The sequence below is a fragment of the Astyanax mexicanus genome, chromosome 12 (assembly GCF_023375975.1).
Source record: "Astyanax mexicanus isolate ESR-SI-001 chromosome 12, AstMex3_surface, whole genome shotgun sequence".
In the NCBI taxonomy this organism is placed as follows: Eukaryota; Metazoa; Chordata; class Actinopteri; order Characiformes; family Acestrorhamphidae; genus Astyanax; species Astyanax mexicanus.
In genome coordinates this window covers 20,867,433-20,970,365 of record NC_064419.1, presented here as the reverse complement: position 1 = coordinate 20,970,365, position 102,933 = coordinate 20,867,433, and the positions used below count along the sequence as shown (strand labels likewise).

Sequence of the window (102,933 nt, the reverse complement as noted above, 5' to 3'; positions counted from 1 at the left end):
TCAGGAACAGCTGGAATTCATTCACTTTCACGGAATTCACTTAGCACGGAATTCACTTATTCACTTTCCCCCCCTATTTGTTAGTTGAACTTTGTCTCTTTTTTTTTAAGATAGTGATGTCTGGAGAACTACCTCAAGGCATAGGCGTAGGTGGATTTGTCCCCCCCAAAAATGATATCAGTTCGCTCAGGTCAGCTGTACTATTAATGAGGAGACAGACCGGACCAATCACGGAGCCGGTTCAGGTATTAAGTCACGCCTCTCAGTAGAAACAGCCAATCAGCTTGCTGGTTTTGCGGCGCGCGGAGCAGAGGCAGTTTGCTGTTGGGGAAGCCCCGCCCCCTCGCTGTGAGATTTAGCAGCGGGATCGGGACGCAGCAGCTTCAGCTGATTTTAAAACAGATATGGATATACGGAGATTTTTCTAAAAGAAAGGTAACGATAGGCTAACCACTTCAACTGTGATGATATGTTTCTGATAGCTGGTTAAAAATACACGTCTCTGAATCAGCACACAGTTTAAACCCACTGTGATTAATAAACTGCAGCTGTGTTAGTGAGTTAGCTTAACTTTGGAATTAGCTAGATTGGGAGTCAGGGTTAAAGGAAAAAAATAAAATATATATGTAATGTTTCCCTGTACCTGATCAGCTAATCACTTTAATTTTCAAACTGTTTATTCATTTAGGATTACAGGACTTACTGTGAGCTATAATGAACGAAAATTGATTTAACTAACTAGTTATCTAGAAGCTGGATGTAGATGATCGCCAGAATTTCGTACAGTACTTTAAGTTGGTAGTTTAAAGCAGTTACTTAACCCCGATCACTGCCCTAAACTAGTGTTTTCCACCTGATCAGCTAATAAACAGTCATTTACTGAGTTTACCTGTTAAAAACCTTTAGCCCCCTATGGAGCCTAAATTAATCATATATATCCACCAGAGGAAGCTCTAGAATATGCAGAACAGTGTTAATATGCAGTAGAATATATAAGAACTGGGTTGAGAAACACTGCTGTAACGTGACTTCTGTTCATTTGTATTTCACAGTAAGACCACATATCCTGACGTTTATAAAAGTCCCTATGAAACGTAAAGTTACATTCTTTTACATAAAAGGACACCATCTTAAGAAGAGCTCTCAGTAGAATAAAATAAAAGTGCAGGAGAAAATGTAAATATACAACAGAATTGACATGCCAATACATAATAATAATAATAATAATAATAATAATAATAATAATAATAATAATAACAATAATAATCTGTTATATTATTTTAAATATTAGGTGATAACTCAGACATTGCTTGCATAATTTTTCTAACAACAGTAGCTGTAATGTGGAGTAACATGTTTAGGTTGTAAAATCACCTTATAATAATAATTTACTTTTAATTAAAAGTAATTTCCACAAATGTTGTTCTAGGAAACTATTGGGTGGACTTGGGTTCATATTGGCAAATGTGTCCCCCCCCAATATCAAGCCCGCTCCTACGCCCTTGCCTCAAGGTATTATATGTATAGCAGCCTTTTTTTTTGCACTTAGGTTCTTAGTGCCTCATTTAAAATTTTAGGGCCCTCTGAATTCTACCGATGAAGTATGGAGCTACTTTGAGCTTGTTAACGGTGCAAAAATCACTAGCCCCCATCACTAGTATTGTAAGTATGTTGGGAGCATCAGCTACAACCGTTATATTTTGGAATGCTGGGGACAAATAGAGGTGGACTATTCGACAAAAGTTTGTTCTAGTTATTATGTTTGATTACACCCCATGTCCATTACACACTAGATTTCTCCTTTAAGATGGGACTGGAAGCTGTGTTAGCTAGCTAGCTACTGCAAGGCACTGCTAGTGATTTTTGATGCTTGTTATGAAGAAAAAAGCCATAATACATTGAAACTGAATTAAAACTAAGAAAATGCAATGATTATCGTGAATGATCCTTATTGAAGACATTGGCAGGTTTCTCGAGCCATCTTGCTGGTGATTACTAAGAAACTAAGGGTTAGTGCTAAATGTTAGAGGCAAAGAAATGAAACCTGATTGCGCCTAGGATGTACCTTCATGGTATTTACTGGTCCTGGTCTTAGAGGGTCTCCTTTTCTATAAGGACTGCAGATGTCTGCTACCAGAAATGAATACCTTAATATACATGTTTAGTAACTCAACCTTTTTCACACAAAACAAATTTACACAAAAATAAGCACAGAACCACTGCCTGCTGAAGATAAATCGGTTTCATTTATACCCATGTAACCTTTGCCCTTTCAGACGGCATCTCATAATCCCTTGGCGAAGACTGATGAGTGCAGGTTTGAGATGTGGGCAAATTGCTTTTTGAGGTGGGTCGCTTCAAACTGCTTTCTGTCCTAGTGGAGCTGCGGATGTGTGGACTCGTGGTAATGTTGCACTGCTTCCAAACAGAAGATGAAGGAGAATGTCTCTGCTGGGAATAAGATTTCTTTTTCACAGAAGACTCAGTGTTAGTGTTTGAATGGAAGCTGCTGGTCTTGGGTCTGTGTTGCTGGCTGCTCTGCTGAAGCTTGGTGTCCTTTTCTTGACCTTGAACCATTTCTGCCCTGGATCTGCAGAGAATGTAATTCAGGACAGCACCCATTTCATATTCACAGATAAGTTATGAGATTCAATATTTTTTTAAATATATTAGATGAGATGCAAGTTAAAATGAATAAGTTAAGTGTTCCTGAGTGCTGCTTAGTGCTGCAAGTTATGATTATTTTGGTGGTCAACTAATCTGTTGATTATGTTATTTTTCAATTAATCAATAATTATTCTTTTATGCTCATCTGACAAATGTTTATAATCAACTTTAGAAATTATGGTGACTAATCACTGCAGAATCAGAGTGATATAGGACACAACCTACTTAACAGACTGCCCTCATCTCCATGCTGCCCTTATTTGAAGCTTATAAATAATCTAAGCTTCGACACCACTGTGATTTACCTTATTTCTTCTAGGTCTTGTTGGATCTGTCGGTGGGGTGTTTTTTCCTTGATGAGGTAAAAGTAGAAGAAGACCAGACCCAGCAGCAGCAGGACAATTGGTATCGGGGCCAAAAGCAAGCGCAGTGCTGTGACAACTCCTTCACTGGGGTTACACACTCCTGTTTTATACCCTGTCAAGCTTGGAGGATCAAAACATGACATTCAGTATAGCCATACATACTGACACAGACATCTATGGTAATGAAGACACAACCCCTCACTAGCCTAGGGTACATGGACATAGGGAAAAGGACCCCATGAAGAAGACAGTTTGAGTGAAGCACTCAAACACAGTTAAAAACAGTTATTGTCACTATCATTGTGGAGGTCATTAATCCACATGCTTGTTCCTAATTTACCCCTTATTTCAGATAATCCTGTGTTCTTTCTATTGTTCCAGTTGTGTTATGCAATGTTCCCACAGTGTAAAAGGCTGCTGGTAGTGATAAAGCTGTCTTATGAAAGTGATAATAAGGGCACACTTGTCACAGTCCCTCAGCAGGTGGGTGAAATCTGACATTTGAGAAAAATGGTGTACTGTCCCTTTAAGACAGTATGAGGGCTGGGTACAGTGCTGTATAGTGTGGGAGAGGAAGAGTGAGAGGGAAAGAAAGAGAGAGAGGGAGAGAGAGAGGTGACTCACTGTAGCGTCATGGTGGAGATGGCGGCTGATAGACCACCTCCGAGCTTGTTACAGAAGTAAGAGCAGGAGAAAAACAGGGGCTCCAGGCCCACACAGCAGGGGTTCTGCACTGTAAACTCATCCACTACATCTGGCAGCATGGACCTGACAAACATATGCAGTACATAATGCACACTATTCAGATTATTAATATTTATGACATGAATCTGAGTTCCCTTCATGCTCTGGATGACTGGATATAATAACAGGGTTGAAAATGTCACACCTCACTGTGGTTCGTTGCGTTTTAACCCAAAAAAAGCCATGGTGACGTATGAGTCACAAACACTTTAAATGAAGTGGAAAGTTCCGTAAAGCACTTTGTCTGTCAGACATGACATATATTGAACATCCTGAGAGCATTATACAGGGCAGTGTTTAAAGGTGTGTTCATTCATTTGACCTTATTCACAGAATGAATAAGGTTTTAAAAGTGTATATTTGGCTCCTACAGCTCAACTCCGACCATTTTAACAATTCACATGCTTTAATTAAATCTTTTACACTCTTTATAACTAGTTATGGAACATTTTTTCTAGGACAAAATATTAAAATACAAGCTATAATATTGCTGTTGTATCATTTATATTACATCAGGATTTTAACCTTAAAATATTTACAGTCATAGGGTCACATGACAAAACATGAATGAGCTGCTCACTGAATTAGTTTGATTTAATGTTGAATTTGGTATCAATGTTCAGAAATAGACTTTTATGGACTCTTAAAACATAAAAAATAGATAAAATAAATCAATAAATTATGTAAATATTTATATTGCATGTTCTATCTGAGCCCAACCAACTCTGCCCCATAAACTGTCATTATAAGCCCAAGCCTGATTAAAACCAAACATGTTTTTAGTAAGTAGCATTAAAACTGAGATTTTTCTAAAAACATTTTTAGGCTGTTTGAAAGGGCAAATATGTTTAGAATGATGTTATTTAACACTGCAACACTAAAGAAGCATAGACTTATTTAAGAACAATGTTTATTAAGAACAACTACACACGGTGATGCAAATCAAGTGCGTAATGCAGACAAGTGGTGGACCTTACGTGTGCGCTTTGCCAGAGCTGCATGATTATAACTTTCTAACTTGTGCAACTTTCTTAAATAAACACATTTGTTACTTTTACTATATTCAGATTATTACGACATAGCTTTATATAAAATTAAAATAGCATTAAAAAACAAATTCCTACGTCACAGACCATTTACGTAAACCTGACCAGACCCAGCAGAAGAAAAGTGGTGGGAAATCTGGGCTCGGGCAGAGAATCTAAACCCACACCGTGCATGAGTAAACCTTGGTCTGAATCAGTGAGGACAACACTCACTCACTCACTCTGGACGACACAACTGGATAATTGTCCAGATCTGAAAACCCCCCTTAATAAGCATTTGCAACCCCCAGGCTAGAAACCTGTTGTCTTAAAATAATTTATCAAAATGGAAATAAATAAACAAGTAAGCAACATAAACTCTCAAATTAATAAATCCATATATATGGGGCAATGAAGCATATACGATTAATATTGTTGTATTTATTGCATTTATTCATCCATCTTCTCATATGTTTCTTCTGGTGAGGATACTGGTGGGTCCGGAGCCCACCCAAAACCACTGTGTGCAAAACAGAAATCCTGCTATTCTAAATTGCTTTTTACTTTGCAGGGTGATTGTGGGTCCCAAGTCTACCAGGAACCACTGGGCAGGATTACAGCAAGTCCATTGCAAGGTAAAACACACAAACAAACATACACACATACAAACCTAGGGCCATGGAGGAAACTATGGAATTTCAACATTTGTACAGATTTTACTGTAGTCCATCCTCCAGTAAGCTAATTATAGACTATAGTCTGACACACTATTAGATATTCATAGTGAAAGCAGTGTTTTAATTACTCTTGCCTCTTCCCTTGATTGCCAAAACACAAACAGATTCACACTGCATATATATATATATACACACTGTATAATGTCACTGACATAAGGAGCCATCTTACTGATGTTAGCCACTTGGCTATTATGGCTGTGCAACATACAATATAACAGCCATCTAAAATTGAATGATTCTGTATGATCACATAATGTAACTAGACTGGAGGCAGAGTGAGGCAGAGGTCCACAGTGAACACACGCACACCAAACTACACCTAAACCTGGGAAAAACAAGTGCAGACGAGCCCAAAAAGTTAAAAGTACAGACTGGAAATGAGTAGCACATTTTGTAATGTAGGTAGCACAGCTGTTAGCATCTAACTGGTTGGTGTGGCGCAGTGGATAACACTACTACCTTCTAGTGAGCTACCACACCTGACTGAGGTTCAATTCCTGGTCTGAGTGACTACGCTGTCCTTGGGCAAAACTTCTAACCCTATATTGGTCCACCTTTCTAACGGGAATAACATTGTAAGTCACTTTGGATAAATGTGCCAGCTAAATGCCATAAATGTAAATGTAAATATAAATAGCTTAGTGAGAAGCCAACTTCATAGGGTAGTAATTTTAAAGTCTGAACATATATGGACACAAAAAGTATATGCTGCATGTCTATAAAGAATAACAACTTCTTGTAATTAGTTCTCATACCCAGCTTTCATTGACAGTTGATGGGACCAGTTTAGATAGAGACGCTGACCAGTATAGAGTTGGATCAGTTAAATCAAACATGTTTGATATACTTAGACTGGTATGGGGTGACACTACTAGCTCTGTTGGGCAAACAATGGGGTAGCATAACAAGACTTAAACTAACATACTATTAATTAATCATAGTAAAAGCAGCCTCGATTATTCAAACATCACTGACATAGGGAGCAATCATACTGGTGTAAACTGGTTAGCCTGACTTTCGTTTCTGTTCCACCTTAAAAGAAACAGCAGTTACAGTCTGGCACCTGTGCTGCATTTATGTAACATCAGTTTTAAAATTCATCCAGCAAGACGCTGAAAGTCTGCAGAAGTTGTAAATTATAGACACGGCAGAGCCTCTACAGCGGTGCTTGCTGCCCTGCTTACGAGAGATGAATAGGACTAAAGTAGACAGATCTAGGTCTTGACTTTACTCACCATGGTAACAAGAACAGTGTTGCTACACTAGCCCCGGCCAGAATACACATCACCATGTAGACTGGAAAGTTCTCAGTCACCGACGCGAAGACTATCAGTGCTGGGATGAGAAGCTGAAGCAGGACAGGAACAAACAGCATAGAGTTACAAAAAATCTTAAACCCTGCAAACAGTCTATTTTCACACCTTCTACTTGTGTCATTTAAATAAGAATGGAGCTTGTGAGTGTATCTTCGCCAGTGGCCATGGTGATTTCAAAATTAGGGGTGTTCATGTAAATTTCTGGCCGATTGCTATTTTGCCAATGGAAAACACAGGTGAGCCATTGACTGAAATGAACCTAGACAGATGCCAACAGTCAGACATTCATTACTACTTTAGCAGTGAACCGTCAACACAGGCAACTGTCCAATGCGTTTCCTGTTATTACAAGAGCAAAGACACACTGACACACCCTAAATCAAGCTGTGTGGTGCATGGTTGGTGGCTCATCTAAAGACTGCTAAAATAGAACCCCCATCAAACAGAACTATAGTATAAAACAAAGAGGGGTACCACTGTACCAATAAGCAGTTTTTTTAACTCTTATTTACAGGAATTTATTATAGAGAGTATACATTTCCGTAATGTTCCCATCTGAGTGGCAAAGGATTCTACAATATGGCTGTGCTTCTTAATGGAAAAGCCCAAAATCTTCAGTTCTTTATAGACAGTTCTTTATACCTCAAAATAAGGAAGTTACAGGTACAAAAAGAACAAGTTCATTCGGTCCATAGCCTTGCTGCCCCTGCATCGACCTATGGACAGCTCTCTTTCCCAAAAGTTGATTTTGCAGTGTAAGCATGGATTTACAGATATTTATGTCTCCATAGCTAATGTCTGTTTAATATTAATAAATTAAATAAAGTTTAATATTAATCATTCATAGTATATTTAATCATTCATAGAACAAGAGCTTAATCACATATTTGAGTATAACTAGTTTTTTTTATTTTTTCTCTAACATATATCTAAGTAACTAATGCGCATTATCTCTGCTTTTATCAAGAAGATGGCTTCTGAGAGAGGGTGCTTCTCATGGCGGGGGTGCTGAATTCGGCACAACACCGACAAGCCCACTGAGCAGTGAGCAATGACGTAAGCGGGCTCAGGCACTGGTTGTTTAAACGCAGTACGAGTGCAGGCCAGTGGGGAAGTGGGGAGGAAGCAGAAGCGGGCTTCAGCATGATTTAACCGTAGCGTGCCTAGTGTGAGTGCACCCTAAATCAGTGGTTCTCAATTCTGATTCAGGAGTAGCACAGGCCTGTTTGTTTTAGTGTTTTCCTACTGTAATAGTTGGATCAGGTGAGCTGTAATTAGTATACATTCTAAAATTTCTTTAGAATTTAGGACCAGGACTGAGAACCACTGCACCAAGCAAAGCTTAAGTTCATTGCCTGGATTCTGGTTGGTTTTGTGAATTGCAGCAATCTTTCAGCTCTTTATCTTCTGTCAGTCTAAAAAAGAACAGCTCTAAATTCTTTCCAAATCTGTTTGTAGTCAGTCACACAACAGCTTTGTCCCATTTAGTTTTCACAGCAATCACACTGAATGCTAACTCTGCCAGTGACTCCCCCAACTGTGATGTCATGTGCACAGCCGTATAATTTAAACTACTGAAGTAAAGTTAACAACACTGATTATCTGGCTACAATGTCCTGTGTCAAAGGGTGGACTACATTATGCATGAATGAACAGTCAGTCCTTAAAGTTGGTTTGGTAAAAACAAGATAATAAGCAAGCTTAAAAAGATATAAGACACTTTGATTAGGGCCAAATTGTGATACTGGGCATCAGGCAGATCTATTGTGTTTTTTTATGGTGTGCAGTAATCAATAAATACTAAAAGTTCTCCAAGAAAGAACAACTGGTGACTGACTAACGACAGGATCATGGGTGCCCAAGGCTCATTAATTAAGTAAAATTGCATTTTTTAGGCCATTTGGCAATTTACTGTACATAACAGTTTATGTTCATGTCATCATACCTCCTACATCATGTTCACAGTTCTATTCTGTCTTATCTTGACCTTCATCATAACCAAAGGAAGCAAATGTGCATACTTACAGGCAGTCCGATAAACAGCGTGTTCTTCTTACCCAACCTCACCAGAGTCATTTGCCACACAGGTACAGATACACAAGCTGCAATCTGGATTAGAGAAAACAGGAGGGTATCTACTTAATCATGCATAGGATCTGATTCTAAGCATGAAATCAGATTGAACTTGATGCAAGATGTACATTCGAGCTTAGTTCGCCTGGAACAAGACATATCTACTCTTAACTCTATGGTCATGACTGGATGATCACAGGCCATCAAACCAATTTGAACTGCTTGAATTTTTGCACCAGGAGTGGAATAACATTATCTAAAAGCAGTGTGTTAGACTAGTGGAGGAGAACATGCCAAGATGCATGAAAACTGTGATTAAAACCAGGGCTATTCCACCAAATATTAAAACGTTATAAATATGAAATTGTTTTATTTGCATTATTTGAGGTCTGAAATCTCTGCATCTTTTTTGTTATTTTAGATATTTCTCTTTTTCTGCAAATAAATGCTATAAATGACAATATTTTAATTAGAATTTGAGAAAAAATTTGTCCCTAGTTTATTGAATAAAACAACAATGTTCATTTTACTCAAACATATACCTATAAATAGCATAATCAGAGAAACTGATTCCGAAACTGAAGTGGTCTCTACATATATATATATTTGTTTAAAATGGTTTTTCAGAAATACTATTATACATAAAAATATAATTTGGTCACTTGTGAATTTTCCATTATGCATTATTATACATGCATTTTGCACTGTGCTTTTAATACATAGTGTTTTTCCAGATGCTAACTAAACGTAACAGAAAATGGTAGCTAGCTAAATCCTCCACGTACATTCAGCAAACCAATGATGTCGAAATACAAGTGATATATGTAGTGTGTTTAATCTGGAAAATGATTGCCTAATTTTTTAAAGCAAATAAATTTCTAGTTGAATCCTCAAATATTAACTTTAAAAAGATTAGTGAACATCAATTTCTAATGATTATTTTTTCAAATTTTAATGTTGTTACCTACCTGCTCTTTTTTTTTAGTAAATCTTTATATTGGTATATTAGTTTGTTCCAAATAAAAAATAAAGCCTATTCCATTTTAATAATATTTTTTTTTCCCACCACAAAATTGTAAGTATTAACAGGTCCAGGGCACTCACCAATATAGTCAGCATGAGGTACTGGAACTGAGCCCCCAGTCCTGCTACATGGATGCAGAATAAACCAAAGTTTCCTAAAGACATCTGATAAAGGACCAAAACAAATAAAACCTAATTAATTAAAGATTTAAAATCCTGCTGTCTAGCAAAAATGGGTTTTTGGGGTTATTTGTATACTTGAATACTTACATTACTAAAACCGAAGTAAGGCCTGATTTTTATTACCTTTAACCACCTTCTTCTATAATTCTATAACTCTCTTATATAACAATAATTATATGTTTTCTTTTAGATGTCTTATATATTGTACAACTTGAAAAGAACACACTGTGAGTGGAGCATGGATACATACACTTACAGATACAGACAAGCTACTAGCTGCACGTGAATGTTTGGAGTGATAAAAAGTAATTGTCCAAACCTGGAAGGCGAGTGAGGAGAAGAGGAAACCCAGGACCAGGCGCTGATAGGAGACATGGCCAAACAGCTTCTTAAGATCCTGTAAGTAGGACCTACGGTTTCCTTCCTGTCTATCTGAACACCCTGGAAACAAACATCCAGGTTTAATGCATAATTTAAAAAGAATGTATGAGCTAAACTCCTAGGGGCTAAATAATCCAATATATTCAGTACACATTCAGTTTTTCATAATATGGACATTTTAACAGTAGTGCAACTCACCACTTTGCTCTTTTACTCCCAGAAATAGCACCATGCTGCAGAGAAAGAAGAGAGCCCCCAGCACCAGAGCAGACTTCATGAAGGCTTCTCTCTAATGAACAAAAACACACAAACTCATTTCAAATTATTATGACACCTAAATTTTTATTACACATACTGGTAATTTTCTGACATTCCATTCTAAATTCATAAGCATAAGTATGGGGGTGACCTCCCTCTTTGCATTTCTATAAATCTTGTAGTCTAGCACAACCTCTGCAAAGAACCTCCAAGTCATTATCCCTCCTCCATCAAACTTTAGCTTTTACAAACTTTTACAAACAGTTTTACTACTGTTAAATTTGTCAATTTATTAAATGTTTAATAAGAGTAAATGAAATATCTGAATTTAGTAATGAAGAGAAATGTCCCAATACATTTGTCTCTATACATGTGTCATATTTCTGACTTCAGCTGCATTTAAGATTTAAGCTCCCTTTCAAAGAAAACTAAACGTGTAGTGTTTGAGTTACATTAATACATTAAACACTATGTAACTGATGGTAAATAAGTTAATAAGTGAGCCATTCTGAAAACATAATGATTGTAATAAGAACACGCTGTAATAGGTGTTAAATCTGGAAGTGCTTTTTTCAAAATGGAGATTCTTATTATTAAAGATGGAGTAGATGAAGTTGTATGATGCATTGGCACCATTTCTGATAAAATCGTAAAGATTAGATCTTTATCACCGATAGCGCTTTTCCACCAGAAGAACTCTGGTTCTTAAATCAGTTCTGTTTGGGCTTATAAGAACTGTGGTGTCTTTCTGTGAACCAGACCATATTTCCACCAGTTTTAGTGCAACCGTCAAAACGTCACATCATGCGATGTCAACAGAGGGTGTTAAACAGCAGTAGTGAACATAATTCATGCTGAAGGACCTTGTATTTTTCGCTTTCTGCTGCGAATCAGAACAGTGCCAGTTTAACATCAGTGGAAATCGCTATTAAAAAGCTGGAGATAAGAGCTACAGATAAATGTTTGTAATACTGGTCAGCTGTAGTTAATGATGCAATGTAGCTAACACAGGGAGTGACCAACGATTGTAGAAAACATGGATTCTTTGCTTTTGTTTACTTTTGTTGTTTGGAATGAAGCAAACATTTTTCATCTTGCTAAATTTGTACATTTGTAAGAGTGCAGTAGAGACTAGAATAACCTGTTCATTATGCAAACCTTCCCCTAGAAATAGTGTCAAACTTGAGATGGAAAGACAGTTACAGGGTAAAAATGACACACAGATGCACGTGAAGAATGAATCATATATAGGTGATAATTACAAAGAGCAAAAAGTGAAAAATAGAAAGTAAATATACTCACTTACTATATATAGTCACAATCAAAATCTTAGTATTCATAGGTTTATAATTACATTGTCAAAAAAAGTAAATAAGAAATGACTTTTTAGCATTGTTGCTAAAAGTCTGTTTCTTGGATAGTGCCTAATGTTCCTTAGTAATAGACATAACACAATATCATAGCAATTTTAAGGCTACATGACATCTACATATTTCCTTCATTTTAAATGACATTCACTTACAGTATATAATCCTTTATAAATGCTGATTTCCAAAAAGCATAAAAAATGGGTTTGTCCAATTTTCCATCATAACTGAGATGAAGTGACAACTAACCCATGCTAGAAAAAGCCTATAAGTGTGTGTATATAGGCTTATTTCATGTGGAATAAGAGGTTGTTCATGTAAGTGTTGTGTAGCATTTTAAACAAAATAACAAGTGTATGTCTTTTTGACACTTCAGTTGTTTCTGATCCATTGACCATGTAATGTCCATGTAATGCTCCTGTACTCTGTGTGCTTTTACAGTCGAGGAGCTTATCCTGAGCCTATATTTGACTGGGTTTTTGCTGTGCTGTTTATTGTGGGCTGTGTTTTTTGAGAGTGTGTGGGCTGTAGTTATACAGTGTGATGCAGAGGTGCAATGTGGGAAGCTGGGGTGGTGCGAGGGAGCTCATGGTTTTCATCCAGATCCAGACAGGAATCCTCTCTCTCTGCATTATAAACTCTCAACACCTGCCCCTGAATCACAGCGGCCAGCAGCATCGCCAGCACCTCCGCACTCATCCCTGAGAGAGAGAGAGAGAGAGAGAGAGAGAGAGAGAGAGAGAGAAAGAAAGAGAGAGAGAGAGAGAAATGTAGAACCAGTTTATATGCATCATGCGCTGTCAGTTTTGCAGCACATGTCAGTGTATACTAATGCATCTCAAAAAATTTGAATATCATTGAAAACTTACACAGTGGAGCAACACCAGCAGATGACATGTCTCTCCAAATCATCACTGACCATCAGTAAATTGTACATTTCATTTGGAAATCAAGGGATCAGTGTCTGGAGGAAGAATGGAGAGACACACAGTCTAAGCTGCTTGTGGTCTATTGTGTAGTTTCCACAATCAGTGATAGTTTGGAGAAACGTGTCATCTGCTGGTGTTTGTCCACTGTGTTTTTATCTAGCAAGCTCAAAGTCAGTGCAGTGTTTTTCCGGAAAATCTTACAGAACTTCATGCTTCCCTCTGCTGACAACTTTTATGGAGGTGCAGATTTCATGTTCCAGCAGGACTTGGCAAACTGCCCGCACTGTCAAGAATACCAATTGGTCTTATATAATATTCTACTATCTTGAGACACTGATTTTTGTGTTTTCATTGGCTGTAAGTCATAATCTTTAACATTAAAAGAAATAAACAATTAAAATACATCACTCTGTGTGTGATACATCTATATGATATATAAGTTTTCCATTTTGCAGTGAATAACTAAAATGTTGAGATGCACTAGTACACCTCTGAATTCATCCTGTTACATCAGCAATCACATCGATAAAAATAATAATCAGTGATCCAGTTGTATTGGCAGTCATATATGCCCATGCCATAACACTACCTCCACCATGTTTGACAGATTATATGATATCCTTCAGATGATCATGAGTGCTTCCTTTTCTTCTCTTTATTTTTCTCTTCTTATTATTACAGTACAAGTTTATCTTGGTGTCATCCTTGTTCCCAAAACTGGGTAGGCTTTTTATGCACGCATGCTATCTGAGTAAACTGGTCTTTCTGTTCTTGAGTATTACCAGTTGTTTGTTTGCACTTTGTGGTAAACCCTCTGTATTTACATTCACAAAGGCAACTCTCACGAAGGCTCGGATAATGGTACGTCTCTACTTCCTCCAGAACGTTCTTAACTTGACTGTTTGTTGTGAGGAAGTGGCTTTAATGGTTTCAAGGCCTTTGGGGACCCCAAGCAAAATGGACCCCACCACACATCACTCCCCCCACTACACAGTGCGCGGAACTGAGTTCAGAGAAAGCATGGCTACAAATACAACCATATAAAACCCAGTTAATCCAAATAAACTTAAGATGAGTAAGGTTGTGAATGTAAAGTTAATCAAATATTGTCAAAAATAAAGGCTCAGTTAACTCATTGTACTGTTAAAGACAGTGAACAACTGGTCAGCATGGATACTGCTGAACATGTTCCAGTCTGGTTATATTCTACTGTCAGCAACTATTGGAAGGCGCCCCCTTGAGGGGGATTCTGATAACAGTTTTGTTGTACTTTCCTGCTAATTTGTTATAAATATCAGTAAATTTTCCAAATAATGTGTGAGTCTGTGAAAATGGAAGGACTATGTAAAAAGGGTTAATGCACCGCAATGTTATACACTACATTTAGTTGTTGTGAAAAAAAAAAATCAAGAAATTTCAGTGTAGCATAATAAATTTGCCGCTGCTTGTCGCTAGGTAAGCATGGTGGCATCTATTTTCAGCCATTTCAGTCACAATTGTGGAAATCTAAGCTGGCTGTAAATAAACAGAGGCACCTTACTCACCCAATTAAATGTTTTTTAGGAGATAAATCTGTGTAAATTAAAGTCTAGTACCCTTTTGACTTTTAAAGAAAATGTTTTTTTTTTGAAGAATTAAAGTTTTGTTTACTTCGGCGCTCTCCAGCGGCAAAACCTGCGGAATTACAAGAGTCCACCTTCCCTATATTACCTATATTAACTGGAAAATTTATACACTTCAGCTTTTATTATAAAAATAACAACTCTTACCCTGATACTGGTGGCTGAAAATGTGTGTAATAAAGCGTATTTTCAAATCGCTGAGCTTATTTTTTTGTGTGGACCGCACCATTGTCTGCGCCACCTATTGGAGATATGGCATTTCTTCACTGTGCCTATAGGATCTAGCGCCTCCCAGTGGTGCTTAATGACATGACATTTGGTTTGATTTTGGTTTGTAAGCAGTGCATCGTTGCTAGGTTACCTGTATGTGGAGGAGTAATACATGGAGAGCTCCGGTTACCGTGCATTACTAGCTGATAATGTCACGCACCCAATCACATTGCAGGGTCGGAACTAACTGTGGTATAATCAGATTTAGAATCTATAATTTTGTGACTTTCATAGTACACTATATAGTGAGTGGTGTGTAATTTGGGATTAAACCTATGTGTTCTTTGTGTCTTTCTTTGTGGTGTTTTGACGTCTCTCTTTATGAGGTTCTATTCACCATACAGGGCAAGCCAGCTCATGCAAGCATTTTCCTTTTGTGTGTGGAAGGGTAATCTTGGTTTTTAAAAATAATATCCGGGTAAATGTTTTTTTCTTTATAATGTGTTTACATCAAATAGATTTTAATTTATTAATATGACAGTTTAAAATGCTTACAAACAGAGTGTATAAAAACAGTAGATCATAGAGGATATAATCCTTAAATTAGTATCACTTATGTCTAAGACCCATTAGCTGTGGCCATTAACAGATTTATCTTTCGTGTTATTTTGTGAAGCCTCTCAATCAAGTTTCAGCTGTTACTGTTCTCTCTGACTGTTTTCCCAGAACAGCAGTGCAGTGTGGGAAGTGTGCTTACTGAAGGCTGTGGCTGAATCTCTGTCTCTCTCGCTTCCTCCCAGGAACATATTAAGGGAAGTATATGGGACGTGATAGCACTGTAGAGACAATAGGTTTGCTTGATAAGAACAATCAGCACTAAGCAGAATAGAAGTAGATCATACAGACATAACAGTTCAAGGATTCACATCACTGAGAAAGACATTTCCCTTTGTGAAGGAACACATTTATATCCACATATTCAAAGTAAAGTAGTTTATCTCTACACCTTCACAAAAAAGTGTTTTGGCCTGGTATGTTTTCTAATTGAGGCACAAAGCAGCCAATCAGAAAACAGAATATTCCCACAAACAGTGCTACCAGCATGTCACCATGCAGTGAGTCAGGAGAATGTGAAGTGTTCGTTCTTTTATGCAAACTAACAGACGAGGTGTGACAAGAAGCTAGTTTGATTCTAATGAATGAAAAAAAAACTTTCTATTATAAAATACTTTATATATTATACAAAAACAGTATACTATTTTAAAAAAGTAAAAAAAAATGCTTGTTATTTATATTTTTCCTTATTCATTCAAGTACACTCATCTACAAAAAAAAAACCCTTTTGATTACTTTTAGGTAGTGTATCTCTTGGTGAGAGATCGATGATTGCTACAACATGCTCAACATTTGCTCAGTTGATAGATTTTGTTCATCAGGTTCATCATCATTGGACTAAGAGAAGAAGCACAGTCGATTCGACAAATATCAGCCATGTCAGCCAGTCTTTCATCTTGTGTTAAGGCTAGAGGCAGCCCAACATTTCACTAGAGCCTCCTTTTTTGTTGTACAGTTTAGTTTTACCCATTTTTTTTTACCCTTTTGCTCTAATATTGTAATCAGTTACATATCTTAACATTACAATCACACATACAGCTCTGGAAAAAAATAAGAAATCACTTCAGTTTCTGAATCAGTTTCTCTGATTTTACTATTTATAGGTATATGTTTAAGTAAAATGAACATTTTGGTTTATTCTATAAACTACAGACAACATTTCTCCCAAATTCAAAATAAAAATATTGTCATTTACAGCATTCATTTGCAGAAAATGAGAAATGGCTGAAATAATAAAAAAGATGCAGAGCTTTCAGACCTCAAATAATGCAAAGAGAACAAGTTCATATTCATAAAGTTTTAAGAGTTCAGAAATCAATATTTGGTGGAATAAACCTGGATTTTAATCAGTTTTCATGCATCTTGGCATGTTCTCCTCCACCAGTCTTATACACTGCTTTTGGATAACTTTATGCCACTCCTGGTGCAAAAATTCAAGCAGTTCAACTTGGTTTGATGGCTTATTATCATCCATCTTCTTCTTGATTATATTCCAAAGGTTTTCAACTGGTAAAATCAAAGAAAGTCATCATTTTTAAGTAGTATCTTATTTTTTTCCCAGAGCTGTACAATGTTTCACCACCTTCTTTGCTGTATAAGTTTTGTCAGTAAGTGTATTTCTATTTGCTCACTCCTAAAAGAGTAAATAATTCCCTGAACATAACTACAACTGCAATTTTCTATCATACAAAAAAATTGTAGCTTACAATTAGGCTTAGTCGGAGTCAGTTGATGATAGAAGCAAGAAATGTCATACACTCATGAATGTCTCGAACAGACAGCTGGCAGTTAGGTACCAGCCCACACTGGCTGAGGAGTTGGCCGCAGTGTGAGGGATGAACCAGAGGAGGGCATAAGACAGAACGCCCACAGGCATGGACAGAAGTGACCTGAGAAACACAAAATACACACTTAAAAAACTTACAACCAGAATCAGTCAATTTGTTTAAACGGTATTTGATGCTTTTAAAAGTGAAAATAGATAGAAGATGCACATACACGCACTGCACAGACACACATATAATAATAATATTCATAATAATATTCGTGTGTAATACACGTCTAAAAATTCAAATGTACGCAATTTACACATCCCTTCCATACAACGCTCACTTAATTGAGTTTAACCACACCTCAAAACACACCCACCAGTGAAGCAGTTTGCCCACAGGGCATCGCCTACTCCTGCTCACCACATACCCCACCAGAGGGTCAGTGAGAGCGTCCCACGCCCGGCTCACAAACAGGATCAGAGAGACAAAAAACGCCTCCATCTAAACAGGAAACAGACAAACTGAATGAAGGATGAACCCAGAACAGTGCAGAGCGCATCCATTATATCTATTCCAGTTTTTTTTTTTTTTAAAAGTCAATAAAGAGCAGAAACGCTTCCAGCTGCTTTTCATAAATAATAAACACAGTCCTCTCAGCAGGAGATGATATGAAGGAAACGCTGCTTATCAAAAGACAAGCCTCAACAAATACACACCCACATCCAGCCAAAAAAATTCCCTTCATCATTTACGTTTGTTTGTTTTTTTTTTGTTTTTTTTTTTGTCATTGAGTGAACAGTTTCAGGCTATTACTAACTGGTTTAGGGAGTATTCTCACCTGCACCACATCCAGCAGAAAGATCTGGAAGGAGAAAGCCATGGCCATGTTAGTAGCCTGATATGGAATACCCCCAACCGCATAACACAACTTCATACAGAGAGGAATTCCTCCTCCAGCAGACTGAAAGAGAGAGAGAGTCATTAGTAAGATGAAAAAGGCAGAAAGAGCAAGAACACAATAAAGAAAGTGGATACACTAAGAGAGTAAGTATAGAGAAAAAGCAATAGAGAAAAAAAGTGTGTGTGTAATATTATATATGCAAAGAAAAGAAGTTCATATTCATAAAGTTTTAAGAGTTCAAAAATTCATATTTGGTGGAATAACCCTGGTTTTTAATCACAGTTTAATGCATCTTCGCATGTATCTCCTCCACCAATCTTACACATTGCTTTTGGACAACTTAATGCCACTCCTGGTGCCAAAACATCCATCTTCCTTTTGATTATATTCCTAAGGTTTTTAATTTGGTAATCAAAGAATCTCATAATTTTTAAGTGGTCTCTTACTTTTTTCCCCAAAGCTATATTATATACATATATAGGAGTGAGGTGAAGAAAATGTATAATGAGAGAAAGTGGGTGTGGAAAGAGTAATAGAGAAGGTGAGTAGAGAAAGGAAGAATGCAATAGATAAATTGAGTAGAGACAAAATTGCAAAATTTGACTAGTTTTCGAGTACGTAGTATGCAGTATAGATAGTTTCTAAGTTTGAGTATATTCAAATATCCACAATACATACTCAGAACTGATCATTTTTCGAGTGATGCACATTTCTTCCTATAAGTACAAAATGATTGGTATAAGTAATGAAATAGGAAAACAGAGAAGTAAAAAGGTGTGATTACCAGTAAAGAGCAGTAGTAGTAAGCATGAGAGAAAGATTTCATGAACAGAATGTCCCACCTATTACAGGCCAGTGTGCACCCAACCTTACTAACTAGAGAACACCTCATAACTTATGTAGGTGCGAGTGTTCCAAAGCTGTCCCCACTGGTAACACTTCATGATCAATATACCTACATGTGAGTGTAAAAAGTGAATACAATGCTGACTATTACAAGGCAGACTGATAGCAATTTAAAAGAGACTAGAATTAAACTTTAAATTAAAACTGTTTCTAAATCACATGTACTCAATTTCAGAAATGTAATTCTAATTAGAATTTCAGTAGAACATCAAATACTTACTCTGTACTTGTCTTTTCCGGCTGCTTCATCCTGTTCAGCAGCGGGACAGCATGGAAACGTCTCCTTCCAGGACTTAAATTTCTCCTGCAGTGCCTTAACTGAAGTCATATCGGTGCCACTCTTTTTGAGTTAAAATCTACTTCACCTTTTATAAACTACTTTTAAGCAGTTTTAGGATTTATCCATAGACATGTTCGTCTGTAGTCCTAATGCCTGGGAAGAGTGAAACTTAAGAAGCTCACCTGTGTGTACCTGATAATCCCCATTCTTTAACCCCACCTACCAACCACCGCTCCGGTCAATCGCTCAATTAGGTTTTACAAAAGACAAAACAAGAAAAAAAACAACCTGTCTCTTTCTCATGACCATTAGGAAATGACGTAATGAACACTGTTAAAAATAATACTGATCAAATGGTTAACAATCCACTCCTGTGTTCTTTTTTACTTGGTAGTCTGGCATTAAATTCGTTTTTTAAAATGTTGTTTATCATGCAGTTTCTGTTGGGTATCCCTTTACAAAGTCTTCCGACTGTAGGCATGGCCACTAATGTACACCAATCAGACAGAACATTAAAAATACAGAGATGAGTAGTGAATAACATTAATTATCTGGTTCTAATGGCACAATGGTGTGGAATCTACATATTAGGAAGCATATGAACATGTGTCAGTTCTTCAAGTCGAAGGGTTAGACAGAGGAAAATTGGACAAGCATAAGAATCTATGTCACTTTGAAAAGTCATATTGTTATTGGTTAAATGACAGTACCTATGGGTCAGTACCTATCAAAAGTACTCCAAGGAAGGACAACACAAGAAACAATGACTGTGTCATCATGAGTGCTCAAAGCTTGTTGATGTTCTGGGGGATGGGGTAAAGACAAACTGGTCTGGTGTGATTTCTGTAACTGTTATGCTAATGCTAACTTTGTGATGTGGAGTCAATTTCTTGACAGGTCAGATCAATTTTGGTGGAGACTTTGGTGACACTATATATAAGGCAGATGTTTTTGATGTTATGGCTGATTGGTGTTGCTCCTATCTTCAAGATACATTACTGTGGTTCTATTTTGACGACACCACACAAAGTTAGAATGTTTTCAACTTGGCAGACACTTCCCCTGCTATTCTGTTTACAGTGGACTGACATTTTATCATACCTGCACTTTGAAACAAAACAGTGCAAATAATATTTCTCTGTTTTTTCTATTGTTCTTATTATGTACATATGTTTTAATTGTAAAGCTTTTCACTTGTGTACATTTTTTTATAATATAATAATATTTATAATAATTGTATTTGCTACTGTTTGTTTTTCTCTACCTTGCTATTGCACAATGTGAATTTCAATGTAAAATCAATCAAACAATTTCAATAGTTTCATTTGACTGGAAATGTTTCAAAACCCTGGATTATAGTTCTGTTCACATTACAAGCCACATTGCTCATTTTTTTGGCTCAGATGGGATTTGGCTATCTTGATTGTTCACAAATTTACAATCGCAAATGTAAATGATCTGTATCTGTATGTAATGTGAATAAATCTGTCCCTGAAATGCCTCACATGCGCACATTGATATGTGTATAATCTTCACCTTCACCAACAGCTTTATAAAAGGAGAATTGGATGCATTAGCAGCTCATATGTGGAGCATCTATAGCTTGAGACATAAAGAACAGGCGGTTTGCTTTTGCCGCTTTTACAGCTATAGCTGCACAGCTGCACCAAGAGATGTGTGGGTATGAGAGAGAAGCACGTAGCGCTTGCGTAAAAGCAAAAAGCATAAATTTGCAGATTTGATCGTTCACATTCATGTTGCATGTTCATGGGTCGAATACGTATACGATTTAGGACCACATATAAAAATGACTCAAATCTGATTTATAAAAAAAAAAAAACTGATTTGGCACGTTCACACAGCCATGAAAAAAAAATCTGATCTAAACCACATTGAGCAAAAAATCTGATTCGAGTCACTTCAGCCTGGTAATATGAACGTAGTCTATGATGGTGCTACAACCCACATTTTGCAAAGTGTGCCAACCTACCATTTACCCTGCTATTCCTGTCTATAATCACACAAAACCCAAAACTCATGCAGTGAATGACCTATTATGCAGTGAATGAACTATTACATTCTTCTATAATCCATTTCTATACCAGTTACTGTTATGGTCAACACGCTTACAAAAACAAGGCAACATTTAAATCACATTTTTATTTTTAACACTTTAACATTCCATTCTTTTAGACTTAATGTACAGTGAATGTAAAAGCTTATCACTAAAACTGACACCAGACTTGGTTCCAGCTTATTCACATTTTTATCACATCAAGTGACCAGCATTTAGATCCAACACTGCATTGTTGTAGAAACAATTCACCTAAAAATCCCTTGCAAAGCACATTTGTTCAAAATAATGAAAAACACTAATGTGTGAAGCCATGCACAAACCTGGAACCCCCCAAAAACATGAACAGTTTGGTGCAAAAAATATATACATGAATATTACAAATATTAACACACTGGATGGAGTGGTCAGTTCTCAACCCTTTGTGAGATAGATCTACCGGTATTTATAGTTTCCTCTCCCTGGTCTGCAGTTAAAAACTATAGAATTAGAATTTTACTCCTGGGGAGCAACCTTCCAACAGATTTTAGCTCCAACCACTAATCCATCTCACCTGATCCATCCATCAGTTATTGCCTGCAGGAGTGCTTATTTGAATATGGTCTTTTAGGTTTGGATGAAGGTATAACCTGCAGGACATGGTATCTTTACAGAAGCAGGGTTGGTTTGAAACTTTCTGTGGCCCAACACACTTCTAAAAGTACAGCACCCTTTGGAAAATAGGGTTCTTAGCAGGAAGTGTTCTCCAGGAGAGCAATATACCAGTGCTGTTGTCCCCTCTGGATGTGGTGGAATAGCAACCAAAAAGTCAGAAATCAAAAAGTTCCAATCCTTGAGACTTGCCTGTTTTCTTGCAAACGCGAACTCCCTACATGTGAGCCACCTTTGTGCTGTCCTTGGCTTGGCGCATTCCAAACAGCCACTTAATGACCCTTGCATTTCTCTCAATTACTGAAACGCCATAAGCGGGTCTTTCATCCTTGGGCGCTTCCTCCTCCTCTTCATCATCTCCTCCTTCAGCTGTGTGCTCTGAGGCAGGAGCACTAGCACTTCTGAGACGTGAAACAGATGCAATGTCAGAGCCAGGTTCCAGATCATCAAAGTCAGAGGGGTCGAGTCCGCAGTAGTTAAAGAAGCGTTCGACCTCTGCACCAGCACGTGAAAACCGGTCGCTGCAGTCCGACTTGGAGCGGGTGAGGGAAGTACGCTTCCTAGAGCTTACTGAGGATTTGCGGGTAATGGCTGGAGAATCTACTGGTGGGACATCGCTAATGGACACCGGTGATGCGATGGCGGGAGAATGCAAAGGTGGGACATCAAGGTTAGCATCTTTTGGGGATCTAACTGAAGAAGGCAAAGTCGAATTTGGGCTCTTCAGGGATTCTGCAGAGAAGGGTGAAGTAAGGACTGGGCTTTTGGGGGATGTAACTGGACTTGTTACATCCACTCTGCTTTTGATTCCAACAGGCTTTAGAGGCAGCGGCTGATGCTGCGGCTGGGTGTATGGTCTAAGTAGCTGCAGCAGCTGCGAGTGCATGCGCTGCTCTGGCAGTTGCACAGGAGGACGGTTCTGAAGCTGTGCTCTGCCTGGCTTCCTCATCTGCGGAACCTGTGGTCTAACATCAACCCTTCGGACTGTGCCAGCACTAGAGGTTTTAGCCTTTTGGCACTCTACTAATGGCTTTTTTTGGGATGTAGGAGATAACAGAGACATGACAGAAGATTCTTTAACTGAAGGTGAAGTAGGAGAGAGGGGCTGGGATGACTTGGTGCATTCAGGATTTTCTTTTTTCCGAGGACTGCCCAGTTGCAAAGAAGTGGAAAGTAATGTAGTATCACTAACACCATTGATCAAGTTACTCAAGTGCTTCAAGTCCAGGGGTGGAGGCTCACACCTTGCAGGGGACTGGGTGGGCATCTTGCGAGTGGGTTGCATAGCCCCTGGTCGAAGCGGCCTGCTGTCGTTGGGGGTCATCAAAGGTTTGCGAATTACTGGCAACTGCTTGTTCAGTGCCACCTGATGGCTCTTGACATACTTGGCCTTGTCAGCCTCCAGGCGCTCCACAGCGCTCGGCTTGCGAGGGCTTGGTGATAACTGCGCAGCATCAGGAGGCCTTGCCAGACGTCGTGGAGATGGATCCAGTGTGTCCACAGACATCGTTAAAAATGGGGGTCTCTCAGTAATTAGTCTCTTTAGTCTCAGTCCTATTATTTCCTGTCAGAAGTTTGTGAAGAAGCAGCCCTAAAGGCTAAGGTTTCCGGTGACACATTAAGGTAGATCTCTGCTGTCTCTGGATCTGCAACAAGAAATGAAGTGGATAGACATCTATTACTGGTATAATCAGACTGTGAAATTAGATTATGAGTCTAAAGGCTAAGCTATAACTCATAGCAACAGATGCACTATCAGAGAACTATTTATTGACACACTATAGGTGTAAACCTGATAATTGAACACTTATTAATTATTTTCTAGAAAGGGTAAGGCTGAACAAGCTTACTCTATTAGAATATCCAAGTTCACTGTGTTATAAATTTTTTAATTCATGTATTTGTGTAGCTCCCCTTATGCTACCAAAACAGCTCCGACCTATCAAGGCCAGCTTTAATGTTTTAAAGAGTTTGTGCTTCAGTAGCTGTACTGTGGGATCAGAACAGACAGTCTAGCCTTGGGTGCCCCTGACCCTGTCACCAGTTCGCTGCTAGTACTCCATTTTAGGTAGTGACTGACCACTGTATACTGGAAACACTCCAAAAGACCTGCCTCATGTTTAATAGATGTTCTGACCAAGACGTCCAACCAATGTGGCTTTTGTCAGAGTATCAAAGATGCATACTCTTACACCAAGCCTTTGTGGATACAGCCTGCTGGAACTTTTCATGACCTGCTGTAATATTCTGGATGCAAGAGTCTATAGACCTAGTCAGTAGTCTTTTACACTGGAAACTTAAATGTCATTAGAGTAAATGCCATTTTGAAAAGTTATTAAATTAAACCCTACAATATCTTCTACCCAAGACTCTGATCAAGCAATAAACAGGTTACTTGGTTCCATCTTGCAGTTTCTATGGCTTGTATATTTAACATTAATTGGCTTAAAGTGTTAGCAAATGTAAATTTGCTATACAGTCATCATTACCGCCTTCATGTTTATATTGCAGATCATACAATCTAATACAGTGTAGGAGAACATCCACACTGGCTTGGACCAAGCCAAACTTGCAAAACACATACAGCAGCATGAAAAAGTATTTGCCCTTTTACAGATTAACTTTTTTTTAAGTTAACCTGAGTAAGAAAACGCTTTTTAAAATTATTTCATTTATTAAGGGAAAAAAACTTAAAACCAAACCAATCTAGCCCTTTGTGAAAAAAGTTATAAATAAAGCAACTAAAAAATTAACTGTGATTAATCACACTTTTTGTAAAGCTGAGTTAAATTTTACTAATCACAACCAGGCCTGATTACTACCAGTCCTGCAGAATCAAGAAATCACTTATCATATTCTTTGGAATGCTATCAATAAACTTCTATTTTCTGGTCTATTTTCATACATAAGGACTATAGGGCATATTAAGGACACTAGTAAGAATGCCTACATCGAAGTGGGTATTGCCATGTTTCCGATCTAATGGGGAAGAGCCAAAGTAAACAAAACTAATTCTTTAAAAAAAAAGTCAAACGAGTGCTAGATGTTAATCTTTCTCTCCTAAAAAACGTCTTTTTTTTTTTGGTTTAGTCAAGCGCTTCCGTTTAGTTACAGTAAGCTTAAAATACCAGTATTTTGTCCAAGGGTGAGCGCTAGCTGCGGTTAGCAGCGCTAGTCAGCCCCAGTTAGCAGCGATACTTAGCCCCGGTTAGCAGTGCTACTCAGCCTTGGTTAGCAGTGCTACTCAGCCCTGGTTAGCAGCATAGCCAGCCCCGGTTAGCAGTGCTACTCAGCCCCGGTTAGCAGTGCTACTCAGCCCCGGTTAGCAGTGCTACTCAGCTCCGGTTAGCAGTGCTACTCAGCCCCGGTTAGCAGTGCTACTCAGCCCCGGTTAGCAGTGCTACTCAGCCCCGGTTAGCAGTGCTACTCAGCCCCGGTTAGCAGTGCTACTCAGCCCCGGTTAGCAGTGCTACTCAGCTCCGGTTAGCAGTGCTACTCAGCTCTGGTTAGCAGTGCTACTCAGCTCCGGTTAGCAGCATAGTCAGCCCCGGTTAGCAGTGCTACTCAGCCCCGGTTAGCAGTGCTACTCAGTTCCAGTTAGCAGTGCTAGCTAGCCCCGGTTAGCAGTGCTAGGCAGCCCTGGTTAGCAGTAATTCCCAGCCCCGGTTAGCAGCGCTCGCTCCCTTATACTCTGTAATTCAGCAGAGTGGCTTTATGCTTCTTACAACCTGACCTGTATAATTCATACATTAGACGTAATTGGGTTCTGCAGCAGGACAATGATCCAAAGCACACAATCTAATCCACCTCTGAATGGCTTAAAAATTTTTTAAGGTTTTGGGGTGTCCTAATCAAAGTCTGATTGAGATGCTGTGGCATTTATGCTGGAAAACCCTCCAATGTGGCTGAATTAAAACTACTCTGTAAAGAAAGAGTGGGCCAAAATTCCTCCAGAGAAGTGAGACTTGTTGGCAGATATTTTTATTTATGAAAGGAAAAAACTATCATTTAAAAAGTGCTTTTTTTTATTTACTCAAGTTATCTTTCTCTGATATTTGTTTAATAATCAGAAACAATATCAGTATGAACAACAACAACAAAAAAATGTGTAGGGTGGCAAATACTTTTTTATGCCACTGTACTGTTTATAGTCATACATTTGACAGTTGTTCTTAATATTGTGGACAAATAACATTTTGAATGGCCTACAGAAATGACTTTCAGCTTTTTATAATCATCTGCAAGGTTTCCTTTTTGGAGATTTTATGTTTCTGCCTGACAATGCAAATAAACCTGTACACACACACCTCTTTTTAAAACCACTTTGTGAAACACTGCAGAATTCTAAAACAGAGCAAGGCCGGTCATGTCCGCAGGCATCTCTAAACAGCTCTTTAGCGTCACAACTTATCAGCGGGTAAATCCAGACAATAGCACATGATGATCCAAGGCTTTAAGAGTCATTGCACCACTGACGTCGCTCCTCTAACCAACCCGCAGGATCGATTTCCACAACTGTGTGAAGTGCCATTCTTACATTACAGCTGAGGAATGCGATGTGGGCTCGAAAAGAGGCCCAAAGTCACAAAATGATAAAAAGCTTCGCAACTGAAGTCAAACCTTGGTGTCCTGAGTCTGTTAATAAATGCTAACATTGTTTCCGTGCCCTCTCAGGAGAACCGTGCTCTTATAAACGCTCTGACACAACGTCTGCATGTTTGCCATTCCTGCAGCACACAAGCCTCAGCTCCACCTGAGGACAAAGGGCAAAACTATCTCTCCCTCTATCTGTACTCCCCTGCTCCTGTCTTCCCTATTATTAGCATCCTTGTCTTTTCAGTTGTTCTTTCCAAAGTTCATTCCTCATTTTTGGTCTTTCTTCATTCTTGAAAATAAAATATATATTCTGTAAAACAAAATGCAAGACAAGTATTGTGCTAAAAGCATTAACAAGGTTTTCCACACATAATTGTTCGTATTGTGAATCATTTTCTCATCATATAGACTTGTATCAAAAAAATACAAGGACATCCAATGTACTTAAAGAACACAGACCAAACTATATAATTATTACATTACAAGCTCAGAAAGTACACGTAGGTTCGCAGGTCATTTTGGATAATAAATAAAATGCTTACATTTGTGCTGTAGCCATAGTGACTTCTGGTTCCCATCAACCCCACATTAATATAGAAATGTATGTTTGTAATATACGTTTCTCCACAATTAACCATTTTAGATCAATATCTAGTCAATTCTGCACACACTTTCTTAAAACAGTAGAATTTATTTTAAATAATACTAGACTACATGGAAAAGGAGGTTCATCCTTTAGTGTGTCACAATTATTGCACAGTATTTTACATTTAAATATATTTTCACAATACACAGTAGAGATCCTTTTTAAATATTTAAATAAGGGTTTCTTATTTAATTTTTGTGCACATCCCCCAATTAAACAACTACATTTTGTACACACACTGTAATAAAATGTACAGTTTTGGTGATTGATGTATTGATGATGATATCCTCAATATGCTTATTGTCAATACAATAAGAAATCACAATTATCACGATACGATAAAATATCAATATATTGTCCAGCTCAGCCTTAGTCATTCCCATGATACTCCCATGAGTTTTAATAAATCTTGTATAATAAAACAAAGTATAAAATCATTAAAGGCTAAATAACATATGAAAGCAGGATAACAGAAGAACCTAATAAAGTTAATCTGACTGGATTTGGCATTGTCTTAAAGCTCAGGTGGTTGTAAACATTGTAAGAGCAGCAATTTAGCTATAGCAAAAGTCTATTTACAGTTATATTTTAGGCGTATTGATGGATGAGTGGAAATTTCATGTAAAGTCTGGGTAGATTTCACTGGTATGATTTCTGTGGAATGATAAGACTTGCCTCGACATGTACTGAAAGTGAAATAAAGTGAAGGAACATGAAAACACACCAGCATTTACACAATATATCAAAATATGTAATAACTAAAGAACCATGTGACTGATGTGACCTTTATTTACAGAACACTGTGGTAAATGTACACAATACAACAAGCACATTTGTTAACTGGACCAAAACACACACAGTCACACACTAACACTCTAACACACACACCTCTACTAACTAACTCACCTGTGTCTCAGGTTGGTCTCTCTCTCTCTCTCTCTGTGTCGGTCTGTGTTTCACTCTTGAAGCTCCTGGATTCTGAATGTCTCCTGAGAGTTATTAAAGCGCTAATGGTTTCAGTAAAGCGTGTGTATAAGTGTGTGTGTATAAGTGTGTGTGTGTGTGTGCAGGAGTTCAGTGAATGCAGGGAAAGTATAAAACTTGCCGAACCTGTTTGACGTCTACCCCCTCGTCCCGCCCCTCTCCTCTATCCCGCCAATCAGAGGCCTCCCACATAGCGAGGTCGAGCGCGCGCTAGCAGGTCATGTGACCAGCCTACACATTTCACCTACAGCCGATGAGTTCCGTCGCCTCTTGACCCTTTCCGGATGGCTGGATGGTTTACTTACTTAATTGTTTATTTAATTATTTATAATGAATTTAAACAAACATTATAAAGAGCTTATTATGTCTTACTAATTAATAAAAAGTTTGATAAAGTCTTATTTATCAAGTTATTATTTTTTTAATTAAATATACAGACTCTACTTCTACTAATATTTTTTTATTAAAAAAAAAAGAAAAAACTTGTACACTACCCTCATAGCAAAAAACATAAAAAAACGTTAACTCTTTGGTTGTATTACATCTTCTAAGGTTGATGATGAAAAAAAGTACATTAAAACATTAAATATTTTATTTAAGATTGCCTTATAGGTCTAAATGGTTAATGTTGATTTTTTTTAATTTACATCGAATAAACTAAATTTAAAAGCGTTATTATTTAAATGTCCCTTTCTACATTACAATACCAAAGTACAGGCTATAAGAATAGAATGCAAATAATTTTGACATTGGAGACTAACATTGTTTTAATGCATTGTGGCTGGGAAAATGAATGTTGATTAAAAGTCATTTTGCTATCTGGATAATATACATGTACATATAATAGGTGAACTAACATTGATTGGAAAATAAGGTCAAAGGTATTTTTTGTACAAAGGGAAACAAACAACACAGGTTTTTGCTCAGGGCAGGCTGTGAAATCACATAATCCAAATGTACAACTTCAGTATTTGAGAAATGGATAATTTGATTTGGATACTGTTTCACCAAGAAAGCTTAAAAACTGTTCTGTTAACTGTTAATTTTCATTTGCCCTATACAGCCACCTCAAACCTCTAGGAGCAACTTTGTGTTAGGTAACTTGCTCCAAAGCCATGGATGCTGATCATGGGGTTCAAATCAGCAAACGTCTGATCCCACATCTCTAATCTAGAACAGAGCTGCCTAGGTAGAAGGTAAACATTAAACTGACAGGACCAGATACTATACATTGCCAAAAGCAGAGAAGACCTTACAAAAATACACTGTTGTTGTTATTGTTGCTAGAATAGAAACCAATATATACAAAGTGGAACCTTATTGGAATCTTATTTCAGTGGAAGTCAACAGAATAATATCTTATTGATTTTGAGCGATTTCTATTAGCCAATTTATCTTGAAATCCGACACAGTGTAAAGAAGAACAAAAACGAAAATCAAATTATGTAAAAAAAAAGTGAAAGGATTTGCAGGGCAATAAAAAGCTATTAAGTATAATGATGGTTTTACGTCTTATAAATATGATCAACAGGTAAAGGTATTAATGCACAGTATTCTGATAATAAGTACAGCAATGTATGTTCACAGTTTATGTCACTTTCAACTTAAACACAGCTATTAGACACTTGTAACCCTGTACTTCTTTGTGTCAGTGTTAATCTGGCAGTCATGTGGGTCCAGGGGTTAATCAGCTCTGCAAGTGTATAGATGTCATCATAGTATATAATGCAATGAATGAGCAGAGTAACAGAATTAGGAAAGAATACAGGAGTAGAAGTGATTTTATTGCTTTTTTATTAAACTTCTCTGATACTGTCAGAGACACACACAAAGAAACATACAGTAGGATGGATCTTGTGGTTTTCTAAGATGTGGATCTAAAACTTGGAATCCAGTTCAAGGTGGGTAACTTGACATCTAGAACCACTCTTCAATCAAGGCCACAGTTACCTCGGTACCTTCCACATGGCAGATCTGAAATGCTTTAGAGGAACGTAGGGTTATAACGCTTTACTTTGCTCCAGAGCTCTTCCTATGCCTTCACATGCCTGCCCTGCTGGTACCTTCATCTCCCACACAAACTGGGAGCAGCTCTGCCCTGGACACTTGACTTTTACAGCCTCTGCTATAATGGCTCTGGTGAGAGTGATGATGCTAGGCTTCTGGTGATTGTTTTATCAGACAGAAGCTTTGAAAGGTCCAGGGGCCTCATGTACTAAGACTTGCGTGGACTTCCTACTAAATTGTTCCGTACACCTAGAGCTGAAAAGTTCCATATGCACATAAAAATCTGGATTTATCAAACCCTGCGTAGGCAGAATGCCACATACTTTCTCCTAGTACATCGCAACTTAAAATTAAGCTGCACGAAAACATCACATCTGCCATGTCTCCTCCATCAATTACGCAGAGTATAATGTTATAATAATAATAATAATATTAATAATAATAATAATAATATGCTAGAGTATAATATACCCATCGAGAAAGTGTCGCAAGTCTTCTAAGTAATTTTATAGTTACCAATGTTTTAAATGAATTATTCTAAGCTGGATAATAAATGCTTTCATTAAATGCTTTAAATGAGTTGCTTACCAAGAAGCCACCCCTCACGCACTCAGCTTGTAATCTTATCCCAAACATGCTCTTGGAAATCTGAAACGGTTTATAAGCTAGTCATCATCATCGGGCAAAAAAACATAATGGTCACGGAAAATATGCTCTCGACGAATTCGGCCATTAGCAATATCTTTCAATAATGCCAATGCTGCCATCTCAAACAATTCCAGCGCAACATTTTTTGCATGTTTATATAATCTAGGCTAAGTGGAAACACATTGAATGATTATTTCAGTAAGCCAATAAAATTGTCTGATTAATTTACTGTTTAATTGTCTGATTAATATTTTACTTTATTTTGCCCAGTAATGGCTTACTCCAATCTGTGTGTAAAGGATATCTTAGTTGTAATTTTAATGCATCGCCTCTTAATGTTTCCAAATGACAAAAACACAATACATACGTACAAAAAACATACGTACGCCTGAAATGAAAGTTCCATGGGCAAACGCACTTTCTCACGTTCAAGTCACATTAGTACATCTGAACGTGAGCATGAAATATGGCGTACGCAATGTTTTTGTGCGTACCATGTTTTGGGCCCCAGGGGTTTTTCCCACTGTCCCATAGGGGGCAAGTTTAAAATGTGAAACTCATATTATATAGATGTGTTACACAAAGAGTGATCTATTTGAATCCTTTATTTCTTTTATTGTTAATGATTATGTAAAAACCCAAACGTCAGTGTCTCACAAAATTACAATATTATTTAAGACTGTAAACCATCACTGATTGTGAAAACTTCAAACTAGACCTAGACCGGAAATGGTACCAGTACCAGTGTTGTGACGAATACAGGACCCCCACCAGGAAAAGCACCCCCTCTCTGAGTGTATTTCTAAATAAAGTTAAAGCGCTTTTAACAAGAAGACGGTGCTTTTGTGCTGCCAAGAGGGTCTGTTTTCCATGCCTCTCGGGAGCGGCTGCAGGTGACGTGACAATTTTTCATAATTTCTAAGGAGTCAGCGTAGCTTAAAACAGCATCTTGGGTATTTTTATTGTCTAAAAAAAAGTTAAGGCCAAGAAGTCGTACATGCACACTCCCGAGAGAGGGTGCTTTTCCTGGCGGGGGTGCTGAATTCAGCACAACACCGGAAATGGGCCTTTAAGGAAAATGAGTAAACTAAAATAGTATATTGTAAAAGTGTAATAATGGGTTTCGTTGAAAGTAAATCCTGAACACATAATTTTAAATAACTGTGCTGTGAATCAACAGTTAGAATACAGTTGTGAGCATGTCAGAACAGGCTGCTCCTTTACTTGTTCTAAACTTCCTGAAGCACAGAACGCACAGTGCTGAACAATTATACACAAAAATATAATATAATATGATCTTTCTGTGTTATATCTATGATCATAATGTTCACCAGTGTGTGTGTGTGGTTGGGGTGGATTGTGTTACATTTTTTGGTGATTTTTTGGTGATTGTGGGAATTTTAATCTCCATAAAGAGGGGATTTCCATACCTGCTTACTGCTCCCCCTGCTGGTGAGAGGGAGACACTGCTGCACACACACTGCATATCATCCGTGTCCTTGACCCTTAGTGGTGATAAAATACAGGCCAGACTTCCCCCAGCTTTAATTAGTAACTGAGAGGAGTCAGCTATTCCTGAGCCGTGTGTCACACTGAGCACCGCGGACTCTCACAGCAGAACCGGCTTCTGTACTGATGGATGAGATCCGGACCATTAAAAAACACTGAAATTCACACACAGCACACCCCCTGCTGGCGAGATAGAGAAGTGTCTGCACACTACAGACATTCATTGTACATTACATTACAGTAAATTACAATTAATACATTACAGCCTATCGTTGGACAGTTTTCTGGATAGGGATCAGACTCCATTAAATTATGAATATAATTTTTTAATAAAAAAAAAAGAAAATATAGTTTAGAGGTTAAGCATCCCCTAGGGCTTGGCAATATATTGAGTTTTTAAGAATTGTCGATATATAGCTCGTGTAAAAATGAAGAGAGTAAAATGAACATTGTTGTTTTATTCTATAAACTACAACCAACATTTTTCCCAAATTCATTGTCATTTAGAGCATTTTTAGTTGCAGAAAATGAGAAATGGCTAAAATAAAAAAAAGATGCAGAGCTTTAAGATCTTAAATAATGCAAAAACAAAATTCATATTCATAAAGTTTTAAGAGTTCAGAAATCAATATTTGGTAGAATAACCCTGGTTTTAATCACAGATTCATGCATCTTGGCATGTTCTCCCCCACCAGTCTTACATACTGCTTTTGGATAACTTTATGCCACTCCAGGTGCAACAATTCTGTTCAACAGTTCAGTTTGGTTTGATGGCTTGTGATCATCCATCTTGCTCTTGATTATATTCCAGAGGTTTTCAATTTGGTCCCTTATTTTTTTTTCAGAGTTGTATTTTCATATGAGATAAATTAAGACACAATATTTTTTTATATCGATATAGACTATGTTGCGTTTCAGTTAGCCTTTTGTTCCCTTCACAAGGGTATGAGATTAGACCTGGCACTGTTTCAGCTCAGATTAAAACACACTTTAGATACACTCTCAGCCCCTCCCCCCCCCCAAAGCACACTGTTTTTATGTGTCCCTTGTTTTAAGGCTACTTGAAGTGAAACAAAAAACATTTATTTGAAGAATCTGTTGTTTATAATTAATTTGTGTAAATTAAATTGCCTTTCAGTTGTTGACGATATAAAATGCAGTAAAAACTACTAAGCTACTTTTAGCACTGATCGCTAAAATTATAAAATTGTTTAAAATCTGGAACATGTAGCTTTGTCTGAGAAGTGTATTTTTGTTATTACCATATGGGATGAAAAAAGTGCTATATATAAGAGTGCTATATATATTTTTTTTTGTTTTGTTTTGTTTGTTTAGATTTTTTTTAATGGTGATATACGGCATTTATCTTTTTTGCTGAATGGTGATCTATATATATATATTGTTTTATATATATATATATATATTTTTTAAATTATTATTTATTTATTTTATTTATTTTTTTGCTCCATATCACGCATATAGGAAACTTCCACCATTTGAAAGGTATCCAGATATCATTATAATAAGTGAATATACAGTACCAGTCAAAAATGTGGACACACCCCTTCTCATTCTACGTGTTTTCTTTATATGATTTTGTTAACATTGTGAATGTAATATTGAGGATTATATTAAAGCTATACAGGAACACATGTTAAATTATTTTGTAAACAAAAAGTCTTAAACAAACCCGAATATGTTTTATACTTCAGATTTTTCCACATTTATCTTTGAGGACAGATCTGCACACTCTTGGTATTTTAATCCCAGTATCTTTATGGGGTAGAATCACCTGGAATAGTTTTCTTAGCATCTTGAAAAAGTTCCTGGAGGTGCTGAACAAGAGTTACTGCTTTTCCTTCAGGCTGTGAAGCTCCAGCTCATCCCAAATCACCTCAAATCACCATCTCAGTTGATCAGGTTTAGATCAGGGGATTGTGGAGCACAACCACTTTTTTACCACCATATGTAACCACCTTAATTGGATTAATATCTTTAATATTATTCTACAATGTAGAAAATAAATTAAATACATAAATAAACAAAGGAAAACACTAAATTAAAAGGTGTTGTATGAGACTGGTGCAGTAGCTCATTTATGGCTCTTCCTGCTGACTACAGTATACAAGTATTCGAGTAGAACAGGTCTCCATTTCCCAACCTATTCTGGAGTAATGAAGCTCCATCCTATATCTTTGGGATTGGTTAAGTAGCATTTGCGATACACAGCTCTGGAAAAAAATAAGAGACCACTTTAAAATGTTGCGTTTCTTTGATTTTACCAAATCAAGAGGAAGATGGATGATCACAAGCCATCAAACCAAGCTGAACTGCTTGAATTTTTGCACCAGGAGTAAAGGCATAAAGTTATCCAAAAGCAGGGTGTAAGACTGGTGGAGGAGAACATGCCAAGATGCATGACCACTGTGTTTAAAAACCAGGGTTGATTTCTGAACTTCTTAAAACTGTATGAATAAGAACTTGTTTTCTTTGCATTATTTGAGGTCTGAAAGCTCTGCACCTTTTTTCTTATTTCAGGCATTTCTCATTTTCTGCAAATAAATGCTCTAAATTACAATATTTTTATTTGGAATTTGGGAGAAATGTTGTCTGTAGTTTATAGAATAAAACAACAATGTTCATTTTACATATACCTGTAAATAGCAAAATCAGAGAAACTGATTTAGAAACTGAAGTGGTGTCTTAATTTTTTCCAGAGCTGTATATCTATGGTCTACAAAGGAAAAATCCATACCAGGATTTTGTTCCAACTGACTGGATGGCACCACTACAGCTGAGCTGCATTCTAGGGTAGATTTTTAATTACCAGACCTGGATTTGCCATTTCTGTCTAGAACTAATATTTAAACTTCAGTACCAGACGAAATGAAACAGAGAGATATTGTGAAATAATCTTTTATTCTCTTACAAAGGAGAATGTTTCTAAAAAACATATATTTTAAAGATATATTTACAGCAGAATAAGAGTTGCACCATCACCCATGATTGTGGATTATGCTTCTTATTTACAGAGCTATAATCTTCCATATACCTAACTTTATTTACTTCTACTTCTCTCAGTTACACTGAAGAATGTTCTGAAGTAGGAATGGCTCTATGTTTTATGTCATACTTTACATTTTTGAGCAGGACAGTAACCACCTCAATATGAAGTGTGTGGAGCACTGAAGAGTTTCCTATTATTGAGCTTGTGAAAATCCAAGGCCTAAGGCATTTTAGGGTTCTAAAAAGGGTTGTCTCGTTCTTCAAACTTGACCTTATAAAACAACTTGGAAGATCTACGGGAGCAGTACACTGACATTTATGGCATTTGACGGGACACTCTTATCAAGATAGAGAATTAGATTTGAATCATGTTACACATGAGAGAATGTAGAATGGCTGGTTGGGGGAACTGAACTCCAGTTTGCCACAGGAAGCACAGGGTTGATATGTGTATCTTTGAATGCTATTACGTTGCAATACCGAAAATTAAGTTTAAAAACTGTCTGAAGTGATTTTAAGTGGTCCAGCGAGCTAAGCACTGCCACTATGATCAGAACATCGCTCGTTCGAATCCTGTTCATGTAGCTTGCCATCAGCTGCCGGAGCCCCGAGAGAGCACAACTGGCCTTGCTCTCTCTGTGTGGGAAAATGGTAGACACTCCTTCCACACATCACTTCAAAAGGGTGATGTCGATTAGCATGATGTGTCTGTGAGCTGATGTATCGGAACCGAGTCGATGCACTTTTCACTTTTTTTCCGAATGCGCTCTGATGCTACTTAGCAATGCTGCATCATCATCAGCAGTACAAAAAGAGGAGGTGGCTGACTTCACATGTATCGGAGGAGGCATGTGCTAGTCTTTCCACTTCTGGTGTTGGGGAGAGAAGGGATTTAACTTAAATTTTCAGTTTCTCCTGACAGTGATGATATGTTGGAATTTAACTCTTAAGAATGAAGGTGCTATAAAAGTTTTTTTTTTTTAGCGATGCCATAGAAGAACCTTTAAGCCCTCTGAGCAGTCTCTGTGTGCCTGTGTGGCAAAACCACACCCTCTAAATGTTCAGAACTATTCAGCCCTGCAGCAAAAAAGAGGTCAAACAATGTTCTTTATGGAGATTAAGTTGTTCTTCTTGTATGGCATCATATAAATAACCCTTTGCAGCACCTGTATTCACTTGAACAGAAAGAGCCTTTCTCGTAATTACTAAATTTTTCTATAACATCAATTAACTTGTGGTTATCTATGAATCTGTGACACTGACAATCTTCCACCAAGACAGACTTTGAACATTTTTGGACAGTGAAGAAGTTGGTTCCAGTAAAGAGGAAAAGCACCTAACTGCAAGCACCAATCCTGCTCACACTATAGGCTAAATGTTTCTTGGCTCCAAGACATAAAAAAAGTTAGAGGAAGCTCTCTTCTCTTTATAAAACTGTATATAAAAAATAGCAAAGTGCTTCAGCAATCCATAAAGAGGTCTAGATCATTCCATTTGCCCAACAAAAGCTCTTTGTTTTATAAAAAAAAACATACAAAGTGTCCTAAATGATTTCTGTTCAGTCTTAAATGTGAATTGCAGTAGTTTCTTGGCGTGTAGGCTTTGTTGCAGAGCCAATCTGGGGTCCACACTCCACAAGTGTCCGTTGTGGATGTAAGTATTGATCAAACATCTTTAAAACCATAAAGTTCCTGAATCAACTTGCTTGACAAAGGCAAGAGGCAACAAACTCTAATGTCTCCAGAACTGCGTTCACATTACAAACCTTAATTGTCAGATGAATGTGTGTAACACTTTTTCACTGTGTAAAATAAAAATAAATGTGAAGAAAAAATTTGCAGATCTCAATAGATTCATTTTTTATTCACACAAGAACATTTAACAAATATCAAATATTGAAAGCGCTAAGTTGGGAATTGGAAAATCTCAACATCTGATATGTGTTCTATGTTCTAATGTGAATAAAATGTGTCTATGAGGTTTGCAAATAATGTCATTCTGTTTTTATCTGCATTTATTTACATTTTACCCAGCATCCCAACTTTCTGGAACTGAGTTTAAAAAAATAAAACAAACAAACAAACAAACAAAAATTGCTAAAGGAGTAAATCTTGAACATTAGGAAATTAAAAGTAGGTTTCAGAAACACTACCATTGCTAAAACCTCAAATTGTATTACAATATGTTTTTATTATTTTGGAATAATTCTGGGTTTTCTGCTTAAACTGATTTATAACCGGCCGGAAACGGCCCATGCATTTTATTTTGGCCAAATGTTTGCAAATACAATGGGTGTACCATTTTTTATCATACACAATAAACGTCAAAAAATCTGTAAAAAAAAAGAAAAAATCCAGATTGTGATATCGCAATTAAATAGTCTTTTTTCTTTTTACTTTTAATTGTTTGTTTGCAGTGCACTACATGTGCAACATTTGGTTTTGTTGTAGATTATTGTTGTTACTTTACCTTGTTTTTTATTTTATACAAAATAAGGGTCTTGTGAAGTTACTGTTTACAAAATAGACAAACCTTTACAGAATTTTTTGTTTTAACTTATTTTATGAAACTCTTATATTTATACTAAATAAAACTCGAAATATAATTAATTTTACTGTAGTATTATATTTCTAAAATTAATTAGACAAGTGTCAGAGTTTTGTCACTGAATATAGTTATCGCAAAAATACCCTGAAATATTGTGATATTATTTTAGGGTCATATCACCCACCCCTAGAAAATACTTCATTTAATATAATTATACCAGATTATAATTAAATATAACATTAGAATCTTTGTATCAGTGCATCACAGTGCACTAATTATCAGTACAGCTCTAATTGCTTCATACTGAATCTGTCCAATCACAGCCTATGTTTGAAATGGGGTTAAACGTGATTAGAAACAAATCAGATTTTGTTGTGTTCACACAGATCTGTAAATTCTGATCTGAATTGGGCAAATTTCGTTCTATAATGTGAACACAGCCTGTAGCTGAGTGAGTTTGTTTCTCTCTCTCTCTCTCAAGACAGTATGCAGTTTTTATCTTTGTCTTTGTCTTTGCTGCTCAGACTGTGTGTCCTCCTCCTCCCCCTCAGGCTGCCTCTCTTTTTCATCTCCTCCTCCTCTCCTCTCTCTCCATCCCTGGCCCTATCTTGTCCAGAGAGTTGCGGGGGCAAGGGAATACGCTGTCCCAGGAAGAAGCCTTCCTCCTCTGAGTCTGATGAAGATGAGCAGGTGGAGCAGGAGTCCTCGTGTCTGTAACGGGTGGAGTGAAGGGTCAGCCGGGCACTGCCATCTCCATCAGGGGTGCTGGTGGAGGGTTGTGGGCGCTCCCCTCCTCTCCACTCCAGCGTGTCCAGGCGGGGTCTGTCGCGGCGTGAGCGTCTGAAGCGTCTTTCTGTGCCCAGGTGGAGCGAGGAGTCTGAATCCACATGGCTGCGGGTGGATGGGCCTGCAACCCCCCGCCGGAAACTGCGATGGTATGAACCGTCTGAAAAGAAAAGAAGGCAGTTTTTTAGTTGATTAAACGAAGCTGTAAAAGATAAAGATTCAAACATTACATACTATCATATTTTTCTTATTTTAAGATGCACATAAATTCCTTTAATTTTCCCCCAAATTGTCAGTGCGCCTTATAATCTGGTACATCTTTTGTATGAATTTTACCAGCCAGTCACTCCGCTAAAGTGCAGCTTTATACAGGAGTTTCAGTTCAGTTCTCTAGCACCAAGGCTGGATCCCCAGTTGCGCTGCTGGAGCAGAATTAGCCGCTAACCGCACTAAGCACTAGCTCTTTCGCTGTTCAAAGGTGAGTATATCGAACTGTATCCTGCAATTGTATCGTGTTAAAACAAGCTATATGGGAAGAACCGCTAGCTAACATCACCCAGGGTTACTGGAACACTCAGAGCTTCTCAGTATAGCGCTATCGGGCTGCATTTTCTAGCGCTAGCGGTTAGCCACTAATGCTGCTGCACCCAGCCTTAATGGAAATTAGGAAATCTAAGCTTTTTGTAACAAACAGAAGCACTTTACTCACCCAAATAAACAGTTTTAGTAGAAAAACTGTAGATTAACATTCTTTTTTTTTTAAGAATTACAGTTTTCCCCACTACCACCACCCAGCAGCCAGACCTGCTGAATTAGAAGGAAAAAATGGTAACACCCCTTTTCCTTACTAGTGTCGCAGAATGCGCCTTATAATCCAGTGCACCTTATAGTGCAAAAAATACAGTTCTTCAAATAAACTTAACATAAAATAAAGATAGGTGTAAAAATAGTTGCACCCACAAGGACATATTGGACTGCAATGCTATCCAGAAGGAATATAAAGGTTCCCAGGAACAATAAATGATTAAAAATGTACGCTAAAATGGGTAACTCTTGGTCATATTTGTGTTGTGCACCCCAAACCATGACACAAGGCTTTCTGGATATGTGACGTGACGCGTGACATCAAACCGTTCATCTTGCTGTTGAAGACTATGCCACTCCATGGCCCCTTCAATACAGTCTGGCCTGACTTCTCACAAATTTGATTTTCTCATATAAACTGTTAAGCAGGGTGGTGGTAGTGTGATTGTGTGGGGATACTTTGCTGCAATTCTAAGCCTTAATGCTCTTACCCAACAGATCCATCTGAGGGGGCATTCCAGCTCGAAGGCGTAGTTTGTGTCCAAAACCTCCATCAGCTTCCTCTTCCTCCTCCTCCTCCTCCTGTTGCTCTCCCTCATCCCCCTCTCTTCGATCCTCCTCAAGCTCAGGCTCTTCCTCATCTTCATCTTCATCCACTGAATAGCTGCAGCTGATTGGCTCCCTGAAGCTGACCCTTGTCCGTCCTGGCTGTGGAGCGGGTGGAGGGGGGAGGTCCTCAGGCTGAGGGGCATCAGATGAGGGCAGGATTGGCAAATCATCAGGGCCAATGAAAACAGGAGGTGGAGGAGGAGGGAAAGAGTCTGTGTGGTTTAGGGAGTCAAACACAGGGGAGGAATTGGGTGGAGTGAGGATACCTAAATAAAGATTGAAAAAAAAGAAGGATATGAGTGGGAATGAAAAATAATATTTAATTTTTAGGTAAAGTAAAGAACCTTTACATCAAGGGTTAATCGCAAAAAAACATTACTTTTATATTTATATTTACTTAGCCTTCTACTTAATTACAGACAGTATAATCCAAATATATACCTTGTTTTTCTGGTCAATCTATTTTATTTGTTAACATACATCCATTCTTGTATGTGTGCAGTACCCATACCCATTCCTTGACAACCATGCTTTTGTAATGTTTACACAATGTAAAATGTGATTTTGAATTGCCTTGTTGAAAATTGTACGACCCATCACAGAAGTGTACTGGTACAACCCCACCATGATGAACCCTGGCTTTTGGACATGTTTCTGATAACAGTCTGGATGGTCCTTTTCATTTTTGGTCCATCCCATGTCTGTTTTTTCCACAAAACATCTGGAACACCGATTTGTCAGACTGTGTAATAAATCAATAATCTCTCTCTCTCTCTCTCTCTCTCTCTCTCTCTCTCTCTCTCTCTATATATATATATATATATATATATATATATATATATAGAGAGAGAGAGAGAGAGAGAGAGAGAGAGAGATCTCTTATTTTTTTCCTGAGCTATATATATATAGGAAAAAAATAAGAGATCACTTCCATTTTTGAATCAGTTTCTCTAATTTCACTATTTCACTAGTTTCGTTAGATCGTGGCGTGGCAATCCGACTCATTTACACTTTCTCTGTCTGCAGACAGTCTGGCGGCGCTGATTTCCTAAATAAAAGCAGGGCATACTAACAGGGCAATCAGAAAACTTCAAGCTACACCAGATTATTCTTTTACTTCACTTTTACAGCTTGGTGGAAAGCTGGATTTGATGGTTTTTAATTTGGTAAAATCAAATAAACTCAATTTTTAAGTGGTCTGTTATTTTTCTAGGAGCTGTATATATGTGTGTGTTAGAACTTACTTGAACTGCTTATTTCCACCAGTTTGCAGCTGTCTTTTGATGTTGAGGTCCCTCTGGAGGTACAGCTTGGTGGAAAAGGCCCAAAATCTGCATATCCATTCAGCTCTACCATGTATTCCAGCCTGCAGTGTTTGTCAGCCTTTGACTGGTCTCCTGAAGAAGGTGGAACCCAGCCATTGGCTAAGGAGGTGAGCTGGGAGGGAGAATGTGAGTTCTGAGGCAGTCTCTCTCTGTAAGGTGGAGGTGGGGGGCCGTCATTGTGTAAATGAGTGTGCACACCTTAAAAACAAAAAAAGAGGGAAATATATCAGAAGGAAAATATTTTATTTCAATATAAAATTCAGCAAACAGCAGGACACACTTTGTACAACACTTTTTGTTTACAAATGTATTCCATGTGTTCCTGTATAGCTTTAATGTCTTCAATATAAAATTTGCAATATATACAAGACATCATAATAGAAAGAAAAAACACACAGAATGAGAAGAGGTGTGTCCACACTTTAAACTGGTACTGTACATGTACTTTATACCAGTAATGTCATACCTCTGCTCTCTGACGGTTGAGCTGATGTACTAGCAGTAGATGTTTTCACAGTGGCTGTGGATGCACAGCTGCCCTCCAGTGGCCGAAGTGGTGAATTTCGGTGCTGCTGCTGTGTGTGTTTGTGTGTGGCAGGTTTGCTCTGCAGGGCCGAGTCGCAGGAGTCCGAATTGTCGGGGTCTTCTCCCAGGGAACACGGCCGAGAGCAGAAGATGAGTCCCCCGCGGGGGAGGAACGGTCTGCCCAGAAGGGGGAGTCGGCAGTGCGCGCAGCAAAAGCAGGCCTCGGACGCATGCCAGTGCTGACCTTCATACGTCATCTGACCCTGGTCTATTCCTGCAGAGAGGCAAAGGCAACATGTAGATGAGGCCATACTACAGGACAATTTCACACACAATCTCTTAACCATGTTGTATTCTGGCAGAAAAACTGTTAATTGTTTTTTTTTGGAATTTTCTTAAAAATAGGGGTGAGTTTAACTCCTTAAAATGCCTTGTCCCGTATACGGGCTATAGATGTAGGTGTAGATACAAAATCCTTTTTTTTTCTGCGATAAAATAAGTTATTTACATTCTAAAAAAATTGGAGGGCTTTGAAATCAGGACATTTGGAGAAAGCTGCCTGTTTTTCTTTACTCCACTTAATAATTGCATATCAGTAACAGGAATCAGCCCAAATTTTGCAGGTTTAAGAATAGACGTAAAAACTAGAAAAACATAACTAAACTAAAGGTTTGGAGGACATAACTGTTTGATTTGTATTCAGGAAAATATTAATTTTAAAATAGACTTCAGAAAAGAGCCAATTTTATGATTTTATTAATTATTTTTTGAAGTTAGCAGATTTACTTGAATATATATTTTTTATATTTTCTATTACAATTACATTTATGCTTTTCAGTAATGTTCCTTATCAAACTATAGCTACATGAAAGCTTTTTATGTAATGCTTGAATAGACATCCTCAAGATTTAGGTGTGTAATGTCAAAAATCCTGGCCTGTAATCGACCTTCATTTGAATGATCCGATATCGATTTATATAAACCCAAGATTGATTGTTGCAGATTTAAACCTTTTTTCTTATATTTTTTTACTCACGTTCATTTTATGCCTTGATTCTTAGCCCATTTTCCACGAATATGCGTACAGTTTTAAAAGTCTCAAGTTTAATCTCGCGAGAACATTTTTTCTAGCACTGCCCTCTGGCTGTGGTGATCAGTAAAGCATGGCTGGAGCAGCAGTGATGGTGCCCAGGATTCGGCACTGCGGGGGAGTTTCTGTATACATGTAATTTTCTTCTGTATTTCCACTCACTTCTGCATGTGTTTATCAAACTAGTAGATCTTACACTGTTTTAAGTCGTTTTCCAGTGTAAGTTTTGTCTGTATTTTATTTAAAGTAAGACCCGAATGGCTGAAGCTACGTTAGCTTAGCAGATTAGCCGATTCACTCGGGAAGCTAAATACGTTAGCAGGATTTCTAAAAACCAAGTGCGAGACATGCTAAGCTAATCCCCGTCGGCACGCAAGCAGTGTTAGGCAGTCGTACAGTGTAAAAGGTGTAACTGTTAGCCAGAATAACTGTAGATTAACCTGTAACTCAGTGATTTAATGTATAAATAGTTAGTGAAATTATGATTGTGTTCTCATTGTTAGCGCTGTTGGTAATGCAGTTTGTTTTTTTGGAGAGTTTTTTTCTTGTAAATTTAATAAAGTTTTCTCTCTTACCATTATTCAGTCAGCTTCTTGTCTTTTTATTGTCACTATGCTTATTGTAGTATCACATCTGAACTAGTGGGTATGGGTAAATTTGACACTTTTATTAGCAAATAAATAAGAAATTGAAGCATGTTATGTTTTTGTTTTATGCAACTAATTGTCAGTATATACAATATATACAGCGCTGTTAAAAATGATGGCTTCCAAAGCCTCATTAATGTTCTGGAACCATGTTTTACCCACACGTAAACATTTGAGTGAAGTGATTATTCCAAATCTGTATAGAGATATGGAGCACGGTGTTGCAATTAACTAAAGCTACATTAAATGATATTTTTTAAAATGTTACTGCTGTGTTAAATATAATATAAACAGTAATATTTTAATAATGGTTTTAAATAAAGTTTGCGTGTTACTTGAATAGTTACAACATTTCATATCCAAACTACAATTTTCATTGCAACTAAAATTTCCCTAAATTGAATTGAATCAGGACCTTGTAAATTGGAATTGGACCTAGGAAATCAGGGGTGATACCCACTCCTACTTAAAAAGCAGTGATAATGGATATTTCTTGATAATGGGCATTCCTTGCAGGTGGAAAGTAGAATTTGTAAACTACACATGCATTTTTGAACACAGAATGGTCACTTGAAGTGCAAGAGGTATGTGAGTATGTGAGGCAGATAAATAATATGTAAAAGATTTTGCAAAAATGAGACAAAAGTGCTGCTTCAGTTGTTTATAAAGATATGTCTAGTTGTAAGTGTTCATTTGTACAATCATCGAAAACAAAGCACAATGTTTATCATAATAACAAAATTCATTATGATAATTTTAACAGATAATTATACTAATTCACATCAGATTCTGCAGATATAGAGACCACAGGCACCAAAAATGCCTATTGCTTTACAATATAAAAAAGTGTAATTTTGCTGGGTCTTTTATTGTATGTATGAGTTAAGAAGTCTTACCAATATGCTCTCCACATGTGTCACAGTACTCAGCGTAGAATGATTCGTAGCAGGTGCAGCAGTACGGCCGGCTCTCTCTCATGATGTAGCGCTGACCGCCCAGTGCCGTCTCACACTCAAAACAGCAGAAGTGCCTCATGTGCCAGTGGCGGCCCTCTGCCTCCGTACACTCATCAGCTAGAATAACCTTAACACCATGAGAGGGAGAGAGGAAGAGGGTCAGTGTCTGTGGTTCAGTGACTCTGGTTTTCTGATTTGAGGGTGTTTTAGGTGACTGAGTAGATTTAAGTAACAACAGGACTGAAATGTGGTGGATAACAAGTTTCTCTGACAGCAGAAGTCAAGTGAAGGAATTGCTGCCCTCTTGTGGCCACTGAGGTAACTTAAAGGGGCCACAAATATTTAGACATTATAGGATTTTGTAACGCTATACAATAAGGGCCACAAAAAACAATACTTATGACAGTAAAAAACATTGTTAAATGATTTAGTAATGTTTCAACTAATTATTAATTCACACTAGTTAATATACAGCTCTGGAAAAAAGAGACTACTTCAGTTTATCTGATTTTGTTATTTATAGGTATATGTTTGAGTAAAATAAGCAATGTTGTTTTATTCTTTAAACTACAGACAACATTTCTCGCAAATTCCAAATAAAAATATTCCTTTAGAGCATTTCTTTGCAGAAAATTAGAAATGGCTGAAATAACAAAAAAGATGCAGAGCTTTCAGAACTTTTCAGAAAAGTTTTTTTTTTATCACAGTTTTCATGCATCTTGGCATATTCTCCTCCACCAGTCTTACACACTGCTTTTGGATAACTTTTAGCTTGGTTTGATGGCTTGTAATCACCCATCTTCCTCTTGATTATATTACAATTTGGTAAAATCAAAGAAACTCCTCATTTTAAGTGGTCTCTTATTTTTTCCCAGAGTTATATATTAGTCGCGGTCATACAAAATCCTTGTATCTTCATTTTTCTTGTTTTTCACAGTTTTACATAATTAAAATCTGTCAGTTTCACTGTGAATTAACCAAAAACAATCCTCCAAATGAAAAATGAAAATACAGAAGAATTGTATCTTTCATGTAATGCTGACATTCTAGAGATACTTGTTCAAAAATAAAATACAATAAAATAAATAAATACACACTTTATATGTCTCATGGCCAATTTTGTAGTTTTGTTACTATAACAGTTGATTTATCAGGTTTGTTGTACTGGTTAACACTAAAGTGCTGAGGGCCTCAAGTACATTCCTGTATGCTCTGTAAATCGGGTTCCTTTTGGCAAGTAGCCGTGTTCACTTTGCGCCATGGCAGAAAAATAAATGGAGAAAGTCTGATCTCTTTAAAAGTGAAAATTGTGCTGACCTCATCGCAGGCCTGGCAGCGGGGCTTAATGCGCTCAGCGTGGTGCCGCCCGCAGTAGATGTGACTGTCCTGGTAGAAGTAGATAAGGTCCACAAGCAGCTCGCTGCAGGTTGCACACTGGAAGCACTGCGGATGCCAGCAGGTGCCATGTCCGGCCCGGGATGCAAACACCGCAATATCACCCCCGCAGATCTGCCTACCACACTGCAGGAGAGACAGAGAGACAATATATAGGGGTTCCTATTAAAAATGTAGTTTCATGTTGTGATTTTCACATAGACAGAAATCACACAGACAGAAATCACAAAGACAGAAATTAAATACCCACAATTAACCTGCACTTGCTTTTCAAACATCACTCTAAACAAGCATCTATAGCTCACATCTTTCTGAGCTGAAATACCTTTTTATTTAGGAAACACCACCACTGGTGCAAGCTGCATTCATATATGCCATTCAGTTTATCACTGGAATTATGAGGCTAAAGCTGCAAATAAACATATGGGATCAATTTCTCAGACAGAGATTAAGTCTAGTCATAGACTATATTTTATTTTCAATGGAAAATCTCCATTAAAAATGCTGTATAGTCCAAGACTAGGCTTGGGTTCCCTAGAAGACAATACTCCTCTAAAAAAATTGAGTAAATACATGTCCAAATCATTTTTTAAACCATATCCAGGTATTATGATTCCCCAAGTGCCTTAGGGTACTGTGTACTACAACTTATTACTCTTAAGCTATACACTATTTCCTTGTAGCTCCGTAGCCATTTATAATTGGACCTTGATAATAGCAGCTTTACAGCTAATACTAACTTCACCTTCCTCACAAGTACACAAGTACATACTGTATTTATTGCATTTATTGTCTTGAGCTTTTGTACTTATTGTCCATGCCACCCTGTGTTTTGTCTTGCATTAATGCATATCTAATATCTGTCTTTGCACTAATGTCCTTCTATGACTGCAATGGTGATCTAGCCTAACAGTGTTTTATTGTACTTTAGAACCCAGTCTCAGTATAATGACAATAAAGTTGAATTGAATTGAAGGCATTTTTCTCAAACTGGTGTTGTGGCAAAGTCTGTCTCCACTGCACTTTCATGTTTGTGTCACTTAATTTTTTACTGAACCATTTTAAATAAACTTCTGCTAGGTAGAGCTGTATATAAATATGAACTTAGTAATATGATAAAAATCACAATATTGCGGTTATAATTCAAAATACCACAGTATACTGCAATACTAAAGCAATATGCACATTTTAGCATTTATTTTACTATCAAATTGTCAAATCAGAGTAAAACTATAGTTTACTTTCTATCCAATCAGAACAGTAGAATCTGAAGACAGAGCAAAATCTAGTGCCATCTAGTGGTCAGGATTTGAACACAATACATTAGTAACCACTGTCTGCCACCCATATTTGCACACTAAAGAAAATTGATTTGGTTTTGTTACAATTATTTTTTAAATTGCTACAATAATGCAAAGCACAATATCGTAATACTTTGATTTGTCAACAGTTACACCCTTACAACTAGGAAATTTCTTCCTAATTTTAAACCAGAAAAAAAAGAAAATTGTTTTGCTTTAATTTTGAACTGTAACTTAATTCACAGAACCCCCCAAACGGCTTTAGTGACTCATCTCGTCACTCGCCATTCCTGTAAAATGAGTTTTTAGCATGTAAACACATAGCAACATTCAATGACTTCACTTCGCTAAATCAGGCCTATAAAGTCACTCAACCTACACAACGCTTATCAATCTACATTTTCACAAACAAATCTGAAAGGTCAAATCAGGTCAAAAGGCAACTTTAATGCCCATTCGAATTAGACAGTTGTTCCGGGATTACTCTGTTCAGCTGGGTGAGTAGCAGGCAAAGCCACATCTGTTCGGCAGCTCCATAAATCAAGGCTAGATGAAACAAAGTGTCGCTCCCAGCCTCCGACACACCCTCTCAACAAGCATTCATCAGCCAGGGTGCGTTCAGAGCGCTGGGACGTGGCACAACACTTCAAATGCTGTAGCTGAGGGGTGCCTGGATGCACGCAGCTTTATGTTTTCCATATGAGGCCCTAAATCTGCATTCCTAAATCATTCCCTACTTCAGACCAAGCTGAGACACTAAAAATGTCTTGATCTGCTGCTTTACTTTGCTTTTGTTTTGCTTTACCTGCTGGCAAATGGCTCCGGTCATGGTGACAGGGAAGAGGCGGACGATGCCACGGCCCAGGTTTTCTCTCTTCCTCTGCTGGCTGAACAGCCTCAGCTCCTTTTTCTCTTCGTCGTCCAGGGAGTTACAGTATTGGGGCTGCACAGCACAGACAAAAAAAACACACAGACAGACATACAATGTTAAACAAGGGAAGTTACACACGTTCACAACACAGTCTCACACCAAAAACAAAAGGGTGGTTTGGGCTGTGGAATACAAGCAGACAGACTGGCCTTCTTTGACTTCCTTTTTACCCTAAAAGTAGTCAAAAGCCAAGAGCCTCTGTACTCAAGTTTTTTGCTATTAAAGGTGGATTTAGTGATTTTGTACAAACCATTATATGTACGCTAGTTACAATGAATTCAAATAAATGACATCCACTGCTTAAAAAAAAAACCAAAACCAAAAACATTTTTTATCAACATGCCTCTTAAAGAAATCACCTACCAAATTTTTGCACTATAAGGTGCATCGGATCATAAGGCGTACTATCAATAAATGTCTATTTTCTGGTCTATTTTTATATATATATATATTTAAGAATGAACTGTAATTCTTAAAAAAAAAAAACATTTAAAACGAGCACTCAATGTATATCTACAGATTTTTCTCATGAAAAACGTTTATTTGTATGAGTTAAGCGTTTATTTACAGTAAGCTTAGAGTTCCAGATTTACACTAAAGCTGGAGCATTACCATTAGTAGCTAATCGCTAGCTGCTGCTAGCGGAACTAAACTAAACTCCTGTATACTGCTGCACTTCAGCAGATTGGCTTTTCTGCTACCTACAACTTAAATGGTAAAATTTATTTATAAGGCACACTGGATTATTTGGGCGCACTGACCATTTTTGGAAAAATTTAAGGATTTTAAGTGTGCCTTATAGTATTCAAGTTTCAATATAGTGATGCATCACTGATGTTGTTAAACTTGTAATGAGCACAATCTATCAAAACAATCTAAAATGTATATGTATCTAAAATTTTATATATTAAGAGCTAACTGATCCGACATATGCTTTGAACAAGCTTGTGTGTTTGTTCAGGGGGAAAAAATTCAGAGAAAGAGGTTAATAAAGCTAGTAATAGTAACAGAAGCTGATACAACTAACTACACACTGACACACTATGTCATACTGTTACCTATAAAAGTAGTAAGTATGTCACATACTTACAACAGTAGTATCAGTTGCCTGGAACCTAAGTTATCCCTGTGATATTAATAGACTGTAGATTTATAGATTCACAGAGTGTCAGATAACTTTACGCAGTTTAAAACTAGGTTTAGTTAGTATTAGTTTAACACTTCCCAGTATACAAAGCTAAGAAACAACCAAATATGTCCTGACTAACTGATATCATTTGGGGGTACAAGGCTATAATAGTGAGTGTGAAGGCCTCAGACCTCACTGTCGTGAGCCGGAAGCTGGTGTAGAAGCTGTTTAATGCGATATCGCTCTCCCGGGCTGTTCACGTAAGGCACCTTATCCTCAGGAATACAGCTGAAGTACTGATACACCTGCAGACACAAAGACAAGGGGAGACTTATGGTGTGTATACATAGAAACGAACAAACACACAAAAACTCTTCATTATTAAAAGCAGGGTTATAAGTGGGGTGTGGGTGAAAGAGAGAGCTGTTGTGTAATGAGATTCAGTCCAGTGTTCAGTAAAGTGTAACCTGAGTTCTCTCTGCTTCCTCCTCCGTAAAGAGAAATGCAAGCTCCCAGTGAACTCACAATAGACAATACACACTCGCTGGCTCAGTTACCACAGCTTTTAGCTGCTGCTAGGCACCCGCTGCCCAGTACAAACTGTACAATAGCAGTTTTTTTAAAAATTAACCAGTCTTGGTTCCACAGCCATGTGTGGAAGTGGGTCTGTTTTAATGAAGGAAGGCACATGTAGTACATTAATACAACATAGTATTACTACGTTGGGAGGAAGCAAATTATTCTTACTAATGGTATCAATGTCTTGACGTTTCCAAACCTACAACATCTAATATGGTAGGGTTGCTGGATGAAACATTTAAAAATATATACAGTATACTTTAACACAGAGAATTATTTACATTGCATTTTTTTTACATTAACAATAAAACTCTCTTAAAGCCAATTTATACGTCTGCATCAAACCTACGGCAGGAATGTGTGGGTGGGAACACGAGGGCTGGTGGACCAGTCACAGCTGTGGCTGTCTCCGTCGCATTGTTACATTTCTAGGGAGGTGCACGTCAAGCTACGGCATAGGCTATGGCATAAATTATAAGTATAAATTGGCCTTTATACATTATCTGTGCCATTACACATTCTCACCAGAGAGGTCTCTAAATTAATCCCCAAATCTTACTCACTGTTTCTTGTATTATATCTTTTCACTTAGTTAATTTCACTTAATAACATATCCTTATTTAAACATTATGCTTTTGTACTACTGATGATGTACACCTTCTGCACAAGTTACATTTCCCTGGGTTCTTAATAAAATGTCTAAGGCATGGTTTAAATGATAATGAGCTATTGCTCCCCAAATAGTCTTCTCTACTACATGAGACTTTCATATAACCGACGTATTCTCATTTGTCCCTGTTTGTACTAGCAAAGAAAAGTGTACTCACTTCGTTAACACCAATACATATGATTATGCCAGTGGTTCTCAAACTGAGGTACTTGTACCACTGGTGCTACCCTAAACATCCCTCAGATAATTTGCACAATGCATGCACAAATCTGATGAGGATTAGATCTTAAAACTTTTCAGTGTGTAAGCCCACACTTCAGTTCTTTATTTATATAATTATTACTATTCATTTTTACAGGCCCTACTGTAGAACCATGTAAAACTCCATAATTACTTAACAGTTCCTGCATTAGAATTAATACAGTAGCTGATTAGTTAACACTGGGTTCAAGGAGAAGCTCTTCTGTTATTTCCCTTTTTCTCAAGTTTTCTGAGATGTCTCAGTAGGCACACTGCACTGACCATACAACTACAGTCAATAATCTACCAATTGCAAAAGTGAGCAACACACCCTTTAACTACAGTAGGTGGTACTCGGAAATTATATTTGGTACATGGTCTTGTTTAAGAAACACTGGATTATGCAATTAAGCCTAATTTTATATTCAAGTTTCATCTATCATCACATTCAAAAGTGTGCAGACTTAAGCAGGTTTGGAAAACATGAATAGAAATAGGAGCCATGCTGGTAGAAGCAGCGATTGAGGGGATGGCAGAAATATTGGGGGGGGAAAAATTGTAAACAAAATAGCAAACAACCAAAACAATCATTAGTTGCAGCCCTACAAGATCACATGAATTAAGACCATCCCGGGCACTTACAAACATTTGTCATTTAAAGTGAGTCATATGGAGAAATTGCATTTAACAGCTAGGTGCCTCTAGTTGTGTTTTTAAATAACCACATGGTCTGCTCAACACATCAACAGCAAAAACACAGCAGTGAATTTATCTGTGTGATTAGAGGGATGAATTCTGACTCAGGATGACTGTGTTCAACCTTTCTGTGTTCAAACACAGTTTCTAGCATCATCCAGACGTCTGGTTTCAGTTCTCTTTGTACACCAAGACACGAGGGGCAACCAAAAATATCATGGATAGGGTATGGACTGCTTGTCTGTGGAAGTTTTCCCTAAGATCACCCAATCAGGCTGCATAAGTTCATCTGTCTAATTATACTGAAGTATGGTACAGTGGTTTGGGTGGGCAAGTGCAGTGATACGCCATATTTATGCAGGTTTGTTTACCTGTTCAGGCTTGAGGCCGGGTGGGACCCAGGCGTACTCCTCTGAGGCGCAGCCCGAGTCGTCGTCCGAAATCGAGTGCCTCTGGAAGTCGGACACCAGTTTCATCATCATCCTCTCGAGCTGACCGGGCACAGCGCGCACCGCATGTTCCTCACGCACACACTTGCAGTGCACACATATCTTCCTGCAGAGAAAAAACAGGGATTTGTCAGGACATGGCAACATGGGAACACCTTTAAGCCAACTGCTCTCAGCTCAGTGTGAGACTTTCTGTGTAGCAATGGGAAAAACGGGAAGGAATTTCAGAAACATGATAACTTAATTATTCCATAATTATAAGGATTTACATTAGTTGGGAAGACATTTCCTGCAGGGTATTTTCTGACAAACATCAAATCAGAGGTAATTTTCAGAGTTATTAAATACAAAAAAAAGAAACAATAATCTGGCTTAAAAAAACACACAAAAAACAATCATTGGTTAATTATAAACACATTTATATTAAAATATATTGTACATTTAAAACGAAATACTCCACAATTATACCTCTTTAATCTTTAAATCTAAAGGCCTGTAATTAAATCCGACTCGATACTGAAAAACACGTAGTGGATCATTTATAGTGGTTGCTGAATAAATTATAGTAGGTACTACATAATTCAGTAGATACTGAACAATTAATGGTGGATTCTGAATAACAAAGTACATACTTAACAGTTCATAATGGATACTGAATAACACAGGGGCTATTAAATAACATAGTGAAAACTAAATAATACAATAATACAATAAGTTCATAGTGGTTACTGAATAATAGATACTGGATAATTCACAGAATAGTACATAGTGGATGCAGAACAGAGTACAAGGGATACAGAATTCTTCATAGTGGATACAGAATAGTTTATAGTGGATACAGAATAATCCATAGTGGAAACAGAATAATGCATAGTGTATACAGAATAGCTCATATTGGATACTGTATAGGTTTTAATAGATACTGAACAGTTTATAGTGGAAACATAATTGTTCATACTGGATATGGAATAGTTCATAGTGGATATTATAAAGTTTATATTGGATACTAAACAGTTTATAGTGGATACAGAGTTATTCATATTGGATATGAAATAGTTCATACTGAATACCTAATAGTTAGTAAATATTTAATAAAACAGTAAATTCTGCACAGTTAATTGTCAACACTGAATAACACAGTGGATAGAGAATATTTCATAGTAAATAAAGAATAGTTCTTAATAGAGACAGAAAATTCACAGTGGATACTGAATAGCTCATAGTAGACACTGAATAATATATAATGAATAATTAACAGTAGATAGTGAAATATACACCGTTGATAATGAACGCATTGTAGTGGAGAGAATATGGTTTATGGTAGATACTGAAGAGTTTGTAATGGATACTGAATAGTTCATAGTGGATATTAAATAGTTTAAAGTACATATATTATTGTAATGCAGTTAATACTACACAGTTCATAGTGACCACTATATAACACAGTGGATAGTTTGTAGTGGTTGCTGAACATTTCATAGCAGTTACTGAATTATATCTAGTACTGAGTGAATAATAGGTTATACAGGGTTAAAAAGACAGAGAGGGGATATGTCACAACATGTCGGGCCAGACTCCTAATGCGCTTGTAGACAGGGAAAATCCTTCTTTTTGGCAAAAGCAGGGCTAGCAGTGCGGCGTGACGTGGTTTTAAACACACTACGCAGAGTGTGTCTTTAATACCGGGATAGCTCAGAGGCTCACTAGCAGGAGGTATAATAAACCCAAGGGGGGCTAGCATGACTTAAACTGAAGATTAAAGGGAAAACAAGTCATTAGGGACTAGCCAGACTCCGGCAGGCCTCCCACCAGCCTTTTTGTTTGTGATAAGGAGTCAGTTAGTCACGCATATTTACAATCACTTCCATACACTCAGTTACCTCTGCTTTGGGCACTGGTTTCAGTATCAAAGATTCTGTGAATACAACAGATTGCAGCTTTGAGTAACTAAAAACAATAGCCACTAACATCATGACAAAATGGAAAAAATTGTTTTAGTTGCTGTTAAAGCTTGATCAAAAATCAAAAACTCCAATTGTAAGAGTAAAATTGTAAAGTTGTAAGAAACCAGACATCCAACAATTCATACACTTTTGTGTGTACAAAATATTTTTCCATGTCCTCTTAGTAAAATGTACACTGTAAAAATATCTAATAAAAAAAGTTGTAGCTTAAACTAAAGGTTTATGTTTTACTCAGTCTTACTGTAGCATAAGGTTTGCCTAATATTATTAAAGTTTTTTTTTACTTTAACCATTAGCTGCAATGTTATCCACATTTATCAGTGCCAACATATGCTACAGGTTCCCAGAAATGTTACTTTTTTCACTTTAACCTGGTCTGAAAGTAAGAAGTAGAATTATGTGTAAGACAATTAACAAGCTAGATTAGCTACTATGGGCTAGCAGTCATTTTAGGGGCAAATATAAAATAAGAACAAAGAGAAACATTCAATAATATTAAGAAGCAACAGTAATCGTTTTAATCAGCAACATCTTTCATTTGTAACAGTGCAGATTTGCAGATCAGTGTTTACTGTGTCTTACTGAGGACAAGATTAGCTGGAGTTCTCTGAGGTTTCAGGTTCTTATCATTAATTATTTTTTCTACATTTGCTGAAATTGCTGATGGCCAAAATAACAAAACATTGGCTGGATTGTTGCAATTAAATTAAGCCTGTTTTTGCTCAGAAACATATTATAAAAAAAATAAACTGACAAATTCTATTGAAATCCAAAAATTTCAACACATTTAGTCCAGCAGAGGCACGGGGTGATGTATGGGTTTAGGGGCGTGGCAGAGGGAAGAGCTGATGGGGTAAGCAGCATTGAACGTCCACGTGCCAAGTACATGGACACATCAACCCTATCTATAGCACAGTTGAACCTGAGAGAATTGACTGCAATAAAAGCGTTTTTTTTAAGTTTCTAAAATTATATACTAAACAGGTCTGGTATGTTTCACAACTTCAAAAGAACACGTTTCAGCTATTAATGAAAAAAATATGGTTTAGGGTGTAGTGCCTCTCTAAAATCATCAGAGTATTTCATGGGTGTCTATTCATTACTAAATAAAATTAGTCAGTTATTAATATATCTTGCAAGAATTATAACCAACATTGATAAATATAGCTAAAAGTTTACAGAACTTTTAAAGAAAGAAAATGTAAAAAAAATGTTAAGCCTTTCTATTGGTAAACTCACTCTAAAACATTGTAAAGAACAACTGCCAGAGTAAAACTTACAGTCAGAAGTATTATGAACAAAAAAATGTGATTGCTACCACCACACCAGTGTTTTAAAATCCAAACCTAACCACTAGATATAAAGCTGTCACACACGCACTCAGACAAACATTCTTACGTCAGTACAGGTACATAATCCACGCCCAGTGTTGATGTAGTGGCAGCGCTAGCTCATGGAAATGAGACACTGTGTGTGAGCCACGGCATTCCTCATCTGTCTGACTGAATCATCACTACAGAACCCTGTTATTAGCACCACACACACTTACACACACTGTCATAGTGTTTGTAGTGTTTACCTTGTGGAACTTTCGAAAAAATTCTAAATACAATACTTTTTTAGAATATTTACTGTAAGGTCTGGCAGACTAGATCATTTTTATTGTATTATAATCTCAGATTAGAGAGCAGTAACAGAGATATAGAGAGAGAGACAACATGAATGAGCTGGAGAGAGAGAAGCAGTGCTAATGAGAGCGAGCGAGAGATACATAGCACGTGTGAGAGACAGACAGCGCGAGTGAGCGAGAAAAAGAGACAGAGCAAGCCTGGGAGATTTCAGCACAGCGATGGCCTGTGCACGCTCTCCCCTTCTGTGTGTCAGGGCGCCATCATGGTTGTTTTTACCTCGCTGCACACGCTCTCCACTTTTATATGCGTTTCATGCAAGGCATCAAAAATAGGCACACCATTTTTTTAAGATCTTTCGGTACTTGGTAGTACCTACACATTCCGATCAGGGCCTTTTTGGTATCAAATTTTGATATCTAGCTCTGTAAAGGATGTATAATCATATCAAAGTTAGCAGATAACTGCTTTACAAAATAAGAATAGAATGTTTAATTTTTTTTTTTTTTTGCTTTTGACGTAACTTTGCTTTCTATATTTCCATTGTGTGAGAATTTTATGATGAATATGTCAATAGAAACGTTCTGAAACCGACTAAAATTAATGGTTCTTACAATGACTTTCATGAAGCATTACTTTCAGTAAAACAAGGCCAGGTATGAAACTCCTAGCAGTTCTGACCAGTTGCTTACATGTAACCTGTACATTATCCTGCACCATACACAATCACACTGCAACCAAAATAAATTAATGATGTAAAAAGATGATCTGTAATTTTCACTACTTACTACTAAGCCATTTTGATTATATATGAATGTCATATTGCACCCTGCTTCTACACCCATCATTAAAGGATGCCATAGACCAGTGAAGCTAAGTAAGTACATTCAATCGCTATAACAACAAGCTTTTGACACAGTCAACCATGACTTCCTCCTAACTATACTCTCAAACATGGGGATCGCAGATAATGTGCTGTCATGGTTCAGATCATACCTCACTAGGCGCTCGTTCAAGGTGTCGTGGCAAGGACAGCTGTCCTCAGCCCGCTCCTTATCCACTGGGGTTCCCCAAGGTTCGGTACTGGGACCCCTTCTCTTCTCCATATACACCACCTCTCTTGGTCAGGTTATCCGCTCACACGGATTTTCCTACCATTGCTTTACTGATGACACCCAGCTATACCTGTCGTTCTCACCTGAAGATCACTCAATCTCTGCACGGATTTCGCAGTGTCTCTCTGACATATCCTCATGGATGAGGGAGCATCACCTTCAATTAAATCTCTCAAAGACTGAACTTCTGGTTATACCAGCAAAACCATATTTTCAACACAAATTCTCTATAAGTATTACTGTGTAGTAAAACCACTCCAGATGATCCAGAATGCAGCAGCACGTCTGGTCTTCAACCAGCCAAAACGGGCACATGTCACCCCGCTGCTCATTGAGCTCCATTGGCTACCAGTTGATGCTCGCATCAAATTCAAAACTCTTACAATCGCCTACAAGGTGATGTCAGAACAGGCTCCTTCCTACCTGCACTCGCTCCTGATGGCTTACTCTACCTCCCGGCCGCTGCGCTCCTCCAGTGAACGTCGCCTCGCTTTGCCAAACATTCACACAAAGCAATCCAGACTGTTCTCATACAGAGTTCCACAATGGTGGAACAAACTACCTTCCACTACCAGATCAGGAGAATCTCTCGCTATCTTTAAGAAACTCCTGAAGACAGAGCTCTTCAAAGAGCACTTACTCTCTTAACACCTCTAACACACTAACTACTTCTAACCTCATTTCCTTCTTCCTCTCCTTCACTCCCTTTGACCTCCTTTTATCCCTATCCAAAGATGTTTTTCCTTTAAACTTATTTTACATTGTACTTGACTATTGTAAGTCGCTTAGGACAAAAGCGTCTGCCAAATGTAATGTAATGTAATGTAAAAAACAAAAATCAAATAATGTTTCTTCTTTTTCAGACAAAACCTGCCAACATCAACACAGATTATATGCATTTTCAAACACACACTCGTACACAGCTTCAGAAGCATTTGCAGGTGTATCTCACATCATACACACACATGAAGAATTTAAATATGGTTTATCTCCACTGCAACACAATATGAACTGCAGAGAAACTTACCAGGAATACCATCCACTTCAACTAGTCCTTCAAGCCATTCTTGCAGAACAATGCCAATGTCCAAACTCAGATGACCTAAATTTGTGTCTAACTGACATACTTATATAACAGTGATATAACAGAAGCAGCTACAATAAACGTCAATCAGACAAAAGGAATTTAAAAGCATCCAGTCCTGGGATCAGGCTGCCGGATTGAAAGCAGAAAGACTGTGTCCAGATTTAATTCTGCTCTGGCCTGACTGTGACCTGCTGCTTCAGAGCAGAGCAGCAGCCATGCTCCCTCTCTAAACACTGCAGCACACTGACTGTACAGCGATACAGAGCCTGACTGTACAGCAGAGAGATAGACAGTAGGAGCAGAAGAGAGATGAGGGGGTGTGTCACGATTTAAGGGATTAGTGGAGATGTCCACAAACCTCCAGTGAGAGTTTGACTCCGCCTCATTTTTATTGGATATGAGGTCACTATAATCACTCTTGACCCTTGAACACACACTTTCTGAGCCTTTACGTATGCTCTCTCTCTCTCTCTCTCTCTCTCTTTCTCTCTTTTTCCGTGTATGTGTGATGCTGTATATATTATGTATATACATATATATGTATATATGTAATATTTGATGGTTGTTCTTTTTAAAAAAGTGAATGTGTGTGTGAGAGAGGCAGAGAGAGAGAGAGAGAGAGAGAGAGAGAGAATGTGTCCTCATGGCTACAGATGGAGGACAAAAGCCGTTTTTTGACGTCTTCTCTTTATTCCCTCGCTCTCTACATGGCAATCCTGCCTTAACTTACTGGATAAGCTGCCATTTCCACTGTTTATCTTTCTCTCTCTTTTTACCTCTTTTACTCTCACTAAGACAAGCATGTATAGAGCCACACATTGATTGCTTGTATTGTGTCCCATGCCTTTTGCTACCTACTGAAGATAAAGAACATTGCACTGCCCTATGGAATATAATGCATGTAGGGTTTTATGCACTGAAGGTGAATGTGATTTCTACCTGAGGCATTTGTCTGTTTGCACAGACAATTCTAGCCAGATGGCACCAGTTATGACCATTATCACAATATGGTGAATCAAGGAATGTTGTCTCATTCATGTAGCGCAACATATTCTTTCTTCAAAATTACATCTTTTACAGGGACATCAATGCATTTCTTTAAAAGATAATGAAGGACATGCTGCACACACTGCAATGGCATGACAACAAAACAAAGAAAATTTTGAAATAAAAAAAATGACAATGATGAACATTTTCTTTTGTACACCTTTTTTTTAATTTATCCTATTTTCTTTCCTATTTAGAAGGCCAATTACCCAACCCACTCATTCGGACTCCCCCCATTACTAGCAATGCCCCAACACCAGGAGGGTACAGACTAGCACATGCCTCCTCCTTTTTTCAAGCTTTTTTCATTGCCAAGAAATCGCAGTGACTCGGTTCTGATACATGTGCGATATCCGATACATGTGGGGAGAGAGAGCACCATCTACCCACACAGAGAGAGCAAGGCCAACAATTGTGCTACAATTGTGCTCAGGGTTACGATAGCTAAAGGCAAGCAACATGAACAGGATTCAAACCAGCGATCTTCTGATCATAGTGTTAGCACACCACTCGGAGCCGTTCTGTTGTACAAAAAGACTGGAACAAAATAACACCTGAAACACTTTATGGCTTCGTACCCTCAGGTTGTTAAATTATCGGGTTGGAAAACAATAAGTAGTTAGGGATAGAGATGTTTCTGGCAACTGGATTAGAAAAAAAAAATTGTACGTTTTTATTACACACATTTGCAATGCAGTACACTGTCCTCGCAATGCACTTTATTTATTTTGTTATTATGGGGCTGGATTTAGAGCTGTTACAAAAGCAGTAAAAAGATGCTCTCTATTTCTTTCCTTTTTTGCTCTCTCTCTCTCTCTCACTTTCTCTCTGTCTAAGCAGTGCAACTCTTTCCTCATCCATTTGCTCGCATTTTTAACTCAAATTCCCTTTTAAGGGAGAATAATCACGAGGTCTTTGCACCAGCCTGGGTCGCCAAAAATGTGTCTGAAACTCCAATAGCACTGTATCAGTGACAGGAATAACAAGCACTGAGCAAAATTCCAACCTAAACTCAACATGCAATCGTATGGCTGATATATATGGAGTGAAATCTGCAGCTGTCACTTCAGTATTAAAACCCAGAACTGACCTTTTATATAATTAATGTTCGTTTTAGAAACAAACACACACTCCCCCTCTCTCTCTTTCTCTCTCTCTCTCCATACTTCCCCCTTAAAAGTCAATGTTATAAACTGAAATTATATTCCAGTTTAGTATTTAAGAGCCCTTAGTAAGATGACAGTGTTTTATGAGTTGTACCCTCTTTACTGAATGAAATAAACAATAATATTGAATTTTATTAATGACATATTAACTATAGTAAACTTAGCCCTGAGACCTATTAGTCAAGATCCATTTACACAACCTATACTAATTCTAAACTACAGCCGAAAGGACATACTGAGGATTGAAGTGATGGCTCAAATGTGGGGGTGTGGCCAACAGAGACAAGGAACACTTTTTTGTAGTTGGTGGTCATCACAGCTTTCACATCTTATCGCTACAAAGGGGCAATAGATCGTTTTTAGCGGATATTTTGCAGTCAGGGTGTAAGGAGCAGTAAAGTCACTCTGCTGAAGTACAGCGTTATACAGGAGTTTCAGTTTAGTTCTCCAGCACCGAGACTCGAGACTGGAGCAGTATTAGCATTAGCCAGTACCCACGCTAAGTGCTAGCTCTTTTACGGTTCAAAGGTGAGTATTATTGGCTTGTAGGCTGCCGCTAACCCTGCTTAGCACTGCTGGACTGTGGTAAGCGCTAGCTCTTTCGCTGTTTAGAGGCCAGTATATCAAACTGTAGTCTGCATGTTTACCGTGTTAAAACAAGCTACATGGGATGAACCGCTAGCTAATATCTCCCTAACTTACTGGAACACTCAGGGTTCCTCAGTATAGCGCTGTCGGACAACATTACTCACTAACCGCGACTAATGCTAATGCTACAGCATAAGTACTGGAGAAATGTGTGAATCTAAGCTTACTGTAAATAAATGGAAGCGTTTTACTCACCCAAATAAAACATTTTCAGGAGAGAAATTTGTGTAGATTAACATTAAGCACTTGTTTGACTTTAAAAGAAAGAGTTTTTTTATTTTAAGAATTACAGTTTTGTTTACATAGCTTAGGTTTACTTAGTTACCCCACCACCACCACCATCCAGCAGAGAGACCTGCTGAATTAAAAGGAAAACATGGCAACACCCCTGTTCCCTACTAGTGTCGCCTAATGATCCTCATAATCCAGTGTGCCTTATAGTGCGAAATATACAGTATAAAAGTGAACTTTAAAAAAAAGACAATTGAAAATCTTTGATATGGGCTCTAATTATTACCTCATTGACAGAAGGATCTCTTATAAAAGCTGTTTATAGTTCAGAAAAGCTACTAGACATGTGATTAAAAGTAGAGGACAAAATAATTTAATAGGATTTGAATTGAGATAAAGGTGTTGTGGCAAGGATAATCATTTAAACAAAAAATCATCTAGGGGTTAAACATTATATAAGTGGGTTGTTTATCCCTATTGTTCTCTTAGACAGAACAAACAAACAAAAATTAACACACTTCCTCTGAGTACTAAAGCAGTGTGGGCACACAGCAGCTTAGGATCAGCACAGGTCAGTGAGGCTGACCATGCTGGGTTAAGCTGTTTTGGCAAAAGGCCTCGTGCCCCAGTCTACAAACACAATCTGGCCACAGCTGTGAGTCCTCAAGATGGCGTGTGAAGTTGTGTGTGTGTGTGTGTGTTTGTGTTCATGTGGTATGGCAGCATACAGTGAGTTCACCATTAACAGCTGCTGACTTTAAACACATATATACACACACTTACACACACACTGTTTTACTTGGCAAATGTAGAAGAAACTGCAGACCCCCACTGGCAGGGTTACCGCTAACCCATCCAGCTCACAGTACGATTCTTTTGACAGCTGTCACCATTTTAATTGATGCTCAACTATTTTAGCATTTGTATTGTGGCTGGATGTCAACCAAAAACATGGCAACCTCAGTTTGACCCCACATCACCACAGCTGTTATGTCAATCACTTGACTTTAGCCTTTGATGTTGTATTCCCAGTGGTACCACCAATCTGGCAACCCTGATATGAATTCATCTTTGGTCTATTATATTGATGCTGATTTAACTGAATAGCCTAAAGACCAAAGTTAAAGTGATAGGAAGGTGATTCAATGTCTCTTGTGTCTTTCCGTTCAATGATTTTGTTTATTTAATTTATTTTCTGCATTACAGATTAATATTAAAGACATTAAAAAAAACTAAGGAACACATATGGAATTACATGGTGAACAAAAAAAAACGATTTTGGCCTCCACCATCCCCTGACCTAAACCCGGCTGAGATGGGTGATTTGGGGGAAAAAAAATATTCTTCAGCACCACCAGGAACTCCTCCTTCAAGACGCTGAGAAAACTATTCCATGTGACTCTACTTCATAAAGACACTGAGATTAAAATATCAAGAGTGTGCAGATCTGTCCCCAAAGCTAAATGTGGTACTTAGAAGAATCTAAAGTATAAAACACATTATGAATTATTTTAGAAACCAATGAGATGAGGTGTGTCCAAACTTTGGATCAGCTATACTGATGAAAGCTACACTGAAATCCAGTAAGACCAACATAAAAGGATTTTTGTGCATCGGTTCATAGCCTGAAGTCATTTGCTACATACAGCCCTTGTAATATGGCTTCATGTCACTAGAATCTGGATTGTATCTTGATAAGATTTTAGCCACATCTATTTAAAATTGATAGACAAATTCACATTCAGCTGTTTAGAATGAAAACTATCATACAGAAAGCAGTGGTTTATCTGTTCAAGATTACTTTAGAACTCAAGTACTCTTTAGTATGATAAAAAAAAAAATAGATATAGTGAGTTAGCATAGGGCTGGGTATTGAAATTTGATAATAAAAAGGCACTGACTGAAATGCTTTGGTACTACCAAGTACCAAAATGTCAAAAACAAAATTGGTGTCTTTTTGCAATATTTTGCATGAAATGCGCCAAATGTGAAGAGCACTGCGAGGTAAAAAACAACCACGACAGCGACCTGATGCACACAAGCGCAGAGCACACACAGAAACGCTTGCACTCTCTCTCTCTCTCACGTGTTCTGTCTGTCCCTCTCTGTCTTACTTGCTCTGTCTGCCTCTCTCTGCTGAGATATTATAATACAGTAAAAAAGCTCTGGTCTGCCTGACCTAAAACACACTACATTAATATTACTGCACTCTTTCTCAAAAATACAGGGAACTAGCAGAATAAAAAATAATCATGATCATAATTAATTTTAAGTAATAGACACCACTTACATAATTTCATTTTGTTGATGTAATTGTTAGTTACCATTTTTAAAAAAGGTATTGAAAAAAGTATCGCTCGGGTACCGAACACAAAGTATAGTATTAGTACCCATACACAATAAGAAAAATATGTACAGATTTGTACTTAAAAGAGTTACTGGGGCTGTACCTTATATTGAAGTACAACAGAGAACCTTTCAGTGAAAATATTTTTTGTACCAGTAAAGATAGTCTGGCTTTCAAATGAAAAATGGATAATAAAAATATATATTGTTTATTAGTACAGTGATACAGAATACTGAATGTACCTCTTGGCTGCTAAAAAGGTAGAAATCTCTACTTCCTGCTGTTCGGAAAGACTTTGTGCTTCAGAGGGAACAAATCTGACCCTGTAAAGACCAGTATTATATATACCTTTAAAGGTACAATTATGAAAAGTGTACATTTGAGTACAAGAAAAAGTACTAGTACTTTCATTGTACCTCTGTTTTTAGTATGTAACGAACATTTTAAACAATACCCAGCCCTAGTTAGCTATATAAAAAGTTAGCTATAAAGAGCTTGCTAGCTATGTTAGCCTCCGGTGCAAAACAAAAGAAGCAAGCAGAACATTTTATCAATTTGTCACATTCACGACCAGCCCTCCGTGCTCCTCAGTGCAGATGTGAGTCTGATTCCAGATGTCACTAATCCGAGCTACAGTCTGTCTGCTAGTTTACATCACTGATCTCCATTATTACAAGTTCCGGCCAGCTCAGTTGACGGGTCATCTTGGGCTGTTGGAGGCTGCATTTGTGTAAACACTGAACACAAATGGCTGGCAGCAGTTAATCCTACAGTGTGATGGACGGAACAGAGAGGGAACTGTGGGCAAACATATGAGGACACAAACTAAATACAACAAGCTTTCTGACCTATATGACTCTAGGGCTGACCTCATTAACATTACAGTAAGTCTGGGCCCTGCCCACTGAAGTTCATACAGTAGCGATTATATTTCCAGATTATACACTGTCAGACAAAGGTCAGTAGACACCCTGTCACCTTGTGACATTTTTAGGGCATATTGGATTTTTGCTGTTGCTTTTGAATGAAAATGAAGAAATGATGGCCAAAGTAACATGAAACTGCTGTTATAATTTCCCCATAAGAAGTAGATTTGCTGTGAATAACTAAGAAAATGCAAGTATTTTCAAAAACACGTAAATGTGTGTCTGCCCACAATTCCCAAATCTGTGCACCTATATAAATTATAATCTGACTGTTTTCATTTTCAAGCTATTATTAGTAATATATAGTGCAACTCTTTTGTCCTTATACTTGTTAAAAGTTGCAACATAAATAAAACGTAAATAAAATGTTTGGACTTCAGAATAATACCAAGTAAATATTTTTCTCAACTAGTGGCTGATGGCTAATTATCAGGAGACACAAAATAGCTAGAAAATGCTACAGGAAATTATGTTCAACTAATTTGTTACAACCAGGTTTAGCCACTGTAAATCTAAATGAAAACACTGTAAAACTCTTTTGTCTTTGCCTACAGCTGAAGGCTTTGGATAGCCTGATGTATTAGCTAATTAGCCTCTCTGCTGTAAGAGTCTCTGTGCCTCTAATTGCCATCATTAAAGGCAGTATCAAATCAGTCTGGCTAAAATTAAACCATGGCTCCATTTTTATCCACACTGGAAGCCATTTGTTATATTATTGTAGCTGACCATAATAAAAGTATAATATTCTGATCAGTGAATTAGAATATTTTTAGAAAACTGGTTTAAGATTGAGTTCAATTGAAAAAGCACACAATAATAACTTAAAATACTGACAATACATTTTAGAAAAGCCAAGCAATAATAAAACAATAGCAGTAACCAATAGTAAATAAAAAATAAAAAATCAAAGCCAAATTGTGCACACTTCTCTTCTATGCTCTCAAAATGCAAGGTTACCCTACTATTTAAAAAAATATGTTTCAATAGTATACAATTGCCAAATGTTAATGTATGGTAATTCTGTGCAATCACAGGTTGCAAAATATTATTAGTACACTAGGAAGCTGTAGATCTTTCTTTTTTTAAAGCATATGAAGAACAAAATGGCAAGGCAGGCATCTTAAAGGTTTTGTTTACATATTATTTACTATTATTGTTTACTTTATTATTTAATATCTAATTGTTCACAGAGTAAAAAAAAAAACGAAGTTATAAGCTACAGTACCAGCCAAACGTTTGGACATATTTCTTTTTATTTCTTTCTTTTTGATTTTTAACATTGTAAATTTAATATTGAAGACATTAAGCTGTAAAGTAAAATGAAAAACACTGAATAAGATGTGTCCAAACGTGTGGCTGTTTATTATATTACAAACTACACAAGTTACTCTACGTGCAGTTAACAGTGAAGGTCAGGTTGATGTCATGGAGACCAAAAAACAATTCTATGAACTGGCAAATCTATACCTCATTACCATCCAGTGTTTACATTTTACAGCAGCCGCCCAACACTGCAAACAACTGCCACCACTATTTCTGAATTCTATGAAATTTTTTGACAGCACTACATTACATTAAAACCATAGAGACCACAGAAACCACAGTAGATCATGTGACATAGAAAGGTAAACAAACAAATAAAGAAAAGACTGAAGCTAAGTTAGCCACCTTAGCTAAGTATCCTAAATCTGTACAGCTCACATCTTTCAGCTGGAATACAGCCAGTTTGTAAACAGATTCTAAACTGATAATAAGCATGATGATGCAATGCACAACATTATAAGAATTATAAGGCTCACAGATTTTTCTCCTGAAAACTCCAGCAGTGCTAGCCAGAGTTAGCAGCAGGCTACAGGCCGATAATACTCACCTCTGAATAGCAAAAGAGTTAGCACTTAGCGCACTTAACTTAGCGTTTTACTTCAGTGGAGTGGCTTTAATGCTGCTTACAACCTGACTGGTAAAATTCATACACATATTCATATATATATTTTTTGGTGTCACAGTGACAATATTGTGCATCAAAACAAAAAATATTATACTGCCCATAGGGCTGGACGATATGGACAAAATTTATATCACAATATATTTCTTAATTCCGGTCAATACAATATGATTCCTATATCAGTATGAAAAGTATAGCCACTGTATGGTGTTACATCAATGTCAAGTCAGGGGCTCAAAAATACTAGGTGAAAAAAAATGATCAGCGTGTTTTAACATTTTGTGTGTTAATTAACTTTTTGTGAGCACAAATGTAAAACTAGCAAGCAAAAAAAAGGGAATGGTGTGTGCGCTCCTCTCCTCTAGGGTGCTTTTTTTCCTCGCACTCCAGGCACTAAACCCAGGTAAAAAGAGCCGGAGAGCGGGTTGTTTGGATGTTAGCATAGCCATAGCTAGCATAGCTAACTCTCTATCTGTTCTTCTTTTTTCGCCCTCCTCCGGCTCGTGTAGGTAGGCGATCCATCACAAACCCTGGAGATATCAGCCAATAGCATTCGCTGAGGGAGGCGACCCTGGCCCCGCCCCCAAACTGTCAAAACCACCCCTTTCAAACCTCGAGCCCAAAACACTCAGTCGAGCACAAACTGCTGCCGAACAAACACAGCGCACGAGGAAAAAAAGAGGAGAGGGACAGAGGAAAAAAATTTAGCTTGAGAGCAGCATTTTCTTCAGCACGCACACAATTCCCTTTTTTTTCCCCGAGAAGTTAATTTACACACGCAAAATGTTAAAACAGTTGTTTTTGTACAGTTGGGCCTGTGTTCTTTAAGCACTAATAAAATCTGAGATATGCTTATTAAGCATATAGTCAAAACTATGAGAACACCTTCACCACTGCCATCTGCCTATGAAAACAGTCCATTTCAAAGATTCAAACACCCTACAAATGTTTAGAAGTCCCTGTTTCAAGATAAACAATGTTGTTCTACTTTACCCCAGATCACCATGTAGTCCATGATTCCTCTCATACATCCTTCAGTTCCGGCCTCCAACGGTGAACGCGGACAAGAAAAACGTTCACTCGCTAATGAAGGTTGACTTTAACCAGCTGTTCTGTTCTTCAATAACTCCATAGCGAAGTGTCAGATCCTTCTGTGCTGAGTCAAACCAATGGATCTTCCTCAGTCTCCCTTTATCTCTTCTTCTTTCTCTCCGCTTCTCTTACTTCCTTTTGCCCCCGCAGGCCAGTGCAGCCAACACTGAGAACCCAGACAATAGGTGACTTTGCTCAACTTGCGCAAACATCACCCCTCCCCTTCCCCAGCCCTCTCTTTCTTTCTCTCTTTCTCTCTCTCGTCTCCCTTTCTCTCCTCCCTCGCTCGTTCAGTGTTTCATATTTCAGCAGGACTCTTTCAGCACTCTTCAATATGTATGGCTGGCTAGAGTGGAGGAAGGGAGATGTGTTTTGTTACTATATAAGATGAGATACTTGAGAAGTGACGTGGCCACATCTAATACAAGACATACAGTAACAGGTCTGTTAGATGGGTGTGGGGTCAGGTAACGTATTTTAAGGTAATTAGTTAAAGACACTTGTGTATACAACTAGTGTTTCACTGTGCAATTCAATACCGGAGCTTTCAGTACTTTCAGTACTTTTAGTTCAGTTCTTTAAGTAGGGTTAAGGAGTTGTGTTGACATTGAGACTAATAGTATATACTAATTACATAATTAAAACAGACATTTGAGTTACAGTAGTCATGTGACCCTATGCTAGGAACAAGGTGTCAATTAGTGCTGGGCGGAATACCGGTTCATATGGTATAATGTAGGGGCATTTAGTATGCATTTTGCACATAGTATTCCTATACAGTAGCTGACATCTACAGTATGTTTCTAATAAATGTTTTGAATAAAAAAAAAATCTGAAATATAAAAAAACATTGATTATGATTGTGCAAGCAATGCTGCACAGAAGAATAGAACACCCTCATGATTTCAAAGGCTGGTTGTACCCTAAGCAGCGGAGTGTGTTTGCCGTAGAAGTATAAATTGACCTTAAGTTACTATAAACTGGTGCTTTCAGGACACATAGCCCTCAAAGGAGACATTATTATAACAGTGTTAAACTAGAGAGTTTCTGCAGACACTGTGAGTGTGTTGCAGTTGGTGGGAATGTTCTAAATATTTAAAATATATAATTGTCAGAATAATTACTTTATTTGGTGAGACCACTTTGCTGAAAGATGATTGTTGTAAACATTATGCTTTTGGAATCAAGCATGAAATGTTTAATTTATTGCTGTGAGGCGGATAATGAACTGGACAGATGATGAACTGCATGGTTTCTATGGTATTCCATGTGGATGCTTTGGAGTTGATAAGTGTTTGCTAGGGTGTTGCTCTTGTAGACTATTTGGTTGCTCTGATCTACAGTACTTAACTGTAGTTGCTATGTGGTTGCAATTGTGTTGAGTGGTGGTTCCAAACTGGTTGCCAATGTATCATAGGTGGTTGCTATAGTATTTAATAGTAATTAATATGCTACCCTTGGAATTTTCTATGGTGGCTGCTATGTAAATTGCTTGATTTTGTATATAGTGGTTGCTAAGGTGTTGCTATGTTTGATGATTATAATTTTTTCTAAGTATTGGAGCTCAAAAACATTTGGCTAAAGGGGGAAGACACAAACATTTGTCACATGAACTGATGTGTTTTTATTTTTTTACAGGTTTTCTCTTTTTTTTGTCAAATTGGTAAAAAAAAAAAAAGCAAAGTATAAATCTATGTTGCTAGTTCTATGATTGTGCCACATTTGGTAGTTACAATTTGTGGTTAAACGTTCATGGACACATTTAAGTAGTTTTGGCCACAAAATTTGTGTTTGCACACTTACTGTAGAATCTCAAAGCTGTATACAAGCACAATATTAATATATATAAGTCAGCTTAACTACCACTAAGGCTGGACAATAAGGCCAAAATTTAAATCACATTATATATTTTAATTTCTGTCAATACAATATCATTCTGATTTTAATATGAACCATATAAATGCAACATACTACCAAGAATGCTAATGCCTGTACCTCCAAAATCAAGTAATGTCAATTATTGAAAATGTTGTAAATAAAGTATAATGAAATATCCAAACTGTGTTTAAAAATGTCATTATTACATACACATTTTCTGTTATATTTATATATATTTTTTTAATTCTGCTGGGGTTCAAACAGTGCTGATATCTCAAAAACGTAAGTGTAGTAGCAGCTCCAAAAACACAGGAGGAGTAATAATTGAAAAATAAATAAATTTATTACAAATAAAAATTTTAAAAGAACAACAGTGTTCTGCTTTGCACTACATACTAACTTACGCACTAACTAACTAGCCCTCCACATGCGGGCTGCTCTGTAGCTCAGCTTGATCTCTCTGGGAGTTGTTTTATGTGCTTCAAAACGGTGTTATATTACAGACACAAAACAGGGTCTTCAGGGTGAATCTTGGGAAATATCCGTCTGAATACAGATGATGTTGCATCACCATTCACGATATAATCATTGGTATAATATGTATAGAAAAGAAGAATGTGGTTTTGGATGCAGCCAAAGTAATAGAATAGATCCCCTTAAAGTAACAGTCAAATATCCCCTTTAGGCCCTGACTTTATACAGTCAAATAAAGGCATTGTGGGGATGTAGGCATGTTCAAATTCTTCTTTAAACATTTAAATAATTAAATACTTTAAAGGTCATTTGATGAAAGGGCACCACAGTGTTTAAGATGATACTCTTAACTACAAACCTGTCAATCAACCCATTGCCACTTTCCTATTAGGACATCGCTGACAAAAAGACCATTGTCATCCAGCTTGTTCGTCTCTCCTTGCTTGTCAGTCTTACTGACTTACTTCTCACCCATCTCTTCACCTCACACACAGTTTTATGCTCACAATAACTTGGAGAGTCTTTTGTAACAGGCTTTGAGAACCTATTCCTCAAATAGTACTCCACGTCCATTAAGGTATTATAAGGTATTATAAGAGATAAACGAGCTTACTTTGTATCCATCCTAGATAATTACAAGCTTTAGAGGCAACAGTTTAAGTAATGTGGCAACTGAATCCATGTGCTGAGCTCCCGCTAGAGGAGAGTGTTAGAGGGGTGGGGTTAACCTTACCCCTGGACAGATGGATGATCCAGCAAGGTTTCCACAGGCAACGCTTAGCCTAGCAATTAGCTGCCTGTCAGTCTGGACTAATTGAGGAGGTTGATACCAGTTGCATGTCCTACTAAGGCTCTGTCTTAAAAAGGCCTTCTTGTGGTAACTAACTGAGACGACTGCAATTTTCCAGGCAGTTCCAATGAGGTACTTACTTACCTAAGGGCACTTAAAAGTATTTCCACTTAGAGCTGAATTATATTTCTGCATAGGTGAGTGTGTGCAAATTTGCGTTACTATGCGGAGAAGGTTCATGTGGTTAACAGTAGCAAATAGAGGACAAAATCTGAACTATAAGATAAATATAGGGCCTCCTGCAATAAATGTGAATGTGATTTCTGCTTCTTTGTCCCCATGGACAGTTCTTGCCAGATGCCACAGTTCACAATCGTTACTATCGATCGAAAAATCTTAAATGCCTGCCTTACTTCGGAAATTGAATGCCCTTCAAACTGGCACCCAGTATCATGTCTCTCTTGAACTCTTGAACTATAGTTAATGTCACTTTTCTGTTAGCGCACTGGTCACTAACAAGATAACACCTCACAACTTCTACAGGTGTGGAAGTTCCCAAGGCATCATCTGATGTAACAGTTCATGATCAACTTACATATTGATATCCAATGACATTTAGAATGTCACTTTCCTCAAAGTGTATTACAAATATCGAAGCACATACTGCTCTGGAAAAATATGAGACCACTTTACAATAATATGTTTCTTTGTTTTTACCTAATTAAAAAAACTCTGGAATATAATCAAGAGGAAGATGGATGATCACAAGCCATCAAACCAAGCTGAACTGCTTGAATTTTTGCGCCAGGAGAGGCATAAAGTTTTCCAAAAACAGTGTGTAAGACTGGTGGAGGAGAACATGCCAAGATGCATTAAAACTGTGATTAAAAACCAGGGTTATTCCACCAAATATTGATTTCTGAACTCTTAAAACTTTATGAATATGAACTCATTTTATTTGCATCATGAAAGCTCAGCATCTTTTTTTTATTTCAGCCATTTTTCCTTTTCTGCAAATGTATGCTCTAAATGACAAAATTTGAAAAAAAAAAAAAAAAAAAACTCCTATACCTATAAATAGCAAAATCAGAGAAACTGATTCAGAAACTGAAGTGGTCTCTTAATTTGTTTCAGAGCTATGTGTGCCCTTAACGCTCTTTAAAGTTAAAACTTTAAACGATAAACATGGATACTGAAACAAACTGAGCTTTCTATCTGTTTTCTGTGTTAATTTAATCTGTATTTATTTGTGCACATTCTCTGAACGGATATGTATAAAACAGAACACTACCACTTAAAATTGTGGAAGCAAATATGTAGCCAACAGTTCAAGCGAGACACAACCTCTAGCACATGAAAACAATGAATAAGGAAACTCTGGTAGAAAAGAAGCTTGTGGTGTAAAGTTTTGATATTTTTACTGCCATATACAGTGCTTTTTTGTAGTTAGTGTATTATCACGTTGATGCCTCCTCCATAATCATGCTGTTGTTTTCAGACACTGGAAGGACAGTTGCATGCTCTCGCAAACCACTGCAGAAATGGTGGACCATTAACTCTACAGAGTCCCAATTTGTTGCTACATGTATAAAAAGACAGCTTGGGGCACAGCTCTGCATTTTGTAAAATTTAATCAAATTATCTCACAAGCCAGACAACGTTGTTTCCATATGTCAAGACGGATGTGTCCTCTGACGCCTCGGTTAGAGCACATAATTTGGTGAGTTAGCAAGAAGATCTGATATAGGATGCTGTCTGAGAAATGCCATCTGTCACCGTTCTTTCATCTAAATAAGAACCATGATCCAAGTGGGTGTTCTGATCTAATACCACACATGCTCTGAAAACATGGTCTCCCAAAATACAGCAGGATAGTCTGTATAAAAACATTCAGATTTGTAATGGTCAAAATCTAAAAAAAGATCTTCTTTACGTCTCTGTAGTTTCTTATAGATAAAAAACGCAGGGGTAAGATCACAAAGAGTATAGATGTCATAAGGTTTAAATGAATTAGGAACTCAGCCATCACTGATCTCAATACAGTCTCACATTGTGCTTAGTTTCACCAAAATAATATCACTCTCATTATGAGCCAGACAATTATTCATGCAGGAATAAAGACTGCTTAAGACTTCTGCACAAGTCAACGCAGAGTATATATCCTACGTTGTTGTGCACTGTTATACTTGTGCATTTTGGTGTCAGTGCCCCTCTGCAGGTTAACCACAAATATGGGAATGTGTAGGTGGGAACAGGAAGCTCAGTGAACCAATTATAGCTGCTGCTGTATGCGTTAATACAGAAGCACACATTGGCCTTAAGAGTCTTTTCACACCTACAGTTAATTGGTTCTGGGAGTTTTTATCATTTGAATGATAACAGTTTAATTTGTGTGCATGTAATCCATGCATAGTATAGAGGATAAATAAATAAACTACTGGTATATTCCAGTTGCAACATGCAGAATAAGCTCAAATATAGTATCAGTTTTTTAGTTCCTTTTAGATTATAAGTCTTTTTGCTCAAGACTTGATTTATATCTTGTAGAGTTTTTGGGGGTTTATTTTTTTATTGTCTTTCTATCGGCCTCATTAGTTAGTGATAAATATTTTTCACTTCTACTCTTGTATCCGAACTGTAATTGAAAAAAAAAAAAAAGAAAACAGGAGGACCAGTGAGTTTTTTTACTTTCTCGAACACATGACATCGCGTTCAGTAGCTCCTCCATTTCCCCTCGCTGTTGTGTTTATGTGGATATCTGTGGAAATGCATGCCCAAAGTACAATTACGGTGTGTAGCAGTGGATAAATAGCTATTTTAATAAATGCAACATGATGAAACACAGGGATGTGCATCCGGACGGGACTAAAATTCCCGGAGGAGCACAGAGTTCAGTGAAAAACAGTAGGTAATTCTGCCTGTAATTTTCTCAGAGGATGTCTGAGAAAAAACACACACATGGTCGTTCCGTAATGGAATAAATCACAGAGGATCCCATAAAAGAGAAAATTACCCCAGGAACCGCTGAGAAACTATTGTCTCTTTCTATATAGGGATTGTCCAGTATTCTTCAAATTATAGCCCTTAACATAAGTCAAAAATAGTGCTATAAAAAAGAGAAAAATAACTGAAAAGAGCAATATATTATAATATAATAATAAATAACCATAATTTGAAAACTGAAGAAAATATTAGCAAAAATCCAAATCATTTGGAGACATTCATGAGGTATAAGAAAGACAGCTGAGAGAAGTAAATGAAGAAAGAGACAGTTAAGTAATATAATAAAGAGCTACTACAGAATGAATGAGACGTGTAGAGACAGAGGGGGCTAAGCGTGCTAAGGCTGATGGCTCAATAGCAGCAGGCTTGGCAGCAGAAGCAGCAGGACTTGAAAGGACTAATCTTATTAGTCTGATGGCCTGAACTGGACACAGAATGAGGGGCCAGGCAGATGGACATGGGGGAGTCAGACAGCAAATAAAGGAAAAGAGGGAGATGAGGGTCCTTAGAAAGTAAATTAATTCAAAGGACATGTTTTAAAGTTGATATAATAGTTTTTAAATGTTGGTTTAATTGTAAGGTTGGTTTGCACCTAATGCTTTATTCAAAATGGATTTGCAGCTGTTTTCACCAGGGGTACTTCTCTGCACTGCCATCTGTAGTTTTGGTGAATATTGCAAAACCAGATGCAGCAAATATAAACAGCCATTTTATCCAGAGCAGTTCACATGCCACATGCAAAGTTATATTCAACAAACTCAAGTAAAAGTATAACTGTCTTAGCGCAGCCACTGTAATCAGGAGATCACCGGTTCGAATCCTGTTAATGTAGCTTGCCATCAGCTACCGGAGCCCTGGGAGAGCACAATTGGCCTTGCTCTCTCTGGGTTGGTTGATGGCGCTCTCTCCTCACATCACTCAAAGGGTGATGTTGATCGGCACAAGGCATCTGTGAGTTGATGTATCAGAACCGAGTCAGCGTGCTGTGATGCGCACTCTGCAATGTATCTGAGGAGGCATGTACTAGTCTTCATCGTCCTGGTGTCAGGGTACTAATAGTGATAGGGTGAGTCCTAATGAGTGGGTTGGGTAATTGGCCATGGAAATTTGATGATGCATTGGCAACAGTTTGAAAAGAGGCAGTGGCTTGACCTCAGCCTCCCAGTGTTGGGATGCTTTGCATGAGACAGACAAGTCCTAGTGAGTTGATAAGATATTTGGCTAAGTTATAGTATATAGAGAAACTTGGGGTATAAAAACAAGGTATCATAGAGCATCTTGCATCTTTTGATAATCCAACCACTCACTTTAACAATAAAGAGCAAACCAAAATAATGTCTGAGGGTAAAATATAACAAAATATAATTTTGCTCTGGCAAAATCCTCTTTAAACATGTCCTAAACATCTTCAGTTGATGTTCTGCATCTGATCTAAATTTTTATCATTTTAAGATGATAAAAAATGATAATAAATGTTTTTTGTGCTATTTTGTATTTACAAGAACACTGCATTTCTACAAAGGATTTTAAAAGGCATATCTTTAGTTTTGTGTATTTAGATACATTACCTCCATTTATGAACATAAAATGTTTAAATGTCCATGTGATTTAACTTCAGTTTCTCATTATATAATCTGTCACAGGGCTTGCAATCCCATTTGATTTCCTATTTAATAGAATGCCTATTCTCTGAAATACACTGTTCCACATCCATGGTGCACACTGTACTGGTTTTCACATTATAATATCAATTTCCATTCATTATTACTACTTGCCATTGGAGCTATGAGATTAATGTAGCTAGACAGACCTGCTGCGAATACAACAGTGTAAACCACCACACTCTTCCATCAAACTAAGCTTGTTGTAATGTTGTAATCTCAAGCAGACTTACTTATGTGATTTATGACACAGAACATGGTTATCAATAAAACTGAATGCAAAAAAAATCACTTTAATAGTACATTCCAGATTAAGCAACAGAGAACTGAATTGAACAGACACTGATTTACAGCTTTGGAGGGCAGAGGCGAGGTTGGGGTTCAGGGTGACTTTCTGCTTCGCTAATTCACTAATCTCACACACAGACACACACACACACACACTGCTGTACCCTCTGGAATTCCCCATGTGTCCTGGAGCATTTTTTCTAGTTGAGTGCCTGGCTACTTCACACAAGCCAATGGCTGAGGGACCTTCTGAGATGTGCTTATTTGCCTGTCGACTCCACATGTGTCCAGTCCAGCTCTTAACTGACCTCTGTATGATTCGCTCACTAACATGCTCTTTCCTATCAGCTATTTGCAATGTCAGCCAAAACCCATTCATGTCACTCAGTACTTGCTTAACATTACATATTATCACACTTTCTGCTCTGTTAGCTTGGCTGGTATGACAAAGAAATCTCTGCAAATCTCTCAGGCCAAGTTCTTGGATTAATCTACCAGAATTCTGCACAATTTAGCAGAAAACGTCATGTGATGAACCTTCAGATTGCATGAATGCTGCTGTAATTTATCTCAAGACTAAATTACTAAATCATTTAGTGAATCGTCGTTATGGCCATTTGCAAAATTTTTATTTTTTATAAATGAATCACTGGGCAGGAAGAGCAGTGGCTTGTTTTGTAAATAACATGCATGCGCAACAGAGCAACGCTTCACATTAAGTTTCTCTTTAATCCCAGACACAATGTAAAGAGCTGTGAATGAGTTCAGGCTGCTGCTTGGTTTATTAAAGAAAATTAGCTGGAGCCTCACTAAAAAAAGAACATATTATTTGGCCACAGTCAGCTTTTACGCCGCAGCCGCAATCTGTAGCCACGTTCGGCCAATTCATTAGGTACACCTAAACACCAATGTCTTCTAATATTACTGAAACAGAAATATCAGTTAAAATATTTATGAGCTCTTTTATCTAGTTTATCCACCAATGAAGCCCTCAAATCACCACAGACATTTCCACTGTACTCTCTATAGTCTTTAGTCTTTTTTCCTTCATTTTGCCATAAAAGTCGCATGGTCTGGACTTTAAGACACTGTCACATTGATATGAATTGGACATATAACGGATTTCAATACCATATATTAAAGTGACTCAGATAATTTATTCAGCCACACAATCATTTGTTCTGTGTCACATAAAAAGATTGGAATTGGGCCACAATTACCTGCTGTGTGAGCATAGCTTTAGTGACTTGTTCCCACTTCTGAAAACATGTGGCTCAAATCCATCTCAGACCCCCTCTTGAAGTGGTTTAGGAAACCGGATTTGTTAACGTTTTAAACACTTCTTGGGTGCTTTTACACTAGGGGTGTGCCATATCGTATCGTGCTTGATAATATCGCCAACATTTTTTTTAAATACCGTGAATTATATTATACTATGACATTTTGTTTTCCATTACATATGTACTAAAGACAGATTATATCTGTTAAGTATAATTTGTTTTACATTAATCCTGGATATATGGAGATATATAACAATAAAAAATTGTTGCAGTAGTGTATTCTTGAGACATTTTTGTGATATTATTTTAGGGTCATATTGCCCACCTCTAATTTACACTTCCATTTTTTTGTAGTTTGGTCTTAAGATATATTTCTGACACTCAAAAAGCATAGTCACAAGGTGTAAACGGGGTCTTTCTTTATTGGTCAAATTTGACTTTGTGCCTTTAAGACCTTTTACTGAAAGCACACCTTCTTTACTACTGCTGAAACCTGTTCTATATCTTATCTGCCTCCCAAAGAGCCAGGGCTAATGCTTGTTCACAGGTATCTGAAGGTTTGAAGGTGAACAAACAAAAGAGACTGAGTCTCTGTGTGTGTGTGTGTGTGTGTGTGTGTGCGTGTGTGTGTGTTAGAGAGATTGAGTGAGTGAGTGAGTGAGTGAGTGTGTGAGAGAGAAACAAAGCAAGAGAAAGGTAGACAGCGTGAGAAAAGAAAAGCGAGAGATTAAAATCCCCATTAAAATGCAAGCTTATTATTCAGTTCTTAATCTTAAGGCTTATTGTTTGGTAAATACTAAGAGTTATTTGTTAACGGTTATGAAATTAATATGCAAGGTTTACAGGCCTTTGAAGTTTTGGAGGTTTTGAGAGCCTACTTATGTTTGATAGAGGACTTCTAGTGTAGCAGATCCCCCAGAGGCTTAGCTACACTAGAAGTCACAACACCCTATAAACGAAACAATAATCAATCTAATATTGGTCAAAAAACAAATCAGGCTTTTATAGTAAAAACGTATATTGTATTTCACAACAAAAAGCAGATATAGTTCTTTTTTTATTTATAAAAGAGATTTTAAAAAAAAGTTAAATAGCATCTTTAGACTTTTAAAATGTTCTTTGCACTTACTACACATTTCTACTACAAATGTGGTTCTTTATGGAACCAATAGTGTGCACTTTCAAGCACCTTCATATTAAAAATACAGCATACTGCTTCTATCTATTAGCTTATATAGTTTGCCAGTCACGTGTCACATGTAGCATTTCCATGAATAGAATATCACTGGATCAACAGCTGGCCTCAGATAAATATGCATTATAGTTCCAAAAAATGCCATTCCAGATACACTGATTTCTGGTGGCTAAACATAGCAACGTAATCTTCTCCAGGGATCTAAGGACAAGGGAACAGACAAACATCTTTTGTTCCAGGATTGTTATGGAGAACAGAGTCAGTAATTTAAAAACAATCACTCTTATTATTAAGCTGAAAAACTGTACTGATGGAAATCTGCCAGCAAACACTGCACTGATATAAAGCACGGTGAAAACTAAAGTGTGCGCATGGGGTTAGTTCCAGAATGAAAGCAAACAAGTTAGATATTCTCATTATTCATTTTTAATTTGTTTGTTCAGAATGAGAATACACTGGAAGTGGAAGTTACATAAAGGAGGTATTTCTGTCCTATATAATGAAGTTGGTATTGCAATTTAAGTGTTGTGTGTATTAGGGGTAGGCGATATGGCCCTAAAATAATATCACGATATTTCATGGTATTTTCACAATAATGATACTCGTGGTGATATGACAAAACACTGAATTAAAAATAAATAAATAAAATACACTACTGCAACAAAACGAAACTTATATTTTATTATTGTATACAGTATGATATTGCACACCTCTAACTGAGATATTTAAAAAAAATACCAGAATTTTATCAGATTTGTAACAGAATCAATGATTCAGAATGTCATGATACTAATAATGCACTTCATATATCTCCATATATCCAGGATTAAAGTGAAATAAATGATACTGGACAGATATAACCTGTCTCTATTAGATATATAAAATGGCAAATGAGAACAGTGTTAATTTTTCTTTTTCTACGATCTTGGCACGATATTTCAGGATATAATAACATTCACAGTGATCTAAAATGCTGGCGATATTATAGCGTACGATACGATATGGCACACCCCTAGTGTGTATGTAACTTGGAGTTTAGATTCTCTGCACGAGCCCCTGGTAGGGCTAAAGAACATTATTATAATTTGTTTAGAAATTATTTTTTATTCTTAAACACTGTTCATTATTTTAGAGTAGATAAAAAATTCACTGTAAATTATGTTATTGTTCCTGGCCAATTTCGGTTTAAAGATTGTGCAGTGCCATAGCCTTATTGCTGTTTTTTGTGGGTTTTTGGGCGTAGACTATAAACTAAATATTAAAATGTTTGTTTGTTTAGGAAGTATTTTATATTCTTAAAGATTATTAGTTATATTAGAGTAGAAATAATTATTGTACATTATATTTTTGTTTTTGGCCTATTTCGGTTTAATGATTGTGCAGTGTATAGCCATATTGTAGTTTTTTGTGGGTTTTTGGAAGTAGGCTATGCGCTAAATATTAAACTGTTTGTTCAGAAAGTGTTTTATATTCTTAAAGCTTGTTAATTATATTAGAGTAGAGAAAAGTCATTGTAAACTATATTATTGTTGTTGGCCTGTTTCGGTTTAATGATTGTGAAGCGTATAGCCAAATTGTTGTTTTTTGTGTTTTTGCATATAAGGCTATAAGCTCCATATAAAAAAAGTTTGTTTAGAAAGTAACCATGTTAAATTATAATAGATTAGAGGAAAGTCATTCGAACATCATTCTCGTAGCTTAATTTACCATTGTTTAGACCTGTGGATCATTGTTTGCATTGTTTGTGTTTGAATCTTTCGAATATCTGTTTTTAATAAACGTTTTTCTTAACATTTTCTTTTTTGGGCCCGACCTAAGCTTTAATGTAAGTACAAACAAAATGTACACGCCTTATGAAACGTAAAGTAACCATATGTCCAAAAAACACAAAAGGTGTCGTTTAAGGCAACTGCGGTTTAATTTTAATTTAATATATATGCACACACACACGTCTTTGGCTTTGTTGAGATTTTTAAATATGGGCCCTTTATATGGGTGAGCTTCACTGGATTGAATCAATCATCTGCATCACCCATCCACCAGCAATATCAGCAAAGCTAATCTCACATCTACAACTAATAGCAGTTTAACGGATATCAATGCAATATATCTCTGCCATGTGTTAGCTCAGTTGCATCTAATTCCAGACTGCAGGGAGAAATAGGACTCGTAGTCTTACCTCCAGCCGTGCATGCGGAAGCCCGGACACTGCTCTCCACATCTCATGCACGGCTGCCCTCTATCAGGGTCTTCTTCCTGAAAGAACCAGAGAGAGAGATTAAGCTGAGTATGTATCACTGAACTCGGTAGATAATTTGTATTATTTTCGCTATTATAATATCATAAGTTTTTATGAAAAACACCTCTAAAGCATTGCAACAACACCGTAAATAACAGCAAACTCAAACTGCATTAATTGCATGATGCAACAAAAGGATCTCTTTATGCTGCAGACTGTGGTCATGTGATATAAACAGGCTGGAGGCAGAGCGAGGTAGAGAAAAATAAATGAAATAAATTAGGGAGCTTGAACTATTGATTTTAATTTACAGAATTATTACATCGATATCGGGACCATATATATTTTTCCATATATGGGGTAGTATTTGAATAGCAGTTTTTAAGAATCTGTCATTATAGCGATACACATTGTGTATCAAAAATATTAAATATTAAATATTGTGATGCAAAATCTTTACCATTTTGCCCACAAGAGCCTCATGGGAATATAGGGTGCTATATGAATAAATGCTTTTCTCATGCCAGTGTTATGTGTCAGCGACATGTAATGAACTGAAACCAGGCAACAATGTGAGCTAGCTAAAATGCTCATTTCTCTGGCTTGCTAACAATACATCACACTGACAGAAAACACAACAAGAGGACAGCAACATAACCCAGAAAGACTAAAAAATAATTGGATTTGTTAGTGATTAAGAAACTGCAGTGAAAACAAGATGTTTCACTTAGACTGTGTATAGCTGGACAGATCATCGTCTCTCAAAAGTGAAGCCACCACAGGTCGGGCGCCCCCTGCTGTTTGGTTTCAGAAAGCTGTGTAACTCCACCCATCCCCATACCTTTCAATGGCAAAACAGACAACTTTCAATCACGTTCTTTTCATAATATACTGTAATTCTACCTCCTTTATTTAAATGTAACAGCTAGTGTAACCTCTGCTTATATTGTTAAATTTTATATCCACACAGAATTCGTTTTTAAAAACGTTATTCAGTTATATTCAAAAAAGGTGTGGTTATGGTAAAAGGGCTGCTTATGGGCGGGACCATTATCAGATCGTCAGCTCCGCTCCGCTCCACTCTGCAGTCTGTGACCGCGAGGCAGCACTCAGGGGCGGGGTTATTCAAATGAGTAGGCTGTCTCTCCACAGTCTTTCTCCCTCCTCTGGTCTCTACTGCGCAGACTCGGGTTTCAGGATCGCCAACATGGCGGAAGATTTTGGCTTCATTTTCATTGAATGAATGGGAACGGCGACACGGCGTCCATCTTTTTTTACAGTCTCTGATGTTTCATAACAGGGTGATAAATAGAATTGTAAAATAACATCTAAGCATTTTCCCCAGACTAAATTCAAATTGCACTTTATACAACAACAAGTAACAATTGAAATACACCACCAATTATTTGGTAGCCTTAAGGAAAATATATCATGAATGTATTGAAAGGTCAGATCTGGCTCTCTGTTGTAAAACCAGGGATTAATTATTTGATCCTACCTTCATCAAGTTAAGGCGCATTCATATGGCCAAGAACAGTGTTGGCATTTTTCTTAAGCTCTCCTGAACAGAGATGAAGTATACACTGTTGAAATTCTGTAGATTTGTATGGTTTTATGTGCTAAACAGTGTTTGATGGACTGGGGTGGAGGGGTGGATTGGGTTGGAGGGGCACAGATGTGCTCTGTCAATCCAGTTTGATGAACTGAGGGAGGGGGTTACAAAGAGGATTAGTTCTTAAGTGAGCTTGTATATGTGTGTGTGTGTGTGTGTACGGGATCTGTTCACCACAGACCACTGACCAGCACTATTCAGTACCATACGCTGTTATAGCACACTCACAGCGTACTCTGAAAAACTATTATATATATAGTATTAATTACTGGAGTTGGAGCACCATCATCAACTTTAAAAAGAAGCAGTTATTCCCAGCAATAACAGACATTTTTTTATTTTATATCATATTTATTTAAGTTTATTTAATTTTGTTTGTTTTATGGCAACAAATACATAAAAAATCTAAGTAATTTATACAGTAAGTGGTAACGTTTGTAATAATTTATAAGAAAATAGTGACTACAGGTGATTCATCCAATATTATGCCACAGTTAGTTCCGACCCTGCAATGTGACTGTCTGAGAGGCGCTCTGTGAGTGCCGTTACCAGCCGGTAATGCACTGTAACTCTCCATGTAAGCTCTCCATGTATTACTCCACCACATACAGGTAAACTAGCAACGATGCAGCGCTTACAAGCCAAACAGCACAACGAAAAACAGAGCAGCAATGGAACTATTTTAACATGCAGAGTGTTTATAACCAAACATATTGTATTTTCTTGTCCTTTTTAACTTAAAATCTTTCAGTAAACAGCGATAATGGAACTGTGGTATAATCGCAAAAACACTCAAGGTTCGTGCTATAATTTGTAATATTATATTGTTATAATTAGTGCTGGACGATATGGCCAAAATTCATATCACGATATATTCCTTAATTTCGGTCGATACGATATAATTCCGATATCGATATAAATACTTAGAAGGCCTCAGAAAACTGCTAAGAATCCCTGCAATGGAAATACGTACCTACTAGGGGTGGGCGATATGGCCCTAAAATAATATCACAATATTTCATGGTATTATCGCGATAACGATACTCTTGGCGATATGACAAAAAAACAAAAAACTTTTTTATTATTGTATACAATATGATATTGCACACCTTTAAGATATTTAAAAAAAAACAATAATTTTAGCAGATTTATAACAGAAGTCAATAATTGAGAATTACATGATACTAATAATAATAATGCACTCCAAATATCTCCATATATCCAGTATTAAAGTAAAATAAATGACACTTTACAGATATAATCTGTCTCTAGTAGATATTTAATAGGAAATTAGAAATGTGTGAGTTTTTCTTTTGCTTAAAACAGCAAAAAAATTAGTACCCTGATGTGATAATTAGGGGTGAGTGATGTGGCACGATATTTCAGAGTATAATATCGTGATATATGATATGGCACACCCCTAGTACCTACTACTGTCTACTTAATTTAAGTCTTTGAAACCTCCTTTCACGAAAACATTATAATACTTAAGAAATAAACAATAGTCAAGATAAATCAATGCTCAATTTTATTTGCATATAGCAAAATAAAAACATGACATCCCTGTCAAACATAAGCCAATATAACTATTACCAATAAAAAATAACTTAAAATTAGGATAGAAGCAGAGCTTCTTAGTCTTTTGTAAACAAATTTAACAGATCAAAACAAAAGTGTTCCAACTAGGATAAAGAACACAAGAAGCCTTTATACACATAAAAGCAACAAGATTTCCCCGTCAAATAAACAAACCTATAGGCTTTATCAACTATAAATAACTTAGTTACAATATAAGCTACAAAAGTGCTTCAGCCAAAATACAACTCTTTAACATACAACATAAAAGGAACATGATATCCCCGTCAAATAAACAAACCTAAAGGATTCATAAACTTTAAATAACTTAAATAACTTACAACATACGCTATAAAAGTGATTCAGCCAGTATAAGGAAAATATTGTATGTAGTGGAACTGATTGAGGTGGTGGAACAGATTAGATGTTTTAACGTTACCGCTGCTGGTCGGCTCCACTCTCCGGCACAATTAGCAGCAAACTGAAGTTTAGCAGACCTTCGAGAGTCGAACCAAATCCTCACCACTGAATTAGACCTCCATACTTCAATTAATCACTTGTGGAAGCGGCAGGGGCATTCATTTTGCATCAAAAATGTCCCGCGCTGGGAGCCAAGAGGACCCGCGGCTGACAAAGAGGACCCGCAACTGACCGCTGACCGAGCGGACCCGTGGGCGGACCGAGCGAACCAGAGGCGGACCGAGCGGACCCGTAGGCGGACCGAGCGGACCCGTGGGCGGACCCGAGGCTAGGCTCGGCTCGGTTCCGTTCCGTTCCACTCCAGCGCGGAACATTTCAGATGCAAACCGAGCCTACCTTAACCTTGGATCCGCTCGTGCCGGCTCCGTTTGGCTCCAGCGCGAGGCATTTTAGATGCATAGCGGACCCGAGCCTAGCCTAGCCTAGCCAAATCTAGCCTAGCCTAGCCTATCTGGCTACGTGCCTATGTGATTACGTCATCACGCACAGAGATAGTCCAGCTACGGAAGCTGATTGTGTTCAGCTGTGCGCCGAGCTGACGCCAGTAAAACGCATGTCCGTGACAGATTCTGTAAATAATACATATCGATATACCACAAAAATGATATCACCGTTATTGAAACATTTCTTATCGCGATAAATACCGATATCGAATTATTGTCCAGGCCTAGTTATAATTATATTGTCAATACATCGGGCAATATCAATATATTGTCCAGCTCTGCCCACACTACAATATTCTTCATTTTAATCCCTCATTCCTTCCTTTAACTCTTAAATATTTTTTGAGTAACAGCCACCAAACTGCAAATACTCCTTCAGGGCAGGTCCCACAGCTATACTTACCCAACTTATTTGTCTGTCATCTTTTCATAAATCATTCCTTCCATTCAATTGTGCAACAATATTGTATTTCTCTCAGGAAACGCACTTTTATAGTTACAGAAGCTGTACTTTGGCAATGCATATTTTACAGTGGACACATAACTAGTAGTTGCATTGTTAATATATAAAGAATTAATATGTAATTACACAATTTTTAGAGAAAATTAAAATCACTGAAGTATTTTGGCTCTGAACAGATCTGTATTGAACAGACAACCATATCTGATGGTACAGTAATGTCTATGTGGACTGACCCTTTAAAAGACACAGGAAGGAAATGTCCACAGAATAGATGCTACACACCCTTCCCACCTCGTTTTCCACTCAGTCACGCTGGCTTTTTTCCCCTTTACCTCTGCCATCATTCCACTCCCCTGTTTTGTCTTCTGTTATGGTGTCTATTGCTGACTTCAGAAGAAAAGTTTCACTGGACTGGACTGAACTTTAGCGGTTGAATAAAATCAGACAAAATGTTTTTTCAATAAAAACACATATGCGATGAAAGCATAGTGTAGTACACTGACACTAACCACCACCCACACAGCACTGCACCTGCAAGATAGCAGAATGCAGTACAAAACTTTCAGGTGAAAGTGACTGGAGTTTTTTCAGTTTAGGGATACTTGGTCAATCATTTCTGCATTAAGTCATCTATCAGTATGCTAAAACAATAAACTGATCGACAGCTTGAAAACAGCAGGATAACAGCGGATTGCCATGTTGCTAGGCTTAAGATTAAGATAAATTGAAGCAGGTTAGCCATGATGCCAACAGCTGTGCTCATCAGGGATGGAGATGGTTAGTCACTAACAGTAGAGCTTAGCATTTGTTTTGGTCTGAGATCGCAGTGCAACTGGCAGAAACTTTAAATACTGCTCTTTTAAGCAACATAAAGCTCCTAAGAGTGTACGACTAAGGAAACATCAGCAGAAGTGCACAAAAGTGAAACTTTTCTTTAATGTCCGGCAGTTAATGGGTTTTATATTCTAATGCAGTTTCTTTGTATTGATATAAATCATCCATGTTCTTTTTTAATTAACAAAACTCATTTTAGTTAAAATGGATATTAAAGAAAAACAGTAAAAACTGAGCTACATGATTTCTCTGTTCACAGTGTAAACTATAAAGGGGACTCACAACTGATGAAACATCAGACCCCATCTGGGTAACACCAAATTGTGGGGAGTGTTGGCCAAGTAGGTCAACATTTTAACTGATCCACTTATTGCTATTACGAAATGTTCAAGAGGTGGCAAGCTAATAAACAACATCAAACAGAATGAAATTTTAACTGGAAACTTGCAAATTACTGTAATTTTCACACTGTAGGGTGCATCGTATTAATCAATGAACATCTATTTTCTGTTCTATTTTATACATAAGGTGCAAGGAACAGGGGCGTCGCCATGTTTTTCTTCTCATTCAGCAGGTCTCTCCACTGGGTGTTGGTGGGGTAACTAAGTTAAGTAAAGCTAAGATTAGTAAACAAAACTGTAATTCCTAAAAAAAAAAAAAATTAAACAAATGTTGGATGTTAACATACACAAATTTTTCTCCTGAAAACTGTTTACCACTAGCACTACAGGCTATAATTAAAAATACCTCTGAATGGCAAAAGAGCTAACGCTTAGCGTGGTTAGCGGCTAATGCTAATATTGCTCCAGCCTCGGTGCCAGAGAACTAAACTGAAACTGCTGTATAACGCTGTACTTTTTTTACTGCTACTTACAACCTGACTGGTAACATTCATACACAAGGTGCACCAGATTATAAGGCATACTGATCATTTTGGGGAAAATTAAAGGATTTTAAGGGTGCCTTATAGTCTGAAAAATATCAATGTTATGTATATTGTGTCAAACATTACCACTGCAAGATCACACTAATCCCCAAGCAAAGATGAGACAAGTGTACAGTCTGTACAACCAAACCTATGGTTCTGTATTCATAAAACTTTTATGGATATGGTTTCAGAGTGCATGAATCAATTGTACCACAAAACCACTAATGTTGCTGAGATCACCTCAGGACTGGGCTGAGGTTGTTTGACGTGTTGACATATGCAAAAGAAATCATGACGCAGTATTTGGAGACCACTTGAAACGCTGACAACCCTTAGGGTGTTTTCACACTTTGGATTAGTGTTTCAAGTGATCTCAGACGGCTGGGTCGTGGTTTCTTTTTTTTTGGGTTCTTTGGTAAATATGTCAAATGACCTCAGACTTCTCTAAATGACCCATAACAAACCAAACTCAGGTTATCTCAGGAGGTGTTCTCATTACAGTTTCTGATCTATATTGTGGTCTGATGATTTTTGCATTGTGGAAAGAAAAGCAATGTAGGTATGCTTGGATTTAGTTTATTTAAAGCACCTTAAATTTTACTGTATAAACACCAAACACTGCCGCAATCATCCAGAGCTTAGCAGGTAAACACCAGCTCCTGTCATTGGGTTTCTGTGATTTAGCAAACACACAGCCATGCTATCATATTACAGCAATGAGAAAGCCCAACATATACAGTGATTTTATCTTGATTAAAGGGTGAGACGAGGCACGTTGCAACACAGTCAAGTCAAGTCAAGTCAAGTCAAGTAGTTTTATTGTCAATACTGCATATGTACAGGACATATAGAGAATTGAAATTACGTTACTCTCCTTCCCAATTTTACAGCAAGTACAGATAATAGATATAATAAAGGAGAATGGGAGACACTATGTGTACAATACAGCAGGGACACAAATAGACATACATGAGACAAAAACAAGGTGCAGTGGTGTGGGGGAGGAATAGATATATAAATATAAGTAAATAAGTAAAAATAGATATATAATTATAATATAAAAGAGTGGGAGACACTATATGTTCAATACAGCAAGACACAATAAACATACGTAAGACAATAGTGCAATATTGATGGTGATTGAGATGGAATGACAGTAAAAATAGTAAATAACAGTAGTGCAAATACGGTATATGGTATTTAGCTTAAGGCTGGTAAAGTGAATGGGTGCGTAAGTCCTTAAAGTTCACAGTTTAATTAAGTGGAATTAAAGTGCGTATTGACAGTGCAAGTATATCAGTAGTGCAGGTGTTGTGTAGTGCAATTCCGTTTGGAAGGGACCAGTACTTTGTGCATTGTAGTGCAGAGTTTCAGTACTTTATTAGTGGGGGGGTCAGGATGCTGAGTGAGTGTGTGCTGGGGGCAGGATTGGGATGGGGGGTAGAGCAGGAAGAGAGTTCAGCATCCTCACAGCCTGATGGATGGGGCTGTCTCGCAGTCTGCTGGTCCTCGCCCCGAGACTCCGCAGTCTCCTCCCTGATGGCAGCAGGCTGAAGAAGCTGTGTAGTGGGTGAGAGGGATCTCCTGCCAGACGGAGGGCTTTCCGTGTGAGGCGGGAGCTGTACAAGTCCTGAAGGGAGGGGAGAGAGGTGCCAACAATCTTCTCAGCTGCTCTCACGATGCGCTGGAGGGTCCTGCGGCAGGATGCTGTGCAGGCCCCGTACCACACGGTGAAACAGCTGGTCAGTATGCTCTCGATGGCCCCTCTGTAGAAGGTGGTCATGATGGGGGTGGGGGCTCCAGCTCTTCTCAGCTTGCGGAGAAAGTAGAGACGCTGATTTGCCTTCCTGGCCAGTGACGCTGAGTTGGTGCTCCAGGAGAGGTCCTCTGTTACGTGCACACCCAGGAACTTGGTGCTGCTCACCCTCTCCACAGCAGTTCCGTTGATGAACAGAGGGGTGTGCAGTGTGTGAGTTCTCCTGAAGTCCACAACAATCTCCTTGGTCTTCTCTGTGTTCAGAGAGAGATTGTTGTGTTTGCACCAGGAGGTAAGGCGGCTCACCTCGCTCCTGTAGTGTGACTCATCGTTGTTGCTGATGAGACCCACCACCGTCGTGTCATCCGCAAACTTGACGAAGAGGTTGGAGGTGTGTGCTGGTGTGCAATCGTGGGTCAGCAGAGTGAACAGAAGGGGGCTCAGCACACATCCTTGAGGAGCCACTGTGTTCAGTGTGGTGATGCTGGATGTGCTGCTGCCAACCCGCACTGCCTGTGGTCTTCCAGTCAGGAAGTCTAACAGCCAGTTGCACAGTGAAGTGCTCAGCCCCAGACTGTCCAGTTTGTGTATGAGCTGTTGGGGGACGATTGTGTTGAATGCTAACTCACAGCCTTAAGAGAGTACTGATTTTGAATAATGAGAAGCACACTTTGCAGCCTCTGCATAGCATAAACATATTTTAACATACAATGTAACCCATCTGTAGCAGCCACCACACACCTAAAGCGATGGGCAGCCACCCAAATGCCTTGAGAGCAATTGGGGGCCTTGCTCACAGGCACCTTTTCTGTGAATGTTGGGGGAGGAGTAAGTGTTGATCCTTCACCCTCCCTGCCCCCACTTCCTCACAGTCAAGGGCACTGAACCAGCAACCATCCAATTCCAAACCCACTGTCCCACTGCCTGAAAACTGTCTTTTTACATTTGAGAGAGAAGGCTTTCAACTGTTTTCCAAACACTTGAATAGAACTACACATAATTCAATGTTTCCTCTGATTTGGTTTGCATTTCCCGTACATTTGTGGGCCGTTATACATCTGTACTTTTAGTATTGCAAATTTTATGTATAGACACTACAGAATTTATTCAAATACTTCAATCAACCATCCCATTGCCAATGAATAAGACTGACCTAGTTCCACTGGCAGGCAAATAGGCCCACACCATTGTGGTGGTAACTCCACCATGTTTGATAGTTAATGTGGAATCCTCCATCATGAACTTCCTCTCTCCAAAGCACTTTTTCAACTCTGGCCAGGCCTTGTCAGATGTTTATTAGATGTTGTTAAAAATTAAGACCACTTAAGTTTCTGAATCAGTTTCTCTGATTTTGCTATTTATAATTATATGTCTCATTTCTCCCAAATTCCAAATAAAAATATTGTCATTTAGAGCATTTATTTGCAGAAAATGAGAAATGGCTGAAATAACAAAAAAGATGCAGATCTTGGCTTATTCTTCTCCACCAGTCTTACACACTGCTTTTGGATAACTTTATGCCTCTCTTGGTGCAAAAATTCAAGCAGTTCAGCTTGGTCTGATGGCTTGTGATCACCTATCTTTCTCTTGATTATATTCCGCAGGGTTTTTAATGTTTTAACGACAATATTTGTTTCTGTATGCTCTTTTCTTTAGGAACAGCCATTCATTTTTCAACAAGACAATGCCAAACTACATGCTGCAAACATTACAAAGGCATGAATGCAGAACAAAACTGGTATGGGTATTGGGCTGGCCTGTCTGCAGTTTAAATACTTTTGGACCTGAACTGTATTTCATACAGTGACAGAAACCACATAAGCAAATCCTGTTGAGACATTACTCAACATTTCAATGCAGTTTAAGGCAAGTTCGAGATATGTAGGTATGCAGTTTTTACAATACACATTTGGTGTCTATGAGCTTCAAATAATTAGTATCCACGTTAGCATCATTGCTCAAACAACATTTGACCCCAAAAAACATACTGATGACCAATTACATTTGGTACAACTGCTTTAAACATGCGCATATATGTTTGTGTGAGCTCTCCAACAAAGCTACAAGACTGATCTTCTGGAGCTGCAAGACCATAAAATGAGGAACGAGTTTTCCCACACAAGGTTCCTTTACATGCCAAGCCTCAGGTGTTTGCATGAAAGCATGCAGATCACACTCATAAAACTCGTCGCTCTCTCACACACTCAACCACATTCACACAGCGGGGGAGACGAGGAAAGTGTGTGAAAGTGGGAGGCTCTGTTTCGAGGACAACATCAGGGACGTCTCAACAACGACTGCATGTCTTAGCCAGCTGGCTGACTCCTGCTCTTTACTGCAGCAGTGAGAAACTTGGCTGCAGGCAAAGTGCATCGTCGGCCTTTAACAAGCGGCAGGGGAGGCCCATTGTTCACCATGTTGTCTTAGGCTTAATCCTTTGAATGGGCCATTACGGAAGCCCACTGGAATTTACTAGGCGGTCTTCAGGCTAGGACACTTCCAAATGCATACAAAGCCTTACATACTTCTTATCTTAATGCAGAAACTCAAAGACATCATGTTATTTTTGTTGTTTTGCTAAACTTATTGTATTTAGTGCTGTACTTAGTTTGCATTACAAAATTATTAAGAGGCAGTAAGCTAATTACATTATTAACAGTGTGGTGAGCTACATGATGAATTATATTTACATTGACTTGCAATTGTCCACACAATGAACATTTCTGGTTATTCATTTTAGTATTTCCAATAGGTTCGCATATAAAGTATGTACAGATCTGGAATGGTCTAATTGTAGTCTTTGGCTTTGGACATATGGCCTAACATAAATAAGACTTTCAAATAACATAATGTTCACTAAACTACATAGGACCACCACATTCATATTGACACGGAACTCAGGCATATTCTGAGCTTAAATGTATTTTAATTTTTCATAGAATACCTTACCTGTTGGCTATATGCAATGCAACACAACCATTAGTAATTAACATTTTCACAGTTAAAGATTGTGATACACTTAACACAAATATTTGGTTGTAATACTGCAAATGAACTGATGATTCACCTTAAATCAGTGAAGCTCATTAAACTTCACATAATTCATTAAAATAATGGAACATACACTGCACTGTGACATAGTTTCAGCTGTCTATACTGACAATATCCTGATACCCTTGCAAAAAGTGTTTTGGAGCCAGAAATATAGCAAATTAGAAATATTGCACATACAACATACTAATATATAACTTTGGAAAAATTTAAGAGACCACATCAGTTTCTTCTGATTTTGCTATTTATAGCTATATGTTTGAGTAAAATGAACATTGTTGTTTTATTCTATAAACTACTGACAACATTTTTCCCAAATTCCAAGTAAAAGTCATTGTCATTTAGAGCATTTATTTGCAGAAAATTAGAAATGGCTAAAATAACAAAAAGGTGCAGAACTTTAAGACCATATCATAAAATTTCAGAAAAAAGTTCAGAAATCAATATTTGCTAAAATAACACTGGTTTTTAATCACAGTTTTCATGCATCTTGGCATGTTCTCCTCCACCAGTCTTACACACTACTTTTGGATAGCTTTATGCCACTCCTAGTGCTAAACTTTAAGCACTCATCATTTTTATTTGGTATGTTAACATTGACTACACCAGTTGAATTGACAACACCAGTGCCACATAGTTTAATAATAATATTTGTTTACCTTTTAGACCAATCCTAGACTATAAAAATATAAATATAGCATTGTTGGTCTTCTTCACTTAGTGGACAACAAAGAGATAGATGAATCCCCAACAGTGGTAGCCTAATAATCCAGGCTTACGTTTCTTAACACTCATGGTTCCTTCAGGTCCATCAGGTGTTCAAACTTTTTACTGGCACTGTGTCTAGTTAAGCCATAGGAGCCAATGGATGTTTTCCCAAAAGACTTCAGAAAGAACTGAGCTCACTACACTTGTCAGAAAGAGTGCAATAATATTGTTCCTCTAACGAGCACACAGCCAGAGATACACAGCGGCAGAGAGAGAGTCAAAACAAAAGGCTGGATAGGCCGGCACCTTCTCGACGCCAGGACTGAGAGATCTATGGAAACACGTGTGCTAAAACAAACACTGCTGGTGGGATCAGTGCACTCTGCCACTTCACTGAACCACGACCAGGCTGGAGCTTTTCACTTCTGAAAGGAATGAATGGGAGCAAGACGGGAGGAGGAGGATTGTTTTCAGCTCCTTTCTCTTTCCCAAATGCTTAATTGAATTCAGCTTGTCTAAAGGAGGCACGAGAGGGACAAGAGACACTGAGAGAGTGTGTGTGAGAGAGACAGAGAGAGAGAGGGAGTTAGAGAGAGAGAGAGAGGCCGAGATTTTTCACTTTTGATTACACAGCCATAATTAAATTCTGTGACAAGTTTAATTGCTTTTACATACCATTTAAATGTTGGCATCAAACGCACGCAGTTACGCAGAGAAAAACCCGTCAGCCTGGTTCTGTACTGAACAACTTAAATGGTTTTGGCTCACCCTACTAAGCTCATTTTCATACCACATCGGACACACCGGTGTCTTAATGTAGTACAGTTCAATTCCTTTAGATGTTTTCGATAAATAAATGCTGTTTTTCTGCATTCTTTAAAAAAGTCATTACATAATTAGACACTTAATTATATAATGAATAACAAAACATTTTATTTACTTTCTGTACCAACAGTGTCAACTTCTGCACCTCTGACCTTATTATTTGTATTGACATCCAATTTTTCCTTTAGGATTAGCCAGGACAGAATGCTAGCAAGGAGAGACTAAATACCCAGGTTGAAGTTAACTTTATTACTCTATTTGCATACACTGAATTGAATTTAATTCATTAACATCACTAATCATGCTTGGTATCAGTTTACTACCTCTTTCAGCACAGTTTCCTAGCTGAACTATCCATGTTACACAGGGTTAGAATGGTAACAACAGCTAAGCTAATTTAGCATTAGCATTTGTTTGTTTACCGAAACTGGCTGCCTTTCAATGCGGAAGTGAGAAGTCACATAAGGAGGAGACTGTATTCTAATCTGAACAATGTCCCCTGCTGACATTGCGGCTGCACTAGCATCTTTATTCACCTTTTTTCCTTATAATCGTTCTTTTTCTGTTTTGCATTGCATATTTATGATACACACTGAAAAATTTGTTAGAATTACTAATCAGTAATATCCTAATAGATATATTTATGGGAAATAATGCTTCCCAGCTGGCCTCCATTTTGATCAATACTTCCAAAATAATTTCTCTACTTGATTCAATGATACAGGTAATATATTTAGGGCATGCTATTAGCATTAATATTTTTGTTATCACAGTGAATGAAACGAGGTCTGGACAGGTCCCTACAGAAGATCTTGTAGTTGTATGGTCTGTATTTCACACCCACAGAATCCAGCATTTCATGCTTTTCAATATCACTTCTCTACACTGACATATCAAATGTCATGGGAAATAAACTGGTATCAAAGTCTTGCTTAAAATACTAAAATCAATGATTTTTCAGGTCTGAAACAAACATTGCATGGCACTGTAAATAACTTTGTCATTATGTCACTATGTTTTTTTTAAATAACAATACAATGAAAGTACAAAAAAATGACATGGCCCTAAGGGTTAAATAAGAGGATGCATCGTTTATTTCTGTCATTTTTAGGTCATTCGCCTTTATTTAACCCACTGCTGAAATCAGCTGGAGCTCAGGGGAGAATAATGCTGTGTAAGCAAGTGTACACCTGGCTGAACTGCGAGCTGTTTGCCCTGCTGATATTCCATCACTGAAACACAAAACCTGCAAGAATCAAGCCTAAAGACGTCCAAACTGATCATGACGCTAAAAGCAAACATATAAATCAAGCAGGAAGAGGACGGTTTGAAGATAAAATATAGGTCTTTAATTGTGCACACGGCTTTGGTGCTCTGTGACGTGTCTCGGCAGGATCTAGCTAATGGATTTATGATGAAGCATAAACTACTTTCTGAATGGAGCGAGATCTGAGCCAACCTTGATATCCAATCTTTACTCTGTTATCAGTGAGCGGATATCAGAGAGGCTGTGTTACTTTTCAAAGGTTTATGTTTACACGAGATACACAAAGAGGGAGAAGCTGGAGAGAATAGAAGAAACACATCAGTAGAATACAGTAGTGAGAAATGAAAGCTTTGGCATGTGCTGGGGATTTGTTAAAAGATGGCCTCGCTCCCTTTACCGTGAGACAGGATGCTCTCGAGGTTACTTCCTGTCCACACCCTCAGGGAAAGTTTCCCCCTGACTGGATTTGTATAGGGGTCAAAAACCTCTAAACGCAGTACTTGCGTCAGCTATGCACAGCAAACCAAAGCACTTTTATTAAAAGGACAAATGTGGGGCTACATCAAGTACATTTCCAAAGTTTTCCATACACACTTAGACTTTTGTCAGAGTTATTGTCTGAGTATTCTGTGGGGGTGGAGAGTATCAGTAAGCTGTTATTAGTTTATTAGTAGCTCATAAAAAAAGACTTAATTTAGAATACTTGTACAAAGCCTGCAATTAACAACAGTTGGTGTGTGGCAATTTTAATGTCTTAGTTAAACATGCTGAACAATGGAATTGTGTTTATCTTGGCAGAGTTCTATACATGGATGTAACACACTGTAAACCTCAAACACTGTCAACAGCCAAAGCCTTGTCCAAATTAAAACGGAACTGGCTGATTACAAAACCCTGGGCTTTGACTCCAAGCCATTATAATTTGTAATAAATGTTATGTACATGTTATAAATGTTAAAAACATGTCTGTGTAATTATAATGGGTAAAAGAAAATAGAGAGTAAAAGATAAAAGATAAAAATCACTTGCCATCAATAAAGCACATTTTATCTAATCTGTTTTTATATATACACTATATGTGCAAATGTTTGAGGATACCCCTTCTAATGAACGCATTCAGCTACTTTAAGTAGTTAAAATGCATATACACACACCTTGCCTGGCCCTCATATAGATTACTACCAACAGAATAGGACTTTCTGGAGCAGATCATTATAAACCTACCGGCACCACACCTAATGTGGGTTATAGGGGTATAAACCCCCCGTATAAGCTTTAAAGCAGTGGGACTGGAATACTTTTGGGAATGGCGAATTGGGGAGTTGGTTTTAAATTGCTGTGGTGATCATCCAACATGCTGACCTCACTAAACCTCTAAAAATGTAGTTACTAATTGCAATCAAATCCTCACAGCCATGTACTAATCTCATAGTAAGCTTTTCCTGCACAGTAAAGACCATAACTCAAACAAAAGCAAGACAAACTCTTTTTTTTAAATAACCTTGATTTCAGAAGCAAAAATGAATGAGCAGGTGCACTTTTGTCCATAAAGTGTAATCATATATATGATTCAATACAATAGTCACAACCATGGTACAAGCTACTACTACACCAGCAACTATAAGCATTTCATGAGAAGGGCTGGTTACACATTTATTAGCTAAAGGTAAAAGGGTCACGGGCCTGCCCTTGCTCTTGCTCTGCGGCATGCTGTGAGACCTGAAGCCCACTCGCCTGGCCAAGATCAAAAAGACGTCTTTATGAAGCAGATTTATGGGCATTATTATGAGGGAGGAAAAAAGGTCAAATTTAAACTATAATCCCACAGACATACAGCTTCAAACTGGGCCTGAAAGCAACACGAAAAGAACTAAAGTAGGCTTTGTGTTGAATGAGAATAAGCCTGTCCTGGTTTTGATGTGTTCAGCTTTTGAGTCCACTTTCAGTCCGTTTCTTTTCCTGACTGCGATTTCCCGCCAGTTAAGGAACATTTAGAGAATAGAGAGCACTTCCTCCAGGAAGCGAAAGTAAACAGATAAGGGACAAAAGTAACCCTAATGACGTTGTATAGAGTATACTACAGCAATGCATCCTCTGTGACTACAAAAAAGAAATTTAGCCAAATTTTACCATGCCCCCATCCTACTTGCATAAACTAAATTAAATAAAGTGTTCTGAATCACTTATCAAGCTCTGTATCAGTTTTCTTCTCACAACCTGGCAGTTTTAGTTAAAGATGTGAGCTGTAAAAGGCTAGCATAGCAATATAAGCTGCAGTAAAGTAGCCTTAGCATTTATTTGTTTACCAAAAGACTGGATGCCTTTCTCTGTGTAACTTTCAACATTCATGGGATCTACTGTGGATTTCTATGGTCTTGATATTGCTTTAACATACAGCTCTGGGAAAAAAGACACCACTTAAAATTGCTATGGATATGTGGAATATAATTAAGAGGAAAATGGACGATCACAAGCCATCAAACCAAGTTGAACAGGAGTGGCATAAAGTTATCCAAAAGCAGTGTGTTAAACTGGTGGAGGAGAACATGCCAAGATGCATGAAAACTGTAGTTAAAAAAAAACAAATATTTATTTCTGAACTCTTAAAACTGTATGAATATAAACTTGTTTTCTTTGCATTATTTAACGTCTAAAAGCTCTTTATCTTTTTTGTTATTTCAGCCATTTCTCATTTTCTGCAAAAATGCTCTAAATTACCATATTTTTATTTGGAACATGGGAGAAATGTTGTCAGTAGTTAATAGAATAAAAAAAACAATGTTCATTTTACTCAAACATATACTTATAAATAGCAAAACCTGAGAAACTGATTCAGAAAATGAAGTAGTCTCTTCTTCTTTAGAGGTGCATTTTGACAGTAGTACTCTTAAAATGCTGTATGGCACACTGTTCAGATTTACACAAACATGTTTTGGACACTTCTTCTAGTGAATGCATTTCGGAACTACAAGTTGCACCAACTGCTAACACATATGTACAAGGACACATAGAGCTTAGCTAGTCCCCGCAGAAAAGCACTGCCAATCGAATAAAACACTCTGGAGCGGATAAACATGAACCTCCTGTAACAGTGTCTCATCCCAGAAATGGGCTAGAGGGGTATATGGTCCCCAATATTGAGCTGCTTTCTGCAACAATGGTGCTTTTAGATACTTATGGGATTAGCTGAGGAGTTAGGGAGCGATGGCAATGATGGAAGTGGCATGGATATCATCCAAATTCCTGACCTCAGTAGTGCTTTTGTCGCTGAATGCAATCAAATCCTCACACTTATAAAGGAAGTGTTCCAAAACCTACTACAAATACATCCAGGGAGAGTAGAGACAGTTGCTCCAAGGGTATTTTATATTACCCTTGCTTTTAGAAGAAACAACCAATGAGGTATCTTCCAATAATTTATCGTGTAGGTATAAAACGCTAATAACATACATCACATTTTATTTATAACACTTAAGATGATTATAATTTACTCTGCATAACTATGTCTGATATTACATCTGTTAGAAGATGTATTTGGATAACTGAGTGTAACATAATGAGTTTAACAAAATAACTGTAGTAGGACACAGTTCCACACACATGTTCTGTAGAATTACTCCAACACTACTGTCTTTATCAACATACCATAAAACCTTATAGATGACTTATAGATGCAATGTACGATCTAGTAAACTGTATATCCTAAATCTTAAAGAATGTGTCTAACAAGCTTATGACAACACTTTTAGTACCTTTTAGTTCTTTGAAATCAAGCTGAGGGCCTCAATGTGCCAGATGCCAGCACAATTTTAGGATTTTATGCTTCAACACACCTGATTCAGAAAGTGTGTTAAAGGGGAATTCCATTGTTTTTCAGGGTGGTTGGAGGTAAACTGGTGCAGAGTATAAAAAAATTAACAGACCAATTTCATTACAGGAAGACAGTTTTTACAAGTGACTGGGGCGTGATCTATATAACCGAAATATAGTCATTTTATTATATCCAAAACCGAGCACTTCACTGATCAGTCATAACATTAAAACTTTAAGTAAACAAAATGATGTTGATGTGTGGGCAAACATAAGGATCTGAGCCACTCTGACAAGAGTCAGAACATCTTCAAAACATTAGTCAGAGATTGTTCTATGTGCTCAGAACGCAGTAATAAAAGTGTTTCACAGATGGACAGCCGATGAACTTGTAATATTTTAAAAGGTAAGAGCTTATTTATGGGTATAGGTCCAAAGCAAGTTCTAATTGCATGCCACAGAAGAGATACCAAAACACAAACTGCTGAAACGTTTACACTTGCTATGTCTTGTGGAGCCTGTGCCTTGACATAAAACTGGTAAATCCATGGCAAAACCATGGACAATATTGGTAATATGAACAAATAACTCTTTATTGGGGGACATGCTTGCCTTGCCCCTGCTTTATTTTAACTTACTTCTGGCCAAAGCTTCAGGACTCTCAGCAACATTGCTGTAACCATTTAAGTGTAATTAAATTACGTGTATCTTTTTTTTTTTAGAGATGATAAACCCATACACCCACCAAGAGAGAGCAACTTGGAGCTCCTCGCCTGTGCACTTTTAAAGTTCTCAGTGTCTTGTTTTAAATGGCAGGGCCCTCAGAATTCTACCAATGAAGTGTGGAGCTACTTTGAGCTTTTTAATGGAGTAAAAATAGCCATTTCTTTGCATAGGCTATGCTTAGCATTGTAAGCCTGTTGGGAGCATTGGCTAAAAGCGCTGTATTATGGAATGCTGGGTGAACGGAGGAGGACTATTCGACAAAAGATTGTACTCGTTACCATATTTCACTACACCTCAAGCCCATTTTACAGCCGATTTCTACTTTGATAAAATGTTTACAAAACAAAGTCTTAAAATAGAAATTTTGATATTGTTGTGACATTTCTGTTACATCAGGATTTTAACCTTCAATAATTTGTACCGTCATGCAAGAGAAAAACGGAATGAGCTGCTTACTGAATTTACCTGATTCGATTTTAAAATTGGTATAAATATTCAGAAATGAATATGTGATTTTATGACAGGGTTAAACACAGGAAAATTCCCCATATAGTCATGAAGGACCTCCATAAAGCTTCAAACCAACCCAAACCTGCTCAGGTAAACATGACGTCACTGTCGTGTTAGCCCCGCCTCTTTTACGCACTACAGTGCTCACAGAGAAAAGCCGTTTAAAATGCTAGTTTCTGGTTTAAAAGAGAGAAAATAAGCCTAGTTTTGTGAAATATCGTGTTTAAAACGTTCAGAAACGTGATAAATGTCTCAGAATCCCGTTTAATAAACTTCACTCTGAGTTAGGGTAAACTTCGCTCGGTCTCAGGTAAGTTTTTACTGAACAGTGAAGAAACAAAAGCACGTTAGCCGCTGGCTGGAGCCCACCTTAAACATAGTTTCTTTCAAAAGAGGGAGAAATAAAGCTAACCAGGCGAAGAAGCGCTATATTCACGTCCTTTAGACGAGTTCAGCCGGTTAATAAAGTATTAAACCCGTGTTTTCTTACCGAGCGGTTCGACCGTCGCTTTTTGGATCCGCGCGTGAACATCTTGGTTAACCGTCGTTTGGAGCAGCCGCGGGGCTCCGGTACCGTAGCGGGGCTTTCACCGGCTCCTCACATGGTTTAATCCCCGAGCTGAGAGCTCCAGAACTCCGGGAGGCTCACTGGAGGCTCCGGAGTCTCCCCGCGGTGAGAAAGCGGTGAAGCAGTGAGTAGTGTACGGGCTACACCTACAGGACTGCCGCCGCCGCTGATTCACTACTAGAGCCTGACTGCAGCTCCGCACGGCCTGCCCCCTCCACCCGTCCCCGCGCTGCTCTCCTCCACCACTTACCAAACACTCCCGATATAAAACAGCCGGCCTGCGCTCACACACACACACACACACACACTGGATAGAGAGCGCAAAGGAGGGGGGAGCAGAGCAGAGAGACGCTCAGCACTGGCTGAGGGATGAGAGAGAGAGCGTGTAAAATAAAGTTTGAGTCAAATGATGTATCCTTATTATACAAATTCTCTTTACTGCTGAAAATGAAACTTAGTCTAATGTTAAGCTGAGCTGAAGGTGTTGTTGCCATGCGGGAAAGCCAGACATGACTCTTCGTGTACCAGCTGTTCTCCAGTTTCAGAAAGTCTTTTGAAGGTGTAGGTAAAAATACTCAGCGCTCTCTGGCTTCATCTGTAATTTCTCTAAAGAAAAGACTTTTACTTTTAATAGTTACAGAGTTATCTGTGTTTGTGTTTTTTTAGTTATTGTGGTAAATACTGTAGTTATGTGTAAGGGTTGGCACCCGGTCATGGCCCCCTCCGGCCACCAGAGGGGGGCCTCGAGTAACCCCGGCACCTAATCAAGCTCAAAACAGTGCACCTGTAAGTGCTATTTAAACTCTGGGATTCAGTCACACAGTGCTGGATCTTTGAACCTTTCAAAGTGAATCTATGCCCGTTTCCTGAGCTGTTTTCAACCCTTCTGACTCTCTTTCCCTGATTCATTATCGAGCTTCCTCTTTGCCTTTTCTTTGTCTGAGAGTTTGAGTGGCGTTCCCTCTCTCTCTCTCACTGCTCTTAGAAGCTTCCCCTCTTCCATTTTAGAAAGGGGATCACTCCCTAAGTTTCTAAAAGCACCTATAAACTTAGTAGTTTAATTTGGGAAGGTTTTATTTACGTTTACCCCAGTGTACATGGCCTTGTACGTGTTTAGTTTGTCAACCTATTTTGAGAATCAACAACTTTTGAGTTGCTTTTCTCAGCCACTTCCCTATTTGTGTTCAGTTGTGTTTTATTCTTGAGTTTACCTGCATTGAGGTCTATGGTCCTGCACTTGGGTCTGTTTACTATCTCTTTCTGAGGGCTTACTTACTAGAACTCTGTTCTAGCTGTTTATTTCCTTTGCTACAGACCAGTTATTAGTTCTTAACCCATTTAAAATAAATTTATAAACAAAAAAAACACACATACCCTCCATTTTTTCCAGTTATTTACAATATAGAAATTGTATATATAATATAATATATATAAAAGTATATATATAAGTTGTTTTGTTTTTTTTTTCCTTAAAAAGTTTACTGCTAATGTTTCTATTATTTACATTTATGGTCTTTTGTACCATTTCATGTTATTTTACTGGACCTGAAAAGCTTGAATGGCAAAAATAAATGAAACAAAACTGTGAGTGTTCTAAAATGTTTTACTGGTAGTGTATATAGTCAAAATATATAATTTAAATACAGCTCGGGTCGACAAACAAAAAGGTAAGCGGCCGCAAACCTTGCACTGCTCACACACACACAGACCACACACACACAGAGAAAAACGAAAAACCCGAGAATGGGTGGAAAACAAAACCTGAAAATGGGTTGGAAAAAATACTCAGCGCTCTCTGGCTTCATCTGTAATTCTTCTAAAGAAAAAACTTATACATTTAATAGTTACATAGTTATCTGTGTTTGTGTTTTTTGTTGTTATTGTGGTAAATACTGTAGTTATGTTTGTTTTCTATCCATTTTCAAAGCTCTGTTTATTTCCTTTGCTACAAACCAGCTCTAAGTTGTTAACCAATTTCTAAAATTCCTAAAAATACAAAAATCCGAAAACGGGTGGAAAACGAAAAACACGAAAACTAGTGAGCGCGAGGGAGGGTAACAGAGCAGAGAGACGCTCAGCCACAGACGAGAGAAAGAGAGAGAGAGACAGAGAGTTTTTATTTTAAATTACTATTTTTTTATAAAGCTTATAAAGTCAAATGATGTATCCTAATTTCTCCCAAAGTTATATAATTCCCTTCACTGCTGCAAATGAAACTTAGTCTAATGTTAAATTGCTTGTTTTGTATCAATTTCCAAAGCTCTGTTTATTTCCTTTGCTACAAACCAGGTGTAAGTTGTTAACCAATTTCTAACATTCCTAAAAAAAAAAAAAAAAAAAAACTAGTGTAAAAGAAAAACCCAGAAACTGGTGGGAAACGAAAAACTGGCAAACGGGTGGATAACGAAAAACCCGGAAATGGTTGGGAAAGAAAAAAACCCGAAAACGGGTTGGAAAACAAAAAAAACCCCAAAAAAACGGGTTGGAAAGAAAAAAACCCGAAAACGGGTTGGAAAGAAAAAAACCCGAAAACGGGTGGGAAAGAAGAAAAAAAAACCCGAAAACGGTGGGAAACAAAAAACCCGAAAAAAAAAAAAAAAAAACGGGTGGGACACAAAAAAAAAAAAAACGAAAATGGGTGGGAAACAAAAAAAAAAACGAAAACGGGTGGAAAAAAAACGAAAACGGTTGGAAAACAAAAAACCTGAAAACGGGTGGGAAAGAAATAAACCCGAAAATGGGTGGAAAACAAAAAAAACCGAAAACGGGTGGGGAAAAAAAAACGAAAATGGGTGGGAAAGAAAAAAAACCCGAAAACAGGTGGAAAACGAAAAATTCGAAAACGGGTGGGAAAGAAATAAACCTGAAAACGGGTGGGAAAGAAACACCCCCGAAAACGGGTGGAAAAAAAATACCCGAAAATGGGTTGAAAGAATTGGAAAAAATACTCCGTGCCCTCTGGCTTCATCTGTAATCCTTCCAAAGAAAAGATTACTAATAGTTACAGAGTTATCTGTGTTTTTTTGTTGTTATTGTGATAAATACTGTAGTTATGTTTGTCTTCTATCAATTTACAAAGCTCTGTTTGTTTCCTTTGCTACAAACCAGCTGTAAGTTGTTAACCAATTTCTAAAATTCCTAAAAAAAAAACAACAAACGAAAACGCGTGGAAAACGAAAAACCTGAAAACTGGTGGGAA

At 37.7% G+C, this 102,933-nt stretch overlaps 3 protein-coding genes across 4 annotated transcripts; all 3 read right to left on the bottom strand.

Moving 5' to 3' along the window:
* Positions 1-2,227: 2,227 nt before the first annotated feature.
* mfsd2al2 (major facilitator superfamily domain containing 2a-like 2) lies at positions 2,228-19,567 on the bottom strand. The gene is made up of 14 exons (XM_007238035.4): positions 19,315-19,567; positions 18,126-18,248; positions 17,664-17,788; positions 17,272-17,404; positions 15,658-15,736; positions 12,677-12,840; positions 10,713-10,803; positions 10,453-10,574; positions 10,032-10,115; positions 8,880-8,963; positions 6,774-6,886; positions 3,657-3,800; positions 2,973-3,152; positions 2,228-2,590 (listed from the first exon to the last, which is right to left on the bottom strand). Exons 1-14 carry the CDS (start codon positions 19,420-19,422, stop codon positions 2,248-2,250), a joined length of 1,893 nt encoding a protein of 630 aa, XP_007238097.3. The 5' UTR covers positions 19,423-19,567; the 3' UTR covers positions 2,228-2,247.
* A 1,948-nt stretch (positions 19,568-21,515) lies between these two features.
* On the bottom strand, positions 21,516-28,461 carry fam110a (family with sequence similarity 110 member A). The gene is made up of 2 exons (XM_007238033.4): positions 28,248-28,461; positions 21,516-23,745 (listed from the first exon to the last, which is right to left on the bottom strand). Exon 2 carries the CDS (start codon positions 23,604-23,606, stop codon positions 22,317-22,319), a length of 1,290 nt encoding a protein of 429 aa, XP_007238095.3. The 5' UTR covers positions 23,607-23,745; positions 28,248-28,461; the 3' UTR covers positions 21,516-22,316.
* A 6,928-nt stretch (positions 28,462-35,389) lies between these two features.
* prickle3 (prickle homolog 3) lies at positions 35,390-99,974 on the bottom strand. 2 transcript variants are annotated; one of them, XM_007238032.4, is made up of 11 exons: positions 99,657-99,974; positions 80,119-80,195; positions 52,097-52,280; positions 49,732-49,845; positions 48,286-48,423; positions 46,102-46,305; positions 44,725-44,911; positions 42,033-42,365; positions 41,486-41,764; positions 40,124-40,507; positions 35,390-38,988 (listed from the first exon to the last, which is right to left on the bottom strand). In XM_007238032.4, the coding sequence occupies exons 1-11, from the start codon at positions 99,696-99,698 to the stop codon at positions 38,519-38,521; spliced, it is 2,412 nt and encodes an 803-aa protein (XP_007238094.3). In that variant the 5' UTR covers positions 99,699-99,974; the 3' UTR covers positions 35,390-38,518. The 2 variants fall into 2 exon arrangements, with proteins under 2 accessions (XP_007238094.3, XP_049341860.1); XM_049485903.1 differs by lacking the exons at positions 80,119-80,195; positions 99,657-99,974 and adding an exon at positions 67,272-67,527.
* Positions 99,975-102,933: the final 2,959 nt, after the last annotated feature.

Excerpts from the sequence above, each read along its gene's own strand:
- prickle3 (XM_007238032.4), bottom strand. The coding sequence starts at position 99,698 with ATGTTCACGCGCGGATCCAAAAAGCGACGGTCGAACCGCTCG. Across the intron at positions 80,196-99,656 it reads AGCGACGGTCGAACCGCTCG|GAAGAAGACCCTGATAGAGG; the intron begins GTAAGAAAACAC and ends TGGTTCTTTCAG. Across the intron at positions 41,765-42,032 it reads TCAACCGTCAGAGAGCAGAG|GTGTGCACACTCATTTACAC; the intron begins GTATGACATTAC and ends TTTGTTTTTAAG.
- fam110a (XM_007238033.4), bottom strand. The coding sequence starts at position 23,606 with ATGTCTGTGGACACACTGGATCCATCTCCACGACGTCTGGCAAGGCCT.
- mfsd2al2 (XM_007238035.4), bottom strand. The coding sequence starts at position 19,422 with ATGACTTCAGTTAAGGCACTGCAGGAGAAATTTAAGTCCTGGAAGGAG. Across the intron at positions 12,841-15,657 it reads AGATTCAGCCACAGCCTTCA|GGATGAGTGCGGAGGTGCTG; the intron begins GTAAGCACACTT and ends TCTCTCTCTCAG. Across the intron at positions 3,153-3,656 it reads ATCTCCACCATGACGCTACA|CTTGACAGGGTATAAAACAG; the intron begins GTGAGTCACCTC and ends TGATCCTCCAAG.